Raw genomic sequence first — 116,435 nt, forward strand, 5'->3', positions numbered from 1 at the left:
ACTTTTTCCCATAGCGTCTAATGACGCAGTACGAGTGTAGTATCGAAAGGGAACTCTGAGTTATCTGCCTTGTCTTTGGTTCTAGTGGATTTGTTCATTGTTTGTCTAATAAACTTTTGTATGTGCGTGACACTATTGGCGTATTTATATTCCTATATCCATCACAAGCTAGTGTGCAATTCTATTGTCTGTTGGGAAATGTATTGTGAATTATAGCAAATAAGGAAACTGGTATTGTACAAATCACAACCCTCATTGCAGCTGGCTTACATTACAGATCTGCATGATGAGAGTATCTGTTTACAGAACTAAATCTATAAACAACATTTCATTATACAGGAATCAGTTCACAACAATACAGCCAGTCAACAAATATTTTACATAATGTGACTTTAAAATAAGCGTATATTTAAAAATGAAGATGCTGAAAGAGAAAGATATGAAACTATACATAATTTACATAATCACTAATTACAGTAAGTAGGACTAGTACACACCTAGTAAATTAACACTTACTATACAAAACTGAAAAGCATATGGTGATGACTTGTATATTCAGTTAGCAGTTCAAGGAATGAAGCTGCTTTACTGCCTAAATTAACACCACATACAACACAGTCTGACCGAATGTGTCATATTTAATTTTTACTGTTGCTGTTTTACTTGTTACTGTTGCTATGAATATTGTTAAATATTTGGAATTGAGAAACTGTATGACAATTGCAAAGCAATGTACTGTATGTGCCCTAGTAAAAGAAGGTAAACTAGGCTCTAACTTTAAAAAATAGGCTTTAACTTTCTTTTGCAAAAGAAACATTTTAAAACTTTAGGTAGCACATGTTCATGTTTTACAATCAAAGAAATTATTTCCAACAACATAATGTCTGTTTTTATCTAATATATATATATATATATATATATATATAATTAAAAAATAAAAACATAACTAGAATATTTTGGCTTTAGATCTGTAATCATTGTCATTGTACATATGACACTTTTCTGTACAAATGACAACTCATTTTCATTTAATTACCACAAAACATGAGGGAGAATATTAATTAAGCAGGACATTTCTTTAATTAGTGAAAAACTCTCTAAACTAGTTGAAAAAATACAGATAAATAATGAATTATGTGAATTCAGGTTAATTAAATACATTTTTTTCCCTTCATCTTTTACAATATGCTTAAAACAAAATTATCTGGGAATCAGTGACACTGCTATAAGTAGTTTGGCATTGGCATTGTGTAATCATTATAAATTAGCATTTTCTCCTTACTCTGGAATTTCTCAATTACATCTCTATCAGTCCACAACAATTAAATTAAGACATTAATTTGACTTAATTCCCTGAAAGAGAACATTCAGATTAACATTTGTCACTCACCCAAAATCTTTTCTTCTTGCTCACAGGAGATGCGGATGGGGTGGAGATGAAAATCAACAGTATATATATGTCCAGTGCTGCAGTGAAAAGATGAGCTGGTTAAAGCAGGACTTAGTGTTCACTTGCTTCAGTAATTCAAGTTCTCACTTCAGTTACTTGTTACAAACAAGGACAAGGACTAAAAACATGTAAGTAATCAACTTTAATACTACTTCATGCCCGTTATGTTTTTTTTTTTTTTTTTTTTTTTTTGCACATATTCATTGATTTTAATACTATAAAACTTTTGATAATCCACAACAAGAAAGAAATGATTTAAGATGACTTACCTTACTGTCTAATAAATGTAGTTTGACAAAGAAGTTCTACAAAACTGATTTAAATGGATGTAAAGACTCAAAATAGCTACATTAGAAATGCTCCACCTGAACTTGTGCATGACCAAACAGTGATAATGTTGTATATTTTTATTCATCGTTTACAATCTTCTTTACTTTTTGCACAGGATGCCTTTTGTCAGCAACCCATGCAAAAGCCTCTGCACTGTCGGCCGTTTCCCAGTTATTAAACTGCAGGGAGAGAACAGCTGCAAAGGAGAATGCCACGCACCGGTTTATACCAACTCATGTGCAAACCCATGTGCTAACCCGTGCACAAACCCATCTGCAAACCCCTGGGCAAATGCTTACGTGAACCCATACGTAAACCCTTGTGTGAACCCATGCATTAACCCTTGCACTTCTCCATATTCTACTGCATACTCTAGTCCATGCTCTGTACCATGTGCTACTCCATATGCTAATCCTTATGGCTTTATCACTCCATGCCATGATTATGAGAAAAAGGGTGTTGTCATTAAAGAATACGTGGATGATTGCACGAGCAAGCGAGTTTGTGGAGCCGACGGTAAGAATCATAGATTTTTGTCCTGTAATGCATGATGGGAGACATGTTATTTTCACTCATTACAACTCAGTGAATGATCTGTTTTATGATAACTCATCTGTTTTCTGATTTTTTAAATTTCCTCAGACGCTGTCCTCCGGGTGTCTAAAGTCGACCTGCTCAAGTGCAGGACTGGACAGAATCGCCAGGAGCATCACACCAACTATTTTCTTGATGATCATCTCATTGTCCGCAGAGGACAGTGTTTCAATATGTGGGTTGATCTGTGCCGTCCTTTCAATCCCAGTTGTGACAAGGTTCACCTGGAGCTCAAACTAGGTTAGTTATGACCGAGAGGATGCCAAAAAAGAAATGTACAGGGGAGAACACATGAGGAGCTGAACCAGCAGTTCTATGATCACTGAAACCTCTTGTTCTTCTCTGTGTTTACAGGTCACATCCCATCCATCAGGGACGGCACTTTGGTGATCATTCCAATAGTGGATGAATTCAAGAAGGACTGCTGGGGGGCAAAGATTGTGGAACAAGGACAAAACCGAATCAAACTGTGTGTGAACTCTGTTCCGACTGCTTGCGTTGGACGATACCAGCTCAATGTCGTGACACAGTGTCCAGGAGGCAGATTCACTTTACCTTATGTTCCTGAAAATGACATTTACATGTTGTTCAACCCCTGGTGTAAAGGTACGCGTTTCATTACACTTTAAACCTGAATATATGAAAGTGAAATAGAATGTGGAAAGAAAGCACCATTAAAACTTAATGAAGCTTTTCCATTTAAAGTACAATATTCTCTTTCTCAGATGACTGTGTGTACCTGAGTGATGAGGCAGAGAGAATTGAGTATGTGCTGAATAACATGGGCAAACTCTACTATGGAACTAAGCAGCAGATTGCCTGCAAAACATGGAACTTTGGTCAAGTAAGAGCTAAATTTTCACTCATATATTACAAATGTTTGACATCTTAAAGAAGTGCTGTGAATCCACTGATTTCAATAAAAATGGTATGTCAAAAAAGTCACAAAACAAGTTGTATCAGAAGTTTCTCTAGTATGCAGGCACCCTAAGTATCAAGGGTGTGCATTAAAAGTTGCTGGAAACCAGTTGAGCTCCTGGATGAGGCATCTGAGATAATTCCATGGGACAAGCTTTACTATATGACATTTTCATGCACACGACAGCATGACAGATTTTTCACAGACTCTAATTTCCTTACTTCACTGTCTGATTCTCAGTTTGAAGAGGGAGTCTTGCCTGCATGTATGTATGTTTTGGAGAAGAGCTGTACCCCTTGCTCAGGATGGGGAAGCCCAATTAACATTTCCAGAGTGGTGTCTGACATGGTGAGTCTTCATTTTCTTCTTCTCAACATTCTGATTTCATGTTGGAAAGCTTTCAAAATGGTCCAATTTGTTCTCTTCTGAGTGTGGTACTTCTCCATGAAGCTGTCTGCATTCAAAATAAAATAGATTTTGTCATCTCTTCTTATCAGGTTATTGCCAAAAAAGATTGTGGTGTGCTGGTGGGTAACTGGTCAAACTGCTATGGAGATGGAATTGCTCCTACATCCTGGTGTGGCAGCAGTGCCATCCTAAAACAATGGCACAAATGTGGAGGAATACCTGTCAAATATGGGCAGAGCTTGGCCTTTGCTGGAGTCACCAACACATGTAAGAGTTCCTACAGACTGGACAAGGAGACAAAAAAATGAGAAAGTGATTATATATGTAATGCACTTATATTTTTTTTACTCTTGCTTCTAGTGTTGAGGTGTTTGGGTATTCCTGTTCGTCCAGTCTCAAACTTCTGTTCAGCTCATGACACTGATGTTTGTTTGACAACTGACGTCTACTTGGATGAGAAATTTCAGCTGATTGATCACATGAACCGTGATTCTATCTGGTAAGCGTCATTGCCATTTGTGATGTCATAAAGAGTTCCTCTGATTGTCAATGAATTGTTTGTATTTATTTCTTCTTCATTTCTATTTAAGGAACTACCACGTATGGAATGAGGCCTGGATGACTCGGCCAGACCTGCCAACTGGTTTTGGAGGTTGGCAGGTGCTTGATTCCACCCCTCAACTGACCAGCCAGGGCTTCTTCCGCTGCGGCCCCACCTCTGTTGCTGCGATCCGGAGTGGACAGACCTTCCTGAAGCATGATGTGCCCTTCCTTTTTGCTGAAGTATGTTAATTCCTTTAATATAGCACTCTATCATACAGAAATTAAATTGACTAACGATTCCTGTTTGTCTCATTGTGTTTTAGGTGAACAATGATAAAGTTTACTGGCAGAGGAAATGTGATGGAACATTTGGTGTTGTCCACGTTGAGAAGGATGTAGGAGGTCACTGTATCAGCACCAAAGCTGTTGGCTCAGATCAACGTGTAGACATCACAAACCTCTACAAACACCCACTTGGTAAAAAAAACACATGCATTTCTCTTAAAACATCTGGTCCATCCTCAACACTTTGAACCATGGTGCGTATATGAATTATGAAGTTTGGAGTCTCACCGGTGATTCATCCCTCTGTATATTTTCCTTTTATTTTCATTGATCAGGTTCTTCTGAGAAGTGCACAGCTTTGGAAACAGCCCTTCGTCATGGCTCCAGGAGATGCACATACCCACTGCCCTGTGCTGAAGATGTTGTCTGTGAGGTCAGCCTGAAAGGGGACGGACCATGTGTGGGCAAGGATGCTGTGCTTTGCATCAATATAAAAAACAAATGCAGCTCACCTCGAAGCGTTACCCTCTACAGCCAGGCTGCAGCTACGTACTACACCGGAGTCAGGAAGAACTTCCTCAAGAGAGACCAGACATGCATTGAGCTCAAGCCCTCTGAATGTGAGAAATGACAAAGTTTTGTAGGAGTTGCAGTAGATGAGACCACACAGTTGGTATTATCCAGCTTATGGATAAAGGGACTAGTAATGAAAGCATGAGAATTCATTCAGTATTTGTCACTTTTCCCCACTATAGGCAGACCTCTGGACTGGACCCTGACTTATGACGAATATAAAGATCACCTGGTGGATCACGCCTCACTGATGCTCAACCTCTTTGGACATGTGACTCAGACTAAGCAGGTTCTGGCCACCCAGTACAGCTTCAGACTGCGCACACCAGATCTTGTTATCGCTGTGAGTTTACTGTTACAGTTTAACTGCTTAATCTTTTGGTTGGTTAAAACTGCTTAGTGCTAAATTGTCTGTTGTATCTCAGCCTGTATGTGATGCAGTCCTGGGTCAAGAAGTGCCAGTGAAAATAACTTTCCAGAATCCACTGCCTCATGTCCTGAAGAACTCTGTATTCCGCTTTACGGGACTTGGACTGCAGCATGCCAGAGTTGTCAACTATGGGTAAGACACTAGAATATTTGTATTAATTTTTCATTTAAAAACTTTTCCACTTAAATTGTTCTCACATTAATTTTTACTTTCTTTCTTTCACAGTGACATTGCAGGGAATGCCACAGTGTGCCTGACAGAGAAGTTTATACCGAAGTGTCATGGCCCACAGCAACTTCTGGCATCTTTTGACTGTCCCCAACTCACTCAGGTGCATGGATTTGCCAACATTGTCGTCAGACAGGGCTGTTAAATAAATTGCAGTAAATTGCAAAATGAAGGAAAGGTTCATTGGAAGAAAATGCTTTTGACTAAATGTTAGTGTGTGTTTCACATGATTGATTTGCAAACTGAATTAACAATTTAGATTGAACGGTAAACCTTGTCATTAGAAAAGTAATCAGATTAAAAACATTTGAAAACTCATTTGAATATTAATATTAATATTGAAAAGGGTGTGGTTGCTATGGCTACTGTATGCAATAGCATTCAAATAAACAAATTTACATATAAACACACCAGTCTCTGTGTCATTTAAAACAAGTATATATACTGTAGGCAGTGGATTGGCCTATAAATGTGTGCAAGTACTTACTTAGATGTATGCATCCACCTGAGAAAAGAAACATGTTATGCTGTCTGTATGTGTGTGTGTGTGTGTGTGTGTGTGTACTTGTTTTTGCTACATTGTGGGGACCAAATGTCCCCACAAGGATAGTAAAACCTGAAATTTCTGACATTGTGGGGAATGATTAAAAATAGTAAATGATGTTTATCTGAAAGTGTAACGATGCAAACATGTTTTCTGTGAGGGCCAGGTTTAGGGTTAGGGTTGGGTTAGGGGATAGACAATATCGTTTGGTCAGTATAAAATCTATAGAAGTCTATGGAAAGTCCCCACAATTCACAAAAACAAACGTGTGTGTGAAAATAAACTTATTTTCAAAGTTATGCACACTCATCTATGGCTTGAACACACACAAGCCCTTCATCATGTTAAAGCACAGAACATAAGTTATGTCAAACTCTGGGAATGGAACTAAATTACGGCTGTCAGTAATTCCCAATTCAGCAATAAAAATAGAAACCAGTAACACTTACTAAGCCTGTTCAACAGCCACCCTAATTTACGTAGTAATTTATGACTTATGAGTCTTTATTCCCTTTTATACAGTAATACCAGTAAATTACAACAAACTATGTTACCGGTAAATGAAAAAAATGCGCTGTTCACACAGGCAACTGCGTAGCATCTTTTTCGGTAAAGCACCATTTACACATCTATTTCAAGGGGGTCAGTATATCTTTTGAGCCTGGTGATCATGAGGGAGTTTGGACACGAGCCTTGCCACATGCTAGCCTGCTCATTTGAGGCCCATAATGCTCAGTCAGTTATTGGATTGTTTGGTGTATCTCTGATCATGCGAATAGCTTGGGCCATGTGCAGTATGTGCTGGGGTTGCAATGCACACTGAGAGGATGAAATTACGTATGTCTGCTTCTTGGTGTGGACTGCAATTTCATTTTCAAAACCTGACAACTTGGCTTCATGGTCTAGCTCCTTAACTGCTGACCTTGCCATTCCATCATCCGTGACTGAATTTTCTGAAGATTACTCATTTGAGCTGTAAGTTCCTTATTAGAAACGTGGAGCTGGAACAGAAGGCACTCTTGTGTGTTTCTGCTCTACACTGCTTGATGAATGCAGGGGCAAAGGACACTGAGATGAGCAGTGTATGCCTTTCAGAACTGCATTTCATGTCAGCTATGGTTGTTTGGTTTGTTTTCTTCTCAAAGCTTCTGAATCATTATTTGCAGATCTCTGTCTACATATGATTCTCCAAAATCCTCAGCCACATCCCCACTATCTGTTTCACGCCACCTGGTGAGGGGTGTCATCTTGGAAGCTCACTCCATCTGGTAAAACTACTCTGAATTTCTGACTCACTGTGGGAAAGCTCTGGTTGCACCCTAGGAGGAGGTCGATATGTACGCTGGAAGCCTCTGTATTCCAATGCATAATTCTCCAAGTGGCACAGGGGGTGTGACAACCATTTACTGTAGACATTAGGCCCATGCTCTGACTCTGAATAGACACTGAATACACATCTTCTTCCATGACAATCACAATGTGTCTTGAAGGACCATCAATATTAAGTAGGCTTCTTGGACTGGTTTGTGTTGTTAGGATTGTCATAGGATTGATTCATGACAAATGAATGCATGCATGATAGTTCAATCTTTTCTCATCATGTTTGGACTTAATGTGTTCGTAACATTGCCTAATGTATTTCAGGTTAAGGTTTGGGAAGTGAGAAATCCACCGGAAAAACTTTTCTAACTTTGTGTTTGGACTATACAAATAAATTCCACAGGAGAAAAGAAGGGTGGGCAAACACATTTCCCCCCACTCTGATGGAACCAGCCAATCACAGCACAGAAATGGAGAAGCGCCAAATTGCAATCTCCTCTTCATCGGAAGAGGATAAAGGTACTCTTCCAAAAGACACTCCTTGTTCTGAGTCTTAGTCCGTTAAGGGAAGAGACGGAAACAGATCACCTCCGTTCTGAGTCTGAGTCCTGCAACATAAACAGAACAACACAGGTCTTTCATCCAGAGAGACTGCAACAGATCAACTTTGTTCTGAGTCCTGAGGGAAGAGACAGTAAGAGAAACAACTCGTTCTGAGTCTCCGGCATGTCCTAGAGACACTAACAGATCAACCAGATCTGAGTCTGCAACCCGCGGTGAGACAACAACAGATACCAAGTCCGAATCTCCAGCTTTTAGGGCAGCAACAGATACGACAGATACATGTTCTGAGCCTCCAGCCTTTGAGGAAAGAGATACTCTACATTCAGAGTCTCCATCCAGAGAGACAACAACAGATGCAGCATGTCCTGAGTCTCCATCCTAGCGAGACAAAGTAGATTGACCAAGTTCTGAGTCTCTAGCCCAGAGAGGCAGAAGACACACAGACATTTGCAACAAGGTTAAGCTCTGGCGAGCAAACCTCACTTCAAGGTACTTTTGCTTGCGTGTTCCAAGCTAAGGACCTTCATCACCTACTCCAGGTCCACATCTGCATGTTTCAGATCTTAGGACCCTTTGGTGCTCCAGGCGATCAGCATCCTACAGTGCTTCATGTTTAAAGCTGTCGAAACGGATTCCTGCTCCTATCTCACTGTACTGCTACCAGCACAACCAGTGGAAGAAGTCACCACCACCGGACTGCTCACTCAACCACAGAGAAAGTAAATATCACTTTCAAACCCCTTCCAGAGACCTTGGCATTGTTGTATATTATCAGTATATTTTTTTCTAATTTACATTAGATATTATATAGCTGACTGCAGTTGGTAACAAATAATTGCACACATATTTGTTTGATGCATAGTAAGGGTTTTCACCTTTCCAGATAATGTAGCTCTGACAGAGCAACACCCAACATAATCATTTGCAATTTATGCATCTTGTGCACTTTATTCCTTTTTCATTAATGGTATTCATTTAGTAGTTGTTGATTACTCTTGTCTATATTTTTTTAATTTTTTTTTTTTTTTTTTTTTTATTACAACTTATGTCTACCTTGTGTTGATAATACAGAGGTTCTACAAGTTAGAGATCCCACCAATCTTTCTTACGTGATGTACTAATAACCACACATTAATTGACACGTAATCCAAGAATCATGATGTCATCTGTGACATGAGTACCCATCACTACCCTATTTTGCCTCCCTAGGTTGGCGAAAGCAAAATTCACTTCATTTAAATACAGCATACAGCAATAAAAACAACACGCTTGTTGTTTATTGTTCCTCTAATAAACTTTGCTACTTTTAGATCCTTGCTTCACCTCGCCCTTGCCTGTGCATGACACTATTGCTGCTGGTGTACAAAATTGTCTGTTGGGAAAATGTGTGGTGAGCTATAACAAACAAGGAAATTGATTTTGTAGGAATCACAACCCTCACTGTTGGCTTACATTACAGATCTGCATGATAAGATTACACAGGAAACAGTTCACAATAATACAGTCAATCAACAAATATTTTACATGAGAAGTAAGTAGAACTAGTACACACCCGGTGCACTACTATACAAACCTGAAATGCATATGGTGACGGTGACTCGTATGTTCAGTTAACAGCTCAAGAAGAGTGAAACTGCTCTACTGACCTTATTAATGCCCCATATAACACACAAATGTGTCATTCTTAATTGTTACTGTTGCTATGAATTTTGTTAAATATTTTTTTACAAACTGCATGACAACTGCAATGTATTTAGTTTAGTTTAACTTTATTGTCCATTCTGCTTGTCACAGAACGGAAATTTGTCTTTGACAATACATCTACATTTTAGGCCTACACCCTCATGGGAGCATTTCAAAAGTAGAGTGGAGGGGATGAGTATGATCTTTAAAAATCACAATTGCTGTTTTTTCCATAAAACAATCAAATAAGACATGAAGTGAATGTTGTTTATGGCCAGTAATCTTATTTGCCTGATTAATTATTTGTGATAGTTTGTTCTTCTGTTTAACTGTTATGAGACAATATTATATGTAAGAATGCTTTCAATCATTGACCTGTATACCATAGTTAGAGTCTGTGTACTAAGATTAAAACTCTTCAATTTTCCAAGAAGACCAAGGCACTGTCTTGCCTTCTTATAGACGGACTCGACATTACTTTCAAAGTTGAGTTTATCATCAATAACGGTTCCTAAATGTTTACAATTCAAGATCTGCTCTACCATTTTTCCTTTTATGATGACTGATTTGTATGAGCTTGTGTCTACTATTCTTGCTTGACTCCTCAGGCATAGCTCTTTTGTCTTTCCAATATTAAGATGTAGAGAGCTACTAGTATGGTACTGTTTGTGCCCTAGTAAAATGAGGTGCACTAGTTAAAACTAGGCTCTGACTGTTTAGCAAAAGAAACCTTTTAAAACTTTGGGTAGCAGATGTTAATGTTTTGCATTCAAAGAGATCATTTTCCAAAAACATCATGTCTGTTTTTACCTGAAATTAACAGAATTGCAATATAAAAAGATAACTAGAATTCATTTAGCTTTGGTTATGTATGTTATGTATTATGTCATTGTCAAAAGTTGTCTTAAAGTAGAAATGACATTTTTTTACGCAATTCCATTTTATTCAATTTCCACAAAATATATCAGAGAGAATATTAAGCAGGACATTTCTTCATTTAGTGAAACAAAACCTCGAAAATGAAAATTATATATATATATATATATAGAGAGAGAGAGAGAGAGAGAGATATCTGAAACAATGGCACAAATGTGGAGGAATACCTGTCAAATATGGGCAGAGCTTGGCTTTTGCTGGAGTCACCAATACATGTAAGAGTTCCTACAGGCTGCACAAGGAGAAAAAGATAAAGCGATTATAGATTCAATGCACTTACATTCTTCTTCTCTTTCTTGTAGTGTTGAGGTGTTTGGGCATTCCTACTCGTCCAGTCTCAAACTTCTGTTCTGCTCATGACACTGATGTTTGTTTGACAACTGACGTCTACTTGGATGAGAAATTTCAGCTGATTGATCACATGAACCGTGATTTAACCTGGTAAGTGTCATTACCATTTGTGATGTCATAAAGAGTTCCTCTGATTGTCCATGAAGTGTTTCCATTTCTTTCTTGTTTACTTCCATCTAGGAACTACCACGTATGGAATGAGGCCTGGATGACTCGGCCAGACTTGCCATCTGGTTTTGGAGGTCGGCAGGTGCTTGATTCCACTCCTCTACTGACCAGCCAGGGCTTCTTCCGCTGCAGACCCACCTCTGTTGCTGCGATCCGCAATGGGCAGGTCTTCCTGAAGTATGATGTGCCCTTCCTTTTTGCGGAAGTATGTTAATTTCTTTAATTTAGCATTATATTATATAGAGATTAAAATGACTAACGATTCCTGTTTGTCTCATTGTGTTTTAGGTGAACAATGATAAAGTTTACTGCCAGAGGAAATGTGATGGGACATTTGGTGTTCTTCGCATTGAGAAGGATGTAAGAGGTTACTGCATCAGCACCAAGGCTGTTGGCTCAGATCAACGTATAGACATCACAAACCTTTACAAACACCTACTTGGTAAAAACCACATGCATTTCTATTGAAACATCTGGTCCATCCTCAGCACTTTGAATTATGGTGTTTGGTGTCTCACCTGTAATTTATCCCTTGCTAGATTTTACTTTTACTTTCATCGATCAGGTTCTTCTGAGAAAGTGCACAGCTTTGGAAATAGCCCTTCGTCATGGCTCCAGTAGATGCGCATACTCACTGCCCTGTGCTGAAGATGTTGTCTGTGAAGTCAGCTTGAAATGGGATGGACCATAGGCAAGGATGCTGTGCTTTGCATCAATCTAAAAAACAAATGCAGCTCACCTCGAAGCATCACCCTCTAAAGCCAGGCTGCAGCCATGTACTATACTGGAGTCAGGAAGAACTTCCTCAAGAGAGATCAGACATGCATTGAGCTCAAGCCCTCTGAATGTGAGAAATGATACATTTTTGTATGCAATAGTTGCAATAGATGAGATCACACAGTTGGTATAGTGCCGCTTATGAGCAAAGAGACTATAAAGGCATGAATACTCATTTAGTAGTTGTCAATTTTCCCCACTATAGGCAGACCTCTGGACTGGACCCTGAGTTATGATGAATATAAAGATCACCTGGTGGATCACGCCTCATTGATGCTCAACCTCTTTGGACATGTGACTCAGACTAAGCAGGTTTTGGCCACCCAGTACAGCTTCAGACTGCACACACCAGATCTTGTTATCACTGTAAGTTTACAGTCACAGTTTAACTGCTGAATCCTTTGGTTGGTTAAAACCTGTGCTAAATTATTTCTTGTATGTCAGTCTGCATGTGATGCCATCATCGGTCAATAAGTACCAGTCAAAATCACTTTCCAGAATCCACTGCCTTGTGTCCTGAAGAACTCTATATTCCGCTTTACGGGACTTGGGTTGCATCATGCCAGAGTTGTCAACTATGCGTAAGACACTAGAGTATTTGTATTAATTTCTCATTTAAAAACATTTCCACTTAAATTCTGTTCTCACATGACTTTCTTTCTTTCCCAGTGACATTGCAGGGAATGCCACAGTGTGCCTGATGGAGAAGTTTATTCCCAAGTGTCACGGACCACAGCAACTTCTGGCATCATTCGACTGTCCTCAGCTCACTCAGGTGCATAGATTTGCCAACACTGTCATCAAACAGCGCTGTTAAATTGAACAACCTTAATAGAGGAAAGGTTTATTGGAGAGAAAATGCTGTTTACTAATTGTAGCAGTAAAATCATTAAGGTTTCACATTATTAATTTGCATACTGAATTAACAATTTTGCTTTATTTCACCTACAAAACACAAACGTTACATTATTAGAATTGACATGTCTGTGTTCATTAAAGAACTGTAACTTGTTCACCATGTTTTTAGAAGAAATTGCACTAAATGGATGTTTATATGTTCAACAAACAATATTTGTTGTTTTTGTGTCATTTTATTTTAATTCCCTTATTTTGCTGTGTTGTTATTATGTGCTCATTCAGCATTTAGAAAAAAAAAAAGTTTTTTTTTTTAATCACTTTGTGAGTCTGTTAATGGGTCAATAATCAGTAATTCTGGGTAACATAAAACAGCGCCTCGGGATATCTGGACCAACCAAAATATAATAATAGTTAAAAGGGTGTGGTTGCTATGCCTAATGCTTAATTGCTATTTAATAACAGTAACATTCAAATTATAATACGTGTATATATAAACACACCCATCTCTGTGTCATTTACAGCAGGTGTATATACTGCAAGTATACTTGCATAGACATAAGCATTTATTTTTGAAATGGATTCAAATGGATGCATCCAAGTGTGTGGTTTAAAAATCTCAATAAAACCTGAACAAGAAAAATGCTAATGCTCTAAAATTAGAAAAAATGAACAATTTTTTTTTCATGTCAACATAAAACAACAAATACAAACTATTAACTAAAAGTACACAGTCTCTTTTGAATAAGACAATTATCATTCACATTCAAATAACTGGTGTAGAAACAAGACATTTCTAATAAGTATTACAGCATTACAATAAAAAACAGCAGTAATTATAAAGAAGCGTTATGATCCTTGCTTGTGTTTCCTATGGATTTCAGCATGCCCTACACTGATGGCCTTTTCAGACAGGACACGGAATGCACTGCGCTGCCCGCTGAGTTTGGCGTAGCCCTACAGATAAAAACGATTTGCACGATCAAAACGATCAAAACGATTTGCTGCCAGTGTCCATTTCACATAACAAACTGGCGCATATTGCCTACCTACAACAAGCTACCTGACTTAAAACACATGTGACACTGCCAACTTGAACTGACATATATCTCAGTTATACAGCTTTTCTCCCGAGGTCTCTATATGACCGCAACTTTATACTGTATAGCTCCAGAAATTCCGACACACACAGTACTAGCTGTTCATCCATTTTGCTTTCCACACTTGTAATTGCCAAAGAGCACAGCAGCATTCAACCATTTTCAACTTTAACCGCAACTTTAATCCTGTTTCATGGACAGTTGTGGGCTATCCCTTAATTTTTTCTACATCAATTAAGCAGGTAAAAGGTCTGGAAATTAAGTGTGACATTTGCATTTGGAAGCTGTTGCTCTGAACCCAGATCATGCGGTCAAATGATCTCTACATTAATGAAACAGACCAATTTTAGGCTTCAAAAACAAAATTAATCCATCCGAGAGATAGCAGGAACATTAGGAGTGGCAGAATGAACAGTTTGGTACATTCTGAGAAAAAAACAACAACACCACAGTGCTGAGCTTATCAACATAAAAAGGCCTGGATGTTCACAGAGGAAAACAGTGGTGGATGATTGGATGATCCTCTCCATGGTAAAGAAAAACCATTTCACAACATCCAGCCAAGTGAATCTTTCCAGGAGGCAGGCGTGTCACTGTCAAAGTCACCACAAGGTGCAAGCAAGTCCAGATTAGACTTTGCCAAAAAACATCTAAAAAAGCAAGACCACTTCTGGAAAAGCATTCTTTGGATGGCTGCAATTAAGATCAACCTGTACCAGAATGACGGGGGGAAAAAAGTATGGAGAAGAACAGCTCATGATTCAAACCATACAACATCATCTGTAAAACATGGTGGAACAGTGTGATGGCATGAGAATGCATGGCTTCCAGTGGCACTGTGTTACTGCTGGACGATGACCCAAAACATACAGCAAGTTTTGAAGGTAAAAAAAAAAAAAAAAAAAAATTCAGCATTTTACTTGCTAAAGACAAAACTAAAGACAGAAAGTTCCACAAACAAACAACAACTGAAGTCAGCTGCAGTAAAGGCCCGACAAAGCATCACAAAGGAGGAAACCCAGTCTTTGGTGATCTCCATGAGTTCCAGATTTAAGACAATCATTGCCTGCAAATGATTCTCAACAAAATATTAAAAATGAACATTTTATTTCTGATTATATTTACTGTCCAATTACATTTGAGCCCCTAAAAAATGGTTATAACTCCTAAGCATTTTATATTTTTGTTCAACCCCTTGAATTAAAGCTTAAAGTCTGCACTTCAATTTCATCTTGATTGTTTCATTTAATCTATTCTAGTAACATACAGAGCCATATAAATACATATAAATTATGAAAATTGTGTCAGTGTCCAAATTTAAATGGATCTAAATGTAGTAAATACATTTGTAAATATTTTTAAAAGGAAAAAAGAAATAAAAGCCATACATCTGTCACACAGTGCTATTGTGGCTACGGTGTTTCACAAAAACCTACGCTTGGAGTGCTCTTTGCTGGCTTTCTATATTTAATCTATTTACAATCTGCTTTTGGCAAAGCAATCTATTTTTCATGCAATCTAGGCTATTATCTGTATAGCATGTCCCTGTGATATAATTTACAATATGCACAATTTGTTGAAAATAGATTGTTCACATGATGTATGCAATAGATGCAATAGTGTATGCAATAGATGGATGTCACATGCACACTCTCTCTCCTTTTATTTTTGTTAGCATGTTGGGCTGTGTCAATTTCTATTAATCTGTTAATGTCTGTTAATTAATGTAGAATATTTAATATGGGTGCGGCTCGGGTCGCAGTTTTATGTCAAAACAGGTCAGGTCAGGTACAAAATCAAATTAGTTTTGATGTTAGATAATAAGTCGTTTGTTCTGTTAATTACTCCGGGGCGGTTTGAGGTTTATCAAACAGGACCTGTGCAGGACTCTGGGGTTATGGACAGACACAGGAACACTACTGGAGTATTTATGTTCATGTATCCATCACAAGCTGGTGTGCAAATCCATTGTATCCCTGTGTTTCAGTCTTGTTTGTAGGCTCTTAGAGATCACTGTTGTGTGTTTCCTTGTCTGAGTTCTTTGGTTATAGTGGATTTGTCTATTGTTTGTCTAATAAACTTTGATGCTTTTAGATCGCCATCTTTTCCTGCATGTGACATAATTGGTGTATTTATGTTTATGTATCCATCACAAGCTAGTGCGCAATTCTACTGTCTGTTGGGAAAATGTGTGGTGAGCTATAACAAATAAAGTGGTTTTGTACGAACCACATCCCTCAATATAGTTGGCTTACATTACAGATCTGCATAATGAGAATACACAAGAACCAGCTCACAGCGATACAGATGCTGACAGAACAAGATATGAAACTATTCATTAATTATATACTTACTAATTACACTAAGTAGGACTTGTACACACCTAGTGTATTAACGCTTAATATGTATACTTAAAAGGCACAATGATTTGTATATTAAGTTAGCAGTTCAAGAGGAATGAAACTGCTACTGCCCGAATTAATGCCACGTACAACACGCCACATGCCATTTCATTTTTACTGTTGCTATGAATTTTGTTAAATAGAAACTGTATGACAATTGCAAAGCAATGTACTGTATGTACCCTCAGAAAACAAGGTACACTTGTTTAAAAAATAGGCTCTGACTGTTTTGCAAAAGAAACATATTAAAACTTTAGGTAGCAGATGTTTGTTTTGCAATCAAAGAGATTATTTTCCAACAACATAATGTCTGTTTTTTTTCCTAAAATGTATATAATTAAAAAATAAAAAGATAACTAGAAGTCATTTAGCTTTGGTTCTGTAATCACTGTCATTATCTTAACATACAAACAAAATTTTTCTATATAAATGACATTTCAATTTTATTTTAACTTCCACAAAGCACATCAGAGGGCATATTAATTAAGCAGGACCTTTCTTCAATTAGTTGAAACAAAATCTCTATAAATAATTTCAGGGTTTTTTTATATGCATTATAACTATAATGTGTTACATATGTTCAGGTTAATTAAATACCATTTCTTCTTCATCTTTTACAATATACATAAAACAAATTCAAAATCTGGGAATCACAGCAGTGACCTTGCCTTGAGTAGTTTGGCATTGGTATTTGGAAATTATTTTAAGTAAGCATTTTCTTCTTACTCTGGAATTTCTCAATTACATCCCTATCAGTCTACAACAAATCAACTAAGACATTAATTTGACTTAAATCCCTGAAACAGAACATTCAAATTAATATGTCACTCACCCAAAATCTTTTCTTCTTGCTCAAAGGAGACACAGATGGGGTGGAGATGAACATGAAGTATATAAAAAAGTTATATTAGAAATGCTCCAACTGAACTTGTGCATGACCAAACAATGATAATGTTGTATCTTTTTATTCATCCTTCATAATCTTCCTACCTTCTTGCACAGGATGCCTTTTGTCAACAACCAATTCAAAAGCCTCTGCACAGACGGCCGCTTCCTAGGTATTAAACTACAAGCAGAGGACAGATGGAAAGGAGCATGTTACGCAGCAGTTTACACCAACACATCTGCAAACCCCTTGGCAAATGTTTACATGAACCCATACATAAACCTACTCCATATGGTACTACATACTAGGGGTGTGCAGTGGAGCCAATATCTGTATGTGTATCTGTGACCACCACAAAATTACTTGTATTTGTATTCTGATAAAAACCGGAAGTACACCTTCCAGTTTGTACAGTTACTTGAGAAGACCGTTATGTCTGTGGGTTTATAGCCTGTTTTGTGGGTTTATGATCTGTTTTACATAGTTATCAATGAACAAATATGCCTTGTATTTATGTTGAAATACTATTACTATTATTTTTTTTATGATAATAGCATTTATTTGAATATGTTCTAACAGTCGGAGCCAATACCTTTGTATAGGCACTGCTTTAAGATGTATTGCAACTGTCCTTCGGCCATCGCCAGTTTGAGTCCCAGTTTGGGAAAAATTTACACTCATTATTGTGTCTTTTGAGGTTTATGAATAATATTGTACTGATCCCCTGGCTCACCTGTCATTCAGCAAACACAAGAAGTGAATGTCAGCCTCAGTCGAATATTATTTGGCAGAATTATTCAACAATTCACAACAGTTGTTGTGGTTGATGGAAAACACATCTATGATGCGCTGGACATCCAAAGCCCTCGCTCTTCGTATACTGACGACCAAAAGTGCCAAGTCGTTGTTTTGGAAATCCCCACAGTTGCTTCTCAGACACGTCTTGAAGCATCGGAGACAGGAGACAAGAGGCAAGAGACAAGAAGGGTCAGGGTTTGTGAGAAGTTTGTGCATAAACATATCTTTATATTAAATAAATTAGAATAACAAAATTGCTTACTTGGCAAAAGGAACCACTCCACTTGCTGAAATAAAATGCTATTACATTACTAAAAGCATGACAGCGTAGCTACACTTTATGTCACATGTAAGTTATGCACACTGCACATGTAATGACTAAACTGTTTTTATTTCATTTGTTGAGTGGCTTATTTTTTCACAAGCTTGCAGAAAAAGGCTTACCCCAAAAAATAAATAAATAAATAAATTACTGATTTTTTCCTTTTTCACATTTTCTGGGTTGGTAGATGCACCGGGGACCCGATTATAGCATGGAAAAACTAGGATTTTCATGTTACCTTTAACAATTCCACCTCACTTCACCTACAAAACACAAATATTAGATTACTAGATTTGAAATGTCTGTGTTCATTAAAGAACTCTAAACTTGTTTGCCATGTTCTCAGAAGAGATTGTTTTTCTCATGACAAGATGAAAAAGTGCTATCTTAATAAAAACATTTGAAAAATCAAATATGTTGTTGTGTTATGTTACATAATTTCAGTGTTATGGGTCTACAACTAGTACTTTTGGGTAACAAAAAAGAACACTTTAGGACATCTCAAAAGATACTAATATTCAAAAGGCAGTGGTTGCTACACCTGTGGTTCTATCAGCCAAGAACCACACGCAGGTTTGGCAAGTATATGTAGCAAGTAAATGTATTCATATCCACAGGTTATATATTTGTCTGTAACATACATTCTGACAGTAAAATAAGTTTCACACATTTACTGCGCTTAATGACAGTTCCACAGACTCAATTCAACAAAGAATATATAAGAGAACTTACTAACACGAGAAAAACCCGCGTTTTAATTTGGCGCGCACGAACATGGGCGTTCATAAAACCCTGAATACACATCGAATGAGTTAACAGGAAAAGACATGCATATTCGTTTTGGTTTCATAATGCCTATACAGTTAATATTACCTCATAACGTCACTTAATAACGCATATTTTCACTCGATGATACAGGGCACTGCAGAAACACAAATGACTCTGTCCGTTAACAGGCTGGTCTGAGAGCAGACGCGACCAGTCCATTACCAATGACGTCACTCACAGAATAACTCTAAATATTAGGGATAAACTAAAATACTAAAAATTTTTTTTTTCCTATTTTACAAAATAAACAAATGAAGACGATTTACTTAAAATAAAATAGCACAATTTACTTGTTTACAAAAAATTGTTCAAAAACCAACCGTAAACCACAATGCATGTATGCATATTTACTCATTTTACAGCACAACATAATCTCTCCTCTCCCTCACCAGGCTTCACTCTAAGTTCGCTAAGAATACATACTACATATGTTTTATTTGGTGAGTCTATTGTTTATTCCCATTTATGTTCAGTATAATTACAAAGCTCTCCATGCGATTGGTAAAATGGTCTCAATTTCACAGCAGTCACATATATAATGAAAAATATTATATATATAAATATAATGAAAAATATATACTGAAAAAATATATAAGAATTATGACTTAAAGGTATTAATTCACTCTGCGAGATTGTGATCACGAAAACCGCACCTAAACTAATAATAAATTTTTGTGATCCGTTTTTAGAATAGAGTTTATATACAATCTAAAACAGTCTAAATTTAATGATTACTTGAGAATTGGAGTCAGAATAAACGTGGAGCTAGAATCATATTGAAACTAAAATCATGATAAACTAAGTGAACTCTGAAAAAGTGTAAGTAAAAGATCTACACGCATTACACCTTTGGCCACGTCACTGGATTCCGTCGTTGGGCCACTGGTGATCATCCAACAGCAAGAAGACAGAGGCTTGAGAAATGGGAGGAGGACCTGCTTTCTAAAACGGGCCTCTTGTATGCAAATCTCGTCTGTTGGGAAAATGTGTGGTGAGCCATATAACAAATAAAGAAGATTTTTGTTGTTGGCTTTTTGGTTTGAGAACAGCTGAACTGAGATAGTTCAATCAACTCTGAGGCTGACACTGACATAAGTGATGCAAATATAAAAAGCCGTTGGCTTACATTACAGATCTGCATGATGAGAGCGTCTGCACAGAACTAAATCTATCATCATTTCATTACACAAGAATCAGTAATTCCTTTCATTGCACACCTTTCTACTTATATAAGTATTTATAGAATTAATGCAAAACAATTATTTAAGTATTAGTACTTAGACCTGGACACTTTTTTTGTTTCATAACATGTCCTTCTTCCTCTCGACAGTATCTGCAGACAACAGAACCTGTTATACTTGTTCACAACAATACAGCCAATCAACAAATACTTTATGTGAGATGACTTAAAAAAAAAATAGTGCATATTTAAAAATAAGCTGCTGACAGAGCAGGATATGAAACTATACAAAATTTTACAATTACTAATTACACCAAGTAAGACTAGTACACACCCAGTGCATTAACACTTAATATGAAAACCTAAAATGCATATAGTGTTGATGACTCATATGTTCATTTAGCAGCTCAAGAGGCACGGCAATTGCAAAGCAATGTACTGTATGTGCCCTAATAAAACAAGGTGCACTAGTTTAAAATATGCTTTGACTATTTTTAATTAAATTTTTTAATTTTCTAATTAAAAAATAAAAAGATAACTAGAATTAATTTAGCTTTGGTTCTATAATCATTGTCATGACCTTAAAGTACAAATGACACTTATATGCAAATGAAAATTGAAACTTCTATACAAATGAAAAATAAATGTAATTTAATTTCCACAAAATATTCAAGAGAGAATAGAAATTAAATATTATATATTTCTATATATTAGTGAAACACATTCTCTAAAATGATAATTATAAAAATGCAGAGAAATAATGAATTACATAAATTCAGGTTAATTAAATACTTTTTTAAAACATATCTTTTACAATACACATAAAATAATAAGTAGTTTGGCACTGACATTTTGCCATCATTATAAATAAGCATTTTCTCCTTAGTCTGGAATTTCTCAATTACATCTCTGTAAATCCACAACAATTTGACTAAGACTTTAATTTGACTTAAATCCCTGAAACAGAATGTTCAAATTAACATTTGTCACTCACCCAAAATCTTTTCTTCTTGCTCACAGGAGATGCGGATGGGGTGGTGATGAACATGAAGTATATATATATCCAGTACTGCAGTGGAAAGCTGTGCTGATTAAAGCGGAACTTACTGTTCACTTGCTTCAGTAATTTAAGTTCTCACTTCAGTTACTTGTTACAAACAAGGACAAGGACTAAAAACATGTAAGTAATCAGCTTTGATGTTAGTTTCTGCCTGGTTTCTAGTTCGTTTTGCATATATATCCCTTGCTTTTATGGACTTTTATCAATCCACAACAAGAAAAAATGTAAGATGACTTACCTTACTGTGTAATAAATGTAGCTTGAGAATTAAGTTCTACAAACCTGATTTGAATAGATTTAAAGGCTTGAATATTTAGGGAAAGAGCAACATTAGAAATGCTCCACCTGAACTCGCATGACCAAACAGTAATAATGTTGTTTCTTTTTATTCATCCTTCACAATCTTCTTTCCTTTTTGCATAGGATGCCTTGTGTCAACAACCCATACAAAAGCCTCTGCACTGTCGGCCGTTTCCCAGGTATTAAACTGCATGGAGAAGACAATTGGAAAGGAGCATGCTACTCACCAGTTTACCCCAACCCATGCGCAAACCCTTGTGCTAACCCCTGCAGATACCCATCTGCAAGCCCCTGGGCAAATGTTTACGTGAACCCATACGTAAACCCTTGCATGAACCCATGCATTAACCCTTGCACTACTCCATATGCTACTCCATACGCTACTCCATATGCTACATATGCTAGTCCATGCTCTGTTCCATGTGCTACTCCATATGCTAATCCTTGTGGCTTTGCCACTCCATGCCATGATTATGAGAAAAAGGATGTTGTCGTTAAGGAATGTGTGGATGACTGCACAAGCAAGCAAGTCTGTGGAGTCAACGGTAAGAGTCCAACATTTTTGTCCTTCAGTGCATCAGGAAACATCATATTTTTACTCATCATTACTCAATGAATGTCCTGTTTTCTACTTTTGTCGTTTTTTCAGATGCTGTCCTCCAGGTGTGTAAAGTCGACCTTCTCAAATGCAGGACCGGACAGAATCGCCAGGAGCATCACACTCATTATTTTCTTGATGATCATCTCATTGTCCGCAGAGGACAGTGTTTCAATATGTGGCTTGATCTGTGCCGTCCTTTCAATCCCAGTTGTGACAAGCTTCACCTGGAGCTTAAACTAGGTTAGTTATGACTGACAACATGTGAAAACATGCCAAAAACAGTACATGTACAGGAAGAACTCTCGAGGAGCTGAACCAGCATTTCTGCAATCACTGAAACCTCTTGTTCTTTTCTGCGTTTTACAGGTCACATCCCATCCATCCGGGACGGCACTTATGTGATCGTTCCAATAGTGGACGAATTCAAGAAAGACTGCTGGGGGGCAAAGATTGTGGAACAAGGACAAAACCGAATCAAACTGTGTGTGAACTCTGTTCCGACTGCTTGCGCTGGAAGATACCAGTTCAGTGTTGTGACACAGTGTCCAGGAGGCAGCTTCACTTTACCTTATGTTCCTGAAAATGATATTTTTATGCTGTTCAACCCCTGGTGTAAAGGTACACTTTACCCCTGGTGTTTTCTACACTTTAAACTTGAAACCTGAAAATATGAAAATTGAATAGAATGTAGAAAAAAAGAAAGCACTGTTAAAACATAATGAAGCTTTTCAACTTAAAGTCCAATATTCTCTTTATCAGATGACTGTGTGTACCTGAGTGATGAGGCAGAGAGAGCTGAGTATGTGCTGAATAACATGGGCAGACTCTACTATGGAACTAAGCAGCAGATTGCCTGCAAAACATGGAACTTTGGCCAAGTAAGAGCCAAACTTTTACTCGTATATTAGAAATTGTCGCTATGTCAGAGAAAATGCTCCAAATCCACTGATTTCAATGAGAATGGTGTGTCAAAAGAAAACTACACAAAAAAATGTATGTAGACACACTGATTAATAAGGGTGTGCATTAAAAGTGCTGGAACCCAGTTTAGGTGCTGGATGAGGCATGTGACATAATTCTACAGAACAAGTTTTTTATATAACATTTTCATGCACAAGATAGCATGATAGTTTTTCACAGCTTCTAATGTCCTCACTCTTCTGTCTGATTCTTAGTTTGAGAAGGGAATCCTACCTGCATGTATGTATGTGTTGGAGAAGAGCTGTACCCCTTGCTCAGGTTGGGGAAACCCTATTAACATTTCCAGAGTGGTGTCTGACATGGTGAGTCTTCTTTTTCGCGTCATTTTCTTCTTAACACCCTTATTTAATCTGGGAAAGCTTTTAAAAGTCAGATTAGTTATTTTCAGAGTGTGGTAATTCTGTATAAAGCTTGCTGCATTCAAAATAAAATAGTTTTAATCATTTCTTCTTATCAGGTTATTGCCAAAAAAGACTGTGGTGTGCTGGTGGGTAACTGGTCAAACTGCTATGGAGATGGAACTGCTCCTACATCCTGGTGCAGCAGCAGTGCCATCCTGAAACAATGGCACAAATGTGGAGGAATACCTGTCAAATATGGGCAGAGCCTGGCCTTTGCTGGAGTCACCAACACCTGTAAGAGTTCCTACAGACTGGATAAGAAGATTGTAGAAAATCAAGAAAGTGATTCTATGTGATGTAATGCACTTACATTCTTCTTCTCTTTCTTGTAGTGTTGAGGTGTTTGGGTATTCCTGCTCGTCCAGTCTCAAACTTCTGTTCTGCTCATGACACTGATGTTAGTTTGACGACTGACGTCTACTTGGATGAGAAATTTCAGTTGATTGATCACATGAACCGTGATTCAATCTGGTAAGTGTCATTACCATTTGTGATGTCATGAAGAGTTCTTCTGAATATCCATTAGGTTTCTCTATTACATTCTTCTTTTCTCCCATGTAGGAACTACCATGTGTGGAATGAGGCCTGGATGTCTCGGCCAGACCTGCCATCTGGTTTTGGAGGTTGGCAGGTGCTTGATTCCACTCCTCAACTGACCAGCCAAGGCTTCTCCCGATGCGGACCCACCTCTGTTGCTGCGATCCGCAGTGGACAGACCTTCCTGAAGCATGATGTGCCCTTCCTTTTTGCCGAAGTATGTTAATTCCTTTAATTTATCATTCTATCATATAGAGATTAACATACAATGACTAATGACTCCTGTTTGTCCTTGTGTTCTAGGTGAACAATGATAAAGTTTACTGGCAGAGGAAAAATAATGGAACATTTGGTGTTGTTCACGTTGAGAAGGATGTAGTAGGTCACTGCATCAGCACAAAAGCTGTCGGCTCAGATCAACGCGTAGACATCACAAACCTCTACAAACACCCACTTGGTAAAAAAACACATGCATTTCTATTAAAACATCTGGTCCAGCCCTCAACATTTTGAACGATGGTGTTTGGCGTCTCACCTGTGATTCATTCCTCTCTCAATTGTCCTTTCACTTTCAACGATTAGGTTCTTCTGAGAAGTGCACTGCTTTGGAAACAGCCCTTCGTCATGGCTCCAAGAGATGTGCATACCCACTGCCCTGTGCTGAGGATGTTGTCTGTGAAGTCAGCCTGAAAGGGGATGGACCATGTGTGGGCAAGGATGCTGTGCTTTGCATCAATCTGAGAAACAAATGCAGCTCACCTCGTAGCGTCACCCTCTACAGCCAGGCTGCAGCCATGTACTACACCGGAGTCAGGAAGACCTTCCTCAAGAGAGACCACGCATGCTTCGAGCTCAAGCCTTCTGAATGTAAGAAATTATAAAGTTGTCCACACTAATACGTTTTCGTTTGAAAATTAATATTTTTCTCTCAGTTTTGGCCTTCCATCCACACAGAGAAAATGTCTTTGTCAAAGAAAACAAAGCTTTTTGAAAACACTCTGCAAAGTGAAAACCATGTAAAAACACAGTTTTGCGGCAAAAAAACAAGGGCAGTTGCGTTTTAGGAATATTTATATTTAGGGAAATATGGTCGGATAATTTTCATTCATAAAATTATCCTGCCAGAGGAATTGCATGAAGCCTGTTTCGTCTGTATCATCTCAGTAAGTTTTTTATTAAATTTTATATGTTTCAGTGTGGATGAGAAATTATTGGAAAATGCCAGTGTGGACGGAGAGCGTTTTGAGGGAAAAAAAAAAGTTTTCAAATGCATCCGGATTAATGTAGACGTAGCCTGAAATCAAAGAGTTGCAATACATGCATTTTATATGTAAAGTTATTATTTATGAAAATCAATGCACCTGTTAATTATTTTCAATGGAAACTTGTAAGCATGAGTATTCATTCAGCATTTGTCACTTTTCCCCACTATAGGCAGACCTCTGGACTGGACCCTGACTTATGACGAATATAAAGAGCACCTGGTGGATCACGCCTCACTGATGCTCAATCTTATTGGACATGTGGCTCAGACTAAGCAGGTTCTGGCCACCCAGTACAGCTTCAGACTTCGTACACCAGATCTTGTTGTCACTGTGAGTTTAAAGTTATGGTTTAATGGTCTTTTGATAAGTTGAATTCGAGTCAGTTGATGCTAAAAGCGGTCTTGTGTGTGGTTCTTCTCAGCCTGTATGTGATGCCATCTTGGGTCAGGAAGTGCCAGTCAAAATCAGTTTTCAGAATCCCCTGCCTTGTGTCCTGAAGAACACTGTATTCCGCTTTGTGGGACTTGGACTGCAGCATGCCAGAGTTGTCAACTATGGGTAAAACTAATTTCATGAATTTCTCAATTAATTGAGATTGATTGTAGCATTGTTTTGTACTTACATGCACTTTTAAATTTGGTTAAAATAGTATTAAATAATCATTCTTTCTTTCACAGTGACATTGCAGGGCACGCCTCAGTGTGCCTGACGGAGAAGTTTATTCCCAAGTGTCATGGCCCACAGAAACTTCTGGTGTCATTTGATTGTCCTCAACTCACTCAGGTGCATGGATTCGCCAACATTGTTGTCAAACAGCACTGTTAAACCAATCAAATAACCAAAACAGAGGAAAGTTTTATTGGAAAGATGCTGTTGAGTATATGTAACAATTAAAAATTACAGTGTGCATTGAACATGACTGATTTGCTTTTTTTCTTTTTCATTCTCTTTATTGTTAATTTCCATTCTCTAAGTAATATAGTGGTATATGGGACTGGTAATTCAATCTACTGAAGTTAATGATCATGCCTGATTGTAAATGAAATGAAATATGAGAAACAACTGAAATGTCCATGTCAAAATTATATTAATTATATGGTTTTAAATTATGCAATAATGATCTACTTTTTTATTATTTCCTGGGGTCTACTTTTAGTTGTTTTTCTAATGTTAACATTAATGAAAACCTTCTTGTTTTAATGCAGCCGCAGCATTAATAAAAAAAAATAAATAAATAAATATTACCATAAAAAGAATCATTATGTTTGCATGAACCATTATGTTTGCAACTTTTAAATTATGTCTACTTTTGGTTGTTTATCTAATGGTAATGCTAAGGAAACATTTGAAACTAATCATGTTCGCTTTATTGTTGATCTTGTCTTAGTGCAGCCTCAGCATTAATATTAATATCATTATTATTTATAATAATAATAATAATAATATTTAACCCTACTGAATCATCTATGTTTAAAATATGAAATTCTGATTAATTATAATATATAACTCATAAAATGTAAGTGTCAGTTTGCTTTTAGAATATTGGAACAGCTACAGATGAGACAAAACGATGTAAATAATTAGGGGTCCAAGCACCAAAAGTGCCGGAATCTTTGTATTTGTATTGTATTTGTACTGATTTTCTTCTTCTGGCTTAGAAAGTCGATCAGACCACAAGTGGTACTGTAAGTACTTTCATATTTTGCTCTTAAATTCCACAATCATACAGCTTACACTCAAAATTGTTTTTTCCATTAGTGTCTATAGACACATGCAAAATTTTGTGTGAATCAGTCAAGTGATTTAAGGAGATCAAAAAAGAAGTTTATTGCCTACTCACAATGGCCAAAGGACTACAACACACTGTACTAATGTTGTCCACTAGAGGGAACCACAGGATCAGGTTCCATCACTCTGAGTCTGAATAACAAATAATTTTTACAGAGGTACAAAAAAAGTTTACAGAGGTAAAAACAAAAACAAAAAAACGGTGCTCTGTATCCTTAGGTAAATTTTTATCTTCCTCTAATTTACATTTAAAGGGCACCTATTATGCAAAATCCACTTTTATGGCGTGTGGCACAACCACCCTACAATGATAAAAATCTACCCACTCCTTATTTTTTAATCTTGCTCCATTATGGATCAGAAGACAGGAAAAAAAAAAAAAAAAAAATGAGGCAAGGTGGCAAATAGGTAAATAAATGTAGAACTGCACTGTAGATCTGTTTGCTTACATGCATGAATCTGAGTGTGAGTTAGTAAGCGATCTTGATAAAGGTGAAAAGCATTTAGTTAATTGTTAATATTGACCTATTGTGTGTACTGTTGTAGCTCCCGCTGGTAGCAGGGGATACTCACTGCATTTGGGCTAAAACTGAAGGAATTATATAGTGTATAAGGTGCCAAAACAAAGGAGACACGGGTTGCACTGTCTGTTCATTTACAAGCATTAGTGGTGCATTTCCCAAAAGCACTGTTAACCAACTATGGTTGCAAGTTCTGTTGTTGCCAACATAGTTCAATTATTCTTTGTGTCCCAAAACCAATGTGGTTCAAACAATGACGATGTGACCGTGTTCGGGAAACAGTTGTGACTCACTAGTTCATTCCACAACAATGCATCATACCATGGTGGTTAATTAGCCAGTTGTACGGTAAACACACCCCAGATTGGCAGTTTGCAGATTTCGTGGCAGCTCCCTTTAGCAGTGACAGGTTTATAATACTGGGTTGATAATGAAAATTAAATATCAAATATAAATACTGTTAATTCGATTTTTGATCATGCTTCCCCGAATGAGGAAATGAAATTACATTTGAGCATTTGATTTCTCATTTGAGAGATTTTGATTTATTTTTTGATCATTTGAGCATTTAAATTTCTATTTTAATTTTGTAAGGGAAAAAACATTTTGAAAAACTCCATTTTTGCATACTATTATGAATTTACCTGTAATAGAATTTGTCCAGCATATTCTTCCGTGCAGCTGACAGGACGTCAAAGGTGAAGTAATTTTAGGGCCAGTGGCACCAAATGGAATAGAGATGATCGTTCACAAACATATTTCTCAAAACTCCTCAACTGAAATACATATTTTTAATTAGGGATGTCATTTAGTGTATTTTATTTAGGGATGTTTTAGTGTAGCCTAATTAATCATAAAATGGATATAAAAAATATTGCAATTATTGACGACCTCTGATCCAACACTGTTTTTTCTGTTTTTTCTTCACATAAATTGCCAGTTGATCTGAAATAGAATATACCACAATAACAGACTTGTTTTTTGCAATAAAGCAATAAGATATGAGAGGTTGAAGCTAGTTGTTTGGCAAAACCAAGTTTCTAATCTTTTACTTTAAAACAGACTGATTCGCGGCACACCGCGAGTTTGCAAGCGGCATTACAGTGTAAAATGGTGGACATACAGTAACATACCTGAAACAGCGAACTACTGAATACCGTAATATTCCCTCCACACTTCGGAAACTGTGGCCTTCCACACATACAAGCGCACACATCAATGTTAAAAAGACAAATGAGAAGAGCTTGTTCTACAGCGCGAAGGGCGTGGCCTAAAATGAAAGGTGAATGACGCAACACATAACACCAGCAGGGGTCACTCATAATTCAGTACAAAATATTAAACACTTACTTTTGCTGAAATACATGGAACAGTTGTCATGCCATATAGATTATGTTGCAAAGGGTGTTTACACAGAACTGTTTACACAGAACTGTATATATATATATATATATATATATATACACACAAATTTTTTATTTATTTATTTATTTTTGCCATTTTTGTACATTTCTGAAAATATTATATATTAAAGCATTTAAAAATATACCTATCACACACATATGCGTGTGGATAGTATTTGTATTTGCATACAAATACATTTGCATCTTACTGAGCTTCACAGTTTACAACATATATTTAGCACATATATAAAATAAAATTTGAACAGATTTTGTTTTGTTTTACCATATAGGAAACTTTGAATAATGCATTTTGATGCCACTAACCAAGCAAATATATTCCACATCTTTTAGGTGTTTTACTCTTTTCTCTGTCTTATGCCACATTTCTCAGGTTTTAGAAGTGTACTTTATTCATGTGAGGGTGTGTTTCAACATGTGTTCACTTACTGAATGAAGTTTAAACTTTGTTTGAAAAAAGAATCACTATGTATCACCTAATCAATAATCTAAATATTAATGTATCATTCTATAATAAACATTATATAAATATTAATCTATCAATTTTCAGATGTTCAACAACCTAATTAGAAGCACTACTCTTCTTTTTTGTTATCTACTGTAATGAGCATTTCATCTACAGACTCAGTGTTACACATCACAAATACACATACAGTACTGCAGTTGAATAGCGTTTATTGATGCAACAGGGAGGACATATTATGTGCAGCTAAAAGGAGTAAATAATTGAACACAACCACATGTTGTCATTTGGTTAGGTTGATTACATAACAAAACAAAGCAATTGAAGTTGTTTAGAATGATTAGAATGTTTTGGTATTTGCAATCTCTTTAAATATGTGAATCAACAAATTTCAGTATTACTCCCATAAAAGCAATGTCTGGCATAATTCATCCTCTGAAAGCAAGACCCCAAAATTAAACATACCCTTTGTTTCACCCTTTACTAAAGATTACATAACTAAAATTCCCTTTTTTTAACTCTGCAAATCAGTTATGAGATGCTGAAAGCGTTCTGCTCCTCCACTCATTTGAGTGTTTGTTCACTTTTCTTTGACAACAACGTCGGTGCATCCATGCACCTGAGTCAGCTGAGGACAGTCCAGCGATGCCAGAAGTTTGTAAGGGCCAGGACACTTAGGAATAAATTTCTCAGTCAGGTTCACCGTGGCCAGGCTTGCAATCTCACTAAAAAATAAATAGAAAGTAAGAAGTTGAATTATATACCAATGAACAGTAACAGGTTACACGTCCCATTATTTTCAGATTCATTTCCTACCCGTAGTTAATTGATCTGCATTGCTTTAGTCCTAGTCCCTCGACACGGAAAATCGCGTTCTTCAGCACGCAGGGCAGAGGGTTCTGGAAACTGATTTTTATTGGCACTTCTTTGCCCACCACGCAGTCACATCCAGGCTGAAAAGGAAAATCACAATCTGCATTAACACTGTTTAAGTTACCGAACAGTCATGAAAAAGGCTCAATTTTCCACACCCAGCATATAATTGGTGGTTCTTAATTTGTTTCTAGCCCTAGGATTAAATGAATTCACTAAACTGGTTGGATTTCATCTAAACCACCAGCAAGTAAATTATAGATCTGAAGTTTTTCAAACTCACAGAAATAACAAGATCAGGTGTGCACAGTCTAAAGTTGAAGTGTTTGGCCACAATCTGCTTAGTCTGAGTGACCTGTCCAGCAACAGTGACTATCATTGTTGAATGATCCACCAGGTGTGTCTTGTATTCTTCATATCGCAAAGCCCACTCCAGAACCTTGGCTAAAAACAGACAAGAGATAAAGACTGAATAAATACAAACTCCTTTTGAATGTAATTGTAAACATTCTCATCCCTATTATATCAGAACAATTCATATTTGGCTGTTTGAATTTAGTCTCTACACGCTTGAAAAGAAAGGTTCTTTATCGGCATTGATGGTTCCATGAACCTTTACAATCCATGGAACCTTTTCATTCCAGATTAGATTATTTAAATGTTCTGTACACAGAAAAATGGTTCTAATAAGAACTGTTCACTGAAAGGCTCTTTGCGGAATGCAAAACCTCCTTTGGATCCTTTATGAGTATATATATAGTTTAAATTTCCATTTCACTGTTTTTCCAGAAGCATATGAAGCTCATGGAAGCTCAGTCTCGAAAGGCTTATATGATATTTTTAAAAATCAATTTTGCAGTGTATTTTTGCATTAATGGATTGGTTTGTGTCTCAACGTTAGCTAACTCTGATTACAGTTTTTTCTTACTTTCGCTGGCATTGAGCTCAAAGCATGTCTGGTCCTTCTTCACCAAGGCCTTGTGGACTCCAGTATAGTATGTGGCAGACACCTGGCTGTGGAGGGTGACACTACGAGCAGAGCTGCATTTGTTCTTTAGAGCAATGCAGAGCACAGCATCCTTGCCCATACAACACAGGCCATCACCCTTCAGGGTGATATCACAGACTACATCCTCAGCACAGGGCAGTGGGTATACGCACTTCTTGCTGCCATGACGAAGGGCCGTTTCCAAAGCGCGGCGCTCCTCCTCTGAGCCTGGTGGATGTTGGAAGCGGAGGTAAAATTACAACTGTTTAGAGTGAAAGAGTCTTTAAGAGTTGTGTGTGACTTTTTACCTTCAGGGTGTTTGTAGTTGTGTGTGATATCCACACGTTTGTCTGAGCCGACAGCCTTGGTGCTGATGCAGTGGCCTATTGCGTTTCTGTCGACATGGACCACACAGAATGTTCCACAAGCTGTGCGCTGCCAGAAGACTACATCACTGTTCACCTAGAGCAGGAATAGTTCATCGTTCATCATAAATTACTAAAACATGGTGTGTATGTGAGAATGTTAAGGAATAATTGCACCAGAGCCTATAGCATATGCTTGATAAGTACCTCAGCAAAAACAAAAGGTGTGTCATATTTAAGGAAGACCTGCCCGCTGCGGATCGCAGCAACAGAGGTAGGGCCGCAGCGGAAGATGCCCTGGCTGGTTTCCTGAGGAGTGGAATCAACCACCTGCCAACCTCCAAATCCACATGGCAGATCAGGTCGAGCCATCCAAGCCTCATTCCACACGTGGAAGTTCCTACATGGAAGAGAAGAAGAAAAAAGCTCAATCCAAAGTGGAGGAGACAGAGAAACGATATCTGTACATTGCATATCTTCCACCTGCCTGCAAATATTAATGCTATTGGTGTAGAAAAAATAAATAATATTAGAGTAAGAAAGAAGATGTTCTGAATTAGCTTAAACTGTCTAATGCCATGAAAAGTTTGATTTCCTAAGTCATTATAATGCAATGTATAATGTATAGTTTTAATTTGACAATTGTACAAAATGTACAAAATTGAATGTACATGCAGTGCATATATATATCTCACCAATAGGTGGTGCTCATCAGAAGCAGTTATCACCAAACTGCATGTGACAATTACAGTCTTAAGTTTGTGACAATATACAGTCTTAATCAGGGTTGCCAGGTTTTTACAATAAAACCGCATTGCAGGGTGTGAAATACATGTTTTTTGTCGGGGTTCAACTGGTAAAATTGGCATTCCAGGGGCTATATATTACATTATTGGGGTAGCTTGACATAAAAAACAACTTACAGCAACAGTGTTAAAGTAACCCAATTCCACAGGAAAACCGCAGACATGGCAACACTGATCTCAATTTAAAATCAAACCAGGTACTAATGCTGATGTTACAGTACATAAAGAAAGAGGTTTGTACAGAGTCTTACCAGATTGAATCACGATTCAGGCTATCGATCAGATCGCAGTTCTCATCAAGATAAATGTCTACAGTCATAGACACATCAGTATCATGAGCAGAACAGAAGTTTGTGACTGGACGAGCAGGAATGCCGAAACACCTCAACACTACAAGAAAAAAGAAGAATACAAGTACATTACTTCTGTAATCACTTTCTCAAAACTTTTTCTCCTTGTCCAGTCTGTAAGAACTCCTACATGTGTTGGTGACTCCAGCAAAGGCTGAGCTCTGCCCATATTTGACAGGTACTCCACATTTTTGGTACTGTTTCAGGATGGCACTGCTGCCACACCAGGATGTAGGAGCGGTTCCATCTCCATAGCAGTTTGACCAGTTACCCACCAGCACACCACAGTCATCATTGGCATTAATCTGTGAAAGTGAGAGTCATAAATTATCTGTTTTCTTGTTAGGCTCCAAGACATGCCAATAAAAGTAAAGTGATGACTCACCATGGCAGATATCACTCTTGCCACGTTAACAGGGTTTCCCCATCCAGTGGAAGGGGCACCACTCTTCGCCAACACGTAGAAACATGCATCCAAGACTCCTTCATCAAACTAGGATTCAGAGAAATGATGTTTGCCATGCTGTTTGGAAGTTCTTTGGTTTCTAAAAAGTGAAAATGCTTGTGCTATGCTTGCAATTTTTCCTATGCTTTTTCTAGGCTTACATGCATTAATAAAATGTTTGGCTCTTACTTGACCAAAGTGCCAGGTTCTGGAAGCGATCTGATGTTTAGTTCCATAGTAGATTTTGCCCACGTCATTCAGCACATACTCAACTCTCTGGGCCTCGTCATCCAGATACACAGAGTCATCTAGTAAAAAGAGAGAGCACTGAAATTTTACAGTCGTTTACTGATTAAGTGAGAATTTGGCTTTTTAAAACACATTTTAAGTCTTCTGCATGGAATTTCAGAAGTGTAAGTGTAAATGTAAGTGAAATATGCATTATATTCTTGCCCTTTTCATACGTACCTTTACACCATGGGTTGAACAGCATGTAAATGTCATTGCAAGGGTTGCAAAATGAAGTGGCCCTGCCCTTCGGGCCGCAAGTCACAATGGTGAGGCTGTATCGTCCAATACAAGCAGTTGGAAGGGAGTATACACACAGTTTGATTCGGTTTTGTACCCGTTCGACAATCTTGGCCTCCCAGCCATTTTTCTTGAATTCATCCACCAATGGAACAATCACCAGAGTGCCTTTGCAAACGGATGGAATATTACCTGTGAAATAAAAACAACAAAAATAACCGGGGTTAATATCATAAACTAAAAACTATTAACATCCTTTTTGTTGCTTAAAAAAATGGAAATAACAGGGAGGGTCTTAGAATCAAACTATCACAAGACGGCAACTGATCAGGAGGACTTAACTGACCGAGTCTCAGCTCCAGGTGAAGTTTGTCACATTTTGGGTTGAATGGCCGGGAAAGCTCAATCCACATCTGGAAACCCTGTCCTCTACGGACAATGAGGTGATCACTGCGGAAACCATTGGTGTGATGCTCCTGACGATTCTGACAGTTCCAGGATTTTATCAGGTCAACACAACGAACCTGCAGAACCAAATCTGAGAAAAGCCAAGCCAAAGGAATCAGTTAGGACCTTTAATGAACAAATTTCACAAAAAGCAGCTCAGGCCAAAGATCTGCAACTCTTACCTTCGCAGGTGCGCACAACCTGGCAGTCAAGAGAACAATCTTTGAGGACAACTTCCTTGCAGTCGTAATCACAGCGCGGCAGCACATAGTTGCAAGGGATCGCGCAAGGGTTGTTGCATGGGTTGGTGCAAGGATTCACAAAAGGAATCACACAAGGATTGACGACAGGTTTTGCGCAGGGATCCACACAAGGATTGATGACAGGTTTCACACAGGGATCCACACAAGGGTTGACCACTGGTCTCACACAAGGATTGATGACAGGTTTCCCACATGGATCCACACAAGGATTGATGACAGGTTTCCCACATGGATCCACACAAGGATTGATGACAGGTTTCCCACATGGATCCACACAAGGTTTGATGACAGGTTTCACGCAAGGGTCACTGTAAACCGGCATGTAGCGACACCCTCTCCAGAAATTGTCCAGTTTGACGGGTGGGAAACGGCCGATTTGGCAGAAGTTGTTGTTCAGGCCATACTGTATGAAAGACATGCTGTAAGGAGGCAAAAAAAAAAAAGAATGAGAGTGATATTAGTTGTCATTTAAGATCATCTCCAGTGAATGTTCTTTGCATATAGTGCCATTTCTCTTTAAATAACTCTAAAATGCATATTTGATCATTTTAGTTGTTTACTCACATGTTTGTGCTTCTTGCTCCTGATCAATGTTGAATCTTGAAGAGATTTTTGCCCTGTTTGGTAACAGAGTAAAATTCAAATTACTTTAGCAAAGCAAGTCTGGCTGAAACCACGGCTTCTTCCGCTGCGACACTTCTCTGCGTTTTACTACGGTATTTATTTACTTCTCCAGTCCCAACCCTACAATTTTTTACTGCCTCCTGGAAGGATTTTAGATGAATCACACAGGTTAATTTGAAAAAAAAATAAACAACTGTAATGGTTCAAATTACAGCTTAGTGTAATTGTTTCAGTAGATAATTGATATAAGAATAATTCATCTCACACGCAGAGCTGTAGTTGAGCATTGCCAGCATAAAGGAGCACATAAGTGTCTTTATGTATGGAAAAGATCTTTAATGCTAGGTATACAATAGTTTAGACATACAGCTTAGACACAGCTACTCATTCTTTATTACTGTTCTTCACATTTTAGAATAATAGTGAAGTCATTAAAATACAATGAGAAATATGTAAACAAATTAAAATTGCTTTTTAAAATTCACCACCATCTGTCTATTCTAATACGTGTTGGGGGAAAAAATGCTTTTAGAGTACCTTGTTTTATTATATTCTTACTGGAAGATTAGACAAAAAAGAAAAAAGGGGAAAAAAGTGATTAAAAATTAAGAAAATTATTTTTTTCATTTGCAGTGTGCAACACTGCAAACTATTACTTCAACTATTACTTATCGGGTCCATTTTTTATTATTTTGTGTAGAAATGCAAGACATTTTTGTATGTTAATCTTTTACTGACAATATGTAAGTTGGGGAAAGTTACTTTTAAAAGTAATGCATTACAATATTGAGTTACTCCCTATGAGTTACTCCCTATGCGTTACTTTTTAAATCTGGGGAGGGCTTGCTTGTTTGTTTTTAATATAAAAAGTTTTATTTTTGGCAAATGTGAAAGCCTTTTCACACCAAAAGCCTCAGGATTTGAGAAAAGTAAATTCACGTCTGTACAGTAGACCGCAGAAGAAAAAATATTAACTCTTCAGCAATTAAAAAAAAAAAGGAAAACAAATGTTAGATTATTTTGAGTAATTTTTGCTTATTAGTATGGTTGAATTGGATCATCGCAGGTGAGCAGCAAAGACATCAGTTAATGAAATGGTATTAAATGCATAAAGAATATTTGTATTATTTAACATATTTAATTATTGCAGGTTTGCGTCATATTCTGATTTGAATTTCACTGTTTTTATTCATTCTGAGGAATACTGAATCTGTCACATTTATCTTACTCCAGTAACATCTTACTCCAGATTTCTCTCAACATGGGGACAGGAAAGCTTTTAATCAATAAATGGGGGAAAAGTAACTGGCGTTACTCATTTGAAAAAAGTAACTCAGACATTTTCTTGTCAATTAAAAAGTAAACACTGTCAGTAAATAAGTGAACAAGACATTTTCAGGATTTTTACCTCTTTTTTCCTTTACTGCACTAAAAAAAGGTGTAAAACAAATTTTTCACTAAGAAAAAAGCAGGTTTTACAATGAATTACAAAGAAACTGCAAGTAACACATTGAATTAAACATGGAATTTTGAAGTAGAAACTCTAAAATAGTATTTTAAATAAAATAACATTTAAATAAGCTCTAATAATCTGCTAAAAATCACTTTACAGTCTATTAAATACATTTGTAAATGTTTAATATGCTGTAGTGTGATGTGCTCAACATGTAAAACTACATACATTTTATATTTAAATTGTTGGCAAAATCTTTCATTTCCTTGTTGGTCAGCCAACAGTAAGGTGCCTCAGATGCACATACGCCAAGAAAGCTCATTATTTACACACCCAAACTAGATGGAAGTCATTAGAAACAGACACACCACAGGTGTGTAAACTGTTTAATAAAACCGTCACTGTGAAAACTGTTGCAAAAACAGCGTCAAAAAACAATCACAAAACTTAAATGACAGGAATTAGGATGCGGAATTAAGTGTAATTTGAAATCATTTGAAAGTCAAATCATAATCATCAAACAATGGAACAGAACAGTGAATAACTCGTTAGGTGTGGTGATAATACTATGCTATTAGTCAAAATGTTTGTCCAGCCTCCATTTCTCAATTGCATAATTTACCTAATTTCTGAGCAGGCGTTGGACAAATATATTTATGTAAATTGTCCATTAATGTCGGGAAGTGCTTTTTAGAATTATAAATCTAACCTTCCTTGATTTTGTTATCTGGCTTCAGTTAATAGTTATTAAGCACAATCATACTGCATGTGCAAGGCAAGGTTTATTTTTTTAGCACATTTCACACACAGTGGCAATTCAAAGTGCTTTACATATAAAATAAATTAAAATAATCAAAAATAAAAACAAGGAATTTAAAAATGTTCAAATGATTTAAAATTGAAAAAATTAATTAAAACAGTTAAGAATAAAAATGATTATACATAAAATACAGTGCAATCATTTCGGATGTAGCGCAGTGCTCATTCAGTAAATGCACAGCTGAACAGATGTGTTTTGAATATGATTACTGATTTAGCACATCAGAGCCCGTATTCACAAAACATCTTAAGGCTAAAAGTAGCTCATAACTTGCCGATTTAAGAGAAAATCTTTCAAATAATGGGTGTGTCAATCCTAAATTTAACACTCCTAACGTTTTAGCACATAAAACTAGCTCCTAAATCTGTGATACATTAGGAGTAGTGAAGAGAACTCCCAAGTCACTAAGACCTTGTCACAAACTATCCTCTCTGATGGAAAAAAACAAAATAAACAAAAAACAATACACTTACTTAACACTTACAAATTTTTGATTGTTTCTATTGTTTGTTTTTTTTTCAGCAGGACTTAAATGGCTGTTGCCAGCAATCTGCTTTGGAACATAAACATTTTAGAAACACGCTGCATTTATTTGCACACATATGTTTTCCCACGCATCTTTTTTGGTTTTGGAGGTTATCCCGACTCCAATTTTTCTTTTGAAAGTTAGGCAAGAAGTAACAGCTGTTCTTGCATCCAGTTTGGTTTTCTTTTATGTTTGCATGTGTTACTATCAGCCATGATTTTTCTACTCTGTTAATTAAAAGGCTCTTTATATGCAAATCTGCTAACTGTTTACTAGAAGCACACATGTAAGAGGTTGACAATTAGCTGAACATATACTTGTTTAATTAGTGACATTTAGCCAGCATGTTAGAATCTTTGATTGTGGCAACATTTTTATTTTTTAAACCTTTATTTGAATATGGCAACATAAAATCATGCTCTACAATATTTCTCTGAATAAATCTCTGACTGAGACCCTTCCCCTATCAGCCAATCACTGTGTGCATAGTTAATATGCATGCTGACATCATCTATAGCAACAAGGTCAACCCCGCTCTTACTCCTACAGTATCTTAAGACTTCTCTTCATTCCTTAGTAAAAGTTTGTCTCTACAGCTTTGTAAATGGGTTTTAATAGAAAACTCTTAGCTAAAACTTTTACGGCTATTTAGGAGAACTCTTAGTGGTAAGATAAAATGTTTTGTGAATACGGGCCCTGATCTCTTCTAGAAGCTGGTTCCAACTGTGGGCGGCGTAGTAGGTAAAAGTAGATTTCCCTAGTTCTGAATGAACCCTTGGTATTTCTAACTGACTTTATCCTAATGATCTGAGTGGTCTGTTAGGCTCATTTTCAGCATATCTGCAATGTATTTAGGTCTTAGGCCATTGAATGTTTTATAAACGAGTAATAGTATTTTAAAATTAAATCTAAATGTAACTGGAAGCCAGTGTACAAACCTGAGGACTGGTGTGATATGCTCAGACTTTCTGATTCTAGTCATAATCCTGGCAGCAGCATTCTGTATGAGCTGAAGCTTTCTAATGATCTTCTTAAGAATGCCAGTGAGGAGACCATTACAATAGTCCACCCTGCTGGTGATAAAGACATAAACAGACTCTCCAAGTCTTGACTGGAATCAAAACATCTAATTCTTGCAATGTGTTTGAGATGACTTAGTTATTGCTTTGACATGACTACTGAAACTAAGGTCTGACTCCAGAGTCACACAATGATTCTTGACTTGATTTTTAGTTGTTTGACGCCTAGGGTCAAGGTATGCTTTTACCTTCATCTTTGTTTCCAAATGCAATGTTTTCAATTTTCTCCTTGTTTAACTGAAGAAAGTTTTGGAACATCCAACTGTTAATTTCATCAATGCACTGACAGAGGGAGTCAGTGGGGCTGTAATCATTTGGCAATAAGGCTAGGTAAATGAGGGTATCATCTACATAGCTGTGATATGCAATTTGGTTCTGTCTTATTACTTGACTTAGTGGGAACATATAGAGGCTGACCAAGAGTGGCGCAAGAATTGAGCCTTGTGGGACTTCGCATGTCATGGAAGTCTACTTAGACGTATGCTCTCTTATACTCACATAATAACCTCTCCCTTCTAAGTATGACCTGAACCATTTGAGGACCACCCCAGAAAGCCCAACCCAGTTTTTCAGTCTCTCCATAAGTATGTTATGACAGTATCAAACGCAGCAAGTCAAGTCACCTTTATTTATATAGGGCTTTTAACAATACAGAATTGTGACAAAGCAGCTGTACAGTATTAAATAGGAGTCTCTGGGGCTCATCTAGTAGACGTGTGCGGAGAGTTAAAGCTAAAGCTACTGACTCAGAAAGCACTACTTTATTAATAATTCAAATATCTCCTTATTTCATCCTTACACATTCATGGTAGTAACTTTTGCTGGGGCTTTGCGGCAAGCTGTAGCCTTGCGTGTGCTTGATCATGGATTTGTGAAATTCTTGTATGGGGGGGTCAGAAAAGGTCTTCAAGTCGGGATTTGAACACGGGATGCCCGTAGTCCATAACTGCCTACAAGGCTATCGGCGCCGACAGCCAAATATCATTTAAAACTAGACTCTGTTAAATGTGGTGTGTACCATCTGCTTTCATTTAAAAAAAAAAAAAAAAAAAAGACAATTTCTTAAAGAAGTAACTTTGACGACATGAATATCAATTATTTTTTTAGCACCCCCACATATTGGTCTAGCCCCCCCTTAGCCCCGGTAGAGAAAAAATTGTGGTGCTGTGCCTGGTTCAGCTGATTAAAAATAACCTTTTCAATAATCTTGCCTATAAAAGGAAGATTTGATATTGGTCTATAGTTGCTCAGTATGGTGTTATCAAAATTGCTCTTTTTCAGGAGGGGCTTAAAGGGGTCATCACATCTGCCCTATAATGATAAAAATCCATGCAGTGGTTTTTAATTAATCTGTAAAAACAATATCCCCTTTTTCAAACTGAGCCATTCTTAGATGCCTGTCGGTGTGGCGCCACACAGACAGAGGCCGCTCCCACAATAGTTGATTGACACGAGTGTCTTACCTCAGACCCACCCTAAATCAGCTGTAACAGTCCGACTGCCATTGTTTCGATGCCGGAGCAGGGATGTAAGTTAGACAAGAATATCTCTGATTGAGCAGTTGAGGTGTTGTGTTGCTGGATGTAGTGGATTGCAGTGGCTTATGTTTGTTTGTGAAGGGAATGCGCCTCCCGATCTACATAAATGCGTCTATGTTCGCTCAAATCATTTGTGATCCAGTTTCACTTACAGCAGAAGTGAGTATAAGCGCTTTTTTAATGAATCTCTGCAATCACCTTTCATAATAACGTGCTAGTTAGCAAGTTTTGTGGCTAAACACGCTAAATGTGGCTAAAGTAAACAGGCTCGTCACCCTACAAAGAGAAGAGAGGGGCAGGGCGAACAGAGCTCATTTGCATTTAAAGGAACAATCCATCAGAATGGGATGATTTTTGCAGAGCTTATTTTTACAAGGTAAAAAGGGTGTTGTTTTACATAACCATTGAGAATTTTTAACCAAAGTATATTATAGACTTCATTAAGACCCTAAAGAATCATATGAACTTGTGGAAAATAGGCATCCGATGACCCCTTTAACAACTGCAGTTGTTAGGGAGTTTGGAAAAGTTCCAGAAGGAAGTGAGGCGTTCACCACTTCTAACAGATCTGCTTCTAAACAGTTAAACACACCTTTGAAAAAAAGATCAGGGAAGTGTGTCAAGGTAGCAGGTTGACGATTTAAGGTGCTGTACTGTTTCTTCCAAAATTTTGCTATAATTTGCTTCAAAAACCTACCTCTGCATAATTTGAGGATTTATTGAGTGCTAATAGCCTTTCTGATATTATTGATCTTCTCAGAAAAAAAGAAAGCAAACTCATTGCATTTGCTGTCTGAGAGCATTTCACTGGGAATCTGACTTGGGCTTTTGTTAGTTTCTCAACAGTAGCAAATAGAGTTCGAGTGTTGTTTAAGTTACTATTTATAAAGTTTGAGAAGAAGGTCTGTCGAGCTGTGCCTAGTTCCACATTGAAAGCATGAAGGATGTCTTTATACATGCTATAGTGAAATTTAAGTTTCGTCTTCCGCCACATCAGCTCATCTTTTCTGCATTGTCTTTTCATACCTTGTACTGCTGTTGCTTTTCTCCAAGATGCTTTTTGTCTGCCAGTCTTATCATGTCCTAATACCTCTCCATTTGCCTTTGCAGGAACATTCCCAGTGAATGACTCTAATTATCAGATCAGGTCACTTTGCTTCCCATTCAACTTGACCCTACTCTGTGTTATAGCCTGTAAGTTTGCATTATAGCCTATTCAGGGACCGAAACATGTTCAGCTCAAAGGGATTGTTTGCCCACAAAACTAAGTCTTGCAGCTTTGGAATGACATTAGAATCAGTATGACAGTATTTTAATGCACGTCCTTATTATGCTGAGTTAGATGTGTTCCTGGGTCAACATATTTTGGTGACCCTGGAACAACATTTTAATCCAAAAATGTAATTTTGACCACATCCCTACACCTAAACCTAACCTTACCCATGAGTAATCCCGAAAATCAGGGGAAATGATAGACGAATGACACTGATGTACAAGCACCAAACACTGATTTTAAGCCTAAACTTGACAAAAACTATAAACTTTTTTCAAATCTGATTGGTTAATCACAATGTTGTTCCAGGGTCAACAAAGATGTTGATCCAGGAACATGTTGTACTTGGTAAAATCAGGTTCTGCCTCCTCCTTTGGGCAGTTCTTGCAGTTTGCAGTTTAGGCACGATAGAGAAATTATGTTGTTACAGTTTGGACGGGAATGCAAATTACAGATTAAATGACTTTAAGTAAATGATTCAGTCTGGATATTAAAGGCTAATTAGGCCAGTGAAGTGTCTCACACACCACAATTCTTGCTTACCCTCACACACACACACACACACGTTTGTTTTTGTGAATTGTGGAGACTTTCCGTAGACTTCTATAGATTTTATACTGACCAAACGATATTGTCTATATATATATATATATGTATGTATGTGTGTGTGTGTGTGCGAGACCCTGGACCAATATTTTTTTAATGAAATTCATACATCTCAAAGTTAAATAAATAAGCTTTCCATTAATGTATGGTTTTTTAGGATAGGAAAATACAACTATTTGAAAATCTGGAATCTGAGGGTGCAAAAAAAAAAGAATCGCAAAAATACTACTACATGTATTGTAAAAATGTCAATTTGGTGTAAAGCTGCTTTGCAACGATATGTATCGTGAAAAGCGCTATACAAATAAATTTGAATTGAATTGAATTGAATTGAAAAAAATCACCTTTAAAGTTGTCCAAATGAAGTTCTTAGCAATGCATCTTACTAATCAAAAATTTAGTTTTGATATGTTTAAGGTAGGAAATTTACAAAATATATTCATGGAACATGATCTACTTATGGAACATGATTTTAGCTTAATATCCTAATGATTTTTGGCATAAAAGAAAAATTGATCATTTTTACCCATACAATGTCTTGTTGGCTATTGCTACAAATATACCCATGCTACTTATGACTGGTTTTGTGTTCCAAAGTCACATACACACAGGTTTGTTTTTGTGAATTGTGGGGACATTCCATAGGCGTAATGGTTTTTATACTGTACAAACTGTATTTTCTATCGCCCTACACCAACCCTAAACCTAAACCTAGCCCTCACAAGAGACTGTGCACATTTTTACTTTCTCAAAAAAACTTATTCTGTATGATTTATAAGCCTTTTGAAAAATTGGTACATGGGGCAATGTCCTCATAAGTCACCCTCTCCTTGTACACTCTTAAAAATAACGGTGCTTTAAAAAGTTCTTCACAGCAATCAGGCCCGGCTCCAGAAATGAAATGAAGGGTGGGCCAAGTGAAATCCGAGGTGGGCCAGGGGGTGGGTGGTGGGGTGTAGTGGTAAATACATACATTATTTTAATGCAAAGTGTGTTGAAAAAAATTGTAGTTTATAGGGCCTCAAAATATAACAGCTGAGTACACTATAGGTGTTCTTACTAAAGAATAATTTTTGGTCATATGATTACATTACTTGACCACCTACATTGACATTTAGCATAACATTTAGAAATAAAAATCATTTAGTTGAGTTGGAAAACATACGCTACAATTCTAAACTGAGAGCATCTGCTGTACCAACGTGATCTCATCATAATTCATATGTATTTTACGTAAAAAGTGGTTCTATAAAACATACATTTACTTACGTTTTCAGACACTAAATACTGACATATTTACAGTATTGAAACGTAAAATACTGACGTTGAGGACACCTAAAAACGAATCCTTATGAATATTAAAATTGCGGTATTAATTTCATTATTATTGTTGTTTTTAGTTGTTATCAATGGCCTTATGTTTTCAGTTTCATTTTTAAATTGTTTAATCATTTACTCAATATGAAATGATAACATTTTGCTCTGATTTGTGTGATTTATGCTGCCAGCTCGTTTCCAAGATTCATGATGTTGCATCTTGACTTAACAAGACTACACATTAAACCCTTAAGATAAATAACATTTCTGCAATCGTTTAATATTTAATATGTAATATTTACTTTGTTTTCCGTGGTGAGACACAAAAGGCGTTTTCTCCAACATGCTGTGACTAACAATAGAACAAACATCCTTTACACAGAGTGCACGTTAATGACGAAAGCAAAAGTGAAAGTAAACAGCGCAAAAGCGATTTTAATACCCTGCATATTGATAGCGCAAAAACTATATACAATGTTAAAGTGTTTCGGGGTGCGACCGGTAAGAAAGAAAAGACAAATTAAAATCTAGCTCAACTGAATATCGCTCCAGTTTTGTGATTGGCTGTTAGGCTATGTAGTGTGGGGCCAGGGTGGGCCAGGCTCCTGATTGGGTGGACCAGGCCCACTCTGGCCCCCTGTGGAGCCGGGCCTGACAGCAATGCCATAGAAGAACCATTTTTGGTTCCACAAAGAAACATTCAGTCAAAGGTTCTTTCGCCACAAAGAACCTTTTGTGAAACAGAAAGGTTTCTTCAGATGTTAAAGGTTCTCTATGTACCTATTTAGACAAAAAAGGTTTTATATATATATACACACACACATAAAGCTGAAGGGTCCTTGGGTCATTTTTTACATTTTCTTTCAAAAAAGCAATAATGCCAGGATTTGTTATTTTTTGGAAAACAGCTTCTATGCTACTTAGCAATTATCAGGAAAATAATTATGTTTAGTTGTAAATGGTGGAACTTATTGATTAATTTACAGTTTATATATATATATATATATATATATCTGTTCATAAGCACACATACATTAACTAGGCAAATTTTTGTACTAAAATTTGCAAATTGTGTTTTTCAGAGAACAAGTACCATAAGATCAGATGCAATATCAGTGGTAGCCATAAGAGGGCTCTAATGAGCAGCTGATTCAGCAGTTCTACTTGACTGAGATCAAGGCTGTGAGTAAAACCACAGACTGCTTTCTTACTGTTTCACAACCCAGAAATACCATGACTTAACAACAGTGAGCTTTACAGATATGCAAATAATAATTAAAAGACCAAAGTGTTTATTTCTTCATAAAAAATTGGAATCTGGAAATGAATAACAGTTCATTCAGTTTCCATTGTCAACCAAACTTCAACTGCACAAACAGGATTGTGGGATATTAAAGCATACATCTATGCAGCCTTCATTTTAGCATACCGAATGTTATATTATGAATTTGGATGTGCCTTGTTGCTTTACCACCTCCATACAGTGCTATAAATGCAGGTTTGCATCTTTGTAGTCACATTTTTTTCTAAATGTTTTTTTGTGTTTTTTTTTTTTTGCAGACTTTCCAATAGGGGGCAGGTGTGTCCCACAAAGTGGTTCTTCCCATAAACTAGTTGTAAAATGTAAGATAGATGGGAGTACAAATATGGCCAAGTGAATAGTATATGTAGAGTTTGTGACAAACATATAAATACAAAGGCCACAAATATACTATTTCGTAAAGAACCCGCATCTGGAGTGAGTTATCAGTGTGTTTTGTGTGACAGAGAAAGCATGATAGTGTGTATATGTGTGAGTGTGAAACCACACACCACCAGGAAACAGAATCTGGTGAGAACATGCTATTTCAGCAGAACTGTGAAAGCCTTTTCACTTCCTCTCCATGTTGCTACAAGCAACTACTCTTCTGCTGTGGTCAATCCATATTCCACGACATGCTGACAAGAGAATTAGATCAACACTTTTTCATTGAAATGATGAATAATGATTCATAATTCAATAATACTTAAGAAGAAGAATGATTCTTCTAAATATAATAATCACTGGTGATTTATGTTTAGTCATAACTAAAATACTGGTTGCAGGGAAATATAAACAATGATGTATAAAAATATAAACAGGTCTTATTTATATAATACATATATTAAAAAAAAAAAATAATGTCAAAATGCAAATGCTTAATTAATAACACAATAGTCTTTATTCACTTTAAGCAAAATATCCTATTTCTTTTTTAAATGTTTGCATAAAAAATAAGCATATTTTAAAGACTTTTTGCATTGCATTTAATGAAAGTTTGGTTATTATTTCTGTCAATGTATATAAATTATTTATGTCAAACAAAATGTAAATACTATCTAAATACATAACACAAGAATCTTTCAAAATATCTTAGTTTGTGCTTAAAGAAGTTTTATTCATATCGGAAATACTATTTAACATGACCAAACTTTCTGACTACAGAAACTTACACCAACAAAAGTAATTTTTAATGTGACTGCACATTTGTAGGTTTTAACATGTATGTTGTACATAGTACCTCATAAAGTATGATGTCTTTATCTTGCCTGGTTGCATAAGACTTGTTTTGAAGCAGTTTCTTGGAAGAAAATGTTTTATGTATTACTGTGGGATCAGCCTTAGTAAGAGGAAGACACACTTCCTCATGCAGGATGGAGGTCAAAGGGGCCAAAGCAGCTGCAGGTCGAATGCCTGTCCACAAAAAACAATAACAGTAAGGGGCAGGCCTCTTTATGAATCATACTGCATGTCTGTCACTTTTAAAACTCTCCAAAAACATGGTAAAACTCCTTGCTTTATTTCTGATCTATGAAGAGCTGACGTTAGAAATAAAGCATCCATTTCATGTTATAATGTTACACCTCTTTTCTATTTTACCACATTTTACTCCCACTTCACACAGAGGCAGAAAACACAACACGTACACATCAAGCTACAGCCAACCACAAACCACTCATGTACACACTGAGGTTAGCATCATGAACAAACAAAACAAGCTATCGAGATCATCCGGAAGATGCCAAACTGATGGGGGCAGATATCGGAATAAATGCACTTATTTTTACAGAAGCAGCATCAATAAATATTGTTGCATGTTGTACATATTCATTATAAACTGTTGTAAATTTCTCTCTTAAAGTGACAGTTTACCAAAAAAAAAAAGAAAAAGAAAATTATCCCCCAAACCAACCTAGGTGTATGACTTTCTTCTTTCAGACAAATACAATCGGAATTATATTAAAAAAAATGTTCTGACTCTTCCAAGCTCTTCCAAAGACACAGATTTTGAAGTCCAAAAAAAGTTTATCCATCCATCATAAAAAGTACTTCACACAGCTCCAGGGAGTTAATAAAGGCCTTCTGAAGCAAATCAATGTGTTTTTGTAAGAAAAATGACATATTTAAAATTGTATTATCAATTTTTCTTTTATGCCAAAAAACATTAGGATATTAAATAAAGATCATGTTCCATTAAGATATTTTGTAAATTTCCCACTGTAAATATATCAAACCTTAATTTTTGATTAGTAATATGCATCGCTAAGAACTTTATTTGGTCAACGATTTTCTCAATATTTAGATTGTTTTGGACCCTCAGATTCCAGATTTTCATGTAGTTGTCTCTCAGCCAAATATTGTCCTATCATAACAAATCATACATCAACAGAAAACAGATTATTATTCAGCTTTCAGATGATATATAAATCTCAATTTAAAAAAAAATTACACTTATGACTGGTTTTGTGGCCCAGGGTCACATATGCATAATATTAATAAGCAATGACAATCACATTTTGAATTTTTTTATTTTTTTTTTCAGTGAACTGGCCAAACGTGTTTGCGAAACATTCTGAAGCAATTTGCATTCGTCCAGAAAGCTCTCTCTCTGAATCATCTGAAGCAATTTCTCGGTCAGTCAAGTAAAAACATGGCACTGGATAAAGTGGATATTAACAAAAAAAATATTTTTGAAAAGTAATTCTCAGTAATTGTCACGCTTTGCTGCTAGGAAGATCGCTGGAGTTGTGAAATAAACATAAAAAGTCTTTAATCAAAGAATTGCACTGGAGTAAATCACACAGGAACGGGGAGAAGCACGCAAAACAACATGTAGATCCGACAGAGAGAAATGAACAAACACGAACTAATATACACAGAGTAACAAGGGCTTGACAGGTGTAGGGAATCAACTAATAATCGCACTAAACGAGGACAGGAACAGGAAGGACCAAATATGGGCATGAGAGGGAGTCACGGGGAGTACATGGGGAGCAAAAAACACAACAAACAATCTGTGGTCGTGACACTACTGCTGTCGTGTATAAGCAGCCGATGGATATCCTTGACCATTTTGTTACCTTTTGGGTTTATTTAAAAAACATTTAAAACATCTAGACTAGACATTGGGCCAATGGGGTGTTTTTATGATGTGCCAACATGCGGCCATATTGGCAGCACAGAACGTAAACAATGCCACTGAACTGAACGGAACTTGCAAATTGTGTTGATTATTGATGCTGAAAATGGTCAATTATTGTCATGTTTTGGGCTGTGCTAATCGGTCGGACTGGGAAAAACATTTGGAATACTTTAGACGGCCAAAAGATAACAAATCAAGGAGTAGAGTGCAAAACAGGAAAGAAGGAGTTTGTGGTTGGCCAAACAAAACCTGGATTTCCAGGGCAAGAATCTTGACAACATTTGTGTTTTGTTCTTACCATTTTCCGGTCAGGTAGATGAAATATTAAGCTAATATCTTAATTAATACTGCTCGTACTACCTATTAACTCTAGTTTGTCAAAATATTGCACCCTTTCCTGCTTACTAAGTCCTTTTCTATGTGATTTGTTTTCCATGGTTCAGACTGCATAAATTAGCAGAACAACATATTCAGTAGCACATTAACCGTGGAATCCATGCTGTTTTTTACATCCAAGTATCGCCAATATGGCAGCGCATCTGGGTAACTGACCAAATCATGACGTAAGTGCAAACCGTTTATAGACCATGCCATCATCCATCGCTAGCTGACAGACATCACGACGTTGAGCCGGCATCATGATTCCCCCACGAATACTATGTATGGAAAGGAAATGACATGTCTTACGGAACCCCTAAGATAATAAATATGAGATGGGAGGAAAAAATATTTTGCAATACTCTTTAATCTCTCTCCGTTATTGCGGGCATCAGGGAGTCGCTATTAATATGCATTAAAAAATCGCTTTTGAACGCGGGCTTGCTTTTTGACTTAGTTTTAATTTCAGGGAGCGGAAGTACATATCATACATTTTACAAGATTAGATCTTTGTCAGTGTTACTTGGGATCAAATCATTAGCCCTCGTCCTATCAGTCATCTGTCCTTACTCTGTTTACGCTGTAAGTGAAATAGTACTGTGATGTAACAGGCTACTGCTAACAAGCAGCTAGCTGTGTCCCTTTAATGACCACTAAAAAACTGAAATAAATTTGCAACGTACATTATAATAACGTAATTGCATAATTCATGTTTTGTTGTAGTAATATGTATTATGTGTTTTTACACTTTTACATTTCCTTTTACCATTCGATGGTTGAAGGGTGAGTAGAATAATGCCACCTCGTTGCTTCTGAACATGCTTATTTTTACATTCATAGGGCCTGTCCCAATACCCACACTGACAGCCTTTACACTTGAGCATGACGTATTTCCTATTTGGCCCAATTGCTCAAGTGGGTGTGAAGACTACAAGCATGTGAAGAACTTTTGATTAACCAATGAGACACACTTACAACATAGTGTTGTAAAAATGCAAGTTGCGTTTTTAAAGAGCTTTATTTACACATTTTGTACATGCCTGTGAATGACAGTTTAATTGTTGTGCTTCTAATTCATCTACAAAATACCACATTATAAAAATGTTGTACAAATTAAATGCGTAACACTTGCGTTTTAAACAAATTATATGTGATTAGCAAACCAACACTGTGGTTAATAGATGTTAGATAAATGTGCAAAGCATCATGGGCCGTAGGTGGATAAGAAGGTGGATAAACGTTTGTAGGCCTAATAGTTAAATGAATGCATATTCAAGTAAATTAAATCTCTCAAAGTTAAATTTTTCATCATATCATTTAGTGAACTATTATTAGTAGTAAAATGACTAAAATGAACAGAATTGTTGGTCTAGTCATAGGGCTTTTCAAACTGCACCTAACCCTGGGTTTTCATCATACTAAATCTCACTTTTAACCCTGGGTGAAAGTAAAGGTAAACTTACCCTTCAACCCTGCTTTTAACCACAGGTAAAGGTACATTTCACACTTGCCATTTAGTAGCAGGGTTAGCAATGCTTTTTAACCCTGGGTTATGAAACCCTGCTCCAAAGTCAAGTGAGCAAATTAAAGTTAAGAAGAGACTGATTTATTTTTACCTTTGTAGTCTGAAAAGTCCAGTCAGAATCATTTGATAGTACATTGCAAAGTATAATTTGAGAATGTGAAATGCTAGAGACTTAAACAGGTTGCGTGCCAGTCAATGACAATGACACTGCAAATATGCAAAGAAAGTACTATATGATTCATGGTTTATGGTTGTGCATGAATAGCATAAGTTTAGGGTTCTCTAAAACCCAACCTTGCGGGTTAGTGGTGATAAAGGTTAGAAAGAGAGAGCGAGAGAAAGTGTGTAACTGTCTCACTGGTTTAGCTGGGGTGGTGGATTGGCTAAAGCTTCATCTGAGCTCATAAGCATGAGTCAAACATCAGTCTCTGTGTGGCTACCTGAGCAAAAAGAGTTCTTGAGACAGACACTTTAATGTAGTCGACTCTCACATTTCTATTTCCGTAGCGTATATTTTAGCGTGAGCTAAAGAGAAAGCATATGGGCAATTAAAAGAAAAACAGTGTGATAAAGTTTATGACTCTGGGTGAGTGTGTGGAGAGAGAGAGACAGGAAACTCCTGACTGCTTTAACTGACCCTGAGGAATGTCAGATTCCTACAGAGCCATTAAACATCACATGCCAACAGCTAATGGGCTTGGTCACATTTCACCCAAAATTTAAAAGAAAAATATACAATTTGCATAAAGAAAACAAGCCACATTTAAAGACTATTAAGGCTTTCTGCATCGCATTTCATGACAATGAATGTTTTTATTGTTATTTCTATAATTTTATATATAAATGTATAAATAAATTAATTTCACAAAGGTATTCATTTCATTACAGCTTGCATAACTGCATATACATTTTTAAATGTCTAAATGCATGAATAAAATATCATAAGAGCATTCATTTAATTATAGTTTGCACAATGAAAACAAGAATTTTGCATTGCATTTCATGACAGTTAATATTTTTATTATTATTTTATTCATTGTACATAAATTCTATGTACATAATTAAACAATAATATCCAAATGCAAAAATATATAAATACATAACTACATAAATATCTTTATTTTAAGCAAATTATCTTATTTATTATTTTGAGAAAATAAAAAGAAAAAAATATTAAAGTTTGCATAAAAAAAAGGACTGCATTTCATGACAAAGAATTGTATTATTATTTCTATCATTCTATATAAATGCTTTATCTAAAAAAATGTTTTTTTTTTTAAATAAATACATAAATATATGCATAAAAACTATTTTTTTCCCTTTTGATTATGAAATGAAATGTCTAGGAAACAGATATAAACTGATTGTTTTGTTTTTAATGCATTGTGTAGTTATAGTGAATTCACACTGTTCAGATTTTCTTCACTTCTCTTCCTCTCTTAAACACACACACTCACACATTGAGAAGTGCGTCCAAAAGTCATGGTGTAGGGGGTAATCTAGAATAATCCTGCTTTATTGGCTGTTACCGCTGTGACGCAGGTCCGCTCCCCCTGACAGATTCTGGGTGACATCTAGCCTGACCTGACATTACGGTCAGTCATTTATACACACAGTTACCAACTAGCCTTTCTTACACAGACACACACAGAGTTACACACACGTCTGTCTCACTCCCTCCCAAACACACATTAGCGTAGCCATCTAAAGAGGGACTACATTTGCCCTTAAATTAAGCTAATTACAATTACTACAGAATAACCCTAACACACAATCCAAACCCTAAAATACAACCTGTGGTACTTTTAGAAGCAAATAAGGACATTTATTTATGAAGCATTTTTCTTTTATGGACATCCACTTAGGACATGAGATATACAGTAACTTAGGGATATTTTTCTGTAAATTTTCCCTGAAAGATAGCATGGTTTTATTCTTCCTTCTATAACCCAAGCACACATCTAGTGTAATGTGCTTCAGAGACTGAAAACTCTTACTCACCTGCACAAAGGTACAATTCAACTTCCAAACATGATGTCTTTCTCTAGAGGGCAGCATTGACATTCAGGGTTATCTATAAAGTAGAAATGATGTTTTGTTAGTCCATTTTAACTGGTTCATTTATCAATCCATATCACCTATTGCATAACACTAATTGCCTGGAAATTATTTTTGAGTCATATACCAAATTGAATGTTTAGAATTATTAGTCATAAACCAATGCAGTTGTTTCTTTTGGGCATGGAAAGAGAATAAATATACATATATATATATATATATATAAAAAGACTTACTTTAGCTTATTATAAATATTACTATATATATGCTTTAACAGATCGTACATAGGTACAAAGGTGTATAATGTTACCATAGTTGAAGAGTGCGCGTCTGGATTGGTGCACGCAGCTGTCACTCAAATTCTCCGTCACTCCTGCTTTAGTTTACGGGTTAATCTTTAAGCATCCTCACTGCCTGCAACCGAGATGACATGAGCAACCAGCAGTTTGTACAGAGCAACAGCTGACAATGTGTTTCTATACAGGTAGGTCTTACATTTAGCCTGCGTATTATTGATACTGCGTATCTAAATTCTATCAGTGCGCACTTTAACATGGTTTGCATATTACTGGTTGACTTATTTATATAGCCTATTTATTTTTTCACAGAATTAAACAACAACAACATGTAAAGACTCAAAGCTTCCAGCTTTCGCTGTAGTTGAGGAGAGGGACGGGGTCTACTGCTATTTGACAGTGGCGTTCTTGGAAAGGCGTGCCCTTTTTGTCAGACCCGAAAACTCATCGCAATCATGCAGCTAGCATTTTGATCATCACGGCCCCCCCGAGAGCCGTGAGAACCCACGTTCACCGCCCTCGCCACGAACTTCAGGCAAACGGGACATCTGGAGAGCTTTTACGCACAGAGGTGAGCGCAGCGGCAGCACGCTGCATGCAACACGAATGCACAGACGTGCATATAAACTTATGCCTGACTGAAAAATACTTTATCTAGAATTATTTAATGAAGTTATAGCATTTTCTTCTCGCATCCGCTCCTCTCGTTTGATGTGGTACGGCCAAACAACCTGACTGTAGGACAATTTAACAGACCGATCTCTAATCACTAGCCATGGAAAATAATCTGAGTAATTTAAGCGTGCTGAACTGGGAGCAGGTGAAGCGTCTGGATGTCATCCTCACCGAATCCATCCCCATTCACGGCAAATGGAACTTCCCCACTTTGGAGATGAAACCTCGGGATATCGTCAAAGTCGTGCGATATCGCATGGAAGAGCGCAAGATCCACGTCCGGGAGGTTCGATTGAACGGTTCTGCGGCCAGTCACGTTCTCCACGAGGACAGCGGTTTGGGCTACAAGGACCTGGACCTCATATTTTGCGCGGATCTGAAAGGAGAAATGGAGTTTCAGACCGTCAAGGATATCGTTCTCGACTCCCTCCTGGATTTTCTGCCTGAAGGAGTGAATAAAGAGAAAATCACCCCGGTTACATTAAAGGTAAGCATTTAGAACCGGTTTATTTGCAAACTTTTGTTTTAAACCAGCATAAACTTGTCTTTTTCTGGATTTGAGAACTTTTCAGCTGGGAGACAAAACCTGCAAATCTGTTTAGTTTAGTTTAATATGTTTTTAAGCAAGGTAGCTAAAAATCCTGGCTAGTAAATGAAAAGTTGTGGATCCAAACTTTGCAGGAGTTGATTCATCACCCTCCTGTAAGGCACTTAACCTCAGGTTACTCCATCAGGACTGTCCTTAATTTAAGTGTACTGTCACTTTGGATAAGAGAGATTCGGCTAAATGACTGCTTAGTAACTGATATAATTCCATATGTTTAATGTGTTAAATAAAGGGGAAGTGCACGACATGCTATAATTTGACATTGACGGGACCTAGACGACCTAGACAACATATATTACATTGAAGCTGCAATAAGATAACTACACTGGTAGTAAAAACTCTGGTTTCTACTACAAAGAGGATTTCTTTAAACCAATTTACGATGGATCCGCTTTCTCCTCTCTATACACTCTATGTGTATGCAAAGGCAGACCGCGTTTTCATGTATGCAAATAAGACTGATATAATTTAAAGCTACAGCAATGTGATGGAATGCCTTTACTGGATATGCAAAGGGGCTTTAAGTGACAAAATGAGCAACTGTAGTCTTATGGCAGACATATGTACCCTTTTTTGCACACATTTCAAAAATGCACAGGGAAATGATTTCAAGAATTATTTATTTGTCTGCTTAGACATTTCACATTGCACCTACATACCCTTTTGTACAGTTCCACCTTTTAACATGTATATTCATATTTTAACAATTTTCATTGAATTATTTCTCATGCTAACATTGTCCTCCTCCAAACCTTTCTTTCTCTTTCATCAGGAGGCTTATGTGCAGAAGATGGTGAAAGTATGTAATGATTCAGACCGTTGGAGTCTAATCTCCCTCTCTAACAACAGCGGGAAGAATGTCGAACTGAAGTTTGTGGATTCCTTGCGGCGTCAGTTTGAGTTCAGCGTTGACTCTTTTCAGATCCGTCTGGACTCCCTCCTCCTCTTCTATGAGTGCTCTGAGAACCCCATGGCTGAGACGTTCCACCCTTCCATCGTGGGAGAGAGCGTGTACGGAGACTTCAACGTAGCCTTGGACCACCTGCAACGTAAACTGATCTGCACGCGAAATCCAGAGGAGATCCGCGGTGGTGGCTTGCTGAAGTACTGCCACCTGTTGGTGCGAGGTTTTCGTGCGGCTTCGGAAGCTGAGATGAAGCTTCTCGAACGCTACATGTGCTCCCGGTTCTTCATCGACTTCTCAGATGTGGCAGAACAAAGGCGCAAGCTAGAGTCGTATCTGCAGAATCACTTTGTGGGACTAGAGGACCGCAAGTATGAGTACCTGACCACCCTGTACAGTGTCGTCAATGAAAGTACAGTATGCCTGATGGGACACGAAAGGCGGCAGACTTTGAGCCTCATCACCATGTTGGCAGTACGTGTTCTGGCAGAGCAAAACGTAATTCCCAACGTGGCTAACGTCACTTGCTATTACCAGCCTGCACCGTACATTGCCGACGGGAACTTCAACAATTATTACATTGCTCAGGTTCAGCCAGTCTATGCCTGCCAGCCCACCCACACATTCTCACCATGGTTGCCCTGCAACTGACCGAATGTTAACTCAAATATTTCTAGGAATGTCTAATTAGAGCACTTGCCCAGTGAAACCAGTTGACAAGTCTGTATTTGTGTGCTCAACAATGTGAGGAAAACCCAAGACGTTCCCGATTGGCTGTTGCCAGCTTGTTGCAAGAAGCTACGAGCATGTCGGATTTGAGGAAGGGAGGCAGAGTGAGGTAACTTGGAGTTGTTCCCATCAAGCAGCACGTTCTACCTACGCTTTTCATGGCTACGTGCCAGGCCTACAGAAGCACAACACTGGCTGAGAGGAAACACAATGGAAACCCTACGAAGAGCATTTGAGTAATACAGACACAAAAGAGACTATCTTTGTGTTTGTGTACATATCTGTGTGATAGACATACTTGAAGAATCAAGGATATCCTGCATATTGTATTGAAAGGGCAGATAGATTAGCAAAAATTACTTTTTAATGCTCATTACTCATGTTATCATACTGAAATCAATGGACACTTTTTTCAAGCCAAGGATATTCTCATAGATACCCATATTATCAATTAAGTGCCTTAAAGTGAAAAATTAAAGTTGCTCTGTGAATTACCCTAAAGTATGTTAGTAAAGGCATATTTTTGGAGTCACATATGAGTGTGGGTTGTGTACCATAGCAGATGAATGACAAATTTTAAAGGCCACTTGATCGTGAACTTCCAACTAATAGTTGTAAGACCTATTTCTTATAATGTATTAATTTGGGGGTCTATATGAAAGTGTTGCATAAGAACCAGAGGCACTGGCAAGATTTGTATATCTGTGTCTAAGATTGTACATATGAGTTTTTCACAGCTTTTTGTCTCATCTAAACTGACCTCAATGTACTGTTGGCTCAGTGCTTGCTAAGATCAGATTAAAATGTCCAGGGCAATGCCATTACATCTAAGGCAGAGAAGCAAAATAGGTTGAGGCTGAACAGGAAGAGAATTAATGAAAGTTGTTTAAGTCCAAATTGTTGTTGTTACATCCAGGTTACATGGCGCCTTTCTGAAGGTCTAATTATCACACGGCCACCAAATCCAGAGATTATACCTTTGACACATATGACCTGCATAACCTGGGGGATTAAGACCAGCAGAGAGACAGCAGTGAGAAGCAGAAGCTCATTTAAGGCAAGCAGAACATATACCAAAGATATTCTTGATATTCTTCAAGATTGTGATGCAACAATACTTGATGTAAAAACATCTCCATGATGTTGGAACTTAATGCAACACAATCCCCCACTTGTATTATTCCATAAAATCTGAATCTGAGTGCTCTGACATGTGTTAAGGCCCTGTCCCCAGTACACCCAAGTCCACACTTTGGCAACCCAATGCTGCATAGACTGTCTAGCAGTAGTCCTAAGGTGGGGCCCTCAGGAGTGCCCTTCAGAATCAAAAAATGAGATACCCTACGGTTACATACATGCAATTGCTGTATGTTAAGGCCCTGTTCCAAATGCTGCCCTAAGCCACTGCAGTCCTCAGCCAACTTTGGTGATGCAGTGCTGCATAGATTGTCCAGTAGTAGTCCAAAGATGTGAAATGGGCAGAAAGGAAGCATCAGGGGCACTCAGGAGCACCCTTCAGAGTCAAAAAAATGGGACACCCTACGGTTACATACATGCAATTGCTGTATGTAAAGGCCCTGTCTCAAATGCTCCCCTTAGCCATTGCAGTCCTCAGCCAACTTTTGTGATGCAATACTGCATAGATTGTCCAGCAGTAATCCAAGGATGCAAAATGGATAGAAAGGAAGCATCAGGGGCACTCAGGACCACCCTTCAGAATTAAAAATATGGGACACTCTACGGTTACATATATGCAATTGCTGTATGTTTGGGCCCTGTCCCAAATGCTCCCCTAAGGTACTGCAGTCCTCAGCCAACTTTGGTGATGCAATACTGCATAGACTGTCCGGTAGTAGTCCAAAGATGCAGAATAGGCAGAAAGGAAGCATCAGGGGCACTCAGGAGCACCCTTCAGAGTCAAAAAAAATGGGACACCCTACAGTTACAAACATGCAATTGCTGTTTGTTGGGGCCCTGTCTCATATCTCTTCCTTAAAGTCATTGCAGTCCTCATCCAACTTTGGTAATGCAATGCTGCATAGATTGTCCGGTACTTGTCCAAAGATGCAGAATGGGCAGAAAGGAAGCATTAGGGGCACTCAGGAGCACCCTTCAGAATCAAAAAATGGGATACCCTACGGTTACATTCATGCAATTGCAGTATGTTAAGGGCCTGTCCCATATGCTCCCCTTAGCCCTTGCAGTCCTCAGCCAAGTCTACACTTTGCTGATGCAATGTTGCTTAAATTGTCCAGTAGAAGTCCAAAGATGCTGAATGGGCAGAAGGGAAGCATTAGGGGCACTCAGCAGCACCCTTCAGAAACATAAAAAAGGGATAACCTACTGTCACATGCATGCAATGACCATATGTTAAGGCCCTGTCCCAAATGCGCCCCCAAACCCTCAGCCTAGTCTGCACTTTGGTGATGCAATGCTGCGTAGACTGTGCAGTAGTAGTCCAAAGGTGCATAGTCCAAGGGGACCGAAAAATGGACACTCTATGGTCACATGCATGCAAGGTTGTCACAAATCTGCAGGACTGCAATTTGGGACAGGGCCTGAGAATGTCAAATATACTTATGCTTAAATTTACTATAACTGATTATACAGAGATGGACACTTTCCTCCCATACACTCACTCGCATGTAATCATATCTCTTATTTTTCTACTGATTCATCTATTTTTGTACATTGTGATGTTTGTGCTAAGGTCCTGGTTAGGACCGTACTCTAATGCTGTGAAAAGTACTGTTGTGTTTTATGAGTCGAAAGACCCGACCAAGCATTAGTGCAGCAAATTCTCAACAAACGTTGGTGTAAATTTTCGTTTTGAGTCATTACATTTGGGAGCCCACACAAGTGTGAATGTCTCAGCCTATGTGTGTTTTATCTACTAAATTAAAGTTGTATGTGAATTCAGATGGGAAATTCTGAGCTCACTACTGTTGATGTTGCAATGCATCATGTATTTGCAAGCATGAATGACTCATTAAATGGTGATTTTAATTACATAGGCTCAGTGTTGTTTGTTAGCAAAAAAAAAAAAAGGCCCACAAAGGTCACTGTTTGACCCTGATCTCTTGTTGTTGTTCCATAGATTATCTCTTTCTATTTTGAGGTTTTAACAAAACCAATACACAGCATGATATTCACACCCCAGCTGTTAAGACCAGCATTTGTTGTGTTTTAGATGGTTTTGCTTTTTAAAAGCACTTGCTAGCATGAACAAGCCTTAAATAGCTTAGAAACACATGCCAGTATAAGATGGTCTTTTCTCCAGGAAATTGAGTTAAAAACACACATTTTTCAAATGTAGCTCATTAACACAAATACAACAACATTTGTTGTTACAATGCTATAGTAACTGAACTGCTAGTCTCTTTATGCATAGAGTAGCAGATGGTCAGTCTGTTCAGAGTACATCACCATTGGCTAAAGGATGCACCCAATCTACCTGTTTAACGATTTATACATATAATCTTGCATGTTTAATGTACTTTGGCAACAGTATGTCTCTCAACAGACCTCTAACTGTTAGCTAAGCAGCACACAGTGCAAGTAGATTTATTGCAGCCTGCGTCATGTTGCCATAGACAGGATATCACACCAGCTGTCCCCAACTCTCCCTCATTTACTTTCTCCCCTTTGTACTTTCTCATTAGGATTTGCTGCTATAGCACCCTTGAATTGGGTAATAAACTTTTGGATATGTAGATTTGGTACCTTTTGATTTGTGCTGCTTTCTAAAGCTTGAGTCTCTCACATTCTCTTTTCATCTTCTTCCCAGTGTCCGTATTTCCACTAGGAGCCCTGCAAGGGGAAAAATACCAATTAAACCAGCCTAAGTTGGTTTACTGACATTCACCTGGTCTTGCACAGGGTTTTGCAAAATGTAGAGTTAAATAATTGACTCATTTTGAATTCTGAGTGTGAATTTGAATTTAATAAGCCAGGCCACATGAGAAGTTTAACTGGAATGGCAGAAAGAGGAATTTACTGAACTCTACTTCAAAGAAAGTCAGCATAGGCAATGCATTGTGGGAAATGAAGCCAACAAACTTTGCATTGATACACTTTCAACAAAATTCTGCATCCAGTTTACTACTTCGATTCAAAACTGAATTGGAATTTAAAAGGCATTCTGGAAGATCCTGGACCCAGCTTAGACTGATTTAAACTGGATGCTTGTAATATTTTGACTTTGGTTCAGAGAAAGTATTAGTATTTCCTCTGTTTATGTTGGAAGGTAAAATTCTGCACTTTTATAAAGCAGAATATGATTCATGCCTAAAAGGCTGAGGATGAGTCATTTGTGAAACAAATGTTGCTCAGTGTTGCAGAGTTCCTGTAGCTTAAATAATCGAGTATTGCACAAGCAACAGCTAGGTCACATGTCCAGGGGTTTGATGTCCAGGGAACTCACATAAAAGTTCATGCCATAATGCATGAAAGTAAACGGTGAGTGGTACCTTAGCTATGTGGCATTGGGAACTAACTTAGCAAACACCCACGTTAATAGGAGCCTAAATAGTTTAGCTCCCTCTTTGGCATATGTGCGCTAGCTTAGCTCATGCTCCAGGTCTGACTGGATGAGAAATTGGGTCTGAGGGTGTTTTAACATAGAAGGGGCTGGGCAGGGCCAACGTTATCCTCTCGTTAAGCGCCACTTCGAATATACTATATTTAGCGCTCCATGAGAGGGATATTAACCCATCTCCCCTAATCTGATTAAATGCTTAATAGGCCTGTGCTCACCAGGGTAGTTACAGCGCTCGGGTTTATGAGTATTGTACTGTAACACATACGCCTGGGTGAGAGCACCCTCCCTTACTGTCGAATTAAGATTGTTGGGTCACTGTGCTCTGAATTTTGTTGAGACAGATAAAAAAAAAATTTAAAAAAGAATCTGAAAGAAAGCAGTATAATGGAAAAGTTCTTTCTCAAGTTCACCTCCTTCTCATGCTTTGAGACAAAACAGCTCTTCTAAGCTGCAATCTTGGACAATTCGTCCACTGACCTAGCCTCAAGCTAACCATGCTAATTAATCTGACGATTTGTTTTTACTTATTCATTTGTGCCATTTGTATGCAGTTCCTCATGCTGAGCGATCCCTTCCCAAGACTATGAATTGGCACTTCATGAGCTATTTTGAGAGAATTGAAACCAACAGACTCACCGTCTGTCTTTGTTCAAGCTGGAGTGCCTCCTTGTGACAAAAATGACATAGTGTATCCTAAATGAGCCGTGGAAAAATACTTAAGCTGCTTTGCAATACTGCAACAGATACATTGATTTAAATCAAACACATCTGTGAGTTACAAGGGTCAGTGAATACTGTTTCATGACTCTGTACTTGTAAAACTAGTGTGTGCTAAATCAGAGATGTTCGATAAATGGTTTTGCATCAGTTCTCAAAAGTCTTGAACTTTCTGTGAGTTTAGTCCAGATGTCATAAGGTTTGTAACACAATGGCTTCTGGTTCTTAACCATACAATCCTGCATTTATGAGCACCTTTGGCCCTGTGGACTTTTAAAAAATATTCTCTCTTACAGCATACCTTTCACACTCTGTTTAGTCTAATTTGTCTATAGGCAACAAGAAAAATAATGTTTTGTATTGTTACTACCTACAGTAACAATTGTAATTTTTGTCATTACAGCAAAATACAAAATTTACACAGATAAAACCATCAATAATAACCTAAAATGGCAATATATATTGCTTGCAAATAGTTTTATTCTGTCAGGCTTTTGAATTATTGCTGAAAATATAATTCAGTCTTTATTTACAATTTAAAAATAGGAAGTGTATTGTTAGCCTTTTTCAAGACGTGTAAAAGGTTTTTTTTTTTTTTATCACGATTTACATATTACTGATGTATTTTTTTGCTGTGGAATAAAATGTGAAAATAATAGACCTCATTCCAGACATTTAACCAAAAATCCATTCAAAAAACTCACTGACTGCAACTTGCAACTCTGAGAAAAAAAGTTATAATCATTTGACAAACTCACAATTCTGAGAAAAAAAGTTATGATAAAAAGTCAAAATCTGAGACAAATTACAATTCTGAGAAAAAAAGTTATAATAATGAGACAAACCCACAATTCTGAGAAAAAAGTAAAAATCGTTAGACAAATTCACAATTCTGATAAAAAAGTCAAAAACGTGATACAACTCATAATTCTGAGAAAAAAAGACATGAAATTTAAAATTCTGAAAAAAAGTCACAATTGTGAGACAAACTCATGACTGTGAGAAAAAACACACAACTGCAAGACAAACTCTTAATTCTGAGGAAAAAAGTCACAATTGTAAGACAAACTCACAATTGTGAGAAAAAAGTCATAGTTGTCAGATATAAACTTGCAATTCTGAGAAAAAAGTCACATTCGTGAGACATAAACTTGCAATGCTAAAAAAAAAGTCAAAATTTCAAGACATAAACACGCAATTCTGAGAAAAAAGTCACAATTGTAAGACACATTCTCAATTCTAAGAAAGAAGTCACAATCATGAGAGGTAAACTCGCAATTCTGAGAAAAAGTCACAATTGTAAGACATAAACTTGAAATTTAAAAAAAAGTCAAAATTTTAAGACATAAACACGCAATTCTGAGTAAAATGTCACAATTGTAAGACTTAAACTCGCAATTCTGAGAAAAAGTCACAATTGTAAGGCATAAACTCGCAATTCTGAGAAAAAAAGTCAAAATTTTGAGACATAAACGCAATTCTGAGAAAAAAAGTCACAATTGTAAGACATACTCTCAATTCTAAGAAAGAAGTCACAATTGTAAGGCATAAACTTGCAATTCTGAGAAAAAAAGGCAAAATTTTGAGACAAACACACAATTCTGAGTAAAATGTCACAATTGTAAGACATAAACTCGCAATTCTGAGAAAAAGTCACAATTGTAAGGCATAAACTCGCAATTCTGAGAAAAAAAGTCAAAATTTTGAGACATAAAGACGCAATTCTGAGAAAAAAAGTCACAATTGTAAGACACTCAATTCTAAGAAAGAAGTCACAATTGTAAGGCATAAAACCCGCAATTCTGAGAAAAAAAGGCAAAATTTTGAGACATAAACATGCAGTTCTGAGAAAAAAGTCACAATTGTAAGACATAAACTCGGAATTCTGAGAAAAAAAAAATCTAAAATTTGAGACATAAACACGCAATTCTGAGAAAAAAGTCAATTGTAAGACATACTCTCAATTCTAAGAAAGAAGTCACAATCGTGAGACATAAACTCGCAATTCTGAGAAAAAAAGTCAATTTTGAGAGAAACGCAATTCTGAGTAAAATGTCACAATTGTAAGACATAAACTCGCAATTCTGAGAAAAAGTCACAATTGTAAGGCATAAACTCGGAATTCTGAGAAAAAAAAGTCAAAATTTTGAGACATAAACACGCAATTCTGAGAAAAAAGTGTGCATAAATGCATAAATACAAGTGTGCAGAAGTGCATAAATACAAACTGATTTTTGAATTTTAGGACTTATTCATGTAGTAAGATGCTTTTTGCAGCCAGACGATGCAATTATTGCATATACCCACAGGGGCGAAGTGAACCATGTACACTTAATATATTTGTTTTAATGATATTTGATAGCAACATTCAATTATTTGCGTGCTTGGAGTGTGTTTCTGGCCAAACTGTGACACACTGACTGTTCTGTATTGCACATATCCATATATGGAAAAACATTCAAAAAGTCATGTTTTCAGAAAAACGATCTGTCAGTGATGTAAACCATGAAAACTACAGATGCTGGTGTTGTTGTTGTGGACACTGAGCGTATGTCCTCTGGTTCGCCCTCTTTCTAACAGAGCTGTTGTTTGGATTTCTCTCTGCATGAGACAGTGACCTCTGACTCTTTACGGATCTTGTCGGTTGGATTCTCATCAGACCAATGAAGAATATTCCAGACGAGGATATCACTGTTTGTCTGTGTGCGATAGTGAGAGAGTTTGGAAAAAAAGGAGGGGGAGTAGGGTTTCACAGAATCATAAATGCTCGAGCCAGCAGCAATAATGCAATCTACAGTTTAAAGCTCCAAAAACTTTCGCTGTCATTCAAACATCCTGTCCAAAAGGAAAACGACTTTCATGATAGCTATGTAAATATTATAAATCTCCAAACGCTGATCTCGCGTCTCAGTTCGCAAAACAAAATTTGCTGTAAATGTAGCATTAGAAACCACTTTGAGACACCCAAAAAAGCAGACGCTTTCAGTAAAACATTAGAGTTGATGCTGACCGGCAATGTAATTGCAGACTTACGGAAGACCTCGAAAGGGAGCGAGAGATGCCGCTCGGGTAACTAGTTGTTAGTGCATGCTCAAAGTAATATTCAGTGCCCACATCCCACATTGACTGGCATTTTCCTTCTGCTCAATAATAACACGGGTGCGTGTACTTGCCTACGCAGCGGGTAGGCATCTGTGGCAGCAGACTCAGTGGCGGAGTAATGTGAGATGAAAGTATTATGGTGATTGGCCAGACTTCTGCGTAGGAATGAGGGGGCTTTTCCACGCCATCTATAAATCTGCTGATAAACGGGACAAGCCGAGCGCAAATCTGGCAAAAGCCACGGCTCCTCCGCATACAGCCATATTCCTGTCTGAAAATGTCATTATGGGAGCCTGCAATGGAATCAGAATAATATGTCAGCTTAAGGGTTATCAAAGAAGCACACTTGATGAATGACTAGAAAGCATCTGAAAAGATGTGTAAAAATGCATGCACCCAAATACAGTGGCTACTTAAGCCATGCATAACGATTTATGAATTTCACAAATCTAAACCACAAGGTTGTGTGCTATTCATAATCAAATTAAGAAGATACAAAAAAAAAAGAAAGAAAGAAAGATAGATAGATGATAGATTAATAGATAGATAGATGAATAATAAAAGATAGATGAATGGATAGATGGATGGATGGAATGACAGATGATGGATCAGTGGATGGATGGATGGATGGTTGGATGGATGGATGAAATGACAGGTGGATGGAATTACAAATGGATGATAGGTGGACTGGATGACAGATGGATGGATCAGTTCATGGATGGATGGATGGATAGAATGACAAGTGGATTGAATAACAGATGGATGGTTCAATGGATGGTTCAGTGGATGGATGGATTGATGGATTATAGGTGGATGAAATGATAGATGGATGGATCAGTGGCTAGATAATGACTGAAAAGATGGATGGATGGATGGATGGATAGATAGATGATGGAAGAATTCATGAATGAATGGATCAATGGATGGATGGATGGATGATAGGTAGATGAATTGATAGATGGATGGATGATAGGTTGATGAAATGATGGATGGAGGGATGGATGGATAGATGATGATGGATGAATTCATGAATGGATCAGTGGATGGATGGATGATAGGTAGATGAAGTAATAGATGGATGGATGGATAGATAGATGATGGATGAATTCATGAATAAATGGATAAGTGGATGGATGGATGATAGGTGGATGAAATGATATATGGATGAATCAGTGGCTAGATAATGAATGGAAAGATGAATGGATGGATGGATAGATAGACGATGGATGAATTCATGAATGGATGGATCAGTGGATGATGGATGATAGGTGGATGAAATGATAGACTGGTGAATTAGTGGCTGGATAATAAATGTAAAGATGGATGGATGGATGGATAGATAGATGATGAAGATGATGATGGATGAATTTATGAATGGATGGATCAGTGGATGAATGGATGGATAGGTGGATGAAATGACAGATGGATGGATCAGTGGCTAGATAATGAATGGAAAGATGAATGGATAAATGGACAAATAGATAATGGATGGATAAAATCATGGATAGATGGATGGATGAAAAGATAGGTGGATGGCTGAATGGAAGATGGATCAATGGATAGATAATACATGGAGGGATAGATAGGTGGACGGATAGATTGATACACTGATAGATGGAAACATATTGGCAAAAATATGAATTCTCCACAAAAATCTGCAAATAAATGCTGCGCAAGCTTTACTTAACTTTTCTGTGACATGAATGACTTTTAATCAAGTGTTTGAATACCTGCATTACGTTCCTTTGGATACTTCCTTCCATGAGTGAGTGTGTGTGTATGAATCTATAACTCTGTCCGTTTGCATCGTCAGCAGTGATATATGTCTCCATAACTCTAGAACAGACGTCTCCTGCTGCAGCTGCTCAGTAACTATTTTTCTGAGCCTGTTTGTAGAGCTGGAGACTTTCGCCTTCATGCTGCAGATGTGCAGGCCTTTGATGGAGGGGAACATCTGGAGCAGCTGGGCAGGAAACAGCGATGGAGAGCACACTAAAACAGCTAAGATACGTCACAGATCTTCACCTCGCTCCTCAGAGGAGACCTTGCTTGTATCCCAAAAACTGATTTATTTAAGGATTATGTGACATGTCAAAAATAAACTTCACAGAGAGACTTAAACTGATGCTCATCTGGCCTTACGGTGTGGCTTTTCTTCTGAGACAAATCACCAACAGGCCAGAAAAAAATACATGAATATACAGTGGCCCCAAAAAATATTTGGACACTTAAGCCAAACTGCGGTTAACTGTAGTTTTTAAATGTCATCGCATTAGAAATATCAAAGCATTTAGTTTCATGAGATATAGTACAGACCCAGTTAAAAGTAATTGCCAAATCTAGTTTTCTATTCTAATTGTCTATCTTGTTTTTTGGATGACTTGAAGTTTGTTGTCTAATGGCTTGATGTTTTGTTCTAATGCAATGACATTCATGCATGTGCATGTAAAGATACAGTTATAATGAAATTGAAATGTATAATGAAAGTGAATAATGACTAGCTCCAAATGATAAAAACATAATGAGAATTTTATAAAAATATTATAAAAGCAGTCTATTTCACAATATAATTTTGGTTACACAAAGCTGTTGCATTTATACTGCATATTTGGGTGAACTATCCCTTTAAATGCACCAATAAATATATTAATATAACTTTTAAAGATGTATGGATTAACAAATACATAGATAGATATGGATGGATGGATGGATGGATGGATGGATGGACAGATATATAGATAAATGGATGGATGGACAGATGACTGGACAGAAAAATTGATGGATGGATGGATGGAAAAATATGAACTGATATAGATATATAGATGGATGGATGGATGGATGGATGGACAGAAATATAATAACTGATATAGATGGATGGATGGGTGGATGGACAGACATATAGACATATATAGATAAATGGATGGATGGATGGATGGACAGAAATATATAAGCTGATATAGATGGATGGATGGATATATAGGAATGGATGGATGGATGGATATATAGGTATGGATGGATGGATGAATATATAGGAATGAATGGATGGATGGACAGATATATAGGGATGGATGGATGATGGATATATAGGAATGGATGAATGGATGCATATATAGGAATAGATGGATGGATGGATGGATATATAGGAAATTATGAATATACAGTAATGGATGGATGAATGGACAGATATATAGGGATGGATGGATGGTTGTATAGGGATGGATGGATGGATATATAAGAATGGATGGATGGATATACAGGGATGGATGGATGGACGGATGGATGGATATATAATAATAGATTCTTCGTGGCTAATATCTACGAACGCCAAACTGTCTATAATCTCCAATCACCAAAAAAAGCTGGAATTGCAATTAATTAGAAGACCGTTACCAGAACGAAAGAGGAAACTAGCATTTAAATGGTCTTCAGACATTCCATAGGTTTACTTTTTTTTTTCTCTCCAGAAGATATCCATCACTGTGGTGTGTGGCTGCAGGCGTTGGTTATTTAATTATCCAGAATGGGTGCACATGGTCAAAAATATGCTTGTGTGTTCAAATAATGCAGAAAAGGAATATGGCACAGATATGTAGTTGGAAACTGTGCAAATAATTACATGATCTGGTTCCTCACTAACATTCTGCTGCGTTTGAACAGTTTAACTTAATTGTATTGCATTTCATGTTGAATGCACCAAGTGGCATCAAGTTATGATTTAGAAAATATATTTAGTTCAGTTTCAGTTACACTTACATGCATTCTCTGCATATGCAGAATTTACATTTTGCACACAGTGCAACATATGCTGCAAAAATATTATTAGTATCACTGTATGCTATTATGAACATGGCGAATTATGAAGTTAAACTTACCAGCAGCAGTTGAGATTGTAAGTCGTAAATTGCAAATGTGTTCTTCAGTTGACATGATCCATCCTATCCTATCTAAAAACATCTTGTACTTTTCCTCATAAACATTATCAAATAAAATCCTAGGACAGAATGTACAAGCACAAATGAGCATTTGTAAATGAACTGATCTGTTGTTTTGTCACTCTTTTCTCATAGAGTTTGTTACAAAGCTGGTAATGATTATCTATCTCTCACATACACACACAAAGACATGCTGTATGGTTGTAATTATGCATATAAATGCTTAATAGATTCAAGACTCAATAGTGAAAACTGATTTTAAAATTGTTTGCTTTCTCTTACCGTTTCTTCACCCATTTTTGTTCTCCCGAGGCTAGTCTCCACTGTCGCAAATCATAGTCTTTATCACACCCACAAAATAACGTGCAAACACCTGCTCGGCCTATACACACACCTGTTCTGAGGTAAGTATAGGTTTTAACTCTGAGGTAAAATGAAAACGTATCCGGCCCTTGAGAATTTGAGTGATGTGATGGTGAAGTTCTTCTACAGATTGGTCATGTTGTGCATGACATAACTCGCAAATGCATCAGACATTATATATAACATTATATATTGATGATCAGATTAGTATATGTGCATTATACATATACTATAGACTACATATACTATATATTAAACCCTCTGTATCATATCTGATATCTTACTGTAGGCTGGCTTAATTATCCATGCATCATTTGATAGAAAAATCATGTTAAAATGATCAAATATAATGCACCAGGCTTGTGAATTTATTTGTTCATCTCTCAGTCATCATTGTATTGCATTGCATTACACATTTAGAAACTACAGAGCTTTTATCATAAAACTAAGCATTTAAAAATCAACTTACAAAGAGATTAAATGTTCATTACACTGTTCCATTAAAAAAAAAAAGAAAACTCTGACTAGTAGTTCATATGGCAGGCTTTATGAGGTTAACTGTAAATTAAAGGTGTATTTTAATTAATTAAAATTTGAAATCAAAAGCAGAAAAACTGCAAGATTTGATTTCTTCTTTGGTACCTGATTGGACCTTAAAAAGAGGGTATTTCATGCCAGAATGAGCACCAGGCTCATTGGCCAAAAAAGGAAAGCCTTTTCAAGGTGGAGAAAGTTACTATATTTTGAAACAAAATAAAGTACTATTTCTCTGAAATAGTTCTTAGTAAGACCTGAAAACTTTATTAAGAAAGTAAACAGTAGGATGTCAGGAAGGCTACAAGATGTATGAACTAGAAGATAAAGAAAGAGATTACTTAATTTTTCTCTTATTGTGAACTTTTTTTTTTTAATCTCCCGTTGACTCCCTCTTTTCATGCCTCTTTCGCTCTCTGTCTGTAAATCTCATGTCCTCAAGCAGCTGTTGGGGAAGGAAGACACACTTATTAATCCATTTCATCTTTGCCAGAAGGAGATGCAGTAAATTCAGCCTCTCACACTCTCACAGCACCACCCCACAACGAGCCTCAGACAGTAGAAATGTTAAAAATTAACAAATCACATAGTTACTGCACTCCCATGACTGCTCACATTTCTCACATATAGTTCATCATCACTGCCTGTCAAATGTGTTGGCCAAAACTGTCTTTTTGCATAGTCCTCTTCTACTTAGACAAACCACATAGGCAGCTGTCTACTAAAGAAGCACCATAGCTCCTAAGTGAACCCTATACAGGCATTTAGATATCATCTTAATAAGAAATATTATTTGGAAATATAGAGTGACAACTTATAGCTATGCGTATTTGTTGTGTATCAGTGATGGGAATAACGGCGTTATAAATAAATGGCGTTACTAACATTGTTATTTTATTCAGTAACGAGTAATCAAACAAATTACTGTTTCCCCTGTTACAACACTGTTACCATTACTGACAATAAAATGCAGCTTTACTATAATTTATTATAATTTTATTATTCAGTTAATCTGAACGGATGTGCACCGTACCTGTATTTGACGAACCGTAAACTCTAGTGTTAAGGCATGCGACTAGCCGTCACCAGCCGTCAAGAAAATATGATCATGTTACCCCAATTTTAAAGTCTCTGCACTGGCTACCTATTAGGTTCCGCATCAGCTATAAAATAGTACTTCTTACCTATAAGGCACTTAACGGTTTAGCTCCTGCATACCTAACTAGTCCTCTACCACGCTACAATCCATCACGCTCCCTAAGGTCACAAAACTCTGGACTGTTGGTAGTACCTAGGATAGCAAAGTCCACTAAAGGAGGTAGAGCTTTTTCACATTTGGCACCCAAACTCTGGAACAGCCTTCCTGATAACGTTCGGGGTTCAGACACACTCTCTCTGTTTAAATCTAGATTAAAGACTCATCTTTTTAGCCAAGCATTCAAATAATGCATCTCATAAACTTTTCCTGCAGTTATATCTGATCAAATGTTCATTATTAATCTTTTAGCTCTGGTTTAACAAATCTTTCTTTTCTTAGTTTGAATAGCAGCTACGCTAATTATGTTCCTATTTGTTCTCTGTTTTTGCCATGGGATTGACATCCCATGGTAACTAGGAATTCACAAGCTCCAGTGTGGATCCAGAACACTTAAGAAGAGATGATGCCAACCCCACAGAGGACTTCAGATGATGCCAACCCTGAAACAACATACAGCACTACCGAATTCTGCTACTAATTTATAGTTTCTTTGTCTGTTTGATTACGTCATTAATTGATCTTTACCACACATCTCTGGCATATGTACATCAAGCTACTACTACATATATTGTAAAAATGTCAATTTGGTGTAAAGTAGCTTTGCAACAATATGTATCGTGAAAAGCGCTATACAAATAAATTTGAATTGAATTGAATTGAACTTTGTAGCAAGAGAGCAAGAGAGTCTTATATACCATGCAGAATTGACACGCTACATGTAAAGAATATTATTTGTTGTATTTTCCTGTTAGAATAAAGGAGTTCCTTTGGAATTCTTCAGCTTTTAAGAACTGCCAGTTTCTCCGGTAGTAGGCGGAACTAATGCGCAAACAGCAATGTCATTGGCTGGTGCTCACCTATTATCACCCCTGTTTTGATTTCAGCAAATCTGTTTGAGCGACAATGTGATTAAAGGATAAGTCCTCTTCCAAAACAAGGATTCACATATAACGACTCACCCCACCCCCTTGTCATCCAATGTTCATGTCTTTCTTTCTTCAGTCGTAAAGAAATTATGTTTTTTAAGGAAAACATTTCAGCATTTTTCTCCATATAATGGACTGGTATGGTGCTCCGATTTTGACTTTCCAAAATGCAGTTTAAATGCGGCTTCAAACGATGCCAAATGCGGTTGTAAACGATCCTAGCCGAGAAAGAAGGGTCTTATCTAGCATAACGATTGGTTATTTACATAAACATAATACAATTTATATACTTTTTAATGTCAAACACTTGACTTGTCTTACTCTGCCTGGACTGTTTTTTTTTCCGGTTCATGACAGTTAGTGTATGTCGAAAAACTCGATCATTTTTCTCCCTCAACTTCAAAATCGTCCTATATCGCTGTTTTACCTTTTTTGTTAAGGGTGTTAAGGCTTGGTACTTCTGCAGTGATGTAGGATGATTTTTGAAGTTGAGGGAGAAAATATGATTGGAGTTTTTCGAAAGATGAATCTTTGTTTTGGAAGTGGACTTCTCCTTTAATATTCATGAGCCCAGCATCTCATTAATCTTTAGTGCATTAGAAGTCGTAGTAGTTTTGTTATCTTTTCAGTATTATTTTTTTTATAGAAACACTAAATTACAAACAATATCTTAAGCACCACCACCAATCCCAATTTTAGTCAATTTGACAAATATGCATTCCTACATGGTTATTCTAAAGGTCTAATTACTAAAGTTTAATACTAAATTATCATAATGTCATACTATAATGCTTGACTGACTGATGCTACGTTCAGATATTTAAAAAACTGTGCCATTAAGCTTTATATATCTGGTAAGTAAACTTAAATTTTCATTAATTTCATTTAAATTTCATTCATTTAACATATTTAATATTGGGGCATCCAAGTTATTAGTTAGAGTTATTACTAGAGAAGTAACTAGTAAATATAACTAATTACTTTTTTAATGTAACATGCCCAACACTGTGTATATCAATTTATCACTGATTTACATTGCAATTAGAATTTCATATTACTTTTTGGCCACATGAATATCAGGAACCAAATGGCATATTTTTGCTTTTTTTTTCATCCTTGATTATGAGCACCATATTCTCACTATATCACACTGTATGTGCCATAAAAGCCTGATGTACTGTATCAAATATGACATTCAGCTAGAAACACAGGAGAATGAACATGCAGTTGAGCAGTTTGTTCTTGGTGTGCTGCTAAGCTAATTGTGTAAGTAATAAAAAAATATGAAAACATTACATTTTTATTATTTATTGATATTCTGTACAAAAATATGGATTGATTTAATTTATTTATAAGCCAGTTTCTCTTACCTTGTCTGCTATCTTGAATGTTTTGAATGTTTTGAGTTTGTTGCAATGCATTCTGGGATTTTCTTCTCTGTGAAGGATAAATGACATGTTACTGTAACACCCCTTGGACTGTTTGTGTTGGTTTTGCCCATTGTCACACCCCCATTGGACTGTTTATGTTGGTTTCTCCCTGCTGTGCCCATATTTGGTCGTTCCTGTTTCCTGTCCTCGTTTAGTCATCATTAGTTATCCTTGTTTCACCTGTGCCTTAATTATGTTCATCGTTATCATCTATCTTTATAAGTTGCATTCAGTTCTGTGTTTGTCATCTGGTCTTGTCAACGTGAATGTGAGTGTATGCTACCCAGCCTGTGGCTTTACCTGTCTGGAAATTATCTGTGGATTATAATAAAGACTTTATCTTGAACCGTCATCTTCTTTTGAACCATTCACTATATCACAGAATCCTGAAAAAAGTACCACAGATTTCACAAAAATATTAAGCAGCACAACTGTTTTAATAATAATCTTCTGAAGGATCATGTGACACTGAAGACTGGAGTAATGATGCTGAAAATTCAGCTTTGTCATTACTTAAATTACACTTCCAAACTTTTGAATGGTATTAGTCTTAAGAATATATCAATAAACATCCAAGTATTTCAATTACATATCCCCATCATTAAAAATTTCACTGAGTATGTGTTTTCCATGTACGTTGACTATCAGAATATCCTGTTGCACATTATTGATTATACCCTCCCTCCGTTTTTCTCGCTGTCTTTATTCTTAATATTTTCCAGCTGTTTAGCACAGCTGTTTTACACCTCGTTTGACACCTCATTTGCTGTTTGTTTCATGTTTTGTCCTCATCTGCACATTTTTTCCCTCTCTCAATTTCAATTTGGTTTGCTTAAGTGCATGAAAAATTATATGCATTTGCATTGTCAAAGAATTTCCAGCTCAAAGAAGCTGCAAAAGTAAAATAAAACATAATGCTTGACAAGCTTTTTGGCAGATATAGACAGGTAAAAAGGTTGTTTTTCATTGTCGCAGTTTTTTATTTTATTATAAAAACATAATAATTAAATTAAATAGAAAAAGAATGCATGACAAGACAACATTTATGGTAGATAAAGATTAAAGTTATTTATCAATAGCAGATTTTCAATTTTATGGTATAAATGTTTATGTAAGGATGATGAATGCTATGGCCTATGGTTAGCACATTCACTGAGAACTCAATGAGTTGTAGCACTCACGTTGGTTTGAGTTCAGTCCCTCTTGAATCGTTTTGCTCATCCTTTATCTGCTGAGCCTGTAACTCATCAAGGTGATTCACAGTTTGTCCTTTCATCGCGAACCAACAGTCTGTCATGCTGTAATGTCTTTTTAGAGCCAGATAGCATTGTACTTTATTTCAGTGTTTGGGTTTCCCAATAGGTTATATAAGCATGATTCATTCGTAATGAAATCTGGTTTAATCTAATTAAAATTCAGAACGTCAATCTGTAGAGTGTTAATATGTGCTAGTGGGCAAATTTTGAACATCCAAAAACAAAATATGTAATTTACGTATCCTTTTCAGATGATACCACACGCTTTTGAAGGACACTCGGGAAAAATTACACAGGAATTTGTGTTGTTTCAGCTCAAAACTCTGAACTGGTTTGAAACACTGCCCATCTGTTTTTTTAAAACATTTACACAACGCTGACAGATGTTTCTACAGCATGTGTCGTCATGGCAACCTGTGCACTGTAAAAGTGGTTTTTAATTACCCGGCTAGCCTGGACAGTAACATCATAAACACAGTCCTAGTGGTGTCGGATCTTTACTCCTGAGATATATCATCTTCATATGAACTGCTATTATTGTTCCCTGATGATATAAGAGCTCACACAGGAAGTGTTGCATAAACCTCAGATATGTCCCGTTCTTCACATAAAATTGTGTAAAAGTTGGAACAGGAGAGAGGGGATTCACAAAGAATGACCTGCGTCATTTATTTTCATGTTATCTGTGTTGTTTTAGCACAAACATCCAGTTGAAGTGAAGTTCTGTTTACTGCCAGCTTTTTGCATCAGCCAAATGACATTTTTGAATCCTGTGTTCTATAATAAGCCTAATTCTTCTACGAAATCAGACTGTGAATGCTTAGATTTGCTAGTATTGTGTTATAACAATGGTTTATAGGCCTATCTTGTGAGTTTATAATGTGACAAGCTTGCTGACTGCAGTAATGATGCAAAACAGTATAAATGATTACATTTGTGTAGCACATCATAATACTAGCATCTGCTTAAGTTGAGTTCTGGTTTTACGTTGAAATATTATGTTTTGTGGTGAAATAGAAAATGGAACTGCATAATGGCAAGACTGATTCATTTAAGTGAACCGGTTCTTAAGTGGACAGTCTGTTACAGTGAACCGGCTCAAAAATGATATTGTGGTTCTTTTACAATAGTCTGTATCTTGGAATAGTTTCCTATATTAAAACACCTATAACAATACAGTAGGCCTATATAATAGAGTGTTTTCACGACACGTCATCAATGGGCCATATTGGCAGCACGGAATGTAAATAATGCTACCAAACAAAACTTGAACATTTTGATCATTATTGCTGCTGAAAATGGTCAATTATTATCATGTTTTGGACTGTACAAAAGTTATAACAAATCAAGGGGAAGAGCGCAAAAAACTGTCTGAGGAACAAAAGGCGTTTGTGGTTGGCCGAACTGAACTAGGATTTCCAGGGCAAGAATCTTGACAACATTCATGTTTGTTCTTATAATTTCCAGTCAAGTAGGGTCAATTTTAGGCTAATATCTTAATTAATACAGCTTGTATGTTTCTTCAATATGACGGCATTTTAGTACCACGTAAAAAAAAACAAATAATCTAAGATTACGAGATTAAGTCGTAATATTTCGAGAATAAAGTCAAGATTACGAGAATTAATTCTAAAGCAATCTATCCTATTGCACATTTAAAAGTCTCAGCTTTCGAAATCTGTCAGTTTTATAGCGAAGCACAAACAATCTGTCTATTACAATAATGTGTTTTTCATGCTCTTTAATGTAGCATGACAGATCGCTGTATTCACTTCAGTTTAAGCGGGAAGTGAATCAGCCATCTTTCTGATTACAATAATAAGACATTCGTTTTATTAAATTCGGCTATACTCTTTTTTTTCCCATGCCTTCTGATGTTCCTTCACTTTTATATCTTGCTATAAACTTGAAATAAAGAGAAAAACACATTTATAATTTGTATTTTGTGATCAAACTGACAGAATTTGAAAGCTGAGCTGAATATCACCATTAGCTGAGTATCACCAGTATGGCCGCCCATCTGGGTAACTGACTAAACTATGACGTGGATGCAAACCATTGATGCACAAATGTACTGTAGATATATTCCACACTATATAAAACAGTCGCCATGATTTAAATTAGCCACTTAAAATATAACAGGAACAGAAACATTTTGCATGTTTTAATGTACTGTAAGTACCTTGAACGCACATAGCATTGGCACTCGACGGTAATCATTGGAAATCTTCGACAGTTCATTTTGAGTCAGTCATTTTGAAGCAGGCTTTCGGCTCTGCCTGATGGGTAACTTCATTTCAAACTGGTTCTTTGCTTCAACAACCACTCTTGTAAGATCCACTTAGTGTATCCTGTCTGTAACAGCCTGTTCACATCAAGGACGGGGATGTAAAGATAAATGAAGAGTTCAGATGCAAAAACAGCTAAAAGCCATCTCGGTCAAAAATTAGATGAATGAATGAGTGAATGCTCCTGACACATACTATACGTCCATCAAATACTTTTACTTCAAACTCAATAAATTCCAGCCTCAGCCCAATCAGAAGTACCAGCACTTACATAGAAACCTATACAAAGTAGCCAGAAAGAAATGCTCATTTTAAAGAAATACGGCTTTTGCATCTGAACTCTTCAAATATAAATGTTGAATAATTGTTCTAATTCTACGCGAATAAGTATGTTCCCAACACAACTATAACAATAACGACTCAGAAACTAGGCTAATTTGCTGAAATCACTTTCAGAACAATTTTTCCAGTTGATGACCACTAAAAACATTATAGACAATCAAAATCCATTCTGCTTTAAAGAGCACTAGCATTTAAAGTAACACGTTATTAATGTAATTATACTAATATAGTACTAGTAATGAAAATACGTTTAACTGATATTAAAAAGGTTAGTTAGTATATACCACTACACTGTGTATCGATACAAGCCCAAAAATTTACCCAGTGGTTGGGTTTGTCCATATTTGTGTCAAGAATCCTGTCTGTGGTCTTCCTTCTCAGAGGTCGCCTTCCGATTACACTGACACTCACACCACACAGGACTGTTACACCTCACCCTGGACTACATTTCCCATGTTCCATTGCACTGATTACGCACTCACCTGCAGCCAATCACACACACTTTACCACCGTTCAGGGCTGAGTATTGTTTGCGTTTTTCCTTTAATTAGTGATACCAACTTTATGGAGCCAGTTCCCTGGTCTAGTTTCTAGTTTCTACTTCCTATTCCTAGTCTAGTCAAGTCTTGGTTTTGCCTGGTAGCCTGTTTCCTGATCACCTGCCTGTCTTGGATATCCTTTTGTCGTTTGCCTTGCCCCCAGGATTACATTTGCCGTCAATTGACCCTTACCTCTCTTTTTTTTCTTCTTGCAAACAATATACCTGCTTGCCATTGTCTGACCCTTGCCTGTTTTTGACCACGTCTGGTAATAAAAGCTTTGCAAATGGTTCTGCACGCAACAACCGCTCCGTAACAATTTGACTCAAACATGGGTTAAAACAACCCAGTATTTTTTAGTGTAGCACTTCCGAAGTATGGTTCTTTAAGGAACCTTATATTAAAAAAAGGTTTTGTTATTGCTACAAGCCAAAGAACCCTAATTTGGTACTGTTTAGGATCAGTGCAGGACACTTAGGAGCAAATTCACTGTATAGTCTGCATAATATTGCATGCTTCAGGGTAAAGTCTGCAACTTATTTAGAGAACTGGACTCTAAAAAAAGACTAAATCTGCAAGGAATGTCATGTAAGATGCTTTGCATTAAACTGACATACTCATTGAGAAAGTGGAAATGACAGAAGAGAAAAACAGAACTAGATGTTTAAGGAAAAGAAGGAATGAGGAAGAAAACCAGCCAATTATCCTGTGCTGGCCCAGGTTTTGGACCAACTCTCAAAGCACCAGAGGTGAGGACTGGAGAGTGTTTGTCGTCCCAACACGCTCCTGTTTTTTGAGCTGATGATGTGGGAGAGCAGAAAGCAAGAGCCGTTGTTCTGCAGTCTAAAACGAGTGTGACGTTCAGCATGGATCGTAATGAGCTCTTTGGGCCATTCGTCATCCCCTGAGCCAGATTCGGTTCTGTCTGCAGGGTGAGGTAGACGGGAACATCAGAACCAGATGTGAGATCCAACTCACTCTGGCTCGGACCGCATCAGGAACCGCACTGCTGTTAGCTGATGACTCACCAGCTGTTATTGGCCGGTGGCCACCATCAACCAGCCAGAGCCTGAAGAAGCGAGCCAACCAGAAGACTTCAAATGGGTTAGTTATGAATATAATACTAAAGGAAAGAGGCCATTATCAACAGGCGCCTGCAGCTCATGTAAACATGCTTATGTTTGTCAAGCTTTAGCAGATCAGCATCGTAACGTACGAGGTTGTTTGTTTTGTTTAAGCTGCAGCTTGTGTTTGGAGCCACAGAACCTTAGGAGGGGAACAAGATGTTGTTTAATTAATACTAGAAAAGCTTTCATTCAGATTTTGTCATTTTTAAGAGTCTCATACGATTTATAATCAATTACACTGAAAGAACCATTAAATTTGATCACCAGCATGTTGTGCTTTGGATGCTGATGTGCTCACATTTCCTCCAAACATCTAAACTAGCTTTACCATCAAGCCACCAGCTGTTTACTAACTAAACCAGCATGCACAAACCAGTGTTGGTATAGTGTTTACACTTTTGCAATCTCTTAATTGCTAACCATTTTTGACATGTAGTGCCATTTTCTTGTTTTCTTAATCTCTATAAAATCTGCAGTAAAGCCGCAGACATGCATGATCAGATATGAGATTTCATACATTTCTTGTAATCTTGTCACTTGTCACAATTGCTTGTAGAGCGAACTTTACTACTCTGCTCATCTGAGTGGTGAAATGAAATGAAGGCTCAGGCATGTTTTTTATTTAATTTTTTAAATGCTGTATGCAGTTTTTCTCCTCACTATCCAGATACCAAAGCCTTCAGTGAATACAAGCAGCTCAGTGACAAGTTTACAAGAAATGCATTTGAAATCTCACATCTGAGATAGTGCTTGTCTGAAAAATTTGTTATATAAAGTTTTAGTAAACATGTGCATCAATAAAAAAACTGACCAAAGTGCAGTTTTCATCTTAAATGTGCAGAACTTTTTGCTTTTCGCTGAATAAAACAGATTCAGACAGAATAACTAAGGCTGCATGACAATGTTGTTGGGTGAATGACTTCGATATTCCTCAAGTAAACATCTAAATTAAATAAATACATAATATTGACCTCATTCGCTCTTATAGTTTGCATGCCAGTGGTCGCCAACCCGACCAAACATTGTACTGAGAGTAATCAACCATGAGCACAAAAATTCATGTTTCTTACAGAATATGCAAAACATAATTCCAGCAAGCTCTCTGAAACTACACCAAAACCCAAATATTAATTTTCTAAAATTAAATTTGCAGGCAGAAACAGAACAGACAGAAACTTGACTGAATTTTGAACCCTAATTTATGCGGGTTGGCAGTAATAATAACCAACATAAGACTTAAGTAATACCTCATGCTTGCCTTGATTTAAACTATTGTTGAAAAGTTTGGGATCAGTAAGATTTTTTTAAAAATTGAAATTAATACTTTTATTCCTCAAGGATGCATTATGTTGATTAAAAATGACAGTAGAAACATTTTGTAATGTTGCAGACGATTTTTATCTCTGTTAATGCTGTTCTTTTGAACTTTCTGTTCTTCAGGGAATCATGAAATCCTGCATCACAGTTTCCACACAACAACATTACGCTGTTTTCCACGTTAATAATTAGAAATGTTTCTTGAGCAGCATATCAGCATATTAGAATGATTTCTAGCTGCTGAAAATTTAGCTTTGCATCACAGAAATAAATTACATTTTAAAGTATATTCAAATAGAAAATTGTTATTTTAAATTATAATAATATTTCACAATATTACTGTTTTTATGATCAAGTAAATGCAGGCATGATCAGCATAACAGTCTTCTTTCAAAAAACATTTGACCATAAAAGCTTTAAAGGGGTCATCGGATGCCCATTTTCCACTAGTTGATATGATTCTTTAGGGTCTTAATGAAAAGTCTATAATATACTTTGGTTAAAAATTCTCATTGGTAGTGTAAAACAACACCCTTTTTACCTTTTCAAAATGAGCTCTGCAAAAATCAACCAATTCTAATGGATTGCTCCTTTAAATGCAAACAAGTTCTGCTCGCCCCGCCCCTCTCTGGGTGAGCTGTGCTCTGAGAGCTTGTTTACTTTAGCCGTATTTAACGCTTTTAGCCACGAAACTTGCTAACTAGCATGTTATTAAGAAAAGGTGATTGCAGAGATTCATAAAAAAAATCTTTATACTCACTTCTGCTGTAGGCGAAGCTGCATCACAAATCATTTGCGTGAACATAGACGCATTTATGTAGATTGGGAGGGGCGTTCCCTTCACAAACAAATGTAATCCACTGCATCTTCAGTGGCTCAGATGTCGGGAGTAAATGACAACCACTATGTTCATTATTACATCCAGCAACACAACACCTCAATCGTTCAATCGGAGATATTCTTGTCTAATTACATCCCTGCTCCGGCATCGAAACAATGGAGGTTGGACTGTTACAGCCGATTTAGGGCGGGTCTGAGGTAAGACACTCATGTCAATCAACTATCGTGGGAGTGGCCTCTGTCGGTGTGACGCCACATTTGAATTTCCAAAATGCAGTTTAAATGCAGCTTCAAAGGACTCTAAACGATCCCAGTCGAGGAATAAGGGTCTTATCTAGCGAAACAATCGGTTATTTAAAAAATAATAATAATAATACAATATGCATACTTTTTAACTTCAAACGCTCATCTTGTCTAGCTCTGTGTGAACTCGTTGTTTCCGGTCATGACAGTTTGGGAACATCTAAAAACTCTCATTTTCATCACTCTCATTTATCACTCTCATCTCCTTGTCTCCTCCAACTTCAAAATTGTCCTACATCGCTGTTTTTACCTTTTTGCTAAAGAGTGTTCGATCTTCTTTGCATGTTCACTTTGTAAACTCTGGGTTGGTACTTCTGCAGCAACGTAGGAAAATTGTGAAGTTGGAGGAGAAAATGAGATGGAAGTTTTTAGACGTACCCTAACAGTTCAAATTTGGGGGCAGCATAGAAGTCTATTACAAGGAGAGAAATCCTGAAAAGTTTTCCTCAAATAACAAAGTTTCTTACGACTGAAGAAGGAAAGACATAAACATCTTGGATGACAAGGGGGTACATTATCTGTAAATTTTTGTTCTGGAAGTGAACTACTCCTTTAAATGTTAATGTATACAAACTAAATCAGTGCAATTGGCACTAATAGTTGGAAAAGCGGTCATAAACGTGACTGCAGGTGAAATGAGGTTAAAAGTTGTTGTTTTGGGTGCCTGCTGGGGTGTATCAAAACCTCTGACACCAATAAACATCTCACTATTGCCTCATCATCCAGCTGTCCCAACACACGTGATTCATTTACTGCACAAAAGTGTGTGTTTGTGCATTCAGGGTCACTGGAGTTTATCGAAGCCATTGATTACATATTTCCAGCCGTGCAGATGTGAATGGGACATGCAAAGGGCTGGAAAAGGAGACGGGATATGTTACGGTTTTGATTTGAACGGGCTGAAGCATCAATGAAGCCATGCAGTTGTGATTGTGTCCTTGGGTGCCCTATAAAAATGAACAGACGGGGTGACCTTTATGACTTGTTATGCAGAGCAAAGCAGATCTCCTGCTCTCATCCTAATGTTACTGTAGGACACAATTAGATGCAGCTGTGATGGTGCCGTCACAGTGACCACACTGCGTTTGCTGTCATAAGTTTCATTCAGGCCGACTTCTGGTTCTTATTTAAGGGTGCTGGACTTTTAAACTCAATTGACTCATCCCTGAAGACAAATTGACTTTTAATGCAACAGAGAGCTTTTTTATTTTTCTTGGGCGAGCCACAAATAACAGGCGCAACACAACCCTGCTAAGAAGTCAAAAAAGACGGATGGCTTGGATTGTAGTTTTACTTTATTTTGGCAAGTCGTTATAACGGCACAATATTGATAAGTAGAGGTTATAGAGGATTCTATATGAGGATGTTTTTATTTGTATTCACAAAGGATAGCTGGACTTCCCATTTAGATCATCAAAGCTGTCAGTTTTGTTAGTGACTCTATGCTACTATGCCAAGAATAATGGCTGTTATGGCAAACAGAAACTGTCTTACACCTCTTTTTTGACAATTCTGTAAGGTAAAGATAATTTCTGCTATTAATCTTTATATTTGACAGCACAAAGAGATAAAAAAAAAAATCCCTGCAATATTATATATATATATATATATATATGTTTTTTTTTGTTGTTTTTTTTTTGTGACCATAATGAGAAACAGTCTCTGTATGCAGTAGTCTGATATTTTGTCCTGTATATTATTTTATTTTACATTCAGAAAAGACATGCATGTTCAAATATGTTTAATTTCTAATTTAATAATCTCTATTGCTTTAATAGAATTTGCATGGATTTACAATGTTGTTGAGTTACAACCGCATTTGGGATCATTTGAAGCCACATTTAAACTGCATTTTGGAAGTTTAAAATCGGGGCACCATACCAGTCAAAAAACTCAAAAAACATAATTTATTTACAGCTGAAGAAAAAAGACATGAACGTCTTAGATGACAAGGGGGTGAGTACATTATCTGTACATTTTTTGTAAGTGGACTTTCTCCTTTAAGCCTGAGGGAATAAAATAGATATAAAATATAACTTTGTTATAGTAAAAACAAATAAGCAAATCCAAGTCAGATGAGAAAAAAGTAGTGCAAAAGTAATGTAACGCATTACTTTCCATGAAAAGTAATGCAATTAGTTACTTTTTTTTAGGGAGTAATGCAATATTATATAATGCATTATTTTCTAAAGTAACTTTCCCTAACACTGGATGCTGCTTTCATTGAAAAAAAAAAAAAAAAAAAACGTAATGAGTTTTTAATTAGTATTTATGACTTTCTATCATAAAAATATCTAAAAACAAAAGAAAGAGAAATTTACTCGAGAAGCAGCAATGAGAGACATTAACACATGTGAAATATAAATTTTGTCTTACTGCACATACAGACCTGTATATCTAGTTTATTCATTCATTTATTTATGTATTTATTCTTTCTTTATTTAGATCTGTTCACTTATTTTAAGTATTTAAAAAAAAATACAGAGAACCTAAAGAGACATTAATAGATGCCAGTGCTTTTGCGATCCCTCCCTTCACTCGCAAAAATGCTGTATTTTGCCTGAGAAATTCTGCATTCACTCAAATCACTTTTGTGATAAAAAAATTCTGAAATTATATTTCAGTGTTTTTGTGTGTGAACACACATTTTTTCGGGGGAACCAGCCCGATCTCAAGGCACTCATACAAATTCATACTATTTTAGCGAAAACATATGTATTTGTTGTTGCACAATACATAAGAATTCGTACAAATGATCTACACCTAACCTCACCCCTAAACCTACCCGTCACTAAAATTGTACAAATTCGCAAGAGTGAGGTCATACGAATTCATACGAATTAGCTACCTTGTAAAATACGAATTAATGGTTGTGGGATAGTGTTGGGGGAACGCAAAAACGAGAGCGCACAAATGTTTTGCGTGTGAATGCAAAGCTTCTCTGGGAACTCAACAATTTTCTAATAGAAAACAAAAGTTTATTGGGAGAGCACAATACTTTTGTCAGAGGACTCATAGGTTTTACGAGAGAGATAAAAGTTTGTTGGGAGAATGCAATACTTTAGTGAGAATGTAATACTTTTATGAGAGAAAGCCAATATTTTGCAAGAGAATGCAAAGTTTGTCAGGGGAATGCAACAGTTTTGCAAGAGAACGCAAATATTTTGCAAACAATGTAAAGTTTGTCACACAAACGCAATATTTTTGTGAATTAATGCAATGTTTTTGCGAGATAAAGCAAAGTTTGTCAGGTCAAAGCAAAAGTTTTGCGAGAGAGAAGAAATACTTTGTGAGACAAACCAAAGTTTGCTTTTTTAAAATGCTTTTTGAGGGAGCATGCAAAAGCATTTAAATATATTCTTCCCTCACATCTATTTTCCCCCTAAAGGCTCCATAAAAACCTGTGTGGTAAAATGAAATACACTTGTATTAAAGTTAAGCTACTGTATAAAATTATGTCTTATACATTGTCGCTTCTCAAGAGAATTTCTCATTTTAAGGACTTTTAGATATTTCACCTAGAAAATAAGATAATACTCATTAAGACTTTTACTGTAGTGTTTGCAATACTGTTCATACAACAATAATGGCAATAAAGCACTGGGGGAAAAGTCTCATATGTGACCCTGGACCACAAAACCAGTCTTAAGTAGCACGGGTATATTTGTAACAATAGTCAAAAATACACTGTATTGGTCAAAATGATCGATTTGTCTTTTATGCCAAAAATCATTAGGATATTAAGTAAAAATCATGTTCCATGAAGATATTTTGTAAATTTCCTACTGTAAATATATCCAAACTTAATTTTTAATTAGTAATATACATTGCTAAGAACTTCATTTGGACAAATTTAAAGGTGATTTTCTCAATATTTAGATTTTTTTTGCACCCTCAGATTTCAGATTTTCAAATAGTTGTATCTCGGTCAAATATTGTCCTATCATAACAAACCAATGCAAAACTTATTTATTCAGCAGATGAGATATAAATCACAATTTTTTTTTTAAAAAAAAGTACCCTTATGACTGGTTTTGTGGTCCAGGGACACATATTCATTTTCTCTGTCCTTTTGTCCTTTTCTTTGGCCACAGTTTAGATGCGGTCATAGACTTAAAAAACATCAGAGCCCCTCAACACCCTGTTTTCAAAATCTATCAATCTCAATTTAATCATTACATAAACATTAACTGACGAACCACATCAACAAATAGTGATTATGACATCTAAAGTGTGTTTGTTAGTGACTGTGTCCACATGTTTGTGTGTTCATCAGTGTATGCAGTGTAACTGCTAAATAAAAACACAGTCGCTCTTTGCTCAGCTCATGTTATCTGGTTATTATCATCGACTCTCTCTCTCTCTCATCTGCGGTGCACGTCATCCCTTCACACTCGGATGTATTTGTTGGTTTTGGATTAAACGATTTAATAAGATGGTGAACAGCTTCATACTGTAAATACAAAACAAGATAGCAGAGCAGATCCAGAAGATGTTGCTCGCATCTGACTAAGTGCAAGTGGAGATAAAACTGCAGCTGCAGTAATCATAACATGTCATAAACACTTAGCCATCTCTAAAGCAGAAATGGTGAAATTGCTCTTGTGGGAAAATGTTCTGGAGACCTTAAAGCATTTATATATAAATACATTAATAATATTGACAAAATAAAATAACTAAAATGAAATAAAATTTAGCTAATAAATTTAGATGAATAAATATTATGTAGACATTTAAAAAAAACAAAAAACAATAACTAAAAATAAAGTGAAAAGAGAAAATATAAAAAAAATCCACATATTCTCTCTCTCTATATATAAACTATTAACAACAACAGTGCAAAACATTAACAAAAAAAACATGGATATGTTTTTGTACATGCATTATGAAAATGGCATGTTTTAGGGGGGGTTAGAGGTTTTGAAAAACAATAGTAATTGTGATGCTTTACAATATTAACTGAATATAAACAAAAAGACACTGAAACTTGGAAGAGCGGAATATGGACTTGTACAGCCTTTTAAATCATGCACAGCAATGAATGTTTTATAATTCAATTTCATGATGAGAAGCAAATTGAAAATTTTCACTGACCAACAGAACAAACTGGATGCCTGATGCAAGCACTACCAAGTCTGAATCCCAAAGCAAGAATATAATGCAACAAAACGTTTATACACTTAGTGTTTTGTTAATAATCAAAAAGGTTTTTTTTTTGTTGTTGTTGTGCATTGGTTTGCTGACTATCGACGGGGGCTTGTTAAGAGTGGAAAATGTGGTACAAATCAAAAACACAAGTTCCTGTTGTCATAACCTCTCTCTTTCTCACTCTTAAATCACAGAGACGGAAAAAGGACTGGTCATTTCGGTCTTAATTGAATCAAGCGCAGATTTTTGAGGAATTTTCCCTATAATCTCTTCCCACAGCTGCCAGTGAACTTCAGTCCCAGGAGTGTCAAAACATTGAGACCATTTGAAACAAAAGCTAACACGCAGTCCGTAAAAAACAGTTGACTTTACTCAATTTAAAATTAAAAGCAGTTGACTTTTCTCACTTGTTATCTTGATTATCTTACTTTCTTCTAGACAACTGACAGTAAGCCGTTGGTCGGTTGATTTCCAGGAAGAGTGTAAACACTGCAGTGCTGTGGCACTCTCAGCATTGCTCTGTTTGTTTGGGTGGTGCAACCATGTAGGTCTATAATGTCTGCCACAGCCATTCAGCAGTGATTCTTGCTCATCTGGGTGGCAGACACAGAAACAGTTAAGCAAATGAATTTAAGATGCCTAAAAGAATCTATCCATCTATCGTTTTCCTCTAACATCTTTTAATAATTAGTTTATCCTACATATTAGTCCATCTATCTATTAGGGGTGTCACAATACTCAATATAATATCGAACCGTTCGGTAAGACATCCACGGTTCAATACGCGCTTGTGAATTGCGTTTTTTTGGTTTTGCTTCTTTGTTTTATTTCTCTCAGTATTTGCTGTGTGTGTGCCCGCGATTTCAAGTGCTGAAATGAGGAAACGCTTTCCCGCTTATATTTGAAAAAGCAACATGCAGTGCATCTTCCGTTCTAATGACATGCAATGATAAGCCTTTCTAAACCTCTTGTCCAACAAAAGAGTTATTAAAACAAAAGTTATAAAATATTATAACTTGTTTTTAATTCACAACATTACTCGAGTGTTTGAAATAACTTCCTTATGTGATCTGATTTGGATTCTTATCACAGAATGAGGCAGACAATAAGTTCTACACTCATATTCAATGTATGTCGATTAGCAATGGCTTATGAAAATACACGAGACGGCTTGAAGACCGTGGACTAACTGTATTGTTGCATCCCTACTATCTATCTATCTATCTATCTATCTATCTATCTATCTATCATCTTTATCCATCCATCCATCCATCCATCCATCCATCCGTCTATCTGTCTATCCATCCGTCTATCTTCATCCATCCATCTATCTATCTATCTATCTTCTTTATCCATCCATCCATTTATTTTCATCCATCCATCCATCCATCTATCTGTCTATCCATCCGTCTATCTTCATCCATCCATCTATCTTCATCCATCCATCCATCCATCTATATCCATCTATCTGTCTATCCATCCGTCTATCTTCATCCATCTATCTATCTATCTATCCATCCATCCATCCATCCATCTGTCTATCAGTCTATCTATCCATCCATCCCCGTCCGTCCATCCATCTATCCATCCATCTATCCATCCATCTATCCATCTATCCATCTGTCCATCTATCTATATTCATCTATCTTTATCTATCTATCTATCTATCTATCTATCTATCTATCTATCTATCTATCTATCTATCTATCTATCTATCTATCTATCTATCTTCATCCATCATCTATCTATCTATCTATCTATCTATCTATCTATCTATCTATCAACTTTATCCATCCATCCATCCATCCATCTATCTTCATCCATCCATCCATCTATCCATCCATCTTCATCCATCTATCCATCATCCATCCATCTTCATCCATCTATCCATCCATCCATCCATCCATCCATCCATCCATCTATCTATCTATCTATCTATCTATCTATCTATCTATCTATCTATCTTCATCCATCCATCCATCTTCATCCATCCATCCATCCATCCATCCATCCATTGTTTTTAACTGGCATACTAAATGCAAAAAAATTGGAAACAATGACTTGAATGGGCGTTAATGATGAGTATTATTAAGTTTAGTTTAGTGTTTTATGTGAGTCAGATGTGCTAAGAAGAGAGAAATTATTTATGAAATCTCCAGTAAATCCTGTTTCTCAGGCACATGCCAGCTGCGTAGTGACCAGAGTCTGGCCTCAGAAGAACTGCAGACAGGAAGGAGCAAATGTGAGCACATCCAGTAAGAAAAAAAGGAGAATGCAGTGAGAAAATGAAGTGGGCAAATATAAATTCCAAATGTGCTAATAATCACAAATGCGATGTTTGATATCACAAAAAAATAATCTCAAAGCAAATTTGTGTCATGTCTAGAGTTTCAAAGTAGATCTGAACTGTCTCAAATCTGCTCAGATTGACCAAGATTCTTAAGCCTGCAATCAAAAGTCAAAGATCTCAATAGGATCTCAAACATTTCTCATCAGATTCATCTGAGCTGTTATCCTCAGTTATTTTATACTGTATGTCAACAACTGTCTCCATTTGTGTCCTAAGGGTTCCTTTGAGGAGAAACATCTGAGACATAATTGATTCTACATGTTCAAGAAGTCCATTAACTCTCAAAGAGCAACGTCTTAGCCATAAAACCATGACACAGGTATATTCAGAGCTGTAGAGATCAAGACTCCATTAGACATATGGTCTTCATCGAAGTTTGACCGTCTGCTCTAATACTCTTGTTCCAGGTTCTTCTTTTCGTTGTTCATGGCCCTATTACACAACACATAAAAATGTTCCAATAAAAAACAAATGAAAGTGTCCAGCTTTTTGACACCTTCAATAAATCAGCACCCATGCATCAAACCTACAGACTGTCGTTAATAGACTGTGCCAATGCTGACCAGCATATCAATGTTGGCCAAATGAAGTTGAAGTAGCTCCATTCACAGCTGCGCCATATTTAAGCATGGCAACATCGTGCATACCACGCATTTTCTGTTCTAACCGCAACCTTGGCCTTCAAAAACTCAGACACACATTTAGAGCAGCAGCTTTATCTGCCTGTATTGCATTGCTAACGTGGGAATTTTGACCTTTAAACACTTTGCATTCATCAGATCTCTGTTTATTTCATTCATGCACTGAGGATACGCTATAAAGGGGTGAACCAAATGCTTTTGATTTTGCTGGATTTTAATGGCTTGTTCCGTAATTCGTGTGTTTCTCATATGATGCAGGAAGCGTTTTACTGAAGCGGATCTGTATTCAATGATGAAAACGCCATAAACGTCTACATAAGGAACGTGAATCCAGGCGTTTCTAAAAGAGATGAAACAAGAATGTGACCTCACGAATGTTATGCTGCAAGTTCAGGCTGTGAAAAGTCAAACAAGGACAGAAGCATCACGCAAGTGAGTCAGCACTGACACTGGTGCTACAGAAAATATAAAGATCTAGATCTGTAGATACAGATCAATCAATCTATATTATTAGTAATATGAATCTATTTTATTAATATATATATATAGATATAGATATATAGATATATAGATATAGATATATGCAACTACAGATATGAAAAAATAATCTTATTTCAAACAGAAAACAATATTATTTTGCTTGTTTCACTACTTTTGACTAGTTTTTCCTGAAAACAAGACAATAATTTTTACTCGTCTAGAAAATCCTTGTTGATTTTTTGATTTTTTGGATATTTTGGCTGGAAACAAGAAAAGCATTTTTTGCAGTGTAGTTAAATTTATAAAAATGACCCCGTTCAAAAGTTTACATACACTTGATTCTTAATACTGTGTTGTTAACTGAATGATCCTCAGCTGTTTTTTTTTTTTGGTTTGCTGATAGTTGTTCATGAGTCCCTTGTTGGTCCTGAACAGTTAAACTGCCTGCTATTCTTCAGAAAAATCCTTGAGGTTTTTCAGCATTTCAGGGTAAATTTAACTTATTTTTTGTTTTAGGAAAAATTTAGGTATCTTCTGTATCTTCTGAATGGCAGCATTAAATGAAAAAAACATGATATTTAGGCAAAATAAGAAAAATGTACACATCTTCATTCTGTTCGAAAGTTTACACCCTTGGCTCTTTATATATCATTTTGTACATACTGTACATGTTTGACCTTCAACGGTTGACAGTCAGCATTTTCTGAAGGGTAGGCACCTCTTTTTATAGATAAATTATTCCTGAAGGTTAGGTATCTCTTTTTATAGACAAATTATTGAAAAATAGATCAAATGTTAGTAACATATTAATATATTATGACCTAAATGAAATAAATAACATAATGTAATTTTTTTGGAAAAGGTGTAATCTGCTTGGCTCAGCAAGCCGAAGGGCACGTGCAGGCAAGCGGTGGACGGTGGGCTGCAGCTACTGTTGTGCTGTAGGAAAGGATCTTTCTCTGCTGTGGGAAACACATTAAAGGACTCACATTAATGAGTATGATAAACAAAGGATTAAGCCTAAACAATCTCCTGCTTTGTTTCATATTAAAAAAAAAAAAAAAAAAAACTGAACTGAAAACTGAATTTCACCAAAGCTTATGAGATGTTACAGTGTTGAATCCATTACCACAGAGCCAACGGGCAAGTAACATCCAAATGAAACAATCTGGACACAGATGACAATCACTGCAGTGAGGAGAACAAAGGGAGGAGGAGAAAAGAGAGATAGAGGGATAAGAAACAGGAAAGAGGAAGGAAAAGATACGAGATTTTTGTCAGAGAGAGACAAAACAAGATACATGTTCCCTGCTGCCATCATTGCCTTTAGCTGAGAAAGAGTTGAAGGGTTTGATCAAATCAAGCCAAAACAGTTCCCCAGATTCACAGTCACAGTCCTGGGAATTCAGCCAAGCTGACAGTTTTGCCAAATTCAAGCCTTGACAAAATTCTCCCAGAACATTGAGAGAACTTTGTGTTTTATTAAGCAACTATACTGTAATTTCTTTATTAGTAGAATATGTTTTACAAGAAAATACCATTTTAGTTTTTCTACTAAAATTTCATGTTTCATTTGCTGTTTATTTGTGAAATAATTGTCTCTACACCAAATTTATCTCAGAGTAGCATGCAAAAAGTGTGCAAAAAAGACGCCAATAATGTGTGGTTGGTTTTAACTGGTTTAATTCTAACTATTCTTCAACCATAAGAGGATGGCGAAACAATGGCGTTGGGATTATGACCTGGACTGACTGGCACTGCAACAACTTAAATATTTACATATCAGAAAATACATTTAACTGACAAAGCATCAAATGAAAGTATGCAGTGCTTCTCCAAAGGACCCATTTACTGGAGCCGTGGCATATAAGAATGTCAGAAGTCTGAATATAATCCGTCTGGTAAATTTGCTCTTTGGCGACAACAGGGCTGGACTGCTGTTTTGTAAAACCAAGTTTGAACCGACTGAAATAAAACAACCAGGCTTAATATAATGAGTTTTTAAGAGACATGTGAGTCATATTGAGCCATCTGCAGCTGTATTTTGAGCACCAAAATCTCTAGTCTTGTGTAGACTGACTTTACAGCTGGCATAACATAAGGACCACAATGCATCTTATTTTGGCTTAAAAACTTCGCTTCCAAGGGGTCAGAGTTGGAACCAGTGTTGCTATTGTTAAAGGAGTAGTTCAGTTCCAGAACAGAAATTTACAGATAATGTAAATCTGTCATCGAAGATGTTCATGTCTTTCATTCTTCAGTCGTAAAGAAATTGTTTTTTGAGGAAAATATTTCAGGATTTCTCTCCATATAATGGATTTCTATGGTGCCCCCGAGTTTGAACTTCCAAAATGCAGTTTAAATGCAGCTTCAAAGGGCTCTAAACGAAGAAGAAGGGTCTTATATAATGTATATACCTTTTGCTATATTTTGCTATATATACTTTTCTTGTCTAGCTATCTGTAAACTCTGCGTATTCCGGTTCATGACAGTTAGGGTATGTCTAAAAATTTCCATCTCATTTTCTCCTCCAACTTTAAAATCATCCTACATCGCTGCAGAAGTACCATCCCAGTGTTTACAAAGTGAACATGCAAAGAAGTTAAAACATCGATGTAGGACAATGCTAAAGTTGGAGGAGAAAATGAGATGGGGCTTTTTCGACAGACCCTAGCTGTCATGAACCGGAATACACAGAGTTCACGCAGAACTAGACAAGATTATATATTTTATATATATATATATATATATATAGCAATTTTTTTTTTTTTTTAAGAAAATAACCGATTGCTTCACTAAATAAGACCCTTCTTCCTTTAGAGCCCTTTGAAGCTGCATTTAAACTGCATTTTGAAAGTTCAAACTCGAGGGCACCATAGAAGTCCATTATATGGAGAGAAATCCTGAAGTGTTTTCCTCAAAAAACATAACATATTTACAAATATAGAAAGAAACACATGAACATCTTGGATAACAAGACGGTGAGTAGAAAAAAAAAAAACTAATAAAAATTACATAAGCACCAAATTACTAAAAAACACAACTACAATTGAAACACAACTACAATTGGCTTTATTTTGACAGGATAGTAGAGAGCAGACAGGAAAGCATTGGGTGAAGGGAGCGGGATCATCTGAGGACTTTCGAGGCTGGAATCGAACTTGGCTATTGGCGTGACATAATAACATTGGGTTAAAAAGCATCTGCTAAATGCATAAATCTAATTGTGAACAAGTGTTTTAAACCAAAACCTTCAAGCAATAGACCGCCTCAAAAATTAAGAGCTTCTTTGTGTGCATAAAGATTTACAATGACATGATGGCAAGAAAATTACAGAATTTTTGTTTTTGAGTAAAACTTTCTTTTAAGCATCCTCCGAAGATTCCATTACAATTACACAAACCTCTTTCCTCGAAAGTGATCAAAACAGCCTGGGAACTAGACAACTGTAGCTTTGTTTACCAGCAAGCTAACAAAAATCTGTGAATAGTAGCTCCCAAAAAATGGCACTACGGACCTTAATGATCTGAGGACATGCCGGCAAAGTCAGGAACAAAACACCTGAGACGTGCGCTTACAACAGCTACACAGACAAAAGCCTTTACTGGTTTCTCAAAGCAAAATCTCCATTGCAAAGCATCTCAGAAGGACAGAAGAAGTCTATATAAAAGATCAAACTAGTCTCCGCTTATCAGCGAGCCACGTTTATACCAAAGAGTAAAGCGAGTGAAAGAGTCGAGTGCTGACGCACCACATGAGAGAAGCTAGTGACTCATGGTGGAGGCAATGGGGACGGCGCACAGGGGCCTTGTTAGTGGTTGGAGTGACTGAGCAAGAGACAGCTTTATGTCCTTGAACATATTTTAGGGGCCCATTAGCAGAAACTCCAGCGGTCGCTCCACCGTGTCTCTGTCTCAGTCTTATTATTTTGCAAAGAAATAGTTTTCATATTTTTTTCTTATCACTAGATTAGACTAGCAATTCTAAATTCAGAATTTACAAACATAAAGGTTAATATATTACATGATATGCCGATTAGTTAAATCAAATACATTACAATGCACTGCACATCAATAACTGATGAGAAATGAAGATAATTCACAACTGAATCCATTTAATTTCTGTACTTACTGCTGTCCAGTCATTTGAATAGAAATCCAAGCGATTGGGAATTTTGTGTGAGGGCGAAAGATTTCCCTGCAATGGTTTTAAGTTGGTAAAATTAGTTGCATTGACCAAATGAAAAATGTTTGGTTTGCAAGGGATTTCTGTGTGAATTACACTATTGACAACATAAAATGGACCTTTTCTCCCACAGAAATGTTCCTAATGTGATCTCAACCAGACAAACAGACCAATGTGTAGACGTCACAGTTACAGCACCTGCAGCTGTGTGCGCACTGTGATGGCAGAAAACACTGGTAAAAAGTGGAGGGAATCAGGTAAAACGTGGAATAAGAGAAAAAAAATGTACTGTTGTGCCTTCGGATGTCAGAATCGGAACGCAAATCATTTATATAGAATACTGTCATCAAAGATGCCATTTGAAACTAGATGTTTAAATGTACAGACTATGGATAAAACTGCTATGCTTACTCTACTTTTTAAGGAGTAGTTCACCGCAAGAACAAAAAATTACAGATAATGTACAGTACTCACCCCGTTGTCATCCAAGATGTTCGTGACTTTCTTTCTTCAGTCGTAAGGAAATTATGTGTTTTAAGGAAAACATGTCAGGAATTATCTCCTTATAGTAGATTTCAATGGTGCCCGCGAATCTGAACGTCCAAAGTGCAGTTTTAATGCAGCTTCAAAGGGCTCTAAATGATCCCAGCCAAGGAATAAGGGTCTTTTTTTTTCTAAAAATAAATAAATAAATAAAAATGTATATACTTTTTAACCTCAAATGCTCATCTTGTCTAGCTCTGCGATGCATACTCTGTGTAATCCGGGTCAATACAGTTAGGGTATGTTGAAAAACTCCAATCTCATTTTCTCCTCCAACTTCAAAATCGTTCTACATTGCTGTTTTAATTTTTTTGTAAAGGATGTTTGACCTTCTTTGCTTGTTCATTTTGAAAACACTGGGTCAGTACTTCTGCAGCGATGTAGGATGATTTTACAGTTAAAATCGCAAATTAGATGGGAGTTTTTTGACATACCCTAACTGTATTGACCCAAATTACACAGAGTACACATGCGCATGGCAGAGCTAGACAAGATGAGCATTTGAGGTTAAAAAGTATATAAATGTTTATTTATTTATTTTTTTGGGAAAAAAATGTACGGAATTTACGGAATTACTTTTGACTTGATGTTTTTAACATTTTAACCAGAACTGTTGTCCAGCTGGTTTTATAACATCATAGAAAAACATCAGATCTGTGGATGTCTTTCAACACCCAGGTCATTCTCAAATGTCTAGCAGAGCATAATCGAAAGCAAATGAACCTCTATGTCCTTTGCAAATATTTCAATTGCAGTGGTTTTCAAGAGCTGACTGGGATTTGGTTTTCTGGCATTAAACCTCCCTGTTTCCCGCATTTGCCTCCCTGAAGGTCATAAGGGAGCCTTCAAGGTAGCAAATAAAACTCCACCCTGTAAAACAGTACTGCACTAAACCTGGAACAAACTGAATCAATCATTAAAAGGCAACTCAAAAACAGTGACATCTAACAGATAAAATATAACTGTCACAATGGGCCCACCAACATCTCCTACTGTGGGCATCTGGAAGAGGTGGGCAGAAGACCCTCTTTTAGAAACATCTTTCAAGGAATACAAGTCTGGAGCATAAAGTGAGTCATAAGAACTCCAAACCACTTCCCAAATATCATTAATCTTAATTAGTGTCTGGATACAAGCTGTCAAGTCAGTGATCAATCAAGTCAACTTAACGTTCTCCACTTTTTTTTTTTTTTTTGTCAGAGTCAGATCACTGTAAAACACGATTTTCAGCAAGGTCAAGGTTTGGCTGCTTAGCGTGGCCTCATTAACTCCTGCTGGTAGATGCCATAACATCATCATCTGGACACAAAAAGCATATTTCATCAATCAAAATCATTCTGACTAAATGCAATATTCTGAAAGCTAGAAGTTTATTATTTTTCTGATGTCATAGCTCAGAATGGTCATCAAGGGAACACTTTGAATGTTCTTGTGGTAAATCAGTCAATCAGCTGATTTACCAATCATTGTGGCATAATTTTTCTGCAACTCTAGTATCAAATGGTATTTACAGCTCAGGTGATTGGTTGAAAAACTGGTGGCATATTTAAATTAAACACTTTCATTAATGCTAACACTTCCTACATTAACAAGAACAAAAAAAAAATGTTTTGAAAGAAGTCTCTTTTGCACACCAAGGCTGCATTTGTCTGATCAAAAATAAAGTAAAAACAGCAATATTGTGAAATATTATTAAAATTTAAAATAACTGTTTTCCATTTAAATATATATTTAAAAATGGAATTTATTTTTGTGACGCAAAGCTGAATTTTCAGCATCATGATCCTTCAGAAATCATTCTAATATGCTGATTTGCTGCTCAAGAAACATTTCGTATTACTACCATCACTAAGTTTTTGCTGCTTAGTATTTCTGTGGAAAGTTTTCAGTCTTCACTGTCACTTTGGATCAATTTAATATGCCCTTGCTAAATAAAAATATGAATTTCTTTAAAATAATCTCGATTTTGAACAGCAGTCTACCATGGGAAGTTCAAAATTCAAGCTCAAAATTCAAGAAAAATCAAGACAATTCAATTAATCACGAATAAATTACATAATAAATTACATTATATATATTACATCATATATAATATATGCTCATCAAGGCTGTATTTTTTCAGTCAAAAATACAGAAAAAAACAGCAATTTCTAATATTGATTTCCTATTTTAAAATATAATTTATTTCTGTGACGTAGCACTGAATTTTCAGCATCATTACTCCAGTCTTCAGTGTCACAGGATCCTTCAGAAATCATTCTAATATGCTGATTTATTATGACTGTTGAAACTGTTGTGCTGCTTCATACTGTTTTTTGAAACATGTGATACTTTTTTCTTTGATGAATACAAAGTTAAAAAGAGCAGAACTAAAAATAGAAGTCAAAATAGAAGTCTTTACCATGACTTTTTGTTCATTTAACACATCCCTCCTGAATAAAAGTATTAATTTCTTTAAATTAAAAAGAAAGAAAGAAAGAAAGAAAGAAAAAATGCACTGACCCCAAACTTTTCAATAGCATTGTATTTTGTAACACAAAATGTCTTTTTAAAATAAATTCTGTTTTGTTTTAACTTTTTATTAATCTGAGAATCCTAAAAAAATATCACAGGTCCACAAAAAACAGGAAGCAGCATAACTGTTTCCAACATTGATTATAAATCATCATATTAGAATGATTTCTGCAGGATCACTGTGACACTGAAGGCTGGAGTAATAATGCTGAAAATTCAGCTTTGATCACAGAAATAAATTATATTTTAAAGTATATTAAAATAGAAAACTGTTATTTTAAATTGCAATAATATTTCACAAAATAATAGTTTTTTTCTGTATTTTTGATCAAATAGATACAGCCTTGATGAGCAGTTCTTTAAAAAAAAACATTAAAAATCTTACTGATCCCAAACTTTTGAACGGTATAACTGTACAATTTTACTTTTTTTTTCTTGGATCAATTTGCTGGGTAGTGTGTCTACATACAAACACACACACACACACACACACACACGTTTGTTTTTGTGAATTGTGGGGACTTTCCATAGACTTCTATAGATTTTATACTGACCAAACGATATTGTCTATCCCTAACCCAACCCTAACCCTAAACCTACCCCTCACAGAAAACATGTTTGCATCGCTACACTTTCAGATAAACATTATTTACTATTTTTAATAATTTTTTAAAAATAAAAAATTCCAGGTTTTACTATCCTAGTGGGGACATGTGGTCCCCACTATGTAGCAAAAACAAGTACACACACACACATTTTAAATGCTGGTAAACAATATAATACTACAATTAATATTAAAATATTAGATTATAATATTATATAAAATACAATAAATATATTATAACATTAAAACTTACATTATATGTAATCTGGGACACCTGTACACAGCCTAGCATGTAGCATTATGGGTTGCTGCAGGTGCCGATATCCTCAACCGCAGCAATGAGAACAGAAAATAGAAGGAAATGTCAAAGGGAATTGAGTGGAGCTCAATGTCAGTATTAAATTCATTGTATTTTCATAATCACTTAAGAACAGGAGGCATGAAAGTTTCTTTGGGCCAACAGCGTAACACTAAACCACACTTCAATGGGTCTTCTGAGGACTTACAAACACAGTACGTTCCTGAAACCTGTTGAAAAATGAAGTAAACTTGTACCAAGACACGCACTGTGGTCTCAAAGCATTAATGGAGCTGGCTGCTGCAGTGACATACTGACAGCTTCTGCAAGGATGTAGAGATCACTTAATGTGACTATGAAACCACCATCACGCACATACTAACATACCGGTGCTTCTATTCTCCATGTTTGTATTGCAGACAATGTATGACGAAATTATTCAGAGATGTAGATAGGTAAAAAAAATGATGCAAATATATAAACTGCTGTCATGGCAGCCAAAGGAATAATTTGCTGCCTTAATCTTTTTAATCTGATTGTGAAATGAATAGATATGCAATCTTTTTTTTTTATATTTCATTTACTGGATGTAGAGCAGAGCCAAAATATACTATCATTTTCATGAGAGAAAGTACAAAAAATACAGGCCAAAAGATTCAAACCCTGCTGAAATTCCACTCTGGTCCTGCTAGTAATTTAGCTGGTAGACTAGCATAATCATGCTAAATGAATGCAATTATATAATTTAGAAATACATACGTGTACATTATATAAATTTGGAATATAGAGTACATATATAATCATGTTGTATTCATTTAATTGTATTTTCTATTATTTTTATTTAAGAATAAACACTATAATATATTTCTATAGATAGAGAGATTATACAAACACACACATGTATTTCTGTCATTTACATTAATAAAACATATTTTCAGTAATTAACTATAAATAATTAAACTAAAATAATGAAATAAAATAATATATATAAAATACTGTTAATAATATTAAAATAATATTTATTTAAATACTGAAAATCAAACACTCAAAAAATAGATGGATAGATAGATAGATGATAGATAGATAGATAGATAGATAGATAGATAGATAGATAGATAGATAGATAGATGTAAAAATTAAAACATACATTTATTCAAATGCTGAAAATCAAAGAATAAAAAGAATACAATTTATATTATTAATTTTTAGTCATTTGATTTTATTTTTTGTTCTTCTTCTTTTTTTTGTTCTATTAAGAATAACAACTAAAACATTATACTAATACTTAAATACGTAATAATGAAAATAATAAAACATTTCTAAACTATATATGTGACCTATATGTGTCATACGTAGCACAAGTACATTTGCAGCAATAGCCAACAATACATTGTATGAGTCAAAATTATCAATTTTTCTTATATGCCAAAAATCATTAAGATAAAGATCATGTTCTATGAAGATATTTTGTAAATTTCCTACTGTCAATATATCAAAACTTAATTTTTGATTAGTAACATGCATTGCTAAGAACTTCATTTGGACAATTTTAAAAGTTATTTTCTCAATATTATGATTTTTTTTTTTTTTTTTTTTTTTTTTTTTCCAGTTTCCAGATTTTCAAACAGTTGTATCTCGGCCAAATACTATCATATCCTAACAAACCATACATCAATGGAAAGCTTGTTATGTTTATATGTAGTTTAATATACAGTAGCCAACATGTGAAGTGGATAAAAACCTTTCATCAAAGTTGTCCTAAAGCCAAAACAATACCCATTCTTGTCTTAGGACAACTTTGACTAACTGTTTTGATACAGTTCAAATGTTGACTACTGTTTGTATATATATTAAAAAGACATATATATACACCCAAAAATAGTTCAATGTTTCAGTCTTGTATAAGTGTTTAGTCATAGCTCCCATGTTTGCAGTATAAAAGCACTCAGATGCATTTGAGTCAGATATCAGATTGCACTGGGTGTTTTCCTCCCTGTATTTGATTGTAAGTATAAGTGACTGCTGCAAACCTGGAATCAAGAACCCTAAAGCACACAATAATCCCTCACAACAGCTGTAAATCAAAAACCATAATCAACACTGCTGAGTGCAAACGGACACAAGCGCTCCGTCCCGCTGACCCAAGCCCTGTCCCCAACAGCCACAAGGAATGACTTATTCACATCAAAGACATTCCTGCTCTAAAGGACGCGACTAAAGAGAAGTCGACTGGATCGTATTTGTGTGTTTTCTAAGTGGGACACAACTGCTCTGCAGACCAAAGGCGGTTACTCACATACAGGATGGGGAGAAGGAACAGATGACAGAGAGAAGCAGCGCTGGAGAGCAGAGTGGGAATCATTGGCTCTGGCTGGGAAAAGCCCCAGAGAAAAAGGCTTAAGCTCAGAGCAGGGGGTCAAGGTTTGGCTGGTTAAGCTGTAGAAGTTAGCCTCTGCTGGTAGATGCTTTAACTACAACATTATGTGGGTTTAAAAAAAAAAAACTCTCCCTTTAAGTTAATTATAGCAAAGGGCGATTAAAAATAAAAAACAAAAAAACAAACAATCTACAATTATTCTGACCCACGCTCTAGGTTAAACTCACAGCTGTTCTTCGTGGAACCATGCACATGTTCATGACAAATAAGAGCTGTTGTCTCACAGGGACGCAGGTTCAAGTCTGACCTGGATCTCGTTCCGATCTCCCAGTCCCACTTTTCCTGTCTACACTCCACTGTCCTATAAAAACAAAGGCAACAGTAAATAAATAATTACTGAGCCAATGGGCATTACTGTCAATCCATCTTTATCCATCTTTATATAAAGTTTACTTTTTCAAACTGGATTGTGTCAGAGCAGAATTCCCTCCAGACAAAGAGAATGAGTCAAAAATGTTTGATTTACTGTCAGTGCTGAGTGTGTTTGTGTTTAAAAGAATGATTGGTGCTCTGTTTTCATGTAGGCATGTGACTTACTGAGTCATAATTTATGAGAGGAATCTATTACAGGTTCTGGATTTGACTGTTCAACATGAAGTCTCACCAAACTGAGCATCAGTGAAGGAGATTATTCCATCTGGATGTAACCTGCAAGCAATATAATATTAAACAACATATCACATCGAATACAAACTGTAACTGAAAAATACAGAACGTGAACTCAGAGCCCTTCCTGTCAAGCTGGCCAGATAAATTACATGCTGAATAAAATGATACGGTGAGATCTGAAAACTCAAATCCAGCCAAAGTATATGTTACGCACGTGTGTCTGTGTGTGCATGTAGACTATTGTTCAGTTTGTTTTTTAATCAAAGTCATACTTTCATTCAATATTTTTGATGAATTTAATATTAAATCGATTAAAAGTGATAAAAGACATTTATAGTGTTACAAAACACTTCTATTTCAAAATAAACACTGCTGTTTTTAACTTGCTATTCATCAAACAAATCCTAAAAAACTATCCCATTTTCCACAAAAACAGTAAGCACCACATTGATAAATGTTTCTTGAGCAGCAAATCAGCATATTAGAGTGATTTCCTGAAGGGTCATGTGACACTAAAGACTGTAGTAATGATGCTGAAAATTCAGCTTTGCATTTCAGAAATAAAACACATTTCAATATATTAAACTAGAAAATAGTTACTTTCATTTGTAATAATATTTCAGAATATTATTTTTATTATTTTTGATCGAATAAATCGGGGTGGCGAACTCTGCCCTGCAGAGTTCAGCTCCAACCCTAACTAAAACTCACCTGTTTGCTTTCTAGTAACTGTTGCTTTCTAGTAACCCTTCAGACCTTGATTAGCTTGTTCAGGTGCGTTTGATTAGGGTTGAAGCAAAACTATGCAGGGCTGCAGCTCTCCAGGACCGACGTTTGCCACCCCTGAAATAAATGCATCCTTGTTAAGCATAAAAGTCTTCAAAAATAAAAGATCCCAAACTTGAAGCATAGCTTTTATTAAACCATCTAGCCATATTTTTTTGTTTATCTATGAGATAAAATCTGAAGATAATCAATGATTTACTCTTAAATAAAGCCACAGAGACATTTTGGTGAACCATCTGTGTTTCGTATATACTTGCATGCACAAACGCACTCAAAATCCAGTTTGGCGTCACATTATTTCTGCTTTCATAATTTACTATATTTTACTTAGCGTGTAATTCAATTGGCCAGTCTGACAGGAAGTGTTCATGCCCTGTATTTGCATTCGCAGTAAGTGTATTGCGAAAACCCAGAATCAAATCTGGCTCACCTCATTGCAAAAACCATAAATATGACGTGATATGTTATTTAGAAGGGTGTGTGTTTTAAATTAGATAACAATTTCCTTCACTGACGCCGAGTCACTGACTCCACACTGAACAGGCAAATCCAGAACCTGTCATAGGTTCCTCTCATAAAGCATGACTCACTAATCTGCATGTTTGAATAAAAATAAACATATTTTTAATTGTTATTAAACTTCTGCTTAAGCGAACTAAAAACGGCCACAGATCATGTTTTCATGCCATTTTAAGTCTTACTTAGACGTAACAAAGTGGCTATATATTGTTGTTTACTTACTTTTAAATTAGTCTTCCCAGTAAGGGCGTGCGATATATATTGTCTGTGAAAATATAGTAGTTGTTGTTTTAACAATGTGCAATTTGACATTATCGAGTATATCACGAAAAGCAAACAAAACACACCTACAGAGTGCACGAAATCTAGTAAATTAGGTTAAACTAGTGCGCGTACAAATTTAGAGAGTTCTTTCAGCGCATGATTCAGTCTACTAAAATGCCTTTAGAATGATCAAATAATTCAAGATATGGGGGCAGAAAATGTATATATTTATATAATTTCATATAGTTAATATCACATGAAGAGTGATACAAATGTGATATTGATTATACAACAGTTCAGTAAACAAGAACTTAATATTAAGAGACTTACGTTTTAGTCACCATATTTGCTGTTTTTGCTCTATTCGTCAGCAAAAACCATTCCCAACACACCCACAGCACTGTTTTGTGTCTCTGGGCAACATGGCCGTGTTTTGTTCCTGAATTAATCAACCGTTTAAATAATTCAGTTTAATCGCAATGACTCCTCTATTAACAGTGACTTACTGCCACCTACTTGCACTTTTGATTTCCCATTTAAAGTATCTTTTCATTTTTAAATCATTTCAATTCGACATTATCAAAACAATATTTATGAATTTGTTAAAGCTTTTCATGTTCCTCGGAGCAGTGTGTAAATACATCTAAATGCCATTTCAAATGCAGATTATTTGTTTCCTCTGCACTGCAAAGATGAATTTTGTTGATGGTGATTTAATTTGCCTGGTAACAGCCCAAATGTAAGAATCTGACTCCAAAGATGAAACACACCATTAGAAAAAAAAATGTCTTTATAAAGTTAAAAATGTCCATAAAAGGTCAAAATCAATTTAAACTTATTGCAAAAGATTAATTTCTACACTCTAAATACTGTTGGGTTAAATGCAACCCAATATGGACAAACCCAGCGGTTGGGTTACAACCAAAGTCCTTTTAAGGCAAGTCATTTCACGCGGCGCCCATCTTTGAAACACCTCTCAGGCATGCAAGTGCAGCTCCTATCGTTTTGAATGGACAAACATAAAATTCTCCAAAACGGTTCACCAAGCTTACGAAGAAATTTCATATTTGAAATTTGACAACTGCCGCCTCATAACTGTTTCTTACGCTTAAATAGTGTTAAAAAGGCTTATTTTTCAAGGCCAATGCGCAGTCACGAGTGTGAGTTTGTGAATGCTGCCTGTTTCTATAGGAACGGGAGCTTCCAGCAGCAGCTGCAGTGACGCAATGACATTACTAATCGACGATTGGTTCTTTCATTTAGAAGGCGTGGCTTAATCGCCATATTGCACTTTCTGCCATTCATAAGTATAAGGAGTGCAGTCTTCCTATATATATAAAGTCTTTGGTTACTACCCAGAAGGTTGGGTTAAACATTTAACCCAACCGCTGGGTCAAAACAATCCAATCGCTGGGTTTATCCATATTTTACTCAGCGCTAGGTTGTTTTTAACCCAGCAGTTTTTAGACTGCTGTGAACTGACCACACAGAATATGAAGAATATTAAAATAATTCCGGTGTCAACTGTCCTTAAGATATACGCTACCAGCACAATAACACACTCAGCAAAATATTGATTAATTAACGTTATCGATAAAATTCCAGAAATTATTGAATTAGCATTTTTTTGACTGATTTGTGAATGCAGAATATGCACAAACACCAAAGGCAATCACAGCTGATCAGAACCAACCAACCTCCTCTGACGTGACTTTCCCCCATTCATTCATAATTACCCCACACGATTTATGAGGTCTGTTAAAGGGGTCATCGGATGCAAAGTTCACTTTTACATGTTTTTTGAACATTAATGTGTGTTGGCAGTATATGTACACATCTACCCTATAATGATAAAAATCCATGCAGTGGTTTTTAATTAATCTGTAAAAATAATACCCTCTTTTTCAAATCGAGCCATCGCTCCCACGATGGTTGATTGACAATAGCGTCTTATCTCAGACCTGCCTTAAATAAACTGTAACAGTCCAGTAACCTCCATTGTTTCGATGACGGAGCAGGGATGTAAGTTAGACAAGAATATCTCAGATTGAGCGATTGAGGTGTTGTGTTGTTGGATGTAATAATGGACATAGTGGTCGTCATTTGCTCCCCACATCTGAGCCGTTGAAGATGCTGTAGATTACATTTGTTTGTGAATGGAATGCGCCTCCCGATCTACATATATCCGTCTATGTTCACGCGAATCATTCGTGATCCAGCTTCACTTACAGCAGAAGTGAGTATAAGGTTTTTTTTTTTTTATGAATCTTTGTGATCACCTTTCCTAATAACGTGATAGTTAGTAAAGTAAACAGGCTTGTCACTCCACAGAGAGAAGAGAGGGGCGGGGCGAGCAGAGCTCATTAACATTTAAAGCAACCTCGACCAGAACAGGATGAATTTTGCAGAGCTGATTTTGACAAGGTAAAAAGGGTGTTGTTTTACACAACCATTGAGAATTTTTAACCAAAGTATATTATAGACTTTTCATTAAGACCCTAAAGAATCATATCAACTTGTGGAAAATAGGCACCCGATGACCCCTTTAAAACTCAGTGGGTTTAGGGGACTTGGCTGCTGTAAATTTACCTGCTGGTGTTGCTGTTTGACAGTAGCAATGTTTCCATCACCCTGTTTTTATGCGCATTTTGAAGAATCACATCAGAAATGAGTGATGGAAACACCAAATTTCACATAAAAATCCCTTAATTTGCAAAAAAAGTTTTTGATTTGTGTGAAAAAGGGTTATTGTGAATAATGGGAGATGGAAACGCATTTGCCGAATAAATTTCTCCATGCGCATCAAAAAAGTCATGTGACTTTTGAGACACTATGGGACAGCAAAACCTGACTAACCAGCAGACCGATCTCATTCCACAGCATCTGAAATGTTAAGGTCATTCTGAAATACCCGAGTAAAGTCTGTCATTAAAGTATTTCTATATAATTGCCTCCCAAAACTGTCTTACATGACTGTGTTCCCAAACAGCTGGCATCCAAAAGCAACGGCCCTATTAATTGTGTTTTGTCTGCTCGCTCTGAGGTGCAAGTAATCTATCATATACAGTACGAAATTTATTATATTCAGATTTATAGTGGCATCTTATCAGGAGGTGATGATTTTGTTTTCTTTGAGTTTGAGTTAAATGCACTCGTTTTGAGTTAAACGGAGCTTATTTGCAAATGTTAAGTTAAATTTGCAACTTTGGATGGAAACCCAGCTAATGTTTCTTTAGAAAAACAAGTGATTTATAGACTTCTGAATGTTATATTTTGTAATTCCGGCGTTGTTTTGTTTTTGTACTACGTTTTTTGTCTCCTCACAAAAAATGTCTCTGGTGGAGAACGGTGTCAAAATCTACAAATGTGTCATAGCACATAATTCTCTGACTGAATTTAACTAGTCCAATTCAACTTTTGGGCGACTTTGTGACAGGCCTGTAACCTTTGTTTACTTTGTGTCAAACAAACATTATATTTGCAGTAATATCCTGCTATGTGTTTTTGTGCTGCTCCACATCTCCCGATCAGATGTCACATTATGAGAAGAATCTCCTTCTTTAAGTAGTGTATAATTCAGCTCATATGACCAAACAGTCCTTACAAAATGAATTTTGCTATTTTATTTCCAGCTCAGCGTTGGAATATTGAGGCCATAGATATTGTTTAGCATGGCTTTTTACTCTGTGGCTGTAAGAAATATGATTTTTCCCTTCCGTTCAGCTGTTTTGGCTGAAGCGCTGCTTGCACAGGCTTTGACTTGGTGGAAAATGTGCTACAAATCACAAAAAGGCAGAAACCTTTAATTCCAGGAGCTTCTGTATAACTATAATCAGTGTACGGAATGGAATAATTATGAAGCATTTTAATGAAGATGTCATTTGTCTTTATGCTTACTGTATAGGTTGTACAAAAGAAAGTAATGAGCAATTGGCAATTAATGTTCTCAAACACCGCTTGGTTTATATTTCCGGATTAATTTAAAACAAATTTGTGAGCGATCCATTTTGACATAAACATCCACCGCTGTAATGCATTTGTTGGCTTGTGTCATACAGACGAATCATCTCTCAGAGCGCTTTGCAACGCACAGACACGATTTCTCACGTCACTCGACAAAGTCAAGAGTTCATTTTTTCCTGTCGTTGCTTGTTACCATGGCAATAAAACCCCTCCCGCGCTGCCCCCATCATTAGAAGCACCTGTTGGCATCGCCATGGCGATGAGCGGGCGCTAATGTGATCCGCGCTGACGTGGACATTGACCCTGGATGTGAGGGGAGCTATGGGCGAGTGCACAGGGTTACTGGCACGTGGCTTTGTGAGGCTTACCTCTAACACAGAATGACGGAGTTCAGCGGATTACAACCTTCAGAATACTAGAAGAGCTGATTAGTTGGCCCGCCCGTCAGCCAACATGTCATAATACACAACTCCGCCCCCTAAGAACCCAAGCCCCTCCCATCTGAAATGCTAATGAGACGTAAGTCAGAGTAACCTAACATAACCTAGCCTGACCTAACACAAAATAACCCAGCTTAACCTAACATACCAACTAAAGGCTAACTGCATTTTTTCCTTAGAAAAAAATTAAATGGAATGAAATGTAAAAATAAAATAAAATATATTAAGAAGAGTGTTCATTATTTATTTTATTATAATTATGATTATTATTACAAAAAATATTAAACAAAATTAGAAATGTTACTGTTGTAATATTTCACTGTAAAACAAAAAATAGAGCATTTAAAATAATAATGAAACAAAATGAATTTTACTGTTTCAATGTTTCATGTAAAATTAAAATAAATATGTATAATAATAATAATAATAATTTTAGTTTAAAAAAACAACTGTAAAATCACAATACTAATATTTAATATTTACTAATACTCTTAATTCTTCAGTTTCAAATAATAAACCGTCAGATCCTACGAAGCGCCAAACAGGAAATTATATTATATAAAATCTGAATATATAATTGTAAATATATAGAAGTAAATCAGAATATATTTTTATAAATCTAAATAGATGAATGTAATTTGTGCATTTATAAGTAAATCGGAATACATTTTTAAAAATCTGAATATAGAAATGTAAATCAGAATATATATAGTTGTAATTCTGAATATACAGAAGTAAATCAGAATATTTATTTATAAATTAGAATATAAAGACTAAAATATTAATATAGAAATGTAAATCATGAATATATAGAAGTAAATCTGAATATATAGTTATAAGTCTGAATATATAAACGTAAATTGTGAATATGTAGTTTTAATTCTGAATATAAATTGCAATATGTAGATATAACTCTGAATATAATATAAATAATAATAACAATAATTTTATATATATATTTTTTTCTTTATTATTTATTTATTTGCAGTTTTATTTGTTGGTAAAATTCTGTTTACAAGTGCTAATTTATCTCTATGAATGTTTCAGACTCTGAATATATAAATGTAAATTGTGAATATGTAGTTATAATTCTGAATCTAAATATAAATTGCAATATGTAGATATAGGTCTAAATATAATATAAATAATGTACAATAAATTATTTTATTTATAATATTTTCTTTTTCTTTATTATTTACAGGTTTATTTGTTGGCAACATTCTGTTTACAAGTGTTAATTTATCTCTATGACTGTTTTAGACTTGTTTACAAAATGTTTATATGTAGTTAGAATTCTGAATATAATATAAATAATATATAATATAAACGATTATCAATATATATATATATATTATATATATATATATATATATTTTTATTTATTAGTTTTTATTTATTTATTTTTTTTTGTTGGTAACATTACATTTACACATGCTAATTTATCTCTACAATCACATTTTCTTTCCCTTTTCAAATCAGTAAGAGTTTAAACTTCTAAATTGGTACTAACCAAAAAACCTCAGTGGAAATATTGAGTACCAGCACAAAGCTTTGCAGCTTGCAGGTGGAAGTATCCGTATTTCTCAATAAGCCTTTGAGGATACAGACTTTATGCCTAAAGACACTAAAGAGCAGAGAAGGATTGTAGGAGTTTTCGGGGGTTTTTGGTGTAGAAGGAAGAAAACGCACCATTTCTGTTTCTCTGGGCACTTCAGGTCGGGTCTCCATGCAGCAAACTATGAAAAAAAGAGAAATGCATCAAATTACTTGCTGGTTAGTTTGTTTGTGTAAACCCTGCTAAAAACACTCTAAGGCAGTTTTCTGAACTTCAGTCTGGTTCAGGTTAGGTTTTAATGGTTTGGTCACTTGTTAGCTGGCGAAACCTGCAAGGAGACCAGATAAGACCAGCAGACTACCTTATGCTGGTTTTAAGCTAGACTTTCTGCCTGCAAGCGCTGCATCACTCACTTTGAATCATATTTAAACTCAATGCACCATTGTTTTTGCTTTTTGTAACCATACACAGATGAGAAACTCACTAACTATTCCAAAATAGACCCTCCAGCCATGACAGTCCACAAGGCTTGAGTAGCAGAAAACTTTCCCAACGAAATATTAGTCTCTGGGCGAAGGATGCTGGCAGGTCTGATTGGCTCCAGTTTTACGCTGGAAGTCCGCTAGCTGCTGGAGTACATTATGGGAAAAAGGACACACCATCTGAACATTGGAGAGAAACGCACTCGGTTTCTTCCAGAGCTTTTACACACAATACAGAATTAATTTTACTGTTCGATCTGGCTCAACAAAACTCAGTTCGAGAGCGTCTACCACACACACACAAAACATCATGTCCAGAACAGAACAATAAATTTATTACAAGCAACCATAAACAGATTTTACAAGGTGCCCTTTACATAAAGCTCTTTTCGGATCTGTTTATACCAAGCAGGCCACCATTACATTAGGATTTTTTTTTTCTGCGCCAAGATAAAAAAAAGGTCAACATAACCAATGGCAAAAAAGCACTGATTCCCATATGTGTAGTATAAGACTGCACTGACCCTGTTTAAAATTCTCAAAGCAACCTAGCAGTGATCTTAAGAGAAGCCAAGATTATCAGTGAATAATAGCATCTCTTTCTTTTTTCCATTAAAGTTTTTATCTTTTTTTTTTTATTGGCATCTATCGTTCTCCCGCCCCACCCTTCACAGACTCAATTCTCACACAGGGTTGCCAGATGCAAGGAACGAGCGCAACCAACAACGTTAGGCAACAAGCCTTGAGTTGATTTATCCACGTTTTAAATTATGCTCCTTTTTACAATATGTAATATAAGTCACAGGTGTTCCCAGAATGTGTCTGTGTAGTTCAGCTCATTTATATTATTTCGCAAATGCAGTTTTGAGTGGAAAGCAGAAACACACTGTTTTCGTGCAAGTCTCTTTAAATGCAAATGAGCTGTTGTTCCTGTCACATTTTTTTAGAATAGGGCTGTGCCTTTACAGCACGCAGCTCAGATACTCTGCTAAAAACATCTGTTTGGTTTCGATTATCATGTCTATTGCACTGATATCATGCATTTTAAAGCCATATCAGCTTAAACTTCATATATAGGGTTTTCTTAGTGCACACATCCGGAGCTAACGCACAGAAAACGGCTGTCACACGGCATGTACTAAATTAAACTAAGCTCTCTTTCATGTCTTAAACGGTCAAATACACAAGGTTATGTTAAAAACACTCAGTAGGAGTTACAAAAACAGTCAGTTATGTCTATGAAGGTAAACAGCTGGGAAAGAAATCCCATGTTTATATTAGATTTGTGTGGCAGCAACGTAATATACAGTAAATTTATCAATAAATTCACTGCTTTCTTGTCTCCTCTGAGGCTGGGACTCTAAACAGTGTTCTGTCCTCGTCTGTGCAGCCAAAGACAGAACAGACAGCATGCGTTGCTCGACTTTCGCCATGATGTTAGAACTGGTACACCGTTGTCGCTTGTGAAAACATAATGACGGCGCCGTGGGTGGAAACGTGCAGGTTAAAAGTCAGTAATATTATAATAAGATCCCCTTAACACATCACGGGGGGGAGTGAAATCTGAAATGCTCGTTTTTTCACGTTTGCAGAAAAAGGCTTACCAAAAAAAAAAAATAAAATAAATAAATAAAAATTGGGTTGTCCTTTTTCACATTTTATGGGCTGGTCGATGCACTAGGGACCCGTTTATAGCACTTAAAGGAACACTCCACTTTTTTTGAAAATAGGCTCATTTTCCAACTCCTCTAGAGTTAGACAGTTGAGTTTTACCGTTTTCTAATCCATTCAGCCGATCTCCGGGTCTGGCGACAGCACCTTTAGCATAGCTTAGCACAGATCACTGAATCCAATTAGACCGAGAGCATCTCGCTCAAAAATGACCAAAGAGTTTCGATATTTTTCCTATTTAAAACATGACTCTTCTGTAGTTACATCGCGTACAAAGATGGACGAGAAATGAAAAGTTGCGCAAAGTACCATGGGTGCAGCAGGCGCAATGATATTACGCAGCCGTCAACTCTGCCGGCCGCAACTCTGCAACTACACAAACTTAGTGCCGGTCACTTTCAGGCGCTGCGTAGTATCACTGCGCCTGCTGCACCCATGGTACAGCAGCAAAGTTCCTTGATTATTACGCCGGAATGAGAGTATAGTTCTTAGCCATATCAGCCTAGAAGATCGCAACTTTTCATTTTCTGTCAGTCTTAGTACACAATGTAACTACAGAAGAGTCAAGTTTTAAAGGGGTCATCGGATGCTAAGTTCAGTTTTTCATGTTGTTTAAACATTAATGTGTGTTGCCAGTGTATGTACAAATCTACCCTACAATGATAAAAATCCATGCAGTGGTTTTTAATTAATCTGTACAAATAATATCCCCTTTTTCAAATCGAGCCGTTCTCAGATGCCTGTCAGTGTGGCGTCACACCGACAAAGGCCGCTCCCACGATAGTTGATTGACATGAGCTCTTACCTCAGACCAGCTGTCACAGTCCAGTAACTTTCTTTGTTTCGATGCCGAAGCAGGGATGCAAGTTAGACAAGAATATCTCCAATTGAGCGATTGAGGTGTTGTGTTGCTGGATGTAACAATGGACATAGTGGTCGTCATTTACTCCTGACATCTGAGCCGTTGAAGATGCAGTAGATTACATTTGTTTGTGAATGGAATGCGCCTCCCGATCTACATATATCCGTCTATGTTCGCGCAAATCATTCGTGATCCAGCTTCACTTACAGCAGAAGTGTGTATAAGCGGTTTTTTATGAATCGTTGCGATCGCCTTTCCTTATAACGTGGTAGTTAGGAAGTTTAGTGGCTAAACGCAGCTAAATGCGGCTAAAGTAAACAAGATCGTCATTCCACAGAGAGAAGAGAGGGTTGGGGTTTGCAGAGCTCATTTGCATTTAAAGGAACAACCCCTTAGAATGAGATGATTTTTGCAGAGCTCATTTTGACAAGGTAAAAAGGGTGTTGTTTTACAAAACCACTGAGAATTTTTAATCAAAGTATATTAGAGACTTTTCATTAAGACCCTAAAGAATCATATCAACTTGTTGAAAATGGGCATCCGATGACCCCTTTAAATAGGAAATATATCGACATTATATATGGTCATTTTTGAGCAAGATGCTATCGGTCTAATCAGATTCAATGATTTATGCTAAGCTATGCTAAAAGTGCTACCGCCAGACCTGGAGATCGGCTGAATGGATTCGAAAATGGTAAAACTCAACTGTTTAACTCTAGGGGAGTTGGACAATGAGCCTGTTTTCAAAAAAAGTGGAGTGTTCCTTTAAACACGGAAAAAGTCCAATTTTCATGTCATTTCACCTTTCATAGAACTTTTTAGTTGGATGCCGAAGCTTTTTAGGTTGGGTAGAATCTGTGATCTCTGACCTCGTTTGCCACTTCTATGGCTGCTATACGTTGTGTTTTCCACCAACTGGCAACCCGGGTTGTCGAAATGCTATTGGGTTAACTGGCAGTGGGCGGAATCACACAGACCAACACAAAAACAGACATTCCAAACCAGAACGCACATATTAGTAGAATAAAAAAGTCCCCTTGTCATCCAAGATGTTCATGTCTGTCTTTCATCAGTCGTAAAGAAATTATTATTTTTGAGGAAAACTGTAGCTGCCCTTTGGCATCCATAAACAAGACACAGAGAGTTTCTGACGGGTGCTTCTTTCTTTATTTCGCTCGCGAAGAGCGCCTTTGAGCTTTAGTTTGCGTAGCACCGTGAAACTACACAAAGGAACAACAAAACCAATAAATACACTCATATATAGAAAAATACGACAGATAAAGTTCACATTTACAGAGAAACAGATGTAAAATAAGTGATAAAGTGAATAAAGACAATATGAAACAACCAATTAACAAGCAGAGCTCACTGATTAACATACGCACAAACGAGCTCATACGACTCCGAAACAAACCGCAACACGCAACATACGTAAACATCACATACCTCGCTCCGCTTTACCAAAGGGTACTAAGATTAAATTTGGCAGACACGAGGCACTGTTCACTGGAATCTCTGTATATATCTTCATGGACTGAGGAGTAACATGAATCTTCACTCTTCTCTCTGCTGTTCTGACTACTTTTTTTCGTTACTCCCCCTACTGCGTAAAGCACGTAACATGCTCAGAACAAATTTAAAGTGACAACCATATTGCGGTCATTTACACTCCCACCAATCATGGTATGATGAATCAACAGAACAAACTGAAAATGAATCAGAACATGATTCTATACCTTAATATAACCACCTTTCAGTTTCGTAAATGTATGTAATGACTAGAAAGCATTTCAGAAATAATTACTTGGTCTGATTTGAGGGTATCACTCAAGCCATTAACAGTCACTCTTCTTCAAGAAGGACCACCAATTTCTGGATGGGTCTTTCAATGATTGTGGGCTTGGAGGGTTTATCATGTTTGCTAACGAGTTTTCTTTCTCCTACTTGTATCTTCACTCGCCTGACAAATCCATCACTCTCTTCGACAGTTTCAACCACTCTGCCTAACTGCCACTGACTTCTTGGGAGCATATCCTCTTTGATGATTACGACATCATTTACTCTGACATTTCGGCGAGGAGCATGCCACTTTTGGCGTGTTGAAATGTTAAGAAGATACTCCTTCTTCCAGCGACTCCAAAACTGCTCGACTAAGTATTGGACTCTACGCCATCGTTTCGTAGCGTACATGTCTTCTTTGACAAATTTTCCTGGAGGTGGAAGTGCAACGTCAGACTTCATCAATATTAAATGGTTTGGGGTCAGAGGTTCGGGTGAATTTGGATCATTAATACCATCCACCGTTAGTGGACGACTATTAACTATGGCCATTGCTTCATAGAACAGCGTTCTAAGAGAAGCGTCGTCAAGCCGGCCTGGGCACTGAGCAAGTGTGGCATTGAGTACATTTCGCACAGTTCGTATTTGACGCTCCCAGATGCCTCCAGCGTGACTTGCAGAAGGAGCATTAAAGACAAACTCGCATTGTTTTTCAGAGAGAAAGACTTCCAGAGCTTTGGTGTCAACTTGTTTTAGTGATTCTTTGAGCTCATTCCTAGCTCCCACAAAGTTGGTACCATGGTCACACTGAAGTTTGCGTACTGCTCCTCTAAGACTGATAAAGCACCTCAAGGCATTAATGAAGGCATCTGTGGACAAATCTTCAACCATCTCGATATGAACTGCGCGAGATGACAGACAAGTGAATATTAGGCCGTATCTCTTGTACTCCTTGCGAGCTCTCTTTATAACAAATGGCCCAAAACAGTCCATGCCGCAGAATGTGAAGGGAGCAGATACTTCAACACGCTCTTTGGGAAGTTCTGCCATTCGTTGTTCTTCTGTCGGTCGTCTTAGTTTTCTACATTGCACACACTTGTGTATCAGCTTGGCGACTGACTTGCTGCCTCCAATGATCCAAAATCCATTCATTCGAAGCTCCATTTGAGTTTGATTTCGACCCTGATGACAAACCTTGGTGTGGTAATGTGACAGAATTAGCTTGGTGATGTAACTACTCTTTGGCAGAATCACTGGATGTTTTAGTTCTTGACTGAGTGATGACTTTTTCAGTCTTCCACCTACACGAAGAAGGCCGTTGTCCAAAACAGGATCTAGGGAGTACAACACACTAGAACTTGGAAGAGTGTTCCCCTTCTCAATTGCTCTTATTTCTTTGGAAAACGCTTCCTGCTGCACAAGCTTGATTACCACTTCAGCAGCCCTCTGACGCTCATCGACAATCACATGATCACTGGAGTACTTCTGTTTTGATCCCAGTCTTTTTATCCTTGCAACAACCTTTAGAAGCATAGACCAAGAAGAAAATCGACTGAAACGACAGAGAATATCCGTACCGTCACTGACTGTGATCACAAATGTTTGGACTGATTTAACTTCAGGATCACCAACAAGCAGGTTGACAGCGGTGTATGGTGCTGGACTGACTTCTTGTTCCCACAGAAATTTGGGTCCTGATAACCAGATTGATGAAGAGATGTCAGAGGCATGAAGCCCTCTAGAGGCGTGATCAGCTGGGTTTTCTGTTGTATTAACGTAATACCAGTGACTTGGATCCGTAATGTCTCTTATCAACTGCACGCGGTTAGCAACGAATACATGAAATCTTCGTGCTTCATTGTTAATATATGCCAGAACAACCTGTGAATCTGTCCAGAAGAATTCTTGGTCAATCTTCATTTCAAGCTCTGTTTTCAGCATGACACTCATTCTAGCAGACAAGACAGCCGCCGCAAGTTCCAGTCTTGGTATGCTTGTGATTTTTGTAGGCGCAACTCTGGACTTTGCCATCACCAAACTGCAATGCACTTCACTCTTGTCATTTTCGAAACGGAGATAAGAGCAAACTCCATATCCAGCATTACTTGCGTCGGAGAAGTGGTGCAGTTCCGTTCTGATGATTTCATTGAAAGCATTTGGGTGATAGCATCTTGGTATGGCGACTTCCTTGAGCTTCTGAAGGCCATTTTTCCAATCCTCCCACCATGAACGTAATTCATCTGAAAGCTGATCGTCCCATCCTATGCCTCTTCGGCACAGTTCTTGCAGGATACACTTTCCCTTTAGAATGAATGGTGCAACAAACCCGAGTGGATCGTACAGGGAGGCGATGACAGATAAGATACCACGGCGAGTTGATGGCTGATCTTTAAAGTTGATATTGAAGCTAAAAGTGTCATCTTTTGTTGACCACTGAACTCCAAGTACGCGTCCTGTCGGTGTTGCTTCAAGGTTTAAGTCAAGGGGCTTAGATGTAATATCCCTTTCTGATGGTTCTATGCAGCAGAGAACATCTTCCTCATTTGAGTTAAATTTATGAAGCCGTAAGCCTCCGCGTTTACACAGTGCTTGAGCATCAACGATCAGTTCTTTGGCTTCATCGACAGAATGAACACTGGTTAGCCCATCGTTTACATAGAAGTTCTTTTCAACAAACTCTGAGGCTGATGGGTGATTGGTTTTGTGCTGCTGTGCCAGGTACTTTAGACCGAAATTCGCACACCCAGGAGATGACGTAGCGCCGAAGAGATGGACTGCCATGCGATAGTCTTGAGGCTCTTTCTCCAGGTCTCCACCCTCCCACCATAAAAACCTTAGAAAATTGCGTTCGTCTGGAGGGACGAGGAACTGGTGAAACATCTTTTCTATGTCACAGGTGACTGCGACTAGTTCCTTTCTGAAGCGGCAGAGTACTCCCACTAAAGAGTTAATTAGGTCAGGTCCGGTCAGAAGTGTGTCGTTTAGAGATATACCGCAAAACTTTGCTGAACAATCAAACACAACCCTCAGCTTATCTGGTTTCTGTGGGTGGTACACCCCATGGTGTGGAATGTACCATACAGTCCCTCCTTCGGTTATCTCTGGGGCTAGTTCAGCATCACCTTTGTTAATGATCTCTTCCATGAAGGCCTTGTAGTGATCAGAATATTGCTTGTTAGACTTGAGCCTTTTCTTCAAATGCTGCAAGTGGGCAGCTGCTAGCCTTTTGTTATTTGGAAGTGAGGGTCGGCCGCTACACTTGAAAGGGAGAGGAAGTTCATAATGTCCATTATCCTTCTGTTTGATATTGGCACTGAGATGCTGTATGAAACGAACATCCTCTTGGGACACACTTTTATCCTCATAACCTTTCTCACTGAAGTCTGACTCTAGAATTTTTAAGACATCGTTGGGTGATGGGATAGGTATTTCTTTAACTGCAACTCTATGAACGAAGCTCTGATTTCCCTGTCTGTCTAGGTGTGGGTTGGAGAGGCCTATAATACTCCAGCCAAGTTCGGTTCTTTGCGCAAATGGTTCATTTTTACCACCTATTATGACTTCGAGGGGAGCTAGAGCGGATGGGCAGTCATACCCGATTAAAAGTCCGACTTCACAGTTCTGAAGTGGTGGCAATTGATTGGCCAGATGTTTGAGGTGAGGCCATTCCAGTGCTGTCTTTTTAGTTGGGATGTAGGACTTGTCAACAGGAATGAAATCTCTAGTATATGCTTGCTGTAGTTGAATAGAATTTGCTGCTTGAA

General features: G+C 36.7%; 4 protein-coding genes, 2 long non-coding RNA genes and 1 pseudogene across 6 annotated transcripts; 4 read left to right on the forward strand and 3 right to left on the reverse strand.

The window, feature by feature from the left end:
- The first annotated feature begins 1,463 nt into the window (after positions 1-1,463).
- Positions 1,464-6,052, forward strand: LOC127154333 (protein-glutamine gamma-glutamyltransferase K-like). Its single transcript, XM_051095793.1, has 14 exons — positions 1,464-1,578; positions 1,896-2,296; positions 2,423-2,614; positions 2,729-2,980; positions 3,100-3,218; positions 3,534-3,641; positions 3,791-3,968; positions 4,062-4,200; positions 4,292-4,484; positions 4,568-4,721; positions 4,865-5,149; positions 5,285-5,445; positions 5,528-5,664; positions 5,758-6,052. The coding sequence occupies exons 1-14, from the start codon at positions 1,481-1,483 to the stop codon at positions 5,903-5,905; spliced, it is 2,565 nt and encodes an 854-aa protein (XP_050951750.1). The 5' UTR covers positions 1,464-1,480; the 3' UTR covers positions 5,906-6,052.
- A 4,500-nt stretch (positions 6,053-10,552) lies between these two features.
- LOC127154905 (protein-glutamine gamma-glutamyltransferase K-like) lies at positions 10,553-12,920 on the forward strand (annotated as a pseudogene).
- A 4,372-nt stretch (positions 12,921-17,292) lies between these two features.
- Positions 17,293-18,275, reverse strand: LOC127154335 (uncharacterized). The gene is made up of 3 exons (XR_007825475.1): positions 18,080-18,275; positions 17,451-17,526; positions 17,293-17,307 (listed from the first exon to the last, which is right to left on the reverse strand). It is a non-coding gene; the product is annotated as an uncharacterized LOC127154335 (long non-coding RNA).
- A 3,301-nt stretch (positions 18,276-21,576) lies between these two features.
- On the forward strand, positions 21,577-26,491 carry tgm1l6 (transglutaminase 1-like 6). The gene is made up of 14 exons (XM_051095794.1): positions 21,577-21,654; positions 21,958-22,379; positions 22,484-22,675; positions 22,802-23,053; positions 23,195-23,313; positions 23,611-23,718; positions 23,874-24,051; positions 24,150-24,288; positions 24,379-24,571; positions 24,658-24,811; positions 24,937-25,221; positions 25,789-25,949; positions 26,041-26,177; positions 26,297-26,491. Coding segments are annotated over exons 1-14 (2,490 nt in total). The 5' UTR covers positions 21,577-21,652; the 3' UTR covers positions 26,445-26,491.
- Positions 26,492-30,035: 3,544 nt separating this feature from the next.
- Positions 30,036-52,928, reverse strand: tgm1l3 (transglutaminase 1 like 3). The gene is made up of 17 exons (XM_051096872.1): positions 52,827-52,928; positions 52,460-52,532; positions 46,654-46,826; positions 35,442-35,494; positions 34,797-35,296; positions 34,514-34,705; positions 34,108-34,359; positions 33,829-33,947; positions 33,580-33,687; positions 33,325-33,499; positions 33,096-33,234; positions 32,246-32,438; positions 31,982-32,135; positions 31,614-31,901; positions 30,969-31,129; positions 30,629-30,765; positions 30,036-30,537 (listed from the first exon to the last, which is right to left on the reverse strand). Exons 5-17 carry the CDS (start codon positions 35,293-35,295, stop codon positions 30,393-30,395), a joined length of 2,562 nt encoding a protein of 853 aa, XP_050952829.1. The 5' UTR covers position 35,296; positions 35,442-35,494; positions 46,654-46,826; positions 52,460-52,532; positions 52,827-52,928; the 3' UTR covers positions 30,036-30,392.
- Positions 52,929-53,159: 231 nt separating this feature from the next.
- Positions 53,160-58,736, forward strand: tent5ab (terminal nucleotidyltransferase 5Ab). The gene is made up of 2 exons (XM_051096880.1): positions 53,160-53,974; positions 54,867-58,736. Exons 1-2 carry the CDS (start codon positions 53,588-53,590, stop codon positions 55,647-55,649), a joined length of 1,170 nt encoding a protein of 389 aa, XP_050952837.1. The 5' UTR covers positions 53,160-53,587; the 3' UTR covers positions 55,650-58,736.
- A 10,529-nt stretch (positions 58,737-69,265) lies between these two features.
- On the reverse strand, positions 69,266-97,333 carry LOC127154988 (uncharacterized). The gene is made up of 3 exons (XR_007825522.1): positions 97,260-97,333; positions 72,470-72,536; positions 69,266-69,360 (listed from the first exon to the last, which is right to left on the reverse strand). It is a non-coding gene; the product is annotated as an uncharacterized LOC127154988 (long non-coding RNA).
- Positions 97,334-116,435: the final 19,102 nt, after the last annotated feature.

This window comes from Labeo rohita, chromosome 23, assembly GCF_022985175.1.
Source record: "Labeo rohita strain BAU-BD-2019 chromosome 23, IGBB_LRoh.1.0, whole genome shotgun sequence".
NCBI lineage: Eukaryota > Metazoa > Chordata > Actinopteri > Cypriniformes > Cyprinidae > Labeo > Labeo rohita.

Coding starts and splice junctions, on each gene's coding strand:
- tent5ab (XM_051096880.1), top strand. CDS start 53,588: ATGGAAAATAATCTGAGTAATTTAAGCGTGCTGAACTGGGAGCAGGTG. Junction 53,975..54,866: donor TCACCCCGGTTACATTAAAG/GTAAGCATTTAG, acceptor CTCTTTCATCAG/GAGGCTTATGTGCAGAAGAT.
- LOC127154333 (XM_051095793.1), top strand. CDS start 1,481: ATGAGCTGGTTAAAGCAGGACTTAGTGTTCACTTGCTTCAGTAATTCA. Junction 2,297..2,422: donor GCGAGTTTGTGGAGCCGACG/GTAAGAATCATA, acceptor AAATTTCCTCAG/ACGCTGTCCTCCGGGTGTCT. Junction 3,969..4,061: donor TGCTGGAGTCACCAACACAT/GTAAGAGTTCCT, acceptor TCTTGCTTCTAG/TGTTGAGGTGTTTGGGTATT.
- tgm1l3 (XM_051096872.1), bottom strand. CDS start 35,295: ATGTCTTTCATACAGTATGGCCTGAACAACAACTTCTGCCAAATCGGC. Junction 34,706..34,796: donor GGTTGTGCGCACCTGCGAAG/GTAAGAGTTGCA, acceptor GGCTTTTCTCAG/ATTTGGTTCTGCAGGTTCGT. Junction 33,235..33,324: donor TGCTGGAGTCACCAACACAT/GTAGGAGTTCTT, acceptor TTTTTCTTGTAG/TGTTGAGGTGTTTCGGCATT.
- tgm1l6 (XM_051095794.1), top strand. Junction 22,380..22,483: donor GCAAGTCTGTGGAGTCAACG/GTAAGAGTCCAA, acceptor TCGTTTTTTCAG/ATGCTGTCCTCCAGGTGTGT. Junction 24,812..24,936: donor CCTCTACAAACACCCACTTG/GTAAAAAAACAC, acceptor TTCAACGATTAG/GTTCTTCTGAGAAGTGCACT.